Source organism: Enhydra lutris, unplaced genomic scaffold, assembly GCF_002288905.1.
Source record: "Enhydra lutris kenyoni isolate GAN:26980312 unplaced genomic scaffold, ASM228890v2 scaffoldscaffold4, whole genome shotgun sequence".
Lineage (NCBI taxonomy): Eukaryota > Metazoa > Chordata > Mammalia > Carnivora > Mustelidae > Enhydra > Enhydra lutris.
Window position 1 is genome coordinate 19,644,402 of NW_019154088.1, and position 131,409 is coordinate 19,775,810.

Genomic DNA, 131,409 nt, shown 5'->3' on the forward strand with positions numbered 1-131,409 from the left:
ATGGTTCTTTTTTTTTTTTTTAAAGATTTTATTTATTTATTTGACAGAGAGATCACAAGTAGACGGAGAGGCAGGCAGAGAGAGAGAGAGAGAGGGAAGCAGGCGCCCTGCTGAGCAGAGAGCCCGATGCGGGACTCGATCCCAGGACCCTGAGATCATGACCTGAGCCAAAGGCAGCGGCTTAACCCACTGAGCCACCCAGGCGCCCCAAGAGTGATGGTTCTTTGGGAAGGACCCAGGAAGGGGACAATCAGTGCGTAGTGCCAGAGCAGGTGTCTAATTCCTTGGGATGCTGAGGACTATTGGAGTTGTAAATGGTGCTTTTGTCAGAGGGGAACGGGCCAGGGGCATACTGTAGCTTCTGCCACATGTGTGCAAAGGGGCATTAAAACCGAAAACCAGATTTATCCTGTCATTTTTGAGGGACGCTACTTTAATCTTAAAGATGAGAATTCAGCTATACTTTTGGTATTTTACTCTTAGCTAAAATATGAATGTAAATGAACATGAGGTTAACAAATGTAAAAATGGTGAAGTTGAAAATCTGCCTTGGATTGCATTGTTCTTAGAACCCTTGTGAGAATGGGCAGCAAAAATAGATCATATCAGTATTCTCTCTTAGCCACCAGATGGAGCTAAGTATAGATTTACATTTACGGTTAGTTAGGCTGGCTTCATTTGCGTGTCTGAATTCATAAATGTGGGGAAATCTAAATCCAAATAAGGGGTGAAGTAATAGGGGTATTAATGAGAAAGAGGTTATAGGTGATTTTTTAATCACATTGTCTCCTTTTTTGGCTGCAAAATAATATGTTCAGAAAATGTTAAAATCAGAAATTTTTGGTTGTATAATCAATTATTTATGTTTGAAACTGATGGAAATAAAAGTAACTCTTTTTCTATACTTGTAGCTATTCTTGGGATGCACAACTTGATAACGAATGCCCAGTTATGTAATATAGTGGGAAGCAGTAATGGTGTCGACCAAGAACATTTTTCAAGTAAGTACTTAACAATCCATTGTGAATTCCAATCCTTTGTTAAATGTATTTTGTTTTCTCCATGTATTAACTTCAATATATACATACCGAATGTTTTGTGTATGTACCTGAAACCTGAGATTCCAATTAGATAGTACTGATGTAGAAAACCATTGAAAATAGAATATTAAATATTCTATTTTATTTTTAAAGATTTTATTTATTCATTTGAGATGGAGCACAGGCAGGGGGGAGGGGAAGAAGAAGACTCAGACTCCCCACTGAGCTGGGAGCCCGATGTGGGGGCTGGATCCCCAGACCTGGAGATCATGAGCCGAGCCAAAGGCAGATAGATGCTTAAGTATCTGAGCCACCCAGGCACCCCTAAATATTTTATTCTTAATGTGTCAACAAATGTAATTGGAACTACTCTCACCTCACCAAATAATACTAATAGTAAATACTATAAAAACTAATCAAACTTGGCTTTTGTTGACATTTTTATTTTGAGTGTTACTGATTTTCAAGAAATCTACAACAATGTTGACCAAAAAAACTACATTATAAATCATATTCAGGAGAAATCACAGAACTACTCAACCCCTAAACCTTTTAATTTGATACTAATACTAAATAGCCTAAGGCCAGGCTTTTTAAAAAAAATTTCATTTATAGGATGCTTTAAAAGGACCAAAGTAATACATACTTTTGTAACACATTTGAACAATATCCAAGTAAATGAGGTAAGAAGTAAAAGTGTCTCTGTTCATTGCCATCGTGCCTTCTGCTCCCCCACCCCCTAACCTGTTAACAATTTGGTGTATGTCCTTCTAGACTTATACTGTGTTCATACAAACTTATATATATGTATATACATATATATATGCATGTTATATACATATATCTATACATACATATTACACATAGCCTTTTGTTTTTTATAAAAATGGGATCATACTGCAGCTATTTCTAATAAGTTAATTTTTCAATAATAATACTTTTTTTTTTTTTTATTTTTTTTTTTTTTTTTTTATTGACAGACAGAGATCACAAGTAGGCAGAGAGGCAGGCAGAGAGAGAGGGGGAAGAAGGCTCCCTGCTGAGCAGAGAGCCCGATGCGGGGCTTGATCCCAGGATCCTGGGATCATGACCTGAGCTGAAGGCAGAGGCTTTAACCCACTGAGAGCCACCCAGGCACCCCAATAATATTACTTTTGACCCTTAACACAAGTTTGAAATGTGTGGATCCACTTATATATGGATTCTTTTTGATAATTACAGTATAGAACTATAAATATATTTTCCTTATGATTTTCTTTTTTATTAAGTGTAGTTGACATATAATATTATATTAGTTTCAGGTGTACAGCATACTGGTGGAACAATTCTGTACATTACTCAGTTCTCACCACAATAAATGTAGTCATCATCTGTAACCATACAATATTATCATGTTATTATAATATTGACTATATTCCCTATGCTCTACTTTTCATCTCTGTGCCTTATTTATTTTATAACTGAATATTTATGCCTCTTAATTCCCTTTATTTCGCCTGTCCCCACACTGCTTTGCCCTCTGCTAACCACGACTTTGTTTTCTATATTTAAGAGCCTGGCCATGTTTGTTTGTTATTCTGTTATTTAGATTCCACATATAAGTGAAATGATATGGTATTTGTCTTTCTCTGATTTATTTCACTTAGCATAATGTCATCCATGTTCATCCATGTTTGCTACAAATGGAAAGATCTCGTTCTTTTTTATGGCTGAGTAATATTCCATAATATTCCATACATACACACACACCCACACACCCACACACACACCATATTTTCTTTATCCATTCTTCTGTGGATAGACACTTAGGTTGCTTCCATATCTTGGCTATTGTAAATAATGCTGCATTAACACAGGGGTGCGTGTATCCCTTTGAATTAGCGCTTTTATATTCTTTGGGTAAATACTCAGTAGTGCAATTGCTAGATCATGTGGTAGTTCTATTTTTAACTTTCTGAGGAACCCCCTTACTGTTTTCCACTGTGGCTGCCCCAGTTTGCATTCCCACTAACAGTGCAAGAGGAGGGTTCCTTTTTCTCCACATCCTCGTTAACACTTGTTTCTTGTGTTTTTTCTTTTAGCCATTCTGCCAGTTGTGACCTATAGTTTTGATTTGCATTTCCCTGATAATGAGTACTGATGAGCATGTTTTCATGTTATTTAACTTCCATGTATTTGTGGTCTTGCCAGATTTTTTTCTTGTGGTTGACTCCTAGTTTCATAGCATTGTGGTCAGAAAAGATGCATGGTATGACTTCGATCTTTTTGGATTTGTTGAGGTTTGTTTTGTGGCCTAATATGGGATCTGTTCTGGAGAATGTTCTGTGTGCACTTGAAAAGAATGTGTATTCTGCTGTTTTAGGATGGAATGTTCCAAATATATCTGTTAAGTCTATCTGGTCTAGTGTGTCATTCAAATTCATTGTTTCCTTGTGGATTTTCTGTTTAGATGATCTGTCCATTGATGTAAGTAGGGTGTAAAAGTTCCCTGCTATAATTGTATTGTTATTGATTAGTTCATGTTTGTTAATGACTTTTATGTATATGGGTGCAGAAATATTTACTCTTGTCATATCTTCTTGTTGGGCTGTTCTCTTTATGATTATTTAATATCCTTCTTCGTCTTCTTGTTAAGTCTTTGTTTAAAAAGTCTATTTTGTCCAGTATAAGTACTGCTACTCCCAGATTCTTTTTGACATCTATTTGCATAAGTGTTTCTCCATCCTCTCACTTTCAGTCTACGGATGTCTTTAAGTCTAAAATGGGTCTCTTCCAAGCAGCATATAGATGGATCTTGTTTTTTTACCCATTCTTTAACTGTCTTTTGATTGGAGCATTCAGTCCATTTGCATTCAAAGTAATTATTGGATAGATATGCATTTATTGCCATTTTATTACTTGTTTTGTGATTCTTTCTGAAGATTTTTTCCTCTGATCATTTCTTGTCTCTTATAGTTTGCTGGTTTTCTTTAGTGATATATGGATTTTTCTCTTTATTTTTTGTATATCCGTTAGGGGTTTTTGATTTGTTGTTATTATTAGGTATATAACATCTTCATATAGTCTATATTAAGTTGATGGTTGTTTAAGTTTGAACCCATTCTTTACTCCTCTCCTCCCCACCTTTTAGGTATATAGTGTCATATTTTACATCCTTTTATTTTGTGTGTTCCTTGATTGATTTTTTTTTTACAGAAATAATTTTTTTTAATTGCTTTTTGTGTTTCCTACTTTCATACTCTCATTTTTGGTCTTTCCTTTCCACTCAAAGAGTCCCCTTTAATAGTTCTTGCAGGGCAAGTTTAATAGTAATGAACTCCCTTTAGTTTTTGTTTGAGAAAAACTCTTTATCTCTCCTGTTCTGGGTGATAGTCTTTCTGGGATAGAATATTCTTGGCTGTAAGTTTTCCCCATTCAGCACTTTGAATATATTATGCCACTCTCCTCTGGCTTGAAGAGTTTCTGCTGAAAAATCCCAGTAGCCTTAGGGGGTTTCCTTTGTATTGTAACTGTCTTTTGTCTTGCTGTTTTTTTTTTTTTGTTTTTTTGTTTTTTTGTTTTTAAGATTTTACTTATTTATTTGTCAGAGAGAGAGAGGGAGAGAGAGCGAGCACAGGCAGACAGAATGGCAGGCAGAGGCAGAGGGAGAAGCAGGCTCCCCGCAGAGCAAGGAGCCAGATGTGGGACTCGATCCCAGGACGCTGGGATCATGACCTGAGCCGAAGGCAGCTGCTTAACCAACTGAGCCACCCAGGCGTCCCTTGTCTTGCTGTTTTTAATATATTTTCTTTATCACTATATTACTGTATTACTACTTAGTATATATCCCTATATATTTTAATTACAATATGTCTTAGGGTGGACCTTCTTTGGTGATTTTGTTGGGGCTCTCTTTGCCTCCTGGATCTGGGTTTCTGTTTCCTTCCCTGATGAGGGAATTTTTCAGCTGTTATTTCTTCAGATAAATTCTCTGCCCCCTTTTCTCTCTTCTTCTTCTGGGAACCCTATAATATGAAGATTATGTTTGATGGAGTCACTGAGTTCCCTATTTTTGTTTTGCATAATTCTTTTTTCTCTCTTTTGTTCAACTTGATTACTTTCCATTGCTCTGTCATTTAGGTCATTAATTTGTTCCTCTGCTTCTTCCATCTTGCTGTTCATTCCATCATGCATGTTTCTCATTTTGTTTTTTGAGCTCCTTATCTGTGATATGTTATTCCTCACCTCTATGACAATGGTCTCACTGGTGTTCTCCACTCATTTCTCAAGTCCAGTGAGTATCCTTATGATCATTGCTTTAAATTTTCCATCAGGCATGTTGCTTTTATCTGTTTTGCTTGGATCTCCTGCTGCGGCCTTGTTTTGTTCTTTCATTTGGGACAGATTCCTTTGTCTTCTCATTTGGTCTACGTCTCTGTGCCTATTTCTCTGTGTTAGGAAAGTCAGCTGCATCTCCTGTTCTTCAGGGTAATGGCTTTATGAAGAGGTCTTGTAGTGGAGTGCCTAGGTGGCTCAGTTATTGGGCATCTGCCTTTGGCTCTGGTCGTGATCCTGAGGTCCTGGGATCAAGCCCGGTGTAGGACTCTCTGCTCGGCGGGGAACCTGCTTCTCCCTCTCTCACTCCCCATGCTTGTATTCCTTCTCTTGCTGTCTGTCAAGTAAATAAATAAAATCATTTAAAAAAAAAAAAAAAGACTTGTAGTGCCCTACCGTGTAGTGTGTCCACTGTTCCCCAGGGCTTGGTGCTTCTAGGATTGTCTCCAGTGTGTGTCGTGTGTGACGTAGTGTTCTGTGCTGGCCACTTTATCCTTGTCTGGCCACTTTATCCTAGGCCAGTTGTCTACAGAGGTTCTCTTTGCCTGTTGTGGGCATTTGGTCCCTGCCTGAATGTGGCACATTTGAACTAGATGTGCTCTGATATGCTTGTGAAATGAAACCTCTTACCACTACCACTGGAACTGAGGTCTTGCAAAACACATGTGTCAGGAGACTTGGTATTGGCAGGAATTTGGGCTGGTCTTCTGGGCGCGGGGTTCTGCTGTGCTGTGATTGAGGCAAGTGTGGCAGGGAAGGGCCGATCTGCCAGAGAGTGAAGGGGCAGGACTTGGTGTAAGCAAATTAGGTAGTGAGTGTTGGTCCTGTGCTTATGCTGAGAGGCAGAGGAGGGAAATTGCACCTGCGAATTCCTTTGTTCCTTGAGAGGTTTCCCTGTGAATGCTGCTTCTCTGGGTCACACTCCGAGACGAGCAGCTAGCCTCCCCACTGTGTGCTCTAGGCACTCTTCAGATTGCTGTTTCCATGCTGTATGTCCACAGAGTCTTTGCTTGCTTTCCCTCCAAGAGCAGCCCCAAAGTCCTCTGAGGTCTCCCACAGCCAAGTACGCTGACCTTTAAAACTCTAAGCTTTAAGGCTTCCTGGTTGCAAGAACTCCTGAAATTCAGGGCCCTTCTAACTTCCAGGCCAGTTGCTATGGGGATTCATTTTTCCCATGTTCTCCCCTTTGTGCTAGTCTGTCTTTCACCCTTTGCCAACTGTGGCTTCCTCCCCACTGCAGCGGCCATGATCTGTTTCTCTCCCAGACCAACTCTCTACACTTCCTACCTTCTTTGATGTGGCCTGTTCTCTGCCTTTAGCTGTGGAATCTGTTCTGCCAGTCTTCAGGTCAATTTCTGGAGTATTTAGGATGATTTGATAGTTACCTAGTTGTTATTTGTGGGACAAAATGAACCCAGGGTCTTCCTACTCTGCTACCATCTTCCCCTTGTGGTAACCTTTTACTTACTTCTCTGTCTCCTATGTTTCTCTAAACTATTATTTTCTAGTGGCTTACTCAGATTCGGGTACAGTTTTTTGTTTTGGAGGGTTTGGGGGGGCAAGAGTGCTTCTTAGTGATTAAATCTCATTAGGAAGCCTATCAAGTCTAATCATTCCTCTTTGGGGAATATGTCAAAATTCATCAGTGTGTTGAAATGTTAGTAGCCTGATCCATCACTTAAAGTCTCCCATAAGCCTTTCTTAATGGTTTCAGCATCCCATTTACTGGATCCATTACTTCACTCAGAAGCAGTGCTCTTTAAATGCACATACTCTGTGGAATGAGGAAGAAATCTTTTGGTTTTGTAAAATTTAGAATTGAGATAGAACTCATTCAGGTTTTTTTTTTTTTTTGTAGTGAGGAAGCTCTTCTCTAGCCCCCTTGATCTACAATCTTGAAGAAGATTACCTTGCTGAATTTAGGTGAGAGGGAGCCCACTCTGTCCTTTTAGCAGAACTCTGGGAGGAAGCTTATCCTTGTATAGAACCAAATTCTGCCTCCAGGCAGTCTATACCTGTTCTAACCTAGCCTTTCAGAACAGCTTGAAATTTCTCTATTCTTCCACAGGATAAATCTGGAAAAAAAATGAGCATACTTCCTCTTAATATATACGTCCAGGCCAGATATATCCAGATCTTTCCACTTTCCTCAGGAAAATAATTTTCAGGCCATCATCTAAATTGATCTCATGATGCTATGTGTGTATATGTGTAATAAATTTGAAAAGAACAAGGTACTCTTAGAGGGAATTTGTTCAATATACTTTAGCTTTTTTTTTTTTTTTTTAAGATTTTAATTATTTGAGAGAGAACCAAGAGCAGAGGGAGGGGGGTAGAGGGAGAGGGAGCAGACTCCCCGATGAGCAGGGAGCCTGATGCGGGGCTTGATTCCAGGATCCTGGGATCATGACCTGAGCTAAAGGCAGATGCTTAACTGACTGAGCCACGCAGGTGCCCCCAGTATACTTCATCTTAAGATGAGTTTTGCTCCTAAAAGCTAGAGGAGGGCAGAAGGGAAGAACTAAGCCAGACAGTGGCCCTTTCTGTCAATCTTTCTGTCAGTTGCTGTTAACTTTTTTGGGTCATTTGCCATGAATCTGATGCTATAGGTTTTCTCCCCAGAAAACTTATCCATTAAAATGTTTGCTTGTTACATGTGTTCATAGACCTTCACATACACATCAAAGTGTACTTAGACCTCATTAGAGGATTCAGGGCTCCTGGGTCCTCTTTCAGCTTTGCTTAGTAGTATTTTCGCCATGGATATGGATATGGTTTACACGGTGAAGGATTGGGGGATAGGAGTGAAGGAGGGCAGTAATTTGGGGGATTTCTGTCTTAGGAACTCTTCTGTGTACCATTATCTGTCTGTCTCCCCCTTCCCTATTCCTACTCATCCTTCCCCTTATCCCATGCACAGTACTTGTCATAAGAGAAAGAGGTCACATGTCCTTCATCACCTTACTCTTCTCACTGAGGCTGTGTTTCTTTAAGTCTGTGATTCGTACTGCCTTTATAGTAATTACTAGTTAAATCTCAGAGAAGATGATACGAGAGGATGGCATTTTATTTGAGTGCTTTAAATATGTGTTAACACATGAAGGATCTTTTAGAAATTGTGGGGGAAATTTTTCTGGTTAGTTGTATTGAACGTGCGTGTACGTGTGTGTTGTTTGCATTAAGTTCATAAATGCATTCGCTGTAATAATGTCAGCCAGTGAAACTGTTGTTCTTTTTGTTCCTACAGATGTGGTAAAAGGTGAAAAGATTCTTCCAGTATTTGATGAGCCACCAAATCCAACCAATGTTGAGGAGAGTTTAAAGAGAATTAAAGAAAATGATGTTCATCTTGTTGAAGTTAATTTGAATAATATAAAGGTATGTGTGCTAAGCAAACAATAAAGTTTTGACTTGCTTTAAGTAAGTTAGATTTAGGATGAGAGTTGGGCAGTTTTGATAAAGTGTGATTTTATAGTTCTGCAAGGTAAAGTTTTTGCTCCTAACAGTATGCTTAGATTCCTTTATATTTTAGAAATTACAGTATTTTTCTGACTTGCTTTTTTAAAGGTATCATATAAAAATGTAAACCCTACACACTGTCAGCATAAATCTTTCTGGCTTCCAAAGTACTGCCTACTTCTAAGAGCACTTAGTCTTTTGGGGTTTGTTTTTTTTAAATCCGGTTTCTTGAGGTATTCCTTGTATTGAACCAGATTCTCCTGTCTACTGAAATTCTGCCGATTCTGTGTACAGTTCGATGAGTTTTGACCAATGCAGAAGTAGTACAGCCACCACCATAGATGTGGAATATGTCAGTCCCTTTTATTGTCATTCTCTGCCCTCAGCTGTAGCCCCTGACCACTTGTTTCTGTTTTCTTCCCCTTCATTTGCCTTCCCCAGAATGTCCTATGAGTGGAATCAAATAGTATGAGCCTTTGAGTCTGGCTTCTTTCACTTAGCATAATGCATCTGGGATTCATCTGTGTGGTTGTGTATGTCAGTAGTTTGTTGAAGAGTATTCTGTTTTATGAATATGCTGCAATTTTTTTTTTATCCATTCCCTACTTGATAGACATATGGATTCCCTCTGGTTTAGAATGATTGTAATAAAGCTGTTAAACACATCTGAACATGTGAACATATGTTTTCGTTTCTCTGGAGTAAACCGCAGTGGGCTTTGGATCTGGGATCTTTGGATCTGGGATCTGGAGTTTTTAAAAAAAATGCAGTGCTTCCTTGGAGTAAAGAAGAAATGAGTTAGGAGGGCATAGGGATGAATAATTACCAAAGAGTAAATTCAGATTATCTCTTGAGTATTGTTCATTGTATAATAACTGCATTAAGAATCCCTCATTTAATTTTATTCTGTTTTTAAGAATTCCTCATTTTAAATCTTGATTTGTCTGAAGTAAGGGCTGAGAGAGCATCTGGGAATTATGAGAACCTAGGGAATAAGACCTCTGTGCTCCTTTAGCAGGTGTGCCTTCCTGAGAGCTAAAGAAAGCAAGCCTTGAGAAAAGCTAACATTCCTAGTTGATCACTAATTTTAATTTTTAAAAACTTCAGTCCTCACATAACTAAATCAACAGGTAATGATCTGAAAAATAACCAGGCTACAGGGAATTGTAGTGTTGGTAATAAAGGGAGAAATTAGTGCCTTCTAGAACTATGTCTTTCCACATTTCAGGTAGTGTAGGGTTAATCTCTCTTATTATAGCTTAAACTAAGTGACATCTCTTCCTTTGTAGAAAAGTGGATCCATTTTGAATACTCAGGTGTTGGCGTCTTATAATCCAAATAGTTAAGTAGAATAATGAAAGTTTCCTTAATCGAAATGCTAGAGAAGTGATGATATATACTCTCCTCTAGGTCAGCAGTTTGTGCAAATGTACCATAACAGAGAAATCAAGGAGGCTGTTTGACTTCCTTTGTAGAATAAATGTTTTGTTTATATAATTTTTTTCTCCCCACCCCCTTGTATAATTTCTCAGTACATTTAATGAAAAAAAAGTAAGTACAAACACATTTGATTAATGGACCGAATTTCTTAAAAACTAAAATGTCATTATTTCACATGATTTTCTTCCAAGAATATCCCAGTTCCAACTCTAAAAGATTTTGCAAAAGCTTTGGAAACCAACACACACGTGAAGCATTTCAGTCTTGCAGCCACACGGAGCAATGACCCCGTCGCTGTTGTAAGTAAGCTGCTACTGATAGTAGTGAAATAGTGATTATGGTATGGTACAGAAGTGGCTCAACCGATCTTATGATGAAGATTTACTCTCTTTTCAGTTGATGTTTAGCTCACTGTTAGGCAAGACATTATTTACTCTTTTATGTTTATTTTTTCCTGTATTTCTTCCCTATAATTTTAAAAACCGTAAGTGAAGTCATGCAGTATATACTGTTTTGTAACTTATTTTTTGCTGAACAATATATGTTAGAGATCTTTCATATCACTACGTAAAGTTCAACACCATTCTTTTAACATCTGCAGGGGATTCCATTTATGATCTACAGTGCTGGATTTTGTCAAATGCTTTTAATGTGTGTATTGAGATGATCATGTGGTTTTTGTCCTTTATTAATATGTATATTCATTGATTAACTTTTGCCTGTTAAGCCAACCTTGCATTCTTGAGGTTAATCCCACTTGATCATGGTATGAACCTTTATCTGCACTTGGCTTTGAGGACATCACTACCTTTGATTCTCCTCTCTCCTTTGACTGGATGTCCCTTCTCTGGTTCCTCCTCATCTTCCCCACCTCTAAGCATCTGAATGGCCTGGGGCTCAGTCCAGGTCTTCTTTGTCCACTTTCTGGATGATGTCACTCTGTTTCATTGCTGTGTGTTATCTCTGTATGCTTCAGACTCCCAGGATTGTTATCCCCAGTTCATACCTCTCTCCTGAACTATGTGCTCATGTCCACCTCCTTAACCCCTTGCTTGGCTGTCTAACAGACATCCCATATGGTCCCAAACTCCTATCTTCCACTCATCCCCGCTCCTCTACCATTTTTTCCTGTCTCAGTAAATGACAACTTCATTCGTTCATTTGCTCAAGACAAAAAGAAATGGAGTTACCCTTGACTTCCCTTTCTCACAACCTTAAATACATATCCAAGCTTGTCTTCCAAATATTCCAAAATCTAACCATTTCTCACCATTTTCTCAACTACCGTGCTGGTTGGTCTAACTCAGCGTCTTCTCTCATCTGGATTAGTGTGATCACCTCCTCACTGAGCTGCCTGTGTCCGTCTTTCCCACCTCAAAGCCAGCCTTTTTTTTTTTTTTTTTTAAAGATTTTATTTATTTCTTTGACACAGAGAGAGAGATCACAAGTAGGCAGAGCAGCACAGAGAGAGCGAGGGGGAAGCAGGCTCCCTGCCGAGCAGAGAGCCCAATGCAGGGCTCGATCCCAGGACCCTGGGATCATGACCTGAGCTGAAGGCAGAGTCTTAACCTACTGAGCCACCCAGGCGCCCCTCAAAGCCAGCCTTTTTTACATAGCATCAAAAGTGATTCATTTATTTGAGACAGAGTGAGAGAGCACAATCTGGGATGGGGGCGGGAGAGTAGAGGGAGAGAAAAGCACACTGCCTGCCGAGCAGGGAGCCTGATGTGGGGCTCAATCCCCCAACCCTGGGATCATGACACAAGCCGAAGACAAGTACTTAACCGACTGAGCCATCAGGATACCCCCAAAAGTGTTCTTTTAAAAACTTGTTTAGTTACCTCATTCTTTCTTTTTTTTTTAAGGTTTTATTTCCTTATTTGACAGAGATCACAAGTAGGCAGAGAGGTAGGCAGAGAGAGGGGGAAGCAGGCTCCCCACTGAGAAGAGATCCCAATGTGGGGCTCAATCCCAGGACCCCGGGATCATGACTTGAGCCAAAGGCAGAGGCTTAACCCACTAAGCCACCCAGGCGCCCCTAGTTACTTCATTCTTATACTCAGAACCCTTCAGCAGCTCAGTCCATTTGTCTAATAATAAAAATCACTATCCTTCAGTAGTCTTATAATCCTTTACTTGCCCCATTTTTTTCCTTTTTAATATTTATTTGAGAGAGAGAGGAAAGGACAGAAGGAGAGGGAAAGAGAGAATCTCAAGCAAGACTCCCCGGCTAAGCACAGAGCCTGACACAGGGCTTGATCTTATGACCCCAAGATCAGACCCGAGCTGAAACCAAGAGTCAGGCTCCACTACTTGCGCTTTCTTTCATTCAACTATAGACATACAGCCTCTTAACTCTTCCTCAGACGTGTGATGCATGCCTCTGATGCAGGGCCTTCCCCCTTGTTTCTCCTGCCTTGTTTCGCCTTTCATATTTCACATGAAATATTGATGTGAAATGATATTTCACATTGTTTTATGTCACCACTTTGAGCCATTGCTCCAGCGTCACCTTCCTGGTGAGGCCTTTCCTGACCACGCCTGTCCCCAACACTCTCCATCTACCCTATTTTCTTTCTCTGTAGCTCTGTTTACCATCTAACGTTATATTTTGGTTATTGTCCACTCCCTCCCCACTAAAATATAAGTTCCATCAGGCAGAAACATGTATGTTCTGTTTCTAAATCTTCAGAGCAGTACTTAATCAAATAATCAGCCACCAGTAATATTTGAAGAAATGTATATACATTTCATTTGTATGTACAATTGTATGTACAATACAAATGGATAAGGGATTTGTTCCACGTAGCTAGTTGTCACTAATGAAACGTATACACGTAGAGATACCTGTCCCAAGTTCTTTCTAGTATCTCTGTCCTCTTTTGCCTTTTCTTTTAACTTGACTCTGTGTTCTGGTAATCTGTGAGCATTTCTGACCTTCTGCCTTAGGCATCCCTTCCCATCTCAGCCTCAAAAATCAGTCCATAATTTATCTTCATTTTTGCTACACTAAAAACCAGCTGCAGTAGGACCCAAGTAAGAAAAGATGTTCCAAAGAGACCTTGATGAAATTTGTCCTACACAAGAACTGAGAGAAAGTGTGAGAGAGACAGGAGAAAGGAGGGAGTAGGGTAGGAGTGAACATAACAGTGTGAAAAGCAGCAGAGAATATTACCAACAGAGGATTACGTGTGACAAATCTAAATACCATGACAGATCGTGTGTGAAAAATAGGTATGAGGCCTATGAGGTTGTGTGTCAGCCTAAAACAGTCTAATGAGAAACATCAGAGCAGTTCTGCTAATTATTGTATTTGTTTATGGCAGATAGAATATATGCTGGGTACTGTCAATTTTTATCTCTAAATATTTTCTTTATAATTTCTAGGCTTTTGCAGATATGCTGAGAGTAAACAAAAATTTGAAGAGCTTAAATATAGAGTCCAACTTTATTACAGGAGTTGGGATTCTAGCCCTGGTTGATGCTCTAAGAGATAATGAAACCCTGGCCGAGCTCAAGATTGACAATCAGGTCAGTGTTCTACAGCAGTAACTGAGGAAGCCGTGGAGGGGTTGGGGACTCAGGAGGCAGGTGGAAGGGGGGCATTTGGGGAAGGTGGTGGCCTGAAAGGAGATGAGGACATTTGAAGCATCCAGAATATTAACATTCTGAGTATGGGTTTGAACATATTCATAGAGTTGTGCAGCCATCGCCATTAATTTCAGAACGTTTTCATCACCCTTCCCTCCACCCCTGGCAACCATTAACCCTTCTGTCTCTGCACATTTGCCTACAAACGGAATGATACAATATGCGGTCTTTGTGTCTGCCTTCTTTCACTTAGCGAAATATTCCGCAGGTTCGTCCATGTTGTGATATGTATCGGTAGTTACTCTCTTTGATGCCTGAATAATCTATTACATGTGGGTTGTTTCTACTTTTTAAATATTGGGAATAATGCTGATATGAACATTCATATACAAGTTTTTATATGAACATAGGTTTTCATTTCTCATGGGTACATACCTAGGAGTGGAATTGCAAAGTCATATGGTCGATAACTCTGTGTTTAACTTTCTGAGGAATGGCTGAGTTGTTTTCCACAGCAACTGCACCATCTCGCACTTGTACCAGCATGTGTGAGCTTCCCAATTTTCCCACATTCTGGCCAACACTATAATCATCTCCTAATAATGGGTATGAAGTGGTATCTCCTTCTGGCAATCCAGTTTTTTTGGTGTCTGTAGAAACATATACTGAGCTTCAAAATGTTGTTTCTCCTGTGTAAGTATGTTGTAAGAATTGGGAAAATTTAAAGAGACCAGCAAAATCAGCATTTACCTGAATGTCTTAGTCTTGACTTACCTTGAAAAGTATTTTGATCTAACTTATTAATACTATTCTTTAATTATTCCAGAGGCAGCAGTTGGGAACAGCTGTAGAATTGGAAATGGCCAAGATGCTTGAGGAAAATACAAATATCCTTAAATTTGGATATCAGTTTACACAGCAGGGACCCCGGACCAGGGCAGCTAATGCTATAACAAAAAACAATGACTTGGGTAAGACAGACGCATTTCAAATCAAATTTCTGAATTGTATCATTAAGCTAATGTATTAGAGGGACTTTTTTTCCCAGTAAGTTTCAACACGGAATTTTGGGCCTTTGTTTTTAAAATCTGCACTGCCCTTTTTATATTGACTGAATTAGAGTTCAGTTTAAGCACAGTTGTAGTGATTACTGGGTTCATGGGTGAAATTCTCCTGAAACGAACATTTCACAGCTTTAAGCTAACAGTTTTCTACTAGAAATATAAATGCATCTTGGAACAAAAATTTTGTTTTCAGTTACAAGTCACCTCTTGGAGCTATTAAAGATTTCAACATTTCAGGGAAGTTTTTTGCCCTTTTTTTTTTTTTTTTTAAGATTTTATTTATTTGACAGAGATCACAAGTAGAGAGAGAGAGAGAGCGAGAGGAGGAAGCAGGCTCCCTGCCTAGCAGAGAGCCCGATGTGGGACTCGATCCTGGGACCCTGAGATCATGACCTGAGCTGAAGGCAGAGGCTTTTAACCCACTGAGCCACCCAGGCAGCCCCAGTTTTTTGCCCTTTTTATCAAACAGGCCTACATAGAAATTCGTTTTTACATATAAAATATGGCTTATAGTTTTGATCCAAGTTTTATAGCATGTGGCACGTAAGTGTCTGCTGTCCTCACCGGCTTTCCGAACACAGCCGTTACTGGGCAGTTTGTCTTCTCGCTGCACACTCCTACTGAAAATACTGCTGAGGCTTCTGTTTCTGTTTGACATAAGTTTTTCCAGCCAAGGCTGAATTAAAGAATATGATGCTTATAATTTTGTTTCTACATGTTTCCAATAATTGACTCTTCTTTTAAGTTTGGTGTTTGTCATTGAAATATTTTTAAAGATGTGTTTAGACAAGAATCAAAGTAAGACTTCTTAAAGTAACACTTCAAAGTGATGCAGTTCTTTTCAACTTCAGCCATATTTGTGTTTGCATTCTTTAAAGGTTTCTAAAGCAAAGAAGTTATAGCTTCCTTCTCTCAACCCAAATTACTGTGAAGAGTGTTAGTTCAAACCCTGTCTATCCCTTGATGACTTCGTTTCTCACAGAAGCTTTTAGTCTCTTGCATTTTAGAAATTTGGTGTGTTTGGTGTGCTGTTGATTCTCAGTATAACTTGGAAAGTCATGCTAATTAATTACATGGAGAATCAACAGTATATCAGAAGATGAGAGAACACATGGAAAATACTTCCTGGGCTGCTTCATGTTGACACTGTGCCCCTGAGTGGGTGTCCACGGCCATGTGTAATAGAGGAGGCGGAGGCGGAGGCCATGTTGAAGGTGTGGTCTGACGTGAAACCGAAGTGAGAGAAAGCAAACAGCTTTGTGTAGGTAGCTCTGGAGACCACCCCCCCCCCCACCTCATGCTCACTCTTTCTGAGCCAAGCCAGAGTTTCAAACATGAGATGAGAATAGGAACTTTACTGGAGTGGGGAAGTACATGGATCAAACCTCACATTTGGGATCAAGGTAGTTATTTATATGCTGAGGACAGCATGCAGACTGTAAAAACGGACTCTCATTGCTGGCTGCTGCCTCCAGAGTAAACTTGCAGAAGTACTTGCTTCTGGAAGCTAACACAGCAGATAAAAAGGCAGTGCTGGTAGTAGGCACTAAAATTAGATGGGAAGAAACTTAGTTTCTTTGGATTTTTTGGCAGGAGCATTTGAGAGCCATTATTGGCCATTGGATGCTTGATTAAAATAAACTTAAAAAAAAAAAAAAAAAACCCGTGGGCGCCTGGGTGGCTCAGTGGGTTAGGCCGCTGCCTTCGGCTCAGGTCATGATCTCAGGGTCCTGGGATCGAGTCCCGCATCGGGCTCTCTGCTCGGCCGGGAGCCTGCTTCCCTCTCTCTCTCTCTGCCTGCCTCTCCGTCTACTTATGACCTCTCTCTCCCTTTGTAAAAAAAATAAAAAAATCTTTAAAAAAAAAAAAAAAAAACCCGTATTTTTTATTCTTCTAGAGATTGGATGTGAGGTTAGAATTTATTTGCAATTGATCATAAAGTATTGAGAACGTCTATTAGTGGAGTGGGTTTTAGAAAGAAATTGCCAAAGAATTATTAATAGGTAGGACACCTGGGTGTCTCAGTCGGTTGAGAATCTGCCTTCGGCTCAGGTCATGATCCCAGGGTCCTGGGATCGAGCCCTGCAGCAGGGAGCCTGCTTCTCTCTCTGCCTGCCACTCCCTCTGCTTGTGCTGACAAATAAATAAAACCTTTTAAAAAATGAATTAATAGGGCCAAATTTATGAGCCTCTCATCTAGCAGCTGAACCGAGAAATTGCTGGTAGCAAGTAGGCACTGAGTAAGGAAGAAGAGTCCGACCTGGTTCTTGGCCCCGTCTTCTTCTGTGCGTGCTCCCAGCACCCTCTGCTCATTTCCCAGACCTACGTTTTGGTCTTGGCACACAGGTCAAGGCGGCAAGCATCAAGACCCTGTGCTCGTACCGGCAGTCTGGCATGTAGCTGCCAGAAAGACCTCAAAGATCAAAATTTGAAACATACACTCCCCAGGTATCTAGTTTTTCTTCATCTTGCACGTGGGGCTATATCAGATCTTTAGTGTTGATTCTGATGTCTTTCCTCTCATAGTTTTCCTGTTTGTTGAAATAATCCTACCTACTCCCATCTCTCCAGCTACGAAGTGTCCTAGCTATGAGCAGCCAACAGGGTCCACAGCACACATGCAATATTTATGTGAACTCTGAGTCTCCTGTTACTGTCCTCACGCCAGCTAACCACATCATTTCCAACCTTTTGGTCTGCTCCCTTCTGTCACAGACCTCCTTTACATGTGTTACTTATGACATGCATTTTAATATCTGAAATGCTCTGCCAATAACATGTAAACCCTGCTGCAATTCAACATTCACTTGGAAAGAATCTACCCAAAAGGGTTAATTGGGCTTGTCTTTCAAGAAAGTATTTCTGTATTTTTCAGAGACCTATATATATGAATCAGGTTTGTATTTGAGGACTTAAGTCCCTGATTTTTTTCCCCTTAATATTTCAGTAAACATGCAAGACTTGCTTTTTGTTAACATGTACTAAAATTAGAGTAAGGGTTGTATTGAGTCAGCTAAGCAGAAGAATGCTCATGGGAGCTTGATACTTCAGTTCTCCCAGTTTTTGCTTTCTAGCTAGCACCCATCCAATGGCTGGACAAGCTTTTTTGCACATCATTTGAATGTCTGCTTGAAGACCTATCCTACCATCACCGAGTACGGCCTACTAGTTTGGGGTCACCAGGCTGTGAAGTGGCCGAGGGCTCCTGAGACGTACACACCTTTCTTTTGCTCCGTCCACTAGACTATTCACAGATCACTTTGGTGGCCAGAGCTTCTTATGTTCGCCAGATAGGATCTCACCACATTACTAGGGGCTGAGGCGTGCATCACTTCGTATTTTGTTGTTTTGTCAGAGCCCAGTTGATTTTGTAGGAGACACTAGAAGGAAAATTTGGAGAACAGTAGCAAGTCACTTACCTTTAAAATGATAAAAATATTTTTGTTCTTTCACAAACTAAGGAAATGGGTTGTCCGAAGAGCATGCAAGTCGTTATTTTTATACAATTTTTTTTTAAGATTTTATTTATTTATTTGACAGAGATCACAAGTAGACGGAGAGGCAGGCGGGGGGGGGGGGAACAGGTTCCCCGCTGAGCAGAGAGCCCGACGCGGGACTCGATCCCAGGACCCTGAGATCATGACCTGAGCTGAAGGCAGCGGCTTAACCCACTGAGCCACCCAGGCGCCCCACAAGTCGTTATTTTTAATACGTTCTAATCCCAGCTGAGTGTGACTTCAAAATTTAACATAGTAATTTATAAGTTGTTGTCGTAACAGGTATCAGTTTTTTTAAAATAACAAATAAGACGGGAGCAGTGATGTAAAGGTGAATGTGGAGCAGTGCTGTAGACTTCCCCGCTCCCGTGGGGGCTCAGCAGAGCGGAGGACATGTGCTTCGCATGCCCAAGCTCCTCAGTTCTCAACACATGGCAGTGATGAAGGATGTGAATTTATTTTAATGGCTTGTGAACAACAAATGGATATTTCATTTCTGTACAGCTCTAACTGGATCGTACAGAAACTTGTTCCTTACAAGCAATTAACATTGTACAAAGTAGCCAGGATTTTTAACATGTTTTCTTTTTTTCTCACAGTTCGCAAAAGACGAGTCGAAGGAGACCACCCCTAAGTCCACCAAGATCCAATCTTTGGGAGACTTAAAGAGGTTACTAGGAGCTCATGGTGGTGATGTCAGATGTAAGATTTTCCTGGGTGGAAGGGAAGAGACTGGAAATCTTTTTTTTTTTTTTTTTAAACTACATGTATCTTTTTTCTAGTTTATGTTGTTAACAATTTCAAATTGTAAAATCAATAGTAGGTGGTATTTTGTATTTTATAACATTTCTTCTTTCTGCTAAAATCAATTTTAATTTAGCTTAATTAAATGGATTGTGAGGAGTCATGAGTTAAAAAGTACAATTGTGAAAGAAGTTTAGGAAATCATTTATGTAGAATACTATGAACGGTTTAAGGACCAATCTTTTTTAAATCATAAAGGGACCTAATAGAAGAATTGCCTTTGCACCTGTTAGGTACAAGACCCTCATCAGAGCTTTCTTTCCTTATCCCATCGCATGGAGCCCTTTCCCTGTTTTAGAATACATGAACTTGACAAGAGTGTGCTTTCTGTTTCTATCAAGAAAGCAAAATGCCGGAATTTTAAACCGAGGACTCAAAACCTGGCCCTCTGTTCAGGAGTACAAGCCCATCTCTGGGAGAGAGAAAGGGGCCTTCTGCCTCCTGCAGGTCACCGCGCCCGCCTGATGGGTGTGAGCCAGCAACATCTAGACTTATTTAAACACAGTCATCAGCTTGGCCGGGTTACGTACTTTGTTTAAAAGTAGAGTTGTGTCTAAATTCATTATAGTTTTTTATTTTAATTGGGCATAATTAAATTTTTGTGTAACTTAAAATTTTGTGAAAGCTCATAGTCAAAAGCATGTAAATAGGCAAGCTGTTTTCTGCTCTGTAAAAGACATAGAGCCAGCTCTTGGTTATTTAAGAAAAAAGAAGGCTGTTATTAAACACGTGAAATCAAAGATGATAAACGTGATGGAATTTGCGTCTGAGGCACATGCAAAAAGGTCACTGAAACTGATGATTATTTTAAAGTAAGGGAGCATCTGGCCTGAGCAGGCATTAGCTGTAGCACTGCATTGTGAGAATTCGTGCGTGCTCCGCAGGATCGCAGAGATGGTCGTGACTCACCTCGTGATGCTTGCTATGAACTGTCCAGCCAGTAAGGGAAACTGTCCTTCATAAAGCTAATATTTATTACGTTTCCTTTCATCGTATACTGTTTTGTCCACATTGTGTAAAAGTAATCTCTCATGAGAAGAGTTTCTTCCTACTGCCCATGCTCACAGCATTCAAATGATCATGTGAACAGTGTATTCGTGCAGGCCACCTCCTGCACAGGCGGAGAGACGGGATTCGGACCTGGATTCCGGCGCTGTTTCAGGGCAGCCCCTGGAGCAGAAGATGGCAGAGCCATCCCAGCTGCAAGAGACAGGCAGGAAGAAATCGGGAGTATCCTGACACCAGAATTCAGGCCTGGCTGGATCACTTACAGGGAATAAAGGGAAGAATCCCATTTAAGAGTGGGGGATAGGTAGGTTGATTCTTTAAAGAAGAGTTTTTGAAATTGAATTACAAAGTGTCACCCCTTTGGCTTGGGCTGGACGGTGTACTTTAATGAGCCAGGCGGCATCTTGTGTCTCTGCTGCTAAGCCTTCTCCACGGGTGAATGCTTCCCTCGTAAGAATTGGTTGTCTTTATTTTTTTCTGAGTCAGTATCCAGTGTTTCACAGGGGCCAAAGATTGACTTTGCACTATTCCCTTTCAGTTAGAAACCACTGATACTCTTTTTTGAAGTTAGCAAGTATTTCTGTCTCTTCATACACAGCTTTGAAGATGTACTTGATTCTAGAGACTGCTCACCTGCCACAGGGTGGGGAGCGAGCACGCAGCAAGGGTCGTCATTACGCTAACAGCAAGGCCTCCTTGCTTGCTCTGTGCTGGAAGTCGGTGAATTGAGAAGTATGTTACCCCTTCTACCACAGGTGGTTGTTTAAATATAGGTCGGGGGTGCCCTACCTAGTATGTATATCGTACTTATGGGTAATATCTTTTTCATTTGACTTACCGAAGTATGAAGCAGTGTTTTGCTTGTACCATAACAGTTCGTTATAAAGTTAAAGAAAACATTTTTTTTTTATTTTATTTTTCATAAACATATAATATCTTTTTATCCCCAGGGGTACAGGTCTGTGAATCGCCAGGTTTACACACTTCACAGCACTCACCATAGCACATACCCTCCCCAATGTCCATAATCCCACCCCCCCACACCCCCCCATTAACCCTCAGTTTGTTTTGTGAGATTAAGAGTCACTTATGGTTTGTCAAGAAAACATTTTTTCATAATTATCTTTAAAGATGACCATTCATCCAATTGAATACAGGAAATCAAGAATTATAAGGGAGAAAACTGATGTTTACTTTGATCTTTAAGATTCTGGCACCTCTTAACCATTTAGTAACTTACAGTATTTCTACATAGCTTTAAAGTGCTGTAATAGGGGCACCTGGGTGGCTCAGTGGGTTAAAGCCTCTGCCTTCGGCTCGGGTCGTGATCTCAGGGTCCTGGGATCGAGCCCCATATCGGGCTCCTTGCTCAGTAGGAAGTCTGCTTCTCCCTCCCCCCTGCTACTCTCCCAGCTTGGGCTTTCTCTCACTCTCTGTCAAACAAATAAAACCTTAAAAAATTATTAAAAAAAAAAATGCTGTAATAATGGGCACCTGGGTGGCTCAGTGGGTTAAAGCCTCTGCCTTCGGCTCAGGTCATGATCCCAGGATCCTGGGATCAAGCCCCGCATCGGGCTCTCTGCTCAGCAGGGAGCCTGCTTCCCAAACCTCTCTCTGCCTGCCTCTCTGCCTACTTGTGATTTTAAATAAATAAATAAATAAATGTGTATTAGGGTTCTGAAATAGTCTTAATTTTTAAACCAAAGATTTTGTAAGGCCTTAAAACATTCTGTAGGCTAACCAATTTAAACATATCTGGTTATCAAATCAAAGAATACTCTTTGCACTTTTAAATTGCTCTTTTTAAAAATCTTTTAATTTCCCATTTTGTACAATTTTACATTCATATTTGTCTGAAATTGATTTTGCAAGTATGTCTACATGAAATTGTATGTATTGAAAAAAGCAATATTAATACTGATATTAAAATGCATTTTGGTGCTATAAACTTGTAGCTTAAATCTAGTAGAAGTCTTAAGTATACATAAAATACATTTCTTAAGGGTGCCTGTCATTTAGAAGACCAAATAAACATTGTGTTTAAAAAAAAAAAACAGCAGATTGTTAGAGTTCAAGGAGAATTATCTCATTAAATTGCCAATTCCTGTTATTTGAATGAAGTAACCCACACACTCATTTTGTGCAGTAGGTGCACTCTGGAAAAGTTAATGTAAATAGAACTTTGTAAATTGTTTTTTCTTTGACAGTATCTGATGTATTTTCACTGAAAAAGGGGATTCCATGGTATAATAAAAATTAGAAAAATGCTTTGATAAAATGTTAGTCCTGTTGTGCATTTCATTTAATCCTTGCTGCCATTAAAATGAGATTGATGAGGTGTCATAAAATCTGCTTTTTTGGGTTCTGTACTCGCAGGGCACATCTCCCTTGCCCTTACCTTTTGGTGTCAGGACGCACAGGCACCTCCCCACAGACCGGAGGGTGATATGCTCTCCCGGATCCCCAGCAGCTGCCATCCTCTGCGAGTTCAGTTTTGTCCCTTTGCCCCTTCATCACAGTGCCCCTTCACTCTTTTAAAACAACGTTTTTCTAATATTACTGATATAATTAACATATAACTGTATTAGCTGAAGGTAGGTAACATGATGTGACATACGTATATATCGCGAAATATCTACCCCAAGTTTAGTTAACATCCATCCCCTCACGCAGTTAAAAACAATGATTCTTCCTGCGGTGAGAACTTTTAGGATCTACTCTCTCAGCAACTTTCCAGATCTGTAATACGGCATTGTTAACTGGGGTCACCATGCTGTCCTCAGGGTTTAGGGTTTGTTCATCAAGCTTCTAGCTCTGACCACTTCCACGGTGTCTTCCATGCCCCACCCCTGCCTCGGGCAACCACCAGGCTATTCTAGGCCTGAGGTCAGTGTTTTTAGATAGTCAAATAAATGAGATCATACAGTATTTGTCTTTCTCTGGCTTAGTTCACTTAGTATAATGCCTTGACGGCCACTTCACTTGTGCATAGTATTAGCTGAACACAAGGCTCCCACGGGAACCAAATACACAATATACCAGAACCACTCCTGTTGCCCTTGGACAAGGGTTTGAGTTCTTGGTTCTAACCATCTATCAAACTGTCTTCACTGTCAGCTCTGACAAGTCATCTTTCTAGATCATTCTCACTGTAAGACTTGCTTACCAAAGAAATGCTTCACTATTTTTAAATTCAGAAAATGTATTTATAAGCAGAGTTTATATTTTTACATCATTGTAATTTGGTCCTTCTATTCTGCATTAGAATTTAGCTCCATAAGTCTTGTTACTCAAATATTACTGATATTAAATATACTGATAATTAAATAAAGCTTGATTCATAAGTGAAGTTTCTTTTGAAGACTATGTACTATAGGCATTTAGAACTTACATCATACTGAAATAATTTCAATAAAGTTTATCAAAAATTCTATAGACTTGAACTTCTTGAAATTTCCCATTAGTTCTTATGTTCTAAACTTTCTAACATAACCCTTCAGGGACAAGCTTATTTCCTGTAGTTATACTATCCCAGTCTGTTACATTAAGCCATATAAAATTGTCAATACTTGACCATCTTTACACTTAAAAATAATAATTTCCTATTGTTGAAATACCTTCGGGACTTGGTCTGGTCTGGCCATAAAAGTGAATTGACAGGGACGCCTGGGTGGCTCAGTTGGTTGAGCAGCTGCCTTCGGCTCAGGTCACGATCCCAGCGTCCTGGGATCAAGTCCCACATCGGGCTCCTTGCTCATCGGGGAGCCTGCTTCTCCCTCTGCCTCTGCCTGCCATTCTGTCTGCCTGTGCTCGCTCTCTCTCCCTCTCTCTCTCTGACAAATAAATAAAATCTTTAAAAAAAAAAAAAAAAAGTGAATTGACAAAAGCGAAGAAACAGAATCTTATGGACCTGACAACTGAGCCAATCCTGCCAATAAACTAAAGATGATTTTTATAGCAAAGCACTCTCTTACCAGTCACCCAAATCCACCAAGCAAAAGAGAAAATCTGTGAAATGTGTTCTAATGGGTTTGAGCAATCTTTTAGGGATAAGTGTCAGATAATTTAAAAATTTCAGAATTCTGAAACAGGGGAATGAAGACCTTCCCGTTGCATCTTTAATGTTGGCTGGCCTCCCAGGGATGGCTGTTGGGCTCACTCTCTCCTTCAGGTCTGGACGCCTGTCCTCTTTGGAGATCAGGAGGCTCAGGCCCTTGTACCGTCTGGCACCTCCAGCTCCTATGAGTCTGAGTGGCCCTGGGGAGACAGTGTCCTCATGTCCAGCAGAGTTGCCCCCTGCTCTTTTAGGGACCAAATGAGGGTGGCCAACCATATGTGGGTCCAATATCACCAAACAACTTTTGTCCTTCAAATGTGAAGCTTTCCAGGGCACCTGGGGGGCTCAGTCAGTTAAGCCTCCGCCTTTGGCTCAGGTCATGATTCCGGGATCCTAGGATTAAGCCCCGAATCAGGCTCTCTGCTCAGCAGGGAGCCTGCTTCTCCCTCTCACTCTGACAAATAAATGAATAAAAACTTCTTTAAAAGTGCTTTTTTTTTACTTGGGAGGAAAAAACTTTGGAGAGAGGTATTTCTTTTAATAAAGATTTTATTTACTTGAGAGAGCATGCAAGCAGGAGGGAGGGCAGAGGGAGAGTCACAAGCAGGCTCCACACCGAGTGCAGAGCCCGACACGGGGCTCGAACCCACTACCCTGAGATCATGACCTGAGCCGAAGGCAGAGACTTAACCAACTGAGCCACCAACGTGTCCCTGGATAGTCTTAAAGTTCTTTAAACCTCAGCTTCCAAGTCTGTAAAGTGGGACTAACAATATCTGCCTCCTGGTTATTCTGAGGATTAGAACTGGTAGGGCCGGCATGGTGCTTGGCAAAGCACTCGGCGTCCAGTGGTGTGCCTGTGCTGACACGACCACGGGGCCATGTGGTCAACAGAAAGTTTGTGCCATACCTATGGAAATGAACGACAATCCACAGATGGGCCGCAGACCCAGCTAAGCAGGAGAGGAGGACATCCTGAAGAGGCGATGCCTGACTTGAACTTTCAAAGCCCACCTCGGGACCCAGCCAGGAGGATGAGGTGGGGCAGAGCAGCCAAAATGCACAAAAACCCAAGACCCAGAATAGTTAGGGAAAAATGGATTTTCTGAAGTCACAGACTTGCTTCTGAACATTTTTTATTCACAACTAGGATTATGCAAAAGCGATTCAATTCATCATTTCAACCAAAACAAGTCATGTCATGATTGCTTTAAAGCAAACTGTTGGAAACAATATACATCTGTCTGTTGAATAATGGGTTTAGGAGTGCCAACTCTCTGCACAGTCGAAAAGCCGAGAATAACTTTTACCTCCCCAGAAACTTAACTGCTCATCGTTTACTGATGACCAGAAGCCTTATTGATAACACAGTTGATACATATTTTGCTTGTTAATGTATTATATATTCTTATAATAAAACAAGCTAGAGAAAATCTGTGAAAACCAAAAGGAAGAGAAAATACATTACAGCACCGTACCATATTTATAAAAAAAAAAAAAAAAAAAAGCTGTAAGTGGACCCACGCAGTTCAAACCGGTATTCCTCAAAGGTCAGTACAATGTATACTTGAGGGCACGTTTTATACTTTAGTCACTTTCTTCCTCTTCACCCCCTACTTTCCTCTTTCCGGAGGCCTCATCTTCTGAACAGATACGAAAGGGAAGATGTAAAAATTCAATATTGAATGTTTCTAGAAATTTTGTCTACCATTGTTTGAGCTATCTTCAATAAAATACTAGCAAACTAGGGCATCTGGGTGGCTCAGTGGGTTAAGCCGCTGCCTTCGACTCAGGTCATGATCTCAGGGTCCTGGGATCGAGCCCCGCATCGGGCTCTTTGCTCAGCAGGGAGCCTGCTTCTCTCTCTCTCTCTCTCTCTCTCTCTCTCTCTCTGTCTGACTCTCTGCCTACTTGTGATCTCTCTGTCAAATAAATAAATAAAATCTTAAAAAAAAAAAACTAGCAAACTGAATCTAAAAATGTATTTTAAAAAAATCATTCACCAACTGACCAAGTGGAGGTTCAATATTTGCAAGTCAGTCGGGGCTTCTGGGTGGCTCAGTCATTAAGCGTCTGCCTTCGGCTCAGGTCATGATCCCAGGGTTCTGGGATCAAGCCCCGCATTGGACTCCCTGCTCAGCCAGGAGCCTGCTTCTCCCTCTGCCTAACTCTCATGAATAAATCTTTTTTAAAAAATTAAAATTAAAAAATAAAGTGGTTCTGAGCTGATGGGGGAGCCAGCCCTTCACATTAGAAGACCACCCCAAAGCAGCAACCCATGTCCACAGACACTAGCCGGTTGGGCCCCACAAATCAGGGCTTCTCCTGGGCAACGATCAGGGCAGGAGGGACACTTCCTCCTCACTCTACACTGGCTGACATTTCAGTCATATTACTTGAAATATGTTTCCCTGCTTCCTCAGTATTTCACTTCTTTTAAAGCCTGTATTTTTCTGTAGTTTTCTTCTTTTTGTTTTGTTGTTGTTGTGTTTTACAATTTTATTTATTTGAGAGATAGAAGAGAGCATGAGTGGGGAGAGGGAGAAGCCGGCCACCCACCCGGCAGGAAGCCCAACAAGGGCCTCGATCCAAGGACCCCGGGATCATAACCTGAGCCGAAGGCAGACACTAAATGGAATGAGCCACCCAGGTGCCCCCAACATCCTTAAAATTTTGATGAGAAGGTATATATAACTTTCAGACATGCTTAAATGACTTCAATTTGAGAGGTTTTGTTCTGAGAGAGAGTCATCACTTTTTAACACCCAACAGGTTTTATGCACATATTAAAAACTACAAAGTTTAGGGGCGCCTGGGTGGCTCAGTAGGTTAAGCCTCTACCTTGGGCTCAGGTCATGATCTCAGGATCCTGGGATTGAGCCCCATATCCAGCTCTCTGCTCAGCGGGGAGCATGCTTCCTGCCCCCCCCCCCCGCCTGCCTCTCTGCCTACTTGTGATCTCTGTCAAATAAATAAAATCTTTAAACAAAACAAAACAAAAAACTACAACATTTAAATACCACATCAATTACACAAGAAGGCAAACCGCTCATTACATGTTTTCCTCCACAAGGACAAAAATTATTTAATTGTTTTATTTTGGGGGTGCCTTATTTTCCTAGCTAAGCTTTTCTGTGGGAAAATGGCCCTAAGAAAAACAGTAAAAATACAAGTCCTCTGTACTGTTATCCTCACTAAATCCCAGCGGGACAGGGAATAAAAGCCCACCAACCTCTGCAGCCCTCAGAAGACATGTTACCTCCATGCCCAGCTAACCTTGGAGCTCCCCTTGGTAATGGTTTTTAATGGCTTCAGCGCCTTCCTCCTCCTCCTCACAGGCACTGCTGGGGTCCTGGCAGGGGACACTCAGCCCCTGCTGGTTCTGCTTCTCCCACAGGTGGATTGTCTCATGAGTAGAAGCCCTCAATCGTTCTTCTTTCTGTAAAGAAGCAAACCTTTTTAACTGAAAAAATGAACTACCTTTCTGCCCACTTGAACTTAGATTTACTACATTTCTTGTCTTCAGAAAACCGTTCTCCCCATGCCACACCCGTTACCTCACACCGTGATCACTCAGTGCAGTTGAGTTCCAGGTGTGCAGGCATCACGGGGTGAAGGGGCAGAAAGCTCCCTCGTGCTAGCCACTCGATCACACTGGGCACACACGTGGCCTCGGGAGCTGCAGCGTCCCCCGTGCTGCCAGGCAGAGCCCAGAGAGCAGCCCGAGGAACCTCAGCCCAGTGGACACCTGAGGGAGGCTGTGTCTGCTGACCCGAGACAGACACCCAGCGTGCTCGGGCTCCACCGAACTACAGTGGTGCGCAGACGGTCCTGTCTGGGCCCCAGAGCTTCCTCACAGCTCCTGATGACAGGACGGGGAGGCGCTGGTAGGGGAGGATCCCTGAGCCCCAAAGCAGAACAGTCACACGCATCCTCCACCTGGCCGTCCACACACTGGGGTTCACAAGGCAGAGCTGGTGTCGAGAGAGTCAGGAACGTCTTTTTGACCTTCCTAGCTATCTGGCTAACAAAGTTTTACGATAGCTGTCAAAGGTTACATTTTCTAAATTACCAGATTTCCCCTGAAATCTCATAAACTGAACAGAGAACACGAGTGTCTGGTTTGCGGCATCTTACCGTGGCCACTGACATGCCACACTTGGGTTGAAGCTGGCTCCCTGATAGGAGCAAGATAAAATGGTTGTGGTCACACAAAATTGTGAATTAATATTCTGGAAAGTACAGCTCTTAATACCCAAAAAATCCCAGGATAAAGCTTAACCGACGTACTTTAATCATCTCTGTGCGCTGGCATTCAGGGTCACGGCCAGCCATTGGTAAGATTCTAATCCTCTGGGTCTTCGAGCATCTCTTCTCAAGCGGCAGGGTCATCTTCCTGTGTGTGGCACAGTCTGTAGAGTGAGGTCTGCTGGGAGACAAGAATGCCTCACTGTAGACTAAGAACAGTCAGAGGCGATAGTATCAATGCACAGACAGCCATGGACAGTGACCACTACCCCTTCAGGCCACGGGTCCTGGCACTCTGAGCCTCCTCACTCTCTGCTTCCTCCCTCTGTCCCATCTCCAGGGAATGCTGATGGGGCGAAGTGCAAGTGGAGGAAGGAGGAGAGAGGACGTAAGGTCAAAGGCTTTTTCCAAAGAAACAACCCCACCCCAACCCCCCCACCCCTACCCCGCAACCTGCCCCAGAGGACATTCAGAGAGAGAAGAAGGGACAGGAAATCTCAGTTCTGTAAAGGTGGTGCAGAGGCCAGAAGTCCTGATTCAAGAATGAAACAGGCATCCCTCCATCTGAATATGATTAGAAGGAAGATCAAAGCAAGAAGGCCTCAGGACAGCGCTGGACTGGGAGTCCCTGGTGCAGAAAGCAGTACGTCATATCAGAACGAAGAAAGGGAGGTCCTTAGGAGAGCGTCCCTGAGACTGGAGGGAGATGGGACGTATGGAATGTGAAACACCGAGCACAATGGAAAAAAGCAACCCACAGAATCCTTTGTCTCTTACACTTCCATTCGAGAAAGCCCAGGAAGAGGCTGGATTTGAACAGTATTTATTACACCAGGTCTCTGCACCGCATGACATCGTACGTATTACTTGACTTAACGGACACTCATCCCTGTGAAGTCAATATTATCTCCATATTATAGATAAGGAAACTAAAAACTAGAGTGAGGGGCGCTTGGGTGCCTCACTCAGTTAAGCTTCTACCGTAGGCTCAACTCATCGATCCCAGCATCCTGGGGTCGAGCCCCACATTGGGCTCCATGCTCAGTGGGGAGCCTGCTTCTCCCTCTTCCTCTGCCTGCCACTCCCCCTGCTTGTGCTCTCTCAAATAAATAAATTTCTCAAAAAAAAATTATAAAGTTGTGTGACCATTATTACAATCTGATTTATTTATTTATAAAGGTTTTATTTATTTGGGAGCAAGAGGGAGAACACAAGTTGGGGTGGGAAGAACAGAAAGAGAGGGAGAAGAAGGCTCCCTGATGAGCAAGGAGTCCCACAAGGGACTTGATCCCAGAACCTGACCATCATGACCTGAGCCGAAGGCAGACACTTAACCAACTGAGCCACCCAGGCACCCCTACAATCTGATTTTAGAACATTTCCATGACCTCAAAAAGAAACCTTGTGCACACTGTTAGTTGGCTAAATGTCCCACTTGGAGGAGAGCTGCATGAAGGACAACAGCACGGGGTCCTTAGAGGAAGGCATGTGCAGGAACAGAGCCAGTAGCATCCAGTGAAAAGGCTGGATATGGAGTACCCATCGGCTTGGGGTCGAGCCGCAGCCCCTGTGGTCATCTCGCCCTTTTCTCTACCGTGTGCACACATCAACAGCAGGCTCATGCTTGGCCAGCCTCCCAGCTAAATTCCACGGAAGGCAAAGGACATGGGCCAGCTGAGCACCGAAGACCAGTCTCCTAGGCCTCCTATCAGGTGCACTGAGCAATGTGAATTCATTCACTGGTCTTTTGGTTTATACGGGGGTCTTGGGTTGGTTTTGACAGCGTGGACTGGCTCCCTGAGAAACAGCGATCTGTGGTAGAGGTGACCCAAACGACGCGCCTGGTGAGCTGCACCTTGAAATCATGTCTGTCAGAGCTGAGTCAGGCTTTCTGCACGACTCTCCGCCTTGCTGCTCGTTAACTACCAGTAACAACTGGTCAGCATGAACAGTTACCTAAAGGTGAGCTTGGATTTAAACACAGCTTGTCCCCGTAGACCAGTGTCTTCTCGAACGAACAGGTGGTTGTGGTTGCCCTGCACTGGGGCTTTGTAGACATCAAACACTTCACTGCCTAGATGCAGGGAGAGGCTGCAAACGAGAAACCGTTCAGACTGGGGTGGACATTCGACAAAGCCCACAGTTTCCATTCTCCCCTATAGGCTTTACTTAAAATGCTGTGGAACCGTGTCCTGAATTCATGAGAAAAACAGAGGTACTGTAAATAACGTATTCCCTTTTAAAGCCAGAGGTGGTAAAATTCATCCTTCAACTTGAAATATAATTGTTTCGTCATTTTCCCAATCTCTACCACTTCATAAGACAGAAACACTTTGTTCCCAAAATACCAGTGTGTACTGCCCAATAGTAGCTCCTGTAAGCGAGCTAGCATTAGCTTTCCCCCCAGAAGGCTGCTACCATGAATCTGATCACACCCTGGGCCCACTTCTAAGGTGTCATCTCCGAGGCCTAGATTTGTTTAATTCTTTCATGGAAGATGGCCCCAAAGTAAGGTCCTGCACAGAGAACCCCGTTCTTCCCAGGCATCCCTCTGGGTCTTCCAGGGCCCTCCGGGCATCATGGGCTCACCTCCCATCTGACCACTTGACCACCCGAGCGTTGCTTTCCTTAATTTCATTTCCTTCCTCGTCCCGGCGTTTCCTCCATCTTATCGTATTTTCTACCTGGTTCAAAACACAAAGGCATTAGAAAACCAAGGTAACAACTGCGTGTTCTTTTTCCCTCCAGTGACTTACAATCATGTGCCAAGAGTTGGTATGTAGTGCTAAGGAAGCTCACAAGAGAACTAGTGCATTAGGCAATGCTGAAACCCTCCCGCTACAAATACCGAGAGATACTGGTTAAACTATTTTGTTTAAATCTTTTGCAAGCTCATGGCAGTGGAAGCAGAATCCAAGTATAACACAGGATGGAGGGATTACCACACACACCAGGAGCTCCAAAGATGCAAGGGTGAGGCTTTGGGTCCACATGGGATAGACAGTTAAAATGGAGACCTGTGCCTACCGCAAGTACACCTGAAGGGCTGTGAACCCAACAAAAGAGGGACTAGTAAGCCTGACCTAGTAAGACAGGGAAGTCCTGGGCATTAAATGAAAAATTAAAAGATAAAAGAATATAAAGTTAAGAAATCAACAATTTCAACTTGAGACTTCCACTTTGCCCTGTTTTTTAGTTCAAATGTGTCCTACCCATATAGGAGGCAACTCCAAATCACAAAGGTAGCATAAAAATTGGTTCTGCCCCCACAGAAGCTCATCTCCACCTGAAGCAAGAAGACAAGAGCCCTGTGAAAACACCACAGTGTCCTGCCATCCCAGGTCTTCTTGAGAGGAACCGCCTGCAGACAAGGCCTCTCTTTGTGCGTAGTTGGAATCCCATAGAGAGCCCGAGAATGCTACTGAGGAAGCTACAAGGACCTACCCACTATATAATGCAGAGGCAGTTCATATACCTAAAAATACTTATCCTAAAGGAAGTAGCTAACAATTTTCAAGAATTTTTATCATTACTTCCATTGAAAAATTATAACTGGGAGAAAAAGTTTAGAAAAGTGAGAATTACAGGGATTTTTAAAAAAGGGTATGTAACTTCTCCCCTAAAAATATTCTCAAAAGACATTTCAGTCCTTGTTCTAAAGAGTAAACATAAAAGATCATTTCATAATCTCGTCTCAAATAATTACCTCTGTTTTACTTAACAAAAAACTTGAAAAGAAAAAGAAAAAGGAATCAAATATAGAATAGTACCTTTAATCTTAACCTGGTTCTATCTTCCTCGTCAAGCACTTTCTCACCTTCAAATTCATCTTCGTAATACTGAGGATCGAAAGGTCTAAAAACCATTTTTTAATCTCATGTTAGCCATTTTTGTAATGAATATTATTAATGCTTATAAAATAATCATCTTTACAACATGCACCAATATGTTAAAAGTCACAGAGACAACTTCACGTAATATTTCAAGAAAGTATGCAAATTAGTGTACTTTCTTGAAATCTGATTTTAAAATATCGGAAATAAAATCCAAGTGTGACTAACAATTCCAAGCCTTGTTTGAGGAAATAGGTCTTCTAAAATATAAATAAGACATGGTCTTCTCTTTCTACTTTTTTTTTTTTAAAGTATCCTGCTAATTACTCAAGAGCTTATACACATGAACCTTCACAAAAAATACCCATCAATACTATTTTGTTGTCCAAAATCATTGTCTCTTCTAGTCATAGTGACTTTTGCACTGAACATTTATGATTTCTCTAGCAAACTTTCTCCACCTCATTTTCTGATTTTTCAGCTTTACACTAGTGAAAAACACCTTTGTTAGCTGTCATGTTGGTTTATTTGTAAGTGCCAAATGCTAGAAGAATCATTCACATTAGAATTCTCACATGAGGGACACCTGGGTGTCTGAGTCAGTTGGTCAGGCATCTGCTTTCAGCTCAGGTACTAATCCCGAGGTCCCAGGATTAAATACCGAATCAGGCTCCCCACTCATCAGGGAGTCTGCTTCTCCCTCTGACCCTCCCCTCTCTGGTGCACTCTCTAATAAATAAATAAAATCTTTAGGGACACCTGGGTGGGGGTCAGTCGGTTAAGCATCTGCCTTCAGCTCAGGTCATGTTCCCAGAGTCCTGGGATGGAGACCTGCATCAGGGTCCCTGCTCAGCAGGGAGCCTGCTTCTCCTTTTGCCTGCTGCTCCCCCTGCTTGTGCTCGCTCACTCTCTGACAAATAAATAAATAAAATCTTAATAAAATAAAAGCTTTAAAAATAAAATAAAATAAAATCTCACAGCAGTAACTCATCATTTTTTACCACAGCACATCCTAAATTTACTTTTCCAGAGGTATATGAGGAATCTCCCATCTTTATAACTACCCAACTTCTGATAAGAAAAAACATTTACATCGCACATATTTTAAATTAATATCTTGGAAAAAAAACTTTAATCAGTCCTCTTACTTGGGTTCTATGCTGAGAAATTTAGGTAGTTTAACAAAGTACAATTCATTTCCTAAATCAGAGTTGATATTGGGGATTTCTACTTCTATTCTGGTTTCAGAAATCCGCTCTTCCTCCTGTTGGTCCTGAGGCACTCCACGTTCATCCTAAGAGAGGAATCAGGATGTGAGAGCTTGAAGTGAAACTGAAAATGCTCTAGCTCTTCTAGAGTACTAGGAGATACAGATGTGACTGAAAATAAATTCAGATACCACTTCAGAAACAAAAGCGTTAGCAACCCCTCCAGGCCTCTCCCTAAGATTTCATCCTCTCCCCCAAAAATATCACCATGGGAAACAATATCTGTTAGCCTGCATTACTAGAAAAAATATCAATTTTGTCGACATATCTGGTTTGCATAAGACATTAAATGACAGAACTGTGAAGATGTACAATCCCCCAGTACGAAGTAACTTTAAAATCAGAGAAGAAAGTTAAATAGCACATGACTTCTGGCACAGGTTTGTGTTAGGAAAAACTTAAATCAGAGATGCCTGGGTGGCTCATTTCGTTAAGCGTCTTCCTTAGGCTCAGGTCATGATCCCAGGATCCTTGCTCAGCAGGGAGCCTGCTTCTTCTGCATGCCCCTCCCCCTGCTTGTTTTCTCTCTCTCTCCCTCTAGGTCTCTGACAAATAAATAAAATCTTTAAAATCTTAAAAAAAAAAAAAAAAAGAAAAAGAAAGGAAGGAAGGAAGGAAGAAAAGAAAAGGAAAACTTAAATCAAGGGGCACCCTGGGTGGCTCAGTCGTTAAGTGTCTGCCTTCAGCTCAGGTTGTGATCCCAAGGTCCTGGGATCGAGCCCGCATCAGGCTCCCTGCTCAGCAGGGAGTCTGCTTCTTCCTCTCCTCCCTGCTCATGCTCTCACTATCTCCATCTATCTCTCTCAAATAAATAAATAAAATCTTTAAAAATAAAGAAATAAAGAAATAAAGAAAAGAAAAGAAAAACTTAAAGGTTTTCAAATTATGAGTCTTCACAGTTTAGCCCCAAAGTTTGGCATCAACCTCATTCTGAGCAATTCTTTTTTAAGATTTTATTTATTCATTCGACAGAGAGGGATCACAAGTAGGCAGAGAGGCAGACAGAGAGAGAGAGAGGAGGAAGCAGGCTCCCCACCAAGGAGAGAGCCTGATGCGGGGCTCGATCCCAGGACCCCGGGATCATGACCTGAGCCGAAGGCAGAGGCTTTAACCCTCTGAGCCACCCAGGCGCCCCCATTCTGAGCAATTCTTTCTGTACCTGCAAATATCCACAATTCCCAACATAACTGAGAAAGTCACCCATTCCTCAGGTGTTTCAGACCACTACTCAATTATCAATATCCTTTCTCCATAGAAACCAGACACTTCAGCTTTTGAAGCTTTCTTTTTACTTTGAGCAATGGGACCTGTTGAGGTTAGTGATTATACTCACAGCAGGCTGCCCTGGAATCGATTGTTCACTGTCCCCATCGCTCTCTGAAGAAATGTCATCTATGTCTCCAAACAGATCCATGGTCCTACTGTGACCTTCAATGCCGGGAGAAAAACACACAGTATTAATTTCTCTGAGGTTCTTCATAGGGTTTTTAGCCCGTCACTTCAACACTGTCCAAAGATTCAGAAACCAAATCTCCACAAAGCCAACCTTGAATTTGCTCTCTGAGCCTTGCCCCCAGAAGCCTGACAAGTATCTATGGAGACAAGGAAGGTGGCCAATTTGGTTGGCGGAAGGCATAGCTGCTGTGATAGGCAGCTTTCAACACAGTTCCCAGTGGTTCCTGCCTCTGAGAGTCCTGCCCTTGCAGTCTCCTCCAACATGTGTCACAGTTGATCTATGTGATCAATAGAATACTACCTCACTTTTAAGGCGAGGCCATGACATTGTGGCTTTTCCACCTCCTTCTTTCTCTCCTTAGCTCACTGCTCTGGAGAAGCCAGCTGCCATGACGTGAAGACACTCAAACTGCTAAGGAGAGGCTCATGGGGCAACTAACTGAGGCCGCCTGCCAAGAACATGAGTGAGCCATCTTAGAAACAGATCATTCTGTCCCAGGCAAGCCTGTAGATAAAGGATTCTCAGCCAACATCTTGACTGGAGCTTCATCAAAGACCATGAGCCACAGCTACCCTGCTAAACCAGTCATGACCCTCAGAAATTATGGAATATTAGATGTTATTTTCATTTGGCCTTCCCAGGGTAGAAGCTGAGTAGCTAGAGGTGAGGGGTGGTATGCAGGTCACACAAGGTATGTTTAATCCAACAGTTTTATCTCCCTAAGCCTTTGGATTCCCTCCACATAATGCCAGGGAAGCTTCATTACAAGTAGGCCACCAGTAGGTTGTAGCTAACAGCTCTGGAGCCATGTCCTGCTGTATGTGTTAACACATCAGATCCTGAATATGTAAGTGCCCCAAACCAGTCCATTTGGCCAAAGCTATTGTTATAGTCTGTCCTTCATCTCACATTCCTAGAACATAGTTCCACAGTATTCCCTTCGGCTTTTCCCTTTATCAGCAAAACCTTGTAGTTCTTCTGGCATATAAACATTTCTTCTTCAGCTAGGAGTTCGTGCTTTGTCAGAGTAGGATGAGATCCTAGTGATGGGTTGACTGGTAGCAAGTGGGGCAAACAGCATGCAGTTGGCTGAGTCTTGAGGAGAATGGAAACTGCCACAGCTAACATTATTACCGTGTTTTCAAGAAAGGAAAGACCAGGTTCCTCAGACACAGGGAAGCAAACTGCTTCTCACAGGCACAGAGTGACTAGCAAATTGAGTTTTCCTGTTTCATCGGAGTCCAAAGAGACATCCCACCCTTAGCTTCTTTCTCTAGCAATGTCATTTCACATGAGAGACTTCGAGAGGTTATGAATTCAACTAATGTTGCAATTCTGCAACCGCCCAAGTGAGTGTTTAATATTCAGCTACCTCAGCCCTCTGCCTCGGAGACAGGAGATTCGTTTAAGGCTGTGAGGAAAGCTCACTGGTTCTCTGGCCCTAACCTGAACTGAATGTTTAAAGACCTAAGCTTATAATATTCTTCCATAAGTGCTCCAGGGCACTCCGAAGTATCCACCCCTCACCACAGTCCGCAGTATCGTCACTATGCCCAACAAGTCTAACAGCCACTTGAGCCCTCAACCAGAGGGGTGATCGGATGCACCATGCCACCAATCAGGCGTTACCAGCATCCCGTTTCATTGGCGAGGAGCTCAGACCTGCATTCAAACACAAACTCATCTACAAATCACATCTTTGAGGATTTCTCTCCTGGACTACCCAGTCAGGTCCAAGTTGGGGAACAGAAAACACACCAGCAGTCTATACAGATAGAACTAAAATTTTAAAAATATTTTTTTACTTAGGTTTCCACCTCTAGAAATGAGGGAACAAAGGAAGAGGTGGAATTATTAAACGTAAAAACTTAACAGTATGGAGCTGAAACTCATACCTGAGGAAGCGAAGTGTCCAGCTGGCACTGATGCCTTGGGCGGGGCAGGGCGGGGAGATACAATGAAGCTGGCTCTCCAAGTGCTGGTAAAGCTGCAAACTGGATGAGCTGCTGTGGGAAGGTACTGCCTCTGCTGAGGTGAAGGTGTTTGTGGGCCCCCTTAGAAAAACTGCAAGTTGACAGGAAGCTTCCAGAAAGTTCCATAAATAAACAGGAAGGAGCAATCTCTTCTTTGTTATTCAGTCTTCCAGTCTCCCTCCAGCGCCCCCTAACAGGGGGCAGCTGGCAAAGATGAGATGTGCTTGCAGAATCTTGGCCCCAGCACCACCAAACTTGGTAAAAAAGGGTGGGTTTGGAGATGAAAAGACAAGAGCTTAATAACGAATACACGTTCTACTAGTTAAAAAAACAAAAAACAAAGTATATTGCCTTAAAAAGGACAGGCAGAATGAAGGCTCTTAAAAGCCAGGCATAGGGGCGCCTGGGTGGCTCAGTGGGTTAAGTCTCTGCCTTCGGCTCAGGTCATGATCTCAGGGTCCTGGGATCGAGTCCCGCATTGGGCTCTCTGCTCAGCAGGGTGCCTCCTTCCCTCTCTCTGTCTCTCTGCCTGCCTCTCTACTTGTGATCTCTCTCTGTCAAATAAATAAATAAAATATTAAAAAAAAAAAAAAAAGCCAGGCATAGTTTTAACAATTTGTTAAACCAAGAAACAGCAAGAGACTGAAGGTTTTGGTGTTAGGGAAGTGGCACATGAGGAAAAAAAAAAAAAAGCAAAGTGGCACCTTGGTGATTTAGGACCTTCTTTTTCTTTTTTTTTTTTTAAGATTTTATTTATTTATTTGACAGAGATCACAAGTAGACAGAGAGGCAGGCAGAGAGAGAGAGAGAGAGAGGGAAGCAGGCTCCCTGCTGAGCAGAGAGCCTGATGCGGGACTCGATCCCAGGACCCTGAGATCATGACCTGAGCCGAAGGCAGCGGCTTAACCCACTGAGCCACCCAGGCGCCCCAGGACCTTCTTTTTCGATGTCACTTTTCCTTCTCTGTAGTCAGGTTTCAGGTAAGCCTCCCACAACCAGCACTCCCAGACTGTACCAACAGCACTAGAAAGGAAGTTGGGTAGAATCCATTCATAAGGGGAAGATTAATTAGTCTATGTAGAAGAAAATCACAGAAAAGACAAATATGTGTGTAGTAAATTTAAAACATACCTACACGGGCGCATGGGTGGCTCAGTCAGTTCCGGGTCTGTTCCGGCTCAAGTCATGATCTCAGGGTCATGAGATCAAGACCTGAGTCAGGCTCCACATTGAGCAGGGAGGCTGCTTGAGTCTCTCTCCCTCGGCTCCTCCCCTAACTTGTGAGCACATGACCCCACCCCCCAAAATAAATAAACCCTTTAAAAAGATAAAAAAAGGAACACATACCTGCAAATTCTTTGCCATTCCAACCATCAAGAGGAGTCAAATTTCCTTCCCTTTGAATATAGGTACACATGAGTGACTCACTTTAATCAACAGAAGGTGTTGGATTTGGATGTGAAAGGTAATACATCGTTTATCTGGCTCCTTCTCTTAGAATGCTCAGTGTTGGATCCCAGCCATTATGCTGTGAGAAAGTAGGGCCAGGACTGAGATGCGAAAGTGAGACACTTACCTTGAGTGAAAAATACAAAGGGTGCCAAAATCTCAGTGACCTAGATGACCACACTGCAATACAATGTTTTTTATTTATTTATTTTAAAAATACATTTACTTATTTTAGAGAGCGTGAGTATGCACACAAGCAGGGGAGGGGCAGAAGAGGCAGAGAATTCCAAGCAGGCTCTGGCTCCCTGCTGAGCACACAGCCTGACACAGGGCTCGATCTCACCACCCTGTGATCATAAGCTGAGCTGAAATCCAGTCGGCTCCTTAACTGACTGAGCCACCAAGGAGCCCCAATACAATGCTTTTTAAAGCTTCTTGTGAAAGACCCATGAATACATTATCAAATTTTTAAGAAAAGCACGGATCCATCCAGCTCTGTACTTGCACAATTCTCCTCACTTGTTTTACCCTAATTTCAGCCATCAGGTCCTGTTTACATAAAATTCTGACATTTTAATCATTATGGATTTTCGCATTAGTTCCATTTTTTTTAACATCATATATCATGGTATCATTTATCTTGATTACTATAATGGGCTGAATAGGGACCCTCCCACACAAGGTTCATATCTATCCAGAACTTCAGAATGTGACTTTACTTAGCGGTAGGGTCTTTCCAGATATAATTAAGTCTACTGAATAGGACTGGTCCTAAACACACTGCTTGGTGTCCTAATATAAGGAGAGGAAGACCTGCAGAGACACAGAGGAGAGGAGACACATAAGGAGAGGAAGACATACAGAGACACAGAGCAAACAAAGGGAAATAACCCACGTAAAGACCAAGGAAAGAACAGAGTTCTGCTGCCAAAAGCCAAGGACTGCCAGGAGGCCCCAGAAGCCAGAACACACAGCAAGGCAGATTCTTCCCTAGAGCTTTCAGAGGGAGAGTGGCTAGGCCAATACTTTGATTTAGGATTTCTAGGCTCCAGAACTGTAAGAGAATACATTTCTGTGGTTTTAAGCTCCCAGTTTGTGGTACTGTGTTATAGCAGCCCTAACAAACTGAAACAAGCACAAGAAGCTCTTTTTGGGCCCTTAAACTCTGCACTCCAGAGGAATGCCTCACTTGCCTCACCTGACCCTGACTAGGAGGCTTCTTTGTGGGGGGTAGGGGCGGGGGAGAGCAGCAGGAATTCACTAAAACTTAAGACTTCCTCTGAAGTTTAAACAAAATCAACTTGCTTTAGATAAAGTAGATTTCCTGAACAGAGACTTGCTTTAAAAAACTTTTTATTACAATTAAAATTACACAAAAGCAAATCAATTCATTTCAATCAAAATAACTCATGTTTACATTATATTTAATAAACTGTACAAAAATACATAAAATGTTTTCACATTGTGCTTCAATCATCATCTTCTTCCTCTTCATCACTGATCACATACTTTTTATGCTTTTTACTCGCTTTATCATCATCTTCTGCTTTTCTCTTTCCAGAAGGTTCCCCTTCCTAAACAAATAAAAATTTTTAAAAATTTGAAAATCAATAGAAAATATTTCTAGGAAGATTTATCAAAAGTAGCTCTGACCTGAATGATCCTCCAAAAACACAAAATAAAATAATTTTTAAAATAAGAACATTTACCAAATGAATAAAACCAGTGGTGAAGGTCATGGCCAGTTCCCAGTACTAGAAGCATTAAAAAATGACAACTATCCAGAGCTAATTACAAACTAACTACAAAACAACCCAACTTCAGGACCGTAAGGAAGACCTAAGAAATTATAAGCAATCTCTTGGAAGGGAGGCCTTGTACATGGAGAAGGGCATACAGGGAAACTGGAAACTAGGTCTGCCCTGGGAATAGTTAGGGCTCTCCAAAGAAGTCTGCCTGTTAGAACCACTGATCCTGTTGAATATTTTTACTGTGATTGGGTGATTAAAGTTTTCCTCTGCTCTCTCAGCATTTCACCTCTTTGTTATCTAAAATTCATTATTTTAGGGGCACCCTGATGGCTCAGTAGGTTAAGAGTCTGCCTTCAGCTCAGGTCATGATCCTGAGGTCTCCTGGGATAGAGCCCCACATGGGGCTCCCTGCTCAGCAGAGTCTCCTTCTCCCTCTCCCTCTGCCCTCCTCCTACCTGCTCATGCACTTTAATAAATAAAATCTTCAAACAAATAAAATAAAATTCAGTATTTTTTTTTTAAGATTTTATTTAGTTATTTGACAGACAGAGATCACAGTAGGCAGAGAGGCAGGCAGAGAGAGAGAGGAAGGGAAGCAGGCACCCTGCTGCGCAGAGAGCCCGACATGGGGCTCGATCCCAGGACCCTGAGACCATGACCTGAGCCGAAGGCAGAGGCTTAACCCACTGAGCCACCCAGGCGCCCCAAAATTCAGTATTTTAAAGATCATTAATTTTTTAAAATAAAGATTTCCTATTTTGGATATACTAAAAACTCACATCATAAAAGTTTATAAAAATATTTAAAGAAGTTAAAGGCCTATTACACAAGTTCGCATTACTTAAAATTATGTACCATGTTCTAATAGAAACAATTCAGGAAGTTATATAAAAAAATTCTTTTTACAGAAAGATTTCAAATATATCAACATCTAAATAATATCAAACAGTGACTAAAATGAATTGGTACAGAATATAACACTCCAGAACTGCCTTAACCGTCTTCCTCATCAAAATTAAACAGGGTGAATAGTCAAAGGCTGAAGTTGGGGAAAGCCAGGCATCTCTGCTATGACCAGAGAAAGTTTCTGGATGCACAAGCTGGTGCATCTACTTCTTCTGATGGTCCCCATGGCTGGACTTCTGAGGAGCAAGATACCATCCCACACTTGCTTCCTGCTTTATTATCCCAAACGCATCCCCACAGACCTGAAGTGCCAAGGAGAATTCAAAGGGGAACATTATGAACTCAAAAAGAGTCAGAAGTCCTCCTGCACTTCCTTTCCAGCTGGCAACAGTCAAGTTATCTAAACAGCAGTGCTGGAAGATGGATCCCACCCCAGGATGTGACTAGTGCTCCTTCCTACCTCCTAGCCTGGAGCAAACCCAGACACTTCCCTTCTCTCCCAGCCCAACATCAGCACAGGCAAAGAGGACATTCAATCCCACCATTTGTCTTTTCATTAATTTTCAGCCAGAAGTCTAAAACACTTTACATGCAAGCCCCCTGAGGCACTGTTCCCTACATAAACCTCAGTTTATCCTTCAGCTCTAAAATTCTCTACGGAGTTTAGTTTGAGTGAACTAAAGAACTGGCATGGTACTTCTCACAGGTGGTAGAGCCTGAAACTGAGACACAGACTCTTAATTGCAGACAACAAACTGACGGTGACCAGAGGGGAGAGGGGCAGGGGGCTGGGTGACACAGTGATGGGGATGAAGGAGGACACCTGCTATGATGAGAACCAGGCATTGTATGGAACTGCTGCATCATTAAATTACCTGAAACTAATATTACAATGTATGTTAACAAACTGGAATTTAAAGAAAAAGTTTAAATAAAAAAGTATAAGGTGGGGGGCACCTGGGTGGCTCAGTGGGTTAAAGCCTCTGCCTTTGGCTCAGGTCATGATCCCAGGGTCCTGGGATCAAGCCCCGCGTCGGGCTCTCTGCTCAGCAGGGAGTCTGCTTCCCCCTCTCTCTGCCTGCCTCTCTGCCTACTTGTGATTTCTGTCTGTCAAATAAATAAATAAAATCTTTAAAAAAAAAAAGTATAAGGTGGTAGAGCCTGTTCTAAAGGATGTGGGACAGGGCCCAGTGGCTGGAGATGGTCAGGGCCCTCCGAACAAGTCCAACTGGCACCAATCCAAATCCACTGTCGGGGCTAAGAGGCTCCAGAATTCTGCTTGGGAAATCCTGCCAGGACTGATTTCCCCAGCAGCTACAGGCAAGCGCGGTAAAGCACAGCAAAGGCAGGAAAGACTTAGTGAATGCCACCCTTCAGGGACCTCATATTGTGCAAGTAAAAACGTGGGATTCTACTCTACTGAACTACAGTGGAATAAATACCGGCACCATGTATAAGTGCAACAAATGACAGAAATATTCCTGTTAGACTGAAGTATACTAACATAGCCAGGAATGCGAGTCCATATAGACACAGGAACAGCAGCCCAGTTTGAAGGAATTGTCTTCCAACAATTTAAAACTAATTGTAACTAACTGTAATTGTTTTTAAAACTCATTGACTAATTTTTTCATACTAATAAGCCAGTCCCCAGAGTTTATTTAACACAAAACATACCTAAGAATATATATAAATGCGAGTGTCTTCAAGTATGAGAGGCCAACACCAAGAATGTCAAAGGGTTCCAGGGAAATACACTCAGAATCTCAATCATGGGAAATCCTATCCTGGAGGGCAACCTGGGGCTATGCTGGATCCAAGTCACCCATGGTCCCATAAACAGAGAGCAAGGACTTCAAACAGGTAAAGGCAGGGTTGCCAAGGTGGGGAATACAGGATCGGTGAGGGAGAACTGGGAGAGGAACCAGACCACTGGGCACCACCTTCTAAGTAATCCTCAGCAGGTCACCTCCTCCACCTAAGAAAGCTGAGGACTGGCCATGATCCCTTCCTTTCCATTGTCTTCATGTTTCTTTCTACTTGGGTCTTTCCTTTTTCCAGTTTCTCCTCTTCCCATTTTTCTACCTTTCAAGTTATTTAGGTTTTCTAAAGTTGTTTATTGCTTACAAAAGTAAGAGAGGATAAAAAAGCTACTTTTTCCCTTTCTTGTAACTTAGACCCCGTTGGGGAAGGGAAACAAGCATTTCCTGCTCAGATACATGTCACTGTGCTACCCACTTTTGTACCTGTTATTTATTATCATCCAACAACTTTGCAGGCAGCAAGCATAAATGCCACTGAAGAGATGAGGGAACAGACATAGAAATGTGAGATGACTTGATCAAGGCTATACAAGTGGCCAAGAGTCAATAACCAGTTGATTATAATCCAGACTCATGCCCTCCCACCCACCCCCCCATCACAGAAAGCTCTGCTGATAATGGTAGATCTCTGGGAACTTAGACTCTGCAAGTTCCCCAGCATCTCACCCAGGCTCCTGCTGTCTGGATGGGGCTTAGCATATAGATGGGGAGAGGGACCTAGAGCAGGTCTGACCCCTACCTTCTCTCTCCCACTGACACCCACAGCCAGGACTTGAGTAGTGAGGAGAAGGTGGCCAAGGCATGAGAGGTCCAGGGAGAAGAAAAATCTTTGTTGTCATGAAAGGGGAAGGGAAGAGTACAGGAAGCCCTACCATTATATCTGGGTGAGGAAGGTAGAGGGTAGTTTGGGTAATAAACAGCTAGGAGGCATCCACAAGAGGCATTTGTAAGTCAGGAGGTTATAGGTTTTCCCAGCCTAGAAGGCGGCTACATGATGGATCACATTTAAAAATCTCACTTCCAGGGTGCCTGGGTGGCTCAGTTAAGCCTCTGCCTTCGGCTCAGGTCATGGTCCCAGGGTCCTGGGATGGAAGCCCGCATCGGGCTCTGCTTACCAGGGAGCCTGCTTCCCCCTTCCCCTCTGCCTGCCTCTCTGCCTACTTGTGACCTCTCTCTCTCTCTCTGTGAAATAAATAAAATCTTTTAAAAATAAATAAATAAAAATCTCATTTCTGAGAATACTAGAGAGAAACAGAAGTTCCATGGCAAATCTCAATTTTCATTCACAGTTTCTGCTTGCCAAGAAATAAAATAGCATCTGCTTAGATGAGGCTTCCCGTTTGCCAACAGTGCCACACACTATAAACCCATCATTAAGATGCTTCCTATATAATTTAAAACAAATATGTTGCAGAATAATTTGACAATTTCTGTCTAGTTATCTTCCATAGCACGCCACTTCAAACAAAGACTGGGAAATATTAAATATTATGACTAACAAACAATAATGCAACATAGTACTCTGCTTCACGTAAGAGCCTCACAGAAGTTTATAGTTCACAGAAAACCAAAACGATCAAAATACCTTAAAACCACGTGTAACAGAAATGCAACATCTATGCCCTTCAATATGACAAAACAATCCCTCCCTCCCACTGAAAATAATTAACAATAATGGGGAAAATATAAACAAATCAATGTGATGGCAAGAAAATAAGGCATAATTACAGGCCAAAAACCAAGTGAAACCAAGAGATAAGTAGAGCACTAATGCAGGCTTTCTCTCTGAAGACCTTTACCAAACTGTGAAGATCAGCTTTGGTTTTTATGCTCCATGGGTGCTGAGTACAGGAGACAAACACCAGTTGGAGCAGTTTAATAGTAGACCCCAAAGGACTACACCTTTAGTATAAAGGCAAACCAGAAATAAGCCCAGGCCCACTTTGAGGCAATGATCTGTGGATTTTTTTGGTAAAGGGCCAGATAATAAATGTCTTGGGCTTTGGTAAGACACACGGTTTCTGTTTTAACTATTCAACTCTGCCCCTGTAGCAAAAAACATTCATAGATAATACATAAATGAATAAGCATGCCTGGTTTCTAACAAAACTTTATTTAAAAAAATGGTTGGCAGGGAGCGCCTGGGTGGCTCAGTGGGTTAAAGCCTCTGCCTTCGGCTCAGGTCATCATCCCAGGGTCCTGGGATGGAGCCCCACATTGGGCTCTCTGCTCAGCAGGGAGTAGAAGCCTGCTTCTCTGCCTACTTTCTGATTTCTGTCTGTCAAATAAATAAAATAAAATCTTTAAAAAAAAAAAAAATGGTTGGCAGGCTAGTGAGCTGTCATTGGCCACGAACAAGTTTGTATGAGCCAAGCGTAACGTAGAGAGCCGCTGAATCAGTACGTTCCATACTTGAAACTAAAGGAACATGGTGTGTCAGCTGTATACTTCAATTTAAAACAAAAAGTTGGCGTGCTCAATTTTCTCACATACACAAGTTTGTGTGTAATTGAATTATTTGAAGAATGAACAGGATTTTGGAGAAAAAAAAATAACCTAGAACCAAGTAATATGAGAAAGCTGCTTCCATAGAATGAGAGTTAAAGTCACTGGCTGGATCACAGGATATCTGTCATCATTACGAAACAGAAAAAATTAATCAATTCTAGGAAAATTCATAACCTCAAGTCAGAATTCTCACTTCCAGGTAATCTAAAAAGACCTCATTTAAAGTATACTTTAAAGTGATCCCAGGTAGCTGGGGTGCCTGGGTGGCTCATTTGGTTAAGCGTCTGACTCTTGATTTGGGCTCAGGTCATGATCTCTGGGTTGTGGGATCAAGACCTGCTTTGGGCTCTGTGCTGGGGTGTGGAGCCTGCCTTAGATTCTCTCACTTCCTCTGCACTCCCCACTCCCGCTCTTAAATACATACATACATAACATGAAGTGATCCTAGGTGATGATATTCAATGCACCCAGCAGAGGCGAATATAAATCTTCTTTATAGGAATGCATCAATCTAGATACCTCAAAAATTCCCATTGATCTGAGCTAAGTAAATCAATCACTTAATCCCAGGACACACAGAGAAATAAGTCATCAGGAAATAGAGCCAGTAAATGGGCAATAAAATCACACATGTAAAGATTTCAGACACTGGAATTATCAGACATAAAAGACTATATATACATAGGTTTAAAACATTTAAAGACCTAAAAAGGAGAAACTGGAAATATGAGTTAGGGGAAAGAGTTTTTAAAATGACCAATTTGAAAAAGAAACTACAACTAAGCATTTTGTAAATGGCCAATTTGAGAAAGAAACTAAACCTCTACAGATGAAAACTAAAACAAAATAAAAATTCAATGAAAGAGATTAACAACATGAGACACAGGTGAAGACAGGGGCAGTGAACCAAAAGAGGGCTCTAAAGAAATATCACAGAATGCAGAGACAAACACAAGGGAAATATGAAAGACACTTTGAGAGTTGTAGAGAACAGAGAAGGAACAGGCATTTAATCAGTTTCATAAAGGAAGGACAGAAAGAATGGTACAGAATATCTGAAAAATTGACGACCGAGAAATTTTCAGAACTAATGATGAATTCACATTCAGAAACAAATCCCAATCAGAAAAATAAAAGGAAATACCAAAGAGATGTCACAATACAATCAGGAACACCAAAGGTAAAAAGAGATCTAAAAAGACTCAACTAAAAGAAGTCCTGCGGACGTAAGGTATAGCATGGTGACTACAGTTAAAAAATCATTATTGAATATTTGAAAGTTGCTAATAGCATAGGCCTTAAAAAGGACCTTAAAAGTTCCTACCACAAGAAAAAAAGTTTGTAACTATGTGTGATGAATGTTAACTAGATTTACTGTGGTGATCATTATGCAATATATACAATTATTGACTCAATCATTATATTGGACATCTAAAACTAATGTTACATGTCAATTACACTTCAAAAAAGGACTTAAAATTTCTCAGCACCTGTATTCTTATCATTTGGAAAGGATATTATTAAAAACATTAAGTTAAAATATTTTAAAATTACTTTGAAATAATTTTTTATTATTTTGATAAAAATTTAATTTAATTATTTAATTAATACTACTCAAATACTATTTTATCTAAGGAAAAAAAAGATTTTTCTACCATAAGAATTGTTTCTATAATTAAAAACTAAATATTGAAAATAAACAAAAACAAAAGAAAGAGAAGACATAAAGACCCTGATCTACCCACACTGAATGATTTCTAGTTTCTAGTCAAGCCTTGGTAGCTCAGGACCCCGATGCTTCCTCAGAGGCCTTTCCATCCTCCTAGGATGCCCACCGGGCCAGTGCACCCTGCAAGCTAACACCTTCTTCCATACCCAGTGAGAGGTCTCCTCTGAGCAGCCTTGCAACCTCCGCCTGAGCACAGAGGTCAGACCCTCCTCTGGCCGCTCCTGTTCCTGCCACTGCCTTTATCTCACTGACTTTCAGCAAAGCAGACAGACATCTGTCTGTGCCTCTGGGCGGGAGTGGACTCGAGGACACAGGGTAAACCCCTAGCATTGGATACGTTTGTTTTTACCTCATCACTGGTCAGTTTCTTGGCTTTGAGTAATCTTTGAGCCTTATCTTCTTCTGATCCCTCATCACTGTCTGACGAATAGATTCTGGCTCGTTCCTCTGAAAGCAAAGGAATTATTTGTGAGTAACTTTCTAAGATGGTGATCTGTTCATTTCTGGATTTTTCTTCTGATGATTATCTTTAGTTCCTTCTGTACATTTTTCCAGAAGAAACAAATCCCTAAAATTTTTTTGATTTAAAAATAAATGTAAGATTAGCATGCTGAAGTGAAGCACTTACCCTCTCAAAATACAAGAACGGTTCGTCTGACGAGTTTTAAGTATGAAAAAGGCTGTGTGCAAGGTCACTAGCGACACAAACACCAGTAACTCTTCTGGAACAAGCTACTGACACCCAAGTCATTCTTTCATGGGGGATAACTGTTAATTCCAAAATAAGCTTTGAAGGTAAAAAACAAGTGGTGGCTTCCCAGTCCTGTAAAGACCATTTGTTGCCATATGGACATTTAAAAGAAGATGGACATGAGTAACAGTCTGCATGGATGTCCCAGCCCTGGTCAAACTCAGGATGGAATCAAGCACAGCTGACTTTAGACCAACCTGTTGGCAAGCGAACCCGGAATCCTCCCTGGGACTTAATGAACGCTAATGAACCGGTCAGATCTCTCTCTACCTAAAAGCATCCTCAATTTTTTTGTTTTTATTCAGTTTTTATGTGGTTTATTTCCACAATTAATCTTTATTGTGGGAAATTAGCACTAACAAAAAAATCATCTCTGTACTGAAGGGCCAAAATAAGTTAACAGGCAGGCAAGAAGGGTGTGATAGCTCCTGAGAACAAATGCAGTCACTGCAAGAAAAGGAGAAAGGAGTTTTATAGGATGGCACAGGGGAAATTCAAGTATTCTTAAAATCTATCACTCAGTAAGGACTAAACTAGGATGCATGGTCCCCCGTGGTATACCTTACACTGTACAGTGGTTCCCAGAGCTCTATCAGGTTAATCTAGGGAGGACTGGAGTTTCATTTTACAGATGGGGAACAAGTTCTGTAGAGATATGAAGACACTTGCCTGAAGCTGAGGACTGGTAAGAAGAGTCACAATGGTTTTAGGTTACGTTTATGTAGTACTCGTATGCACCAGGCACCAGGCAAAGTACTTTAAATGTATTATGTCACTTAATTCTCAAAACCACCTCACTTTTGTAAGTACTACCATTATTAATAGGTTGGTTTTTTTTTTTTCCCTGATGGAGTAACAGGAGGTAGGTATTGTAACTTTCTATAAGTCATCCAACTGAAGAGTGGCAGAACTGAGAGCTGGCAGAGTCGGTCAGGGACCAGGCCAAGCCTTCTATCCCAGCTTCCATCTGCGGGCTGCGGGGAAGTCTCTGGATGCAGTGCTGTGGTTGAGACCAATGCCTCAGGAGTCCAATGACCCTGGTTCAAGGACTGTCCACTTACCATCTCAACACTTACCATCTTACCAATTGACCCTCTCAAAGTCTCTGTCCCCCCAGTAAGAACAAGACAGCAGTTCTTCCAGGCTCACCTCGAAGAATTCTGCAATGTCTAGTTCAGTAGCCCTTGAAATGTATCACTCATTAATACCAGTTTCTCAAAAATAAAAAGTCCAGGGGCACCTGGGTGGTTCAGTTGGTGAAGTGTCCAACTACTGATTTCGGCTCAAGTTGTGATCTCAGGGTTGTGAAATCAACTCCCATGTGAGGCTCTGTGCTGGGTGTGGAGCCTGCTTAGGATTCTTTCTCTCCCCCTGCCCCTCCCACTACCAGCTCTCTCTAAAAAAACAAATCAATAAAATACCCAGTGATGGCATTCAGAGTAGGCCAAATGCAAAGATAAATTCCTGAACCCCAAATTTATGAAATTAGACTTCTGCACACTCACCTCGAATGCCCCCTTTATATCGGTTTTTAATGGCAGCCAAGCTGATGGACTCCTCGCCTTCCTCCTCCTCATCATAGCGATCAGGTTCTAGGTAACTAGCACTCAGCCCCCGCTGGTGCTGTTTCTCTCTCATTCGGCGCTGCTGAGATTCCCGACGAATAGAAGCCCTCAAACGTTCTTCTTCTTTCTGCAAAGAAGCAAATAATACACTGAACTTTAAAAAATGAGCTAGTTTACTGCCCACTTAAACTACTTTTACTTTTAAGAACCTGTAAATCCCCAGCCCAGGATAACACCTAGTTCTGCAGTCCTCCCCATGCCACACCCGTTACCTCACACCGTGATCACTCAGTGCAGTTGAGTTCCAAGGCGTGAAGGGAACACAGGGTGAAGGGGCAGAAGGCCCCCTCATGCTAACCACCCAATCAGATCCAGCACAGGCATGGCCTCGGGAGCTGCAGCGTCCCCCGTGCTGCCAGGCAGAGCCCAGAGAGCAGCGAGCAGCCCGAGGAACCTCAGCCCAGTGGACACCTGAGGGAGGCTGTGTCTGCTGACCCGAGACAGACACCCGGCATGCTCGGGCTCCACCGAACTACAGTGGTGCGCAAACAGTCCTGTCTGGGCCCCTCCCCGCCATAGAGCTTCCTCACAGCTCCTGATGACAGGACGGGGAGGCGCTGGTAGGGGAGGATCCCTGAGCCCCAAAGCAGAACAGTCACACACGTCCTCCGCCTGGCCATTCACAGTGTTTACAAGGTAGAGACAGAATATGAGAGGTCAGGGTTATTACAGCATTTCTTTGAATTCCTCATTTAATTGCTATTACTGCACACAACTCTTATGATGCTAGACATTCTATGCAGGAAACTTTTCATTAAAGTTGTACAGAGTACAGAAGAAAAATCACTGTTGGTACAACCGGGATTAACAACTAGCTCATTCCTTATGCATTTCCATGGAAACTGGGGAAGTGGGGAAGGACCTGGGGTATCTTTCAAGGTGGTCCAGAGGGTTCTTCCAATAATGCCAAGACCAGAGTCTGAAGGTTCCTGTAGCTACCTCGGCTTGAGGAGAAAAGGCTAGGAAATGGGGCAAGAAGTAAGGCTCCAAAGCCAATGTGCCCCCACACTACTGGGTAAGACACTGCTATGAACCTGGTTTAGTTAACCTGCCTCCATGAACAAAATATGAGAAGGAAGAGAAAGCAGGGGCCCAGGGCCAGGCCATCCGCAGAGTCTGACTGCCAGAGTGTCTTTGCCTCACTGTGCTCTGGTGCACTCGGGAATGGAATCCCATGAAGCAGGCAGGGCAATGCGTGAGATCTAGCAGGTATCAGAGAATGAAACTATTCGACTGCATCCAGCTTCTTAAAGCAAGTGCTGCACAAAAAGCCAACGGTGTCGATATACACATACACCCTCATCACTGAGGGACGGTGCCCCTGCATTGGTGTGTGCCTCACCAGCAGTTGTGGCAACTCAAAAAGGCACAACATTATAAACAGACCTTTGCCCGATTCTCCTTAGGCATGTTCCCACTTAAACTTCTTGTCTGTTTTTATTCTATTTTAGACTACATCGCTAGCATTTCTACTACTTTATGACACAGACATAGCTCAGTGAATCACCTCTGAAATTCTACACCAATGTTCAGATCCCTTCAGACCCCAGTTTGTTCCTGAACTGTCAGGACCTGGTGAGTGAAACCCGAGCCCTCGCGTCTATTTTGTGAACATCACCACATCACTCTTGCTTGGCAAATGCTTCGGGAATTGATCCGGCTCCCTGCCCATGCCGTCACGAGGGGAAAAAAGGTGGGTAAGGGATGAGAAACAAAGACTTGGGAAATGCTATTCTTAACATACAGCTATACCTCATTTGATTGCACTTTGCAGATACCGTGTTTTTTTTTTTTATAAATTGAAGGTTTGTGGCAACCCAGCACCAAGCAGGTCCATATGCATAATTTCTCCAGCAGCACTGCTGTGTTTCTGTATATTTTGGTAATTCTTGCAATATTTCAAATTTTTTCATTATTCTATTTGTTATGGTGATCTGTGATGAGTAGTTATGACTTGAAAAGCTCAGATGATAGTCAGCAAAAAAGCTTTAAACTAAGATATGTACATTTTTTAAGATATAATGGTATTACATGCCATGGCGTAAACATGTTTTATATGTACTGAGAAACAAAAAATTCATTTGATTCTACTTTACTGCAATATTCACTTTACTGCAGAGGTCTGGAACAAAACCTGCAGTTTCTCTGAGGCATGACTGTACCAAAAATCCCAGGATAACGTGTAGCAAATGAACCTTAATCATCTCTGTGCGCTGACATTCAGGATCACGACCAGCCATCGGTAAGATTCTAATCTTCTGTGTCTTCGAGCATCTATCCGCAAGTGACAGGGTCATCTTTCTGTGTGTGGCACTGTCTGTAGAGTGAGGTCTGCAGGAAATGAACAAAAATGTCAGTTTACCAGATTTATCTGTGAGTCAGTCACATCATCACCATCACCAAAACGAGAGACCAGACACCATTTCCTATTCTCCAGCAAAAAATAGGCAAGGATGGGGCGCCTGGGTGGCTCAGTGGGTTAAAGCCTCTGCCTTCGGCTCAGATCATGATCCCAGAGTCCTGGGATCGAGCCCCGCATCGGGCTCTCTGCTTGGCAGGGAGCCTGCTTCCTCCTCTCTCTCTGCCTGTCTCTCTGCCTACTTGTGATCTCCGTCTGTCAAATAAATACATACATACATACATACATACATACATAAAAATAGGCAAGGATGCTCAACTGCATATACTAGGTGAGGGACTGCAAACCTTCTTCATCCTGTGGCTCACTGGAACATTCTTATCTTACAAGTGAAAAACAAAAGCTGGAGTAAAAGTCTTTACAAGGCAGGATCACCCTCCAGAATCAGTAAATACATGGGTTGAAGGAGCATTTACTGAAAACTAAGTGCCAAGCAATGTGCTTCACGTTTTGTAAGTGAAATGACTTCACTGTCACAGCTACTCTATAATTATTCCATTTTTTTTTAAGATTTTATTTATTTACCTGACAGAGAGAGATCACAAGTAGGCAGAGAGAGAGGAGGAAGCAGGCTTCCTGCCAAGCAGAGAGCCCGATGCGAGACTCGATCCCAGGACCCTGAGATCATGACCCGAGCCGAAGGCAGAGGCTCAACCCTCTGAGCCACCCAGGCGCCCTAATTATTCCATTTTATGTATCAGGTAAATGAGGCAGAGAGGATGAGAAAGTTGCACAGGGTCACACAAGGGGAAGTGAGACAGAAATATGGGTCTGATTCTGAAAGCCTCTACTTTTGACCACTACAATCCTCAAAAAGCTAAGTCATAACCAAGATCATTGAAGATAAACATTACCCAAGGAGGATGATCGGCTTCGAATCAAGAAAAAGAAAATAAAAACATCTCAGTGTAGTGCATACCCATCTAAAGAAGGGAAATGCTCTCACCAGCTGACCTGAGTGTCCTGGGCTGCTCAGAGGACACATCCCTGCAGAGCTACTGGCGCTGCAGCCTCAAGAACGGGATGACCCCAGCCTCCACACCCAACTCACTGCCTTTCCTCTGACTGCATGCACACTACCAACCTCCAGCTACCAGTTAGTCTTCCAGATCAATTTTATTTAATAAAAAAAAAAAGAAAAGAAAAAAAAGACACGTTGACCAGCAAGTATTCTAGGCCTCCTGGCAGTTATAGTCATCACTGGAATTAATAAATTAACACTGTGGTTTACAAAACAGTCTCTTCTAAGTTTTCTCATCATGACCTGGTTCCCTATGAAACAGCAACTTCTAGTGTACTTGACAGAACAGCCTCTGAGCCTTCAGAGCTGAGAACCAGACACTAGTCCTTGGTGAACTATATGGACGGTTATGTCAAATCAGGAGTCAAGTATTTTGGACAGTATCTATATTCACTGATTTCACTGTAAAAACAGTAGTTTCTAATAGTTACCTGAATGTGAGTTTGGTTTTAAAAACGGCTTGTCCCTGTAGACCAGTACCTTGTCTTATAAAAAGATGATTGTGATCTCCCTGTAGTGGAGCTTTGTAAACATCAAACACTTCGTTGCCTAAATGCAGAGACATGCTGAAAAGAAGGAACACTTCGCACGTTAAAGTCATAAAGCTTTATTCTACCATTTCATTTTACTTAAACTGTGACTCAACTGCTACTTTCTCTCCTTTCACAGAGTTCAGAAGGAGAGGAAAAAAGTAGACATGAAACATATGAGAAACCACCTACACAGAGTAACATACATTGTATGTTTCTGGTTTACAAAGCCTGCCGAGAAGGAAAGCATGCCCTAATGGGTACTCAGTCTCTACCACTTTCCCAATGAAAGGTAGTTTTTCTAACTTGTTACCTTACAGTGAGCAGCTGGCGATGGGCAGGGGAGCTGGTCTAACATTTCCAAACTATTATGCTGTGGCCAGAGAGGATGACCACATTTTTGGCCTATTTCTAATGTCTTTCACCAGCCTGTCCAACATTCAACTACCTATTTACTTTTCTCAGGTCTTCTGTGCAATGCCAGAGACCAAGCAATGGAAACCCTTTAATAAGACGTATCCCCCAAATAAGGTTTTCTTCTGAAGTTTCACCTCTCCTAGCCACATTCCAGGTATTTCAATGTTTTTCAAGGCACTTTGAGCTTACCTCCCATCTGACCACTTGACGATCCGAGCGTTGCTTTCTTTGATTTCATTTCCTTCCTCATCCCGACGTATCCTCCATCTTATTGTATTTTCTACCTGGTTCAAAACACAAGTACCTTAGAATGCTGTAGTTTAATGTTTCTTTTTCCTCAAGAGACACATAATCATAGCATTTCTGTCACACACTTAGTGACAGAAAAACAGACAATACTGAAACCCTCTTGTTATAATCAACTAGAGAAGTTGAATAAATTAACAACAGGAAAAACAATTAGCCTAACTTCTGAGTTCCTAGTGCTGGAATCAAAAAGGAAGCTGAGGGCCAGAGCATTCGAGCTAATGCTAAATCCATAGCAGCCCTAGGATATGTAAAGAAAGAGCTCATAGTAAAAGCTATGAGGACAGGAAGTAAGACTTGAGGCCACAGGAATTAGCAATTTAGACTTGAGGCTCCCTCTATAAAGAAGGTCTTCGGGGCGCCTGGGTGGCTCAGTGGGTTAAGCAGCAGCCTTAGGCTTAGGTCATGATGCCTGGGTCCTAGGTTCGAGTACCACATCAGGCTCCCCCTATTCTACAGGGATCCTGCTTCTTCTTCTCCCTCTGCCTGCCACTCCCTCTGCTTGTACTCTCTGTCAAATAAATAAATAAATAAATAAAATCTTTAAAAAAAAAAAGAAAGAAAGAAAGAAAGAAAGGTTCCCCCGTAAAGCTAAAAACGAAATAAATGTAGGACCAAAAACCTTTGCCCAGGGAAATAGGGAAGTTCCCCAAATATGAGTAAGGAAAAAAACAGCACCCAAGAAGATTAAAAACCCAGGTTTGTTTTTTTTTTTAAAGGTTTAGAATCTAACTTTATCTTGATTGCATGTGGTAGAAACACCAGGTGGTTCTGGAAAACTTTCAAGAGCTTCTAAAATGAAAACCTACTGAAATTAAAAACTCAATGGGAATGGGGCACCTGGGTGGCTCAGTTATTTAAGAATCTGACTCCTGATTTCAGCATAGGTCATGATCTCAGGGTCCTGAGATCAAGCCCTGTGTTGGGCTCCATACAGAGCAGTGTGTCTGACTGAGATTCTCTCTCCTTCTCTCCCTGCCCTTCCCCATACCCCCTCAAATCACTCTCTCTCTAAAATAAATAAATAAATCTTTAAATGGTAAACTCATCACCGACAAAGCAGGAAAGACTATCCAAGAGAAGAAGTCTCTTTAACAAATGGTGTCAGGAAAACTGGACAGCAACATGAAGAAGAATCAAACTGGAGCACTTTCTTACACCATACACAAAAATAAATTCAAAATAGATAAAAGACCTAAATGTGAGACAAGAACCCATCAAAATCCTAGAAGAGAACACAAGCAGAAACCTCTCTGATCTAGGCCAGAGCACTTCTTATTAGACACGTCACCAAAGGCAAGGGAAACAAAAGCAAAAAATGAACTGATGGGACCTCATCAAGACAAAAAGCTTCTGCACAGCAAAGGAAACAATGAACAAAACTGAGAAGTAGCCTACGGAATAGGAGAAGCTAACTGCAAATGACGTATCTGATACAGGGTCAGTATCCAAAATCTATTACGGACTTGCCAAAACTCAACACCCAAACACAAACAATCCAGTTAAGAAATGGACAGAGGACATAAATAGACACTTTTCTAAAAAAAGACACCCAGATGGCTAACAGACCCATGAAAAGATGCTTAACATCACTCATCATCAGGGAAATGCAAATCAAAACCACAATGGGTATCACCTCGCACCTGTCAGAATGGCTAAAATAACACAGCAAACAACAGGTGTTAACAAGGATACGGAGAAAGGGGAACCCTCTCACACTGTTGGTGGGAATGCTAACCTGCAGCCACTCTGGAATACTTTTTAACTTTAAAAAGTTAAAAAATAGAACTACCCTATGATCTAGTTATTGCACTAAGTAAGATACAAGGGGTACTGAAAGGGTACACACACCCTGATAATTATAGTAGCATTATCAACAACAGCCAAACTATGGAGAGAGCCCAAATGTCCATTGACTGGTGAACTGATTAAGAAGATGCAGTATATGGGGCACCTGGGTGGCTCAGTGGGTTAAAGCCTCTGCCTTCAGCTCAGGTCATGATCCCAGGGTCCTGGGATGGAGCCCCGCATCGGGCTCTCTGCTCAGCGGGGAGCCTGCTTCCTCCTCTCTCTCTGCCTGCCTCTCTGCCTACTTGTGATCTCTGTCTGTCAAATACATAAATAAAATCTTTAAAAAAAAAAAAAAAAAAAAAAGAAGATGCGGTATAGAGTCTGGGCAAGATGGCGGAGGAGTAGCGGACTGAAATGACATCAGGTGGCAGTTCAGCTAGATAGTTCTCAAACCATTCTGAACACCTACAAACTCAACAGAAGATCAAAGAGAAGAGCAGCCAATTTTAGGAACAGAAAATCAACCACTTTCTGAAAGGTAGGACGTGCAGAGAAGTGAATCCAAGGCGATGGAAAGATAGACCGTTGGGGAGGGGCCGGCTCCCAGCAAGTGGTGGCACAGTGGAGCACAAAGTCAGAACTTTTAAAAGTCTGCCCCACTGAGAGACACTGCTCCAGAGGCTAAGTGGGGGTGGAGCCCTCACAGGGACAGTGAGGACAGGAGTCTCAGGTCCCACAGGGTCACAGAAGGATCAGGGGAGTCTGAGTGTGGCAGAGCTGCCAGGTATCGGAGTGGGGAAGCAGACTACAGAGACAGAGCTGAGGAGTGAGCTCTCGGCTTGGGATTACCTTGAATTGTGATCCTAGGCACAGTTGGACCACTGCTCTTTGAGCAGGGACCCCACAAGTGGCAGACCCAGGAAGACTCACCTTCCTCCTCTGGAAGCAGTAATCTACTGGGTTTGGAGACTCCAAACAGGCCCATGCGTCAGAGACAGAAATGCTCGGTCACAGGCAGGGTGAGCCCAGAGCGTGGCCCGAGACCAGGGAGACAGAGGGATTGATGGCTTTTCTCCGAGGGCGAACTGAGGAGTAGGGCCCTGAGCTCTCGGCTACGAAGGCCGGAGATTGGGAGGCCACCATTTTCATTCCCATCTTCCAGAGCTCTACAGAAACCGTTCAGGGAACGAAAGCTCCTGAGAGTGAACCAGAGCAGATTACTTAGCCTGGCTCCTGACAAAGGCGGTGCAATTCTGCCTCAGGCACAGACATTTGAGAATCCCCTTGGGCAAAGACATTTGAGAATCCCGGCAAGAGGACCCTCTCCCAGAAGATCAGCAAGAACATCCAGCAAGACCAAGCTCACCAATCAAGGAGAACAGCAGAATTCCAGAGGAGGGGAAAGCAAAGCATGGAATTCATGGCTTTCTCCCCATGATTCTTTAGTCTTGCAAAATTAATTAAATTTAAAAAAATTTTTTTCTTATTCTAATTTTTTTAACTTTTCCTCTTTTGTCTTTTAACATTTTTTAACTAGCTTACCTTAACAATACCTTTCTAAAAAAAAAAAAATCTTTTTAAACCCTACATTATTATAGTCATATTTTACCCTTCATTGTATTTAACCTTATTTTTTGTATACATATAGGGGTTCTTTTTTTCCTAAAAAATTTTGGGATACAATTTCTTCTAATAGATCAAAATATACCCTAAATCTAGCACAGGGCTTTGTTCTTGTCTCCAGCCTGAGCACATTCTCTCCCCCCACCTTTTTTTTTCTTCTTTTTCCAGCCAACTTATCTTATCAATTCCTTTTTTAGAATATTTAAAAAATTTTCATCTTTACAATCATATTCCATCCCTTCCTCATGTTTACCCTTATTTTTGTATGTGTGTATATATATATATATACACACACACACACATACACACACACACACACATTTATATATATATATAATATATATATAATATATATATAATATATATATAAGTTTTTCTTTAATATTTTGGGAGGTAGTTTCTTCTAAGAGACCAAAATACACCCAAAATCAAGTGGGTGGAGCTGTTCTATTCACCAGTCTAACTTATTTATTTATGTGTGTGTGCTTGTAATTTAAATATGTATATATTTAAATTTATGTGTGTATATGTGTATATATGTAAATATATGTGTATATTTAATATACATATATTATATATACATATTTAATATATACATATATTAAATATATATATTTAAATTATAAACACACACACACACACACACACATATATATATATATATATATATATATATATATTTTTTTTTTTTTTTTTTAATTTCTTTTTAACCTCCTTTCTTCTCCCCCCAGCTCGGGGTCTCCTCTGATTTGGTTAGCGTACATTTTTCTGAGGTCTTTGCCACCCTTTTAGTATTTTATTCTCTCATTCATATATTCTTATCTGGATAAGATGACAAGGCTGAAAAACTCACCACAAAAAAAAAAGAACAAGAAGCAGTACTGACAGCTAGGGACCTAATCAATACAGACATTGATAATATGTCAGATCTAGAGTTCAGAATGACGATTCTCAAGGTGCTGGCTGGGCTTGAAAAAGGCATGGAGGATATTAGAGAAACCCTATCTGGATGAATAAAATCCCTTTCTGGAGAAATAAAAGAACTAAAATCTAACAAAGCTGAAATCAAAAAAGGAATTAATGAGGTGCAATCAAGAATGGAGGCTGTTACTGCTAGGATAATTGAGGCAGAAGAGATAATTAGTGATATAGAAGACCAAATGGGGGCACCTGGGTGGCTCAGCGGGTTAAGCCGCTGCCTTCGGCTCGGGTCATGATCTCAGGGTTCTGGGATCGAGTCCCGCATGGGGCTCTCTGCTCAGCAGGGAGCCTGCTTCCCTCTCTCTCTCTCTCTCTGCCCCCCTCTGTCTACCGTGATCTCTCTCTATAAAAAAAAAAAAAAAAAAATTTAAAAAAAAAAAAAAAAAAAAAAGAAGACCAAATGATGAGGAATAAAGAAGCTGAGCAAAAGAGAGACAAACAACAACTGGACGACGAGGGTAGAATTTGAGAGAGAAGTGATACCATGATACAAAACAATATTAGAATAATTGGGATTCCAGAAGAAGAAGAAAGAGAGAGGGGGCAGAACGTATATTGGAGCAAATTATAATAGAGAATTTCCCTAATATGGCAAAGGGAAGCATCAAAACCCAGAAGACACAGAGAACCCACTCTCAAAATCAATAGAAATAGGTCCACACCCCATTATCTAATAGTAAAACTTACTAGTCTTAGTGACAAAGAGAAAATCCTGAAAGCAATTCAGGACAAGAAGTCTGTAACATACAATGGTAGAAATATTAGATTGGCAGACTTATCCACAGAGACCTTGCAGGCCAGAAAGAACTGGCATGATATATTCACAGCACTAAACGAGAAGAATATGCAGCCAAGAATTCTATATCCAGCTAGGCTATCATTGAAAATAGAAGGATAGATAAAAAGCTTCCAGGACAAACAAAAATTAAAAGAATTTGCAAACACCAAACCAGCCTTACAGGAAATATTGAAAGAGGTCCTCTAAGCAAAGAGAGAGCCTGAAAGTAGTAGACCAGAAAGGAAGAGAGACACTATACAGTAACAGTCACCTTACAGGCAATACAATGGCACTAAATTCACATCTCTCAACAGCTACCCTGAATGTAAATGTGCTAAATGCCCCAATCAAAAGACAGAGGGTATCAGAATGGATAAAAAACCAAAACACATTAATATGCTGTCTGCAAGAAACTCACTTTAGACACGAAGACACCTCCAGGTTTAAAGTGAGGGGGTGGAAAACAATTTACCATGCTAATGGACATCAAAAGAAAGCTGGGGTGGCAATCCTTACATCAGATCAATTAGATTTTAAGCCAAAGACTCTAATAAGAGATGAGGAAGAACACTATATCATGCTCAAAGGGTCTGTCCAACAAGAAGATCTAACAATTTTAAATATCTATGCCCCTAACATGGGAGCAACCAACTATATAAACCAATTAATAACAAAATCAAAGAAACACATCAACAATAATACAATAATAGTAGGGGACTTTAACACCCCCCTCACTGAAATGGACAGATCATCCAAGCAAAAGATCAACAAAGAAATAAAGGCCTTAAATGACACACTGGACCAGATGGACATCAGATATACTCAGAACATTCCATCCCAAAGCAACAGAATACACAGTCTTCTCTAGTGCACATGGAACATTCTCCAGAATAGATCACATCCTGGCTCACAAATCAGGTCTCAAGATACCAAAAGATTAGGATCATTCCCTGCATATTTTCAGACCACAATTCTCTGAAGCTAGAACTCAATCACAAGAGGAAATTTGGAAAGAACTCAAATACATGGAGGTTAAAGAGCATCCTACTCAAGAATGAATGGGTCAACCAGGAAATTAAAGAAGAACTGAAAAAATTCATGGAAACAAATGATAATGAAAACACAACAGTTCAAAATCTGTGGGACACAGCAAAGAGAGTCCTGAGAGGAAAGTATATAGCCATAAAAGCCTTTCTCAAGAAACAAGAAAGGTCTCAAGGACACAACCTAACCCTACACCTATAGGAGCTGGAGAAATAACAGCAAAGAAAGCCTAAAACCAGCAGAAAAGAAATAATAAAGATCAGAGCAGAAATCAATGAAATAGAAACCAAAAGAACAGCAGAACAAATCAACGAAACTAGGAGCTAGTTCTTTGAAAGAATTCATAAGATTGGAAAACCCCTGGCCAGACTTATCAAAAAGAAAAGAGAAAGGACCCAAAGAAATAAAATCATAAATGAGAGAGGAGAGATCACAACCAACACCAAAGAAATACGAACAATTATAAGAACATACTATGAGCAACTATACACCAGCAAATTTGACAATCTGGAAGAAATGGATGCATTCCTAGAGACATATATACTACCAAAATTGAACTAGAAGAAATAGGAAACCTGAACAGACCCATAACCAGTAAGGAGATTGAAGCAGTCATCAAAAATCTCCCAACAAACAAGAGCCCAGGGCCAGATGGCTTCCCAGGGGAAGTCTACCAAACATTTAAAGAAGAATTAATACCTATTCTCCTGAAACTGTTCCAAAAACTAGAAATGGAAGAAAAACTTCCAAACTCACTTTATGAGGCCAGCATTATCTTGATCTCAAAACCAAACAATGACCCCATCAAAAAGAAGAATTACATACCAATATCCTTGATAGACACAGATGCGAAAATTCTCACCAAAATACTAGCCAATAGGATCCAACAGTACATTAAAAGGAGTATTCACCACGACCAAGTGGGATTTATTCCTGGGCTGCAAGGTTGGTTCAACATCCGCAAATCAATCAATGTGATACAATACATTAACAAAAGAAAGAACATGAACCAGGGGTGCCTGGGTGGCTGAGTGGGTTAAAGCCTCTGCCCTTGGCTCAGGTCATGATCCCGGGGTCCTGGGATCGAGCCCCGCATCGGGCTATCTGCTCGACAGGGAACCTGCTTCTCTTCCTCTCTCTCTGCCTGCCTCTCTGCCTACTTGTGATCTCAGTCTGTCAAATAAATAAATACAATCTTTAAAAAAAAGAAAGAAAGAACATGGACCATATGATACTCTAAGTAGATGCTGAAAAAGCATTTGACAAAGTATGGCATCCTTTCTTGATCAAAACTCTTCAAAGTGTAGGGAGAGAAGGTACAAACCTCAATATCATCAAAGCCATCTATGAAAAACCCACAGTGAATATCATTCTCAATGGGGAAAAACTGAGAGCTTTTCCCCTAAGGTCAGGAACATAGCAGGGATGTCCACTATCACCACTGCTATTCAACACAGTACTAGAAGTCCTAGCCCCACCAATCAGACAACAAAAAGAAATTAAAGGCATCCGAACTGACAAAGAAGTCAAACTCTCACTCTTTGCAGATGATATGATACTCTATGTGGAAAACCCAAAAGAGTCCACTCCAAAACTGCTAGAACTTGTACAGGAATTCAGTGAAGTACCAGGATATAAAATCAATGTACAGAAATCAGTTGCATTTCTATACACTAATAACAAGACAGAAGAAAGAGAAATTAAGGAGTCGATCCCATTTACAATTGCACCCAAAACCGTAAGATACCTAGGAATAAACCTAACCAAAGAAGCAAAGAATCTGTACTCAGAAAACTATTAAGTACTCAAGAAAGAAATTAAGGAAGACACAAAGAAATGGAAAAACGTTCCATGCTCATGGATTGGAAGAACAAATATTGTGAAAATGTCTATGCTACCTAATGCAATCTATACATTTAATGCAATCCCTATCAAAACACCATCAATTTCTTTCAAAGAAATGGAACAAATAATCCTAAACTTTATATGGAACCAGAAAAGACCCCGATAGCCAGAAGAATGTTGAAAAAGAAAGCCAACGTTGGTGGCACCACAATTCCAGACTTCAAGCTCTATTACAGAGCTACAATCATCAAGACAGTATGGTACTGGCACAAAAACAGACACATAGATCAATGGAACAGAATAAAGAGCCCAGAAATAGACCCTGAACTCTATGGCCAAATAATCTTCAACAAAGCAGGAAAGAATGTCCAATGGAAAAAAGACAGTCTCTTCAACAAATGGTATTGGGAAAATTGGACAGCCACATGCAGAAAAATGAAACTGGACCATTTCCTGACACCACATACAAATTAGACTCAAAATGGATGAAAGACCTCAATGTGAGATAAGAATCCATCAAAATCCTTGAGGAGAACATAGGCAGCAACCTCTTCGACCTCAGCCGCAGCAACATCTTCCTAGAAACATCACCAAAGGCAAGGTAAGCAAGGGCAAAAATGAACTATTGGGACTTCATCAAGATCAAGATCATCCTTTGCACAGCAAAGGAAACAGTTAACAAAACCAAAAGACAACTGACAACAGAATGGGAGAAGACATTCACAAGTGACGTATCAGATAAAGGGCTAGTATCCAAAATATATAAAGAACTTACCAAACTCAACACCCAAAGAACAAAATAATCCAAACAAGAAATGGGCAGGATGGGGCACCTGGGTGGCTCACTTGTTAAGCGTCTGCCTTCAGCTCAGGTCATGATCCCAGGGTCCTGGGATCGAGCCCCGCATCGGGCTCTCTGCTCAGTGGGAAGCCTGCTTCTTCCTCTCCCACTCCCCCTGCTTGTGTTCCCTCTCTCGCTCACTGTATCTCTCTCTGTCAAATAATAAATAAAAAAGAAATGGGCAGGGAACATGAACAGACATTTCTGCAAAGAAGACATCCAGATGGACAATAGACACATGAAAAAAATGCTCAACATCACTCAGCATCAGGGAAATACAAATCAAAACCACAAGGAGATACCACCTCACACCAGTCAGAATGGCTAAAATTAGTAAGTCGGGAAATGACAGATGTTGGAAAGGATGCGGAGAAAGGGGAACCCTCCTACACTGTTGGTGGGAATGCAAGCTGGTGCAGCCACCCTGGAAAACAGCATGGAGAGTCCTCAAAAAGTTGAAAATAGAGCTACCCTATGACCCAGTAATTGCACTACTGGGTATTTACCCTAAAGATACAAATGTAGTGATCCAAAGGGGCACAGGCACCGGAATGTTTATAGCAGCAATGTCCACACAGCCAAACTATGGGAAGAACCTAGATGTCCATCAACAGATGAACGGATGAAGAAGATGTTGTGTGTGTGTGTGTGTATGGACACACAGACACACACACACACACACATATACACAACATCTTTATCCGTTCGTATACAATGGAATACTATGCAGCCATCAAAAAATGAAATCTTGCCATTTGCGACAACATGGATGGAACTAGAGGGTATTATGCTGAGCGAGATAAGTCAATCAGAGAAAGACAATTATCATATGATCTCTCTGATATGAGGAATTTGAGAGGCAGAGTTGGGGGGTTGGGAGGTAGGAAAGGAAAAAATGAAACAAGATGGGATCAGGAGGGAAACAAACCATAAGAAACTCTTAATCTCACAAAACAGACTGAGGGTTGCTGGGGGGAGAGGGGCATGGAGAGGATGGTTGGGTTATGGACATTGGGGAGGATATGTGCTATGGTGAGTGCTGTGAAGTGTGTAACCCTGATGATTCGCAGACCTGTACCCCTGGGGCAAATACATTATATGTTAATAAAAATAATTTTAAAAAGAAGATACAGTATAATACACACACACACATACACACACACTGGAGTATTATTCAGTAATCAAAAAGAATGCAATCTTGTCATTTGCAATGACATGGATGGAGCTATAATGCTAAGTGAAGTAAGTCAGATAAACACAAATACCATATTATCTTACTCATACATGGAATTTAAGATAGAAAACAGATGGCATATGGGAAGGGAGTAAAGAAAAAAAAGAAAGAGGTAAACAAGCCATAAGTGACTCTTAACTACAGGGAACTGAGGGTTGATAGAAGGAGGTAGGTAAGAGATGGGTTAGATGGGTGACAGGTATTAGAGAAATGGCACTTGTAATGAGCACTGGGTGTTGTATGTAAGGGATGAATCACTGAAGTCTAGTCCAGAAACCAATACTGCAACAGGGTCTTACTAATTCCCTTCCAGTTTTTTCCTTTCCTCTTTATTGCTCACTAAATAAACAACTATGGGGGCACCTGGCTGGCTCAGTTGGAAGAGCATTTGACTCCAGGTCTCAAGGTTGTGAATTCCAGCCCCACACTAGGTGTAGAGATTACCAAAGAAAATAAATTAAGAAAAAAGAAAAAGAAAAAAAAGTAACCATGAAGCCAGCTGATAAAAGAAATCAATATTCATTAATTAACTATGATACCATATCTGAGATTATTTCAAAAGTCTGGGTAAGGTATGGTAGGGAATATAAAGGACACAAGATTGTCCAACCTGATAACCACTGAAGAGTGTGATGGGTACATGAGAGTTCATTATATGGTTCTCATTATATTCGTAATGTGTTAAAATTTCCCCTAATAAAAGGATAAAAACAATCTATACTATTCTTACCCTCCCTTTCACACCAAAAAATATACACATAGAGGCCATTAGTAACTGAGAAGCCAGTTTGAAAAATGCTATTATATAAAGTGATTCAAATTATAATGATGCTATGAAAGGATACACTGCTAGGTCTTAACCCTATTGGGATAAAGACACAGTAAAGTAGCTTTAAAGATGGAAGACGTCATAGAAATATATAAACAATACCTGGTTCCTTATTGTTTACTTATTTAAGTTTATTTGTTTGTTTGTTTATTAGAACTCTCTACACCCAGTGTGGGGCTCAAACCCACGAACTTGAGATCAAGCATCACACACAATTCCAACTGAGCCAGCCAAGCACCCTGGTTCCTTATTCTTCAAAGAATTAATTACACCACCAACTGACTATCTAAGAACAGCTACCGTAGGGGCACCTGTGTGGCAGTTAGTTCAGCATCTGACTCTTGGTTTCTGCTCAGGATATGATCTCCTGGTTGTGAGATTGAGCCCCACACCAGGCTCTGCACTTGGTACCGACTCCGCCTCAGATTCATTTTTCCCTCCCACCCCTGACCGCTCCAAGCTTGTGTTCTCTCAAAAATGAATAAATAAAATCTTTAAAAAAAAAAAAAAAAAAGGAATGATCATCCTAGTCTTGGGAACATCGCTCAAAAAACAAAGGGTCCAAGGTTATTTTCCATCACATACCAAAGCTTCTGTTACACATCAACCTTTTGTACTCTAAGCACCAAGGTTTTTTTTAAGATTTATTTACTTACTTAAGGGGGATAGCAAGCACATGAGCAGGGGGAGCGGCAGAAGGAGAAGGAGACAAGCAGACTCCCTGCTGAATAGGGAACCCAATGCAGAGCTCAATCTCAGGAACCTGAGATCATAACCTGAGCTGAAATCAAGAGTAGGATGTTTAGGGGCACCTGGGTGGCTCAGTGGGTTAAGCCTCTGCCTTCAGCTCAGGTCATGATCTCAGGATCCTGGGACTGAGCCCCACACCGCACTGGGCTCTCTGCTCGGCAGGGAACCTGCTTCCTCCTCTCTCTCTGCCTGCCTCTCTGCCTACTTGAGATTTCTGTCAAATAAATAAATGAAATCGTAAAAAAAAAAAAAAAAAGGTGTTTAGCTGACTGAGCCACCCAGGTGCCCCTAAGCACCAAGGCTTTGGTGACAGAAATGAGAAATGAGAAACTCATTCCTCATCTTTGATGCCTATACTAGTCTAATATTATATGGCCTAAAATAGATATATTGATATTGGTGCACCCTAGCAGAAGGTAAGGCAAAAATGCAGAAAATCAATAAAGAGTAAATAAATACAGAACTACATTAATTTATATAAATGATAGGAAATAATGAAAAGCAGTAGAATACTATCAGAGGCACTAAAACAGGCATGAAAAATTCACAGTGCTAACCCTCTATCAATAGATACACATGCCTGAAGGAAAAATATTAACAGATGAGCAAATGTGGGAAGAGAAGAGGCAACGTAAAGGACAGCAAAAAAAATAAGCAATAGTCTAATAACTATGCCTATTAATTCTGTGTCCTGGAACAATTTATTGGGGTCTATTTCCATTTTCTCATTTGATTTATATTTCCATTAAGAGGAAGGAGTAGTGAAATTTCATTGAAAACTTTTGAAGCCCACACATTTTGTATAGAAACCATCTTGTATAAGGTTCTTTAGATACCTATAGATCTATCACACTTGAAAAGATGGAATTATTCTAAAAATTCGGCCCCTGAATTCTAAGAATGCCAGACTGCCACTTCTTAACATTCAAACACCATTCACAATATCCACTGAAAACTGAAATAATTACAGGAAATTTTTTGGATTTAAGAATTCAAAAAGCATAGCTGCAAATATCATACCATGAGTTCAACTGCTTCTCATTCTCTGGTACAACTCAGTTTTAAAGTATCTGCTTAACCTTCATCCTCCTTGATTAAAGGAAGATTAGAGGCCCTTTGTGGACAGCCAGCCAGTATAAGGTATCAAAGAGAAACATTAATAGGAACGTAGTATAATAAAAAAATCTCTAACAGCCAACAAGAGCAACTGGAAGGCACTAGTAATAGATTCTTTTTGTATATGATTTTTTTAATCTATAGATCAAAGAACCTGAAGGATTTCCTCTTGCAGGAAGTTGCTAGAACATAACCCACAGTACATATGGAGGCAGTCATTATAAACACCAAACCACAATGCTACTTACTCTGAAGGAAGAAGCTAATAATTTTTTTTAAAGCATCAGAACAGTGTAACAGTGAAAAAGATGATGGAAAAGTGCTATATATTTTACAGAGACCTATACAGAGAAAAAGCTATATATTTTCTTCCTAAAAACATTCTGAAAACACAATTCATTTGTTTATAAAACAAAAAACATTAAAAATCCTTTTTAAAAGTTCAAGTCTCAAGTGACTATCCCCAGGTTTTACTTTATAAAAGAAAAAACTAAATGAGTACAGCCTGGAAGAGTACCTTTAATTTTAACCTGGTTCGACCTTCTTCATCCAGCATTTCCTCATCTTCAAATTCATCTTCATAATATTGAGGGTCAAAAGGTCTACAAAATGTTTTTAAAATAAACTTACTAATCATATTTTTAAGGAATATTACAGCTATGTAACAGCTCTATTAACAGACACCATTACACTAAAAATCATAATGTAATTAAAAGTCATAATCGTACAAGATGGAATCGGGAGGGAGACAAGCCATAAGAGGCTCTTAATCTCACAAAACAAACAGAGTTGCTGGGGGGTAGAGGGACAGGGAGAGGGTGGTTGGGTTATGGACACTGGGGAGGTATGTGCTATGGTGAGTGCTATGAAATATGTAAGCCTGATGATTCACAGACCTGTAGCCCTGGGGCAAATACATTATATGTTAATAAAAATAATTTTTAATTATTTTAATTAATTAATCAAATATTTTCATGTTCAACTTTAAGGAAGTATTCAAATCACTACACCTTCTTGAAAATTGGTGTTAACACACTGCTTAAAAGCCAAGGCTAAATATTTGAAATATTCTTCACTCTTATGTAAGTCTTCCAAAGAACAGGCCACCCATGCTCTAGCTTTCCAATCATTTTGCTTGAAGGAAAAAAGAAATTTAAATCTCACAACAGCTTGCATGTGACTTAGTGAATAACAGCCATCAACACTGTCCCAAACCATTAGGTTTTCTAGATCCAAGATGGCAGCTACAGTGAGCACCTGCAGTTTCTCTAGCAAAGTCTGCCACTCTGGATTTCAGCTTTTTCAGGGCTGCACTGGTCAAAAAAAAACCAAAGGTTTGAGATGTCTGCTAATTCATAAGGAAGTATCAAACTGCCAAGAACAATTACAAACATTAAAAGTCTCCTTTACCAACAGTCCATACATTTTCCATCACTGGATACACTTGATTTTTTCCCAGGGACACATGATGAGTTTTCCATTTTGTGATTAGCCACCTCGTGTAAAATCAGAAAAGTAGCAACAATCCACATATTTCTATCCAACATCTCGAAACACTTTTAACTGACCCTCTTACCTGGGCTCTACACTGAGAAAGTTGGGCAGCTTAACAAAATATAAGTCGTTTCCTAAATCAGTGTTTACTTTGGGTATTTCTACTTCTATTCTGGTCTCGGGAATTGGCTCCTCCTCCTGTTGATCCTGGGGCAATCCATTTTCATCCTAGTAAAAGAATCAATTTTAGAGCTCGAAAGAACCTTAGAAATGGTCTAGTCTAGCTCAACCTCCACACTTTAATAACTTAGGTAGACAGGAAACATATTGAGGCTTTGGAACTAAAGCAGCTGTTGGAGGCCACGGCACGGTTGGAGTCGAGGATCAAACCAGTCCCTGACTTGTATCTCCTTCAAAGTCCGGGACACCTTGACAAGGTTAAGGACGGGAAAGGTGAGTAACACTGAGAAAAGGGTCTGTGCTATGTGTCCTGCGCTGGCCTACGTGACTTCCCACACACTCCCCCTACAGAAGGGAACAATGTGGTCAGGGTCATGAATTCTTAGTTGGTCCTTGTTGTTCTGTACCTCCCATAACCCACTCCCTGGTTGATTGTCTTGCTAATGGCTTTAGCGGAGACTACCTGGCACCACCAGGTTTGCTTGTAGTTAATGTAAACTTGTTACAGAAACTGCGGTCATCTGACTAGGTACTGATGTATTACTCCTTCTATTGTGATCTGCCTTATAAATGCTTGTAAGATATGGAATAAAATCGGCACTGTTGGACATCCTCCTCAGTGCTTCTCCTGCCCCCATCTCTTTGCCTCTTAATTTCTTTTCACCATCCTCTTTAACCTCACGTGTTCCTGGTCGATTTGTCGCGCTGGCTGCGGGAAGCAGCCCTCAATCTCTACCCTACCCACACAAGCCCCCACGAAAAACCACAAGGGAAACAAGATCGCTTTGGAAAGCATCAATATAAGATCTTTTTTGTGATAAATCTGTGTTCCACATATTCACCAACCAGTCACTCTATCAATTAAAATCAGAGAAGATTTTCAACACAGCACACTTCCTGGCAAGAACAAGAAAAACACTTAAATCAATGATTCTCAAATCACAAATCCTTGCAGTCTTGTCTCTTAAAGTGTGGCACCAGCCTCACACTGGGCCATTTTTTTTTCTTTCTTTCTTTTTATATGCAGTTTCTCCCAGTGATAACATTTTGCAGACTATATAGTACAATATCACCACCAGGAGACTGACTCTGATACAATCAGATACAAAACATTCCCATCACCACTAAGATTCATATCACCTTTTTCTAGAGCTACGTCCACTTTGTTCTTGCACTCATTCCTTCCTAAGGTAACCATTTATCTCTTCTCCATCGCTGTAATTCTGCCATTTCAAGAATACTGTGTCAGTGGAATCACACAGCATGTAACATTTTCAGGTTGGCTTTCTGTCACTCTGCATACCCTGGAATTTCATCCAAGCTCTTGTGTATACAAATACTTCAGTCCTTTCCACTGCTTAACAGTACTCCACGGTATAGAAGTACCAGGGCAGTTTTCCTATTCCTCCTCATAAACAACAGTTCCTTACCTAAGAAAGTCATCTGTTCCTTGTATTTTCATACTGCAAATCAGTTAGCAACTTCCTCTCCTTGGCATAAGAGCGACGTGAAATCTCTGAAACATTTACTTAGGCTTCAGTAAGGGCCCAGTTCACACTGGTAATTTTACTTACAACAGGCTGCCCTGGAGTAGGTGGTTTATCTTCTCCATCACTCCCTGATGATATATCATCTGCACCTCCAAACAGATCCATGGCTCCACTGCTATCTTTAATATTGAGGAAAAAGTTACAGTATTAGTATCTATAACCAAGGTTCTTCAAAGCTATAACTTCCACACATTCCCAAGGTTTCTGGACCAGGCACCAGGAAAGCACTTCAGCACAACTCTGAACCTGGCTCTCAAAGATAGGACCAGAGTGCCTGTGGAAAGGGAAGGGGGTCCATTCAGTGAAAGGCAAAATTGCACAGGAGATGTCTTTTCCCCTTCATTTAGTGCAACCTTGTTCTTTATTTTCCTTTATTCCCCAGGAGCCCAAATGTCTCCCTACAGTCTACATACTCACATTTGGGGCACTCAATACACTCCTATTCTCTATATACTCCCTAAGTTTTAAAACTGCAGACCCCGGTCTACCATCTGAGGCAGAACTTCACCTAGGTTTGACAAAGCAACAATAATCTGTAATAAACCAATAAACCAAGATAGGTAGAAGAGGGGGTAAAAAGAAAGACAGGAGGGTGGTCAGAAAGTAGACTGCTTGCAACTGGAATTATATTAAAGTTACAATTATTAGCAATGACACAGTCTAGGATAAAACAGGAGAGTGAGCTATTAAGACAAGGGGGCAGATGGAACACTAAAAGGCAAGAGGCAACCTATTAGAATGGCCCAAATCTAGGGCGCCTGGGTGGCTCAGTGGGTTAAGCCGCTGCCTTCGGCTCAGGTCATGATCTCAGGGTCCTGGGATCGAGTCCCGCATCGGGCTCTCTGCTCAGCAGGGAGCCTGCTTCCCTCTCTCTCTCTCTCTGCCTGCCTCTCTGTCTACTTGTGATCTCTCTCTGTCAAATAAATAAATAAAATCTTTAAAAAAAAAAAAATTAAAAAAAAAATAAAAATTAAAAAAAAAAAAAAAATAGAATGGCCCAAATCCAGAATACTGACAACACCAAATGCTAGCAAAAATGTGGAGCAACAGGAACTCTCAGTCAATGCTCAAAGGAATGCCAGATGTTATGGTCACTTGAGAAGACAGCGTGGCAGTTTCTTACAAAACTAAACAAACCCTTCCCATATGCTCCAACAATCATGATCTTTGGTATTTACCCAAAAGAGCTGCAAACTTAGTCCACACTAAAACCTACACACAGATGTTTATAGCAGCTTTATCCATATTTGCCAAAACTTGGAAGCAACCAAGATGTCCTATAGGAGATGAATGGATATACTGGTACATCCAGACAATGGAGTATTATTCAGTGCTCTGAAGAAGTAAGTGGTCAAGCCAGGAAAATACATGGAGGAAATATATATTACTAAGTAAAAGAAGCCTATCTGAAAAGGCTACATTCTGTATGATTCCAACTATGATATTCTGGAAAAGGCAAACTATAGAAACAGCAAAAAAAATCAGTAGTTGTCATAAGTTAGGGGAAGGGATAGATGAACAGGGAGAACACAGAGGGTTTATAGGGCAGTGAAACTATTCCGTATGATACCAGATGTGATACCATAATGATGGATACATGTGATTACACATATATTCAAACACACAGAATGTACAACACCAGAGTGAATCAGAGGGAACAGTAGTATAAACGATGGGCTTTGGAGGATAATGATGTATCAATGCAGGTTCACTAATTATTTTTTTTTAAGATTTATTTATTTGACAGAGCATGCCACAAGTGGGGTAAAGGGCAAAGGTAAAAGAGGCTCTCCACCAAGCGGGGAGCCAGATGTGGGGCTGGATCTCGGGACTCAAAGATCATGACCTGAGCCAAAGGTAGACGCTTAACCAACTGAGCCACCCAGGCACCCCTGGGTTCGCTAATTGTAACAAAGGTAATACTCTGGTGGAGAATGCTGTTAATGAGGGAGACTACGCATGTATAGAGGTGGGAGGTAGATGGGAATCTCTTTATTTTCCCCCAATTTCACAGTGAACCTTAAACTGCTCTAAAAACAAAAAAGCCAAAACAATTTAAAAAAATAAATAAGGCGGCAAGGAAGGCCAGGGTACTCAAAGTTCATCTATATGGTAAAATCAAAATGAAAACCCCACCCACAGACACTCTCATGTCCCCCCCCCCCCGGTTGTTTTGTTTTGTTAAAGATTTTTATTTACTTATTTGTGTGTGAGAGAGAGAGAGAGAGCACATGTGCACAAGCAGGAGGAGAGGCAGATAGAGGGAGAAGCAGTCTCCCCGCTGAGCAGGGGAGCTGGATGCGGGGCTCAATTCCAGGACCCTGGAATCATGACCTGAGCCAAAGGCAGATGCTTAACTGACTGAGCCACCCAGGTGTCCCTTTTCTTTTTCTTTTCTTTTTTTTTTTTTAAGACTTATTTGAGAGCGGGCGTGCATGTGCATGGCAGGACAGGGGGAAACAGGGAGAATCTCAAGAGACTTCCCACTGAGTGTGGAGTGCCAGCAAGGGCTCAGTCTCAGGTCCCCAAGATCATGACCTTAGTCAAAATCAAGAGTCGGATGCTTAACCAGCTGAGCACTCAGGTGCCCCTCGTGTCCCTTCTTGATTCATTTTTTTCTCAGTTCTTATCACCATCTGACATACTATATATTTAATTTACTTCTTGTGTTCTCAGTCTCCCTACTCTACCGTAACCCCACCAGAATGTGATTCTTCAAGGGAAAAGGTCTTTATTTGTTTTGATCATTGCTACATTCCCAGTGCCCAGAAGATTACCACTACACAGTAGAGTCTCAATAAATAACTGAATAAAATGAAAGAATGAATGTATCTAATTCTCATGACAACCCTCTATCATTTCCCTTTTATACATCAGAAAATTGACTCTCTGAGAAATAAAATCTTAAAAAAAAAAAAGAAAAGAAAGAAAAAGAAAGGAAGAAAGAAAAGAAAAAGAAAGGATGCCTGGGTGGCTTAGTCAGTTAAGCTCCTGCCTTGGGCTCAGGTCATGATCCCAGAGTTATGGGATAAGTCCCGCATCAGGCTCCTGTGTGGGAGCCTGCTTCTCCCTCTGAATGCTGCTCTGCCTGCTTGTGTTCTCTCTCTCTCTGACAAGTAAAATCTTAAAAAAAAAAAAAAAAAAAAAAAAAAAAATTGAAGCATAGTAAGTAATTAACTTGACCAAATTCATACAGCTAGGAAGTGGAGCCACAAAAATTCTAACTTAGATCATATGATTCCAAAGTCCAGGCACATAATTACTAGTTGTCTTTAAGTAAATCCCAGAGCCTGCTATTCTGCCAGCTCTCTCCTTTTATTTCTAGTTGACCCTTTAATTACTTGCTTTAGTTGTCATGTTACTTATAATAATTCATATAAACCACTCAACATTAATATCTAACATTCAGTACAACGATGGTTGTGCATAATCAAACTACCAAACTGTATTTGTAGAAACTTTTATACTAACATCTTTATTGTAGAGCAATGTGCCATTTGAAACAGTCATACATAGAGATGAATAGGTCGATCTTTTATCCTTAAAACAAACCTACCTTACCTAACCATGCGTTTTGATCAATTCTTCATCTAACCTACAACTTAAAGAATCAAATTCTTCATGTGTTATTAACCTGTTAAGCATTTAAGAACAAGTTGTCCTGAAACTATCAGTATTCAAACTAAAGAATGGAGGTTACCACCTCAACCAGAGCCACAGCCTCCCAGCAATACATTCAACTAACTGTAAACAAAGCAGGGAAAAAAAAAAAAAAAAAAAGAGGGGCTCCTGGCTGGCTCTGTTCATAGAGCAGGAAACTCTTTATCTTAGGGTCATGAGTTCAAGCCCCATGTTGGGCAAGGAGCTTACATTAAAAAAAAGAAAAAGGTGGCTCTTCTTCAACTGATTAAACATAAACAGTTTCTAATATCCATACAACTTCCCCGTGTACACTACCTATATCCACTCTTCTCTGTGGGTCATGCAGTCTGGGGTAAATGCCCAGAGTTGGCAGTGCACTACAGTTAAATGAAGAAAAACAGAAATAGATACATATGTACGTAAAAGAATTATCTGGAATACCTTTTGGTACCTCAGTGTCACTATCTGCTTCTGAATCAGAGGCAATTGCATTCTTGCGTTTCATTCGTAAAACTTCATCTTCACTATCACTGCCTCTTGCAGATTCTGTAAGAGCAGAATTAGAGGTTCTTCATAATCACAGTCATTTCTTAACTTTGAATTCTGTGTTTTAGAAGCACACTGGGGATAAACAAACTGTTGTATTGCCATGCAATGGAAAATTACTCAGTAACAAGAAGGAACTACTGATACATGTAACAATTTGGATAAATCTCAAATGCATAATGCTAAGTGAAACAAGTCTAAATGAAAGAAAAAGGCTACATACTATATGATTTCATTTTTCTGACGACATTCTCAAGAAAACAAAACTGCAGTGATAAAACAGATCAGTAGTTGTCAGGGGACAGGGATTGAAAAAGAATGTGACTACAAAAGGGACAGGATGAGGGTTTTTTTTTTAGGGTGATCCTTTTTTTAGAACTGATCTGTGGTGGTGGTGGTTACACAAAACTACATATGCATTAACATTACTAGAACTGCACATACACATACAGACTGCAGTTAATTAAAAATATAACTCATTAAAGGAAAATTGTTTTCTATAAGCAGAAAAATCTGGCAGAATGAGAAGAGTAGTATTGAAACTTATGACCAAATTTATAGGACTCATTACAAGAGGTAAAAATATTGCAATGGAGGAGACAAATATAGTTTACTCTTGAACAACATGGGGGACAGGAGCACAGAACCCCCCAAAAGAGTCAAAAATACACGTTTGACTCCCCAAAAACTACTTATACCCTACTACTGACTGGAAGTCTCCTTGATAATGTAAACAATAGATATTTTGTATATGTATTACACACTGTATTCTTACAATAAAGTAAGCCAGAAAAAAGAAAATATTAAGAAAATCATGAAAGAAAGTACATTTACAATAATGCACTGTTTTTAATGAAAAAATTCACATAGGGGGACGCACATTGTTCAGACCCATGTTGTTCAAGGGTCAACTGTATAACATTATCTCTGGATGGTACAACTGTTTATCTAATTGTAAACTTCAGGAAAATCACTGTCAATCCAGGTAAGAGTTAAGCAGAATGACCAGCTATAAGATTCTCTACCATAACCCTAGTCCAATGTTACTCTGCTAGTATTGGGGAAGTAATGCATGACCCTTAACGATTCTACCAGAAAAATTAACTCTACCCAGAACTAGTTATTGAATACTTACTGCAGCCCAGTAGTCTAAACAGATCTATATCCATCTCTCAAAATTTTCTGGCCTCCTCTCCTAAATAATGCCAAAATGTGGTCCTGAATGTTATCTTGTGAGGTATGTTTACAGGATTAAAGACCTCCCCCCCCATATATAAGCTAAGATAGGATCAATATGTAATTATAATCAAACACCTATAGAAATGAAGCAATCCAAGAATTCCTTGAGGAAGAAGTCTATCCTGATCAAGATGACTTTTACAATACAAACAAATAAGATCTCTAAATCCCTTTAATATTTTATATGAAGAACGTGTTAATGTGAGAAAACAATGTAAATGGACATTATAAAAGGGGGTCAAGAGGCCAAAGTTTGGCTACATGTTTCCTGTAGTCTCTAAGGAATGAATATTCTGACCCAAACACATCTTTCTAGGAGGATGCATGTATTAAGCAACCATAGCACTGAGGTCAGCCAGCCATGTTTTCATTCTCCAAATGTTATACTGCCTAGGCAACCTCCTGATATTATCATTTGGTATCCAATGTCAATTTTCCCCAAGGGCAAGGATACAACAAGAGAAATAACTGATGCTCCTGAAACAAATAATTTTGCAATTTGATCTTTATAAATTAATTTGTTATGCATTTGATTAGTCTGAGTGAACTCTGTGGAGCCTAATTACCTCTGGATGATCAAATTTTGGATCTCGAAAAACTGAGCTGGAACATGGTATTTACACCTTAGTGCAACTACCCTATGGAGATGTTTCAATGGCATTGTTTTTTCCCCCCAGCGAAAGATACTCTCACCTGAGGCAAGCTTCTCAGCTACCCACCAGAATGGAACCAACTCTATTCATTATCTAGTTACTTAAGCACCATACATCTTTCTCCAAGGCTGTCCTCCTTAAATTTTTTTCTTCCTGATCTAGTATCAGATAACAAATGAAGGGGGATAAAAATAACAAATGCATTCCAAAAAAATTTTTAGAGCAAAATGTATACTTAGGAAAGAATGAAATGGAGGGACAGAAGAGAAAAACAGGGCACTAAAGGTGGGAATGTAGAAAGAATAAATGGGCCACTGCCGCATCTGGGTACTTCTACTAAACCGTTCGGTTCTCCTAAATGCATTACCTGATTTACGATCCTGTTCCTCGTCATCATCTGAATGCCTGTGCTCTTCATCTGAGGCCTGTGGCCTTTCATCATCAGAATTTTGCAGTTTCTCCTCATCAGACATCTGTGGCTGTTCTTCATCATCAGAATTCTGTTTCTCATCCTCATTATCAGAAACTGCTGGCCGTTCGTCCTCAGAATTAGCTTTCTCCTCCTCGGACAGTTGTCTCTCATCATCTGAAAGCTGAGGCCTATCCTCATCATCTGTATTCTGCATTTTCTCGTCATCATCAGAATTCTGCAGTTTATCGTCATCAGATCCTTGTGCCCTCTCCTCATCATCAGAATTTTGCATCTTTTCATCATCTGACTGGTCGCTTTTATCTTCTCTGTCCCATTTTTCATCATCTGAGTGTGCTTTTTCAGAACCTTCTGCTTCTGAGTGATGGCTCCCTCCATCTGACCTCTGACCTTCATCTTCATCATCATTATGGGCTTCTGATCCACTGTGCTGATCTACATCTGAGGGCTCATTGTCTTCGTGGTCAGAACGCTCAGAAGCTTCCGACCTATTGTCTGATCTTTCAGAATGATTATCACTCCCACTGTGATGTGAAGCTCCCTCATCCTCACTGTCATCTCCAAACAGTTCCTTATTACTTGGCTTTCCTGATTCACCCCCTTCATCTTGATCGCTTTCACTTCCAGAGGCATTACTGCCAGAAGCAACATTCTCTTGATCAGAATCCGAGTCTGATCCAGAATCAGAATCTATGAAAGCATATAAACACATGGTGCTGTCAGTGAAAAGGCAGAGTAAAGAACACCAAAAGTCAACCTCAACATGAAAGCAATGAAAATACATGTTAAAAACGGACAGAATCAATTTCCTCCCCACTCAGGAAACTGACCGAAAGTTGCAGCAACTGGAGGAATGCTTAACAAGAAAAAAACAGCTGAATCTCAATAAAACTTCACGGTGTTTTAACTTACCCCGTTCCTCCACCCCAATCCCCAGCTCCCCAGCTCAATAATGCCTTAAAGACAGCCCAAATTTCTAGTACAAGAACTACTACTAGAGGAAACAGAGGCACCTCATTCACAAAGAATCATGGTTGTTAGTTTTGATTTGCCTCGTGGATCACTGAAGGACTGGCTCAAAGGGCTGACTTTAGATCACTTAGAACTTTCTCAGATGAGGCAGTTACCTGGGAACGTTTGTCTAAAACATTTACAGGTGAATGTATTAGTTGCCTCTGCCTAGGACAATGGATAGCAGTTGGGATAAGTAATAAGCTTAAAAAGCTTGGGAGGAAAGGCTGGAAAAAAAATAATATGGGAAGTAAGGGCTTTTAAAAGCTCCCACATATTATTAGATATCTGGGAAGTCCACACACTCGCCCAGGACTGTGCATATGCTCAGGAAAGAACTGAGAGGGCAGTAAGATCTCGTGTGTGGCTGACCTTCAGGCTCTGCACAAGCAAGAAATGAAGGCATAAACAGGTTTTAAACTGCCTGGTTGAGTCTTTGCAAAGAACGGGAGGTTTTGTTTTGTCTTGGATTTGTTTGTTGGTTGGTTTTGGTTCTAGGCATTTCAGGAAATTTCTGTCCAATCACAAGTTAATGGGACAGATTTCAGTGGCCACACAGAGCAAAGATCGTGGACCTTACTGAATTAGTTCAAAAGAATCACTACAACAAACATCAACAACAAATCCTGAGGAGGGGAGAGAATGTGGCTTCCTGAGTTGCCACATTATAATACTCAAAATTGCCAGTTACTAAGAAAAAAGTAAAAGGAAATGTAAAGAAACAAGGAAGTACAGCCCATATGTATGAAAAAAGGCTAGAAACTGTCCCTGAAGAAGCCCAGAAAATGAAAATGATGTTTTACCAAATAGAGAATATCAATAAAAAGACAGATATTTAAAAAAAAAAAAAAAAAAAAAAAAAAAGAGAGAGATATTATTTTAAAAGATCCAAACAGAAATCCTGGAGTTGAAAAATATAATAAATGAAGTGAAAATTTCACTAACAGAGCTAAACAGCAGATATAATTAGGGAGAAGAATCAGCAAACTTTAAAATAGGTCAAGTAAGATCAAATGAGGAACAGAAGAGAAAAAATTAAGAAAAATGAACAAAATCTAAAAGATTTGTGGGATACCATCAAATATACCAACATATACATAAAGGGAGTTCCAGAAGAAGAGAAAGGGCAGAAAGATTATTTGAAGAAATAATGGCCAAGCACATCCCAAATGTGATGAAAGACATTCAAAAAACCTCAGTTAATGCCAAAGAGGATAAAGTTAAAGAGATCCACACATGTATATACCTCATTATCAAACTGTTAAAGACAAAGACCAAAAAAAAAAAAATAAATAAAATAAAAAAAAGAATGCTGAAAGCATCAAGAAAAGCAACTTGTCCCACACAAGGAATCCTGGATAACAATGACTTCTCATCAAAATCATGACATATTCAAAGTGCCAAAAGAAAGACTGTAAACCAAGAATTCTATTCCCAGCAAAACTATACGTCAGAATGAAAGTGATACGACTGACATAAGAAATAGATAAATTGGACTTTTTCAAAGTGAAAACCTTCTATGCAACAAAAGACATCAAGAAAGTGAAAAAAAAATTTTTTAAATGGGGGAAATATTTGCAAACCGCTTATCTGCTAAGTGTGTAGTATCCAGAATATTTAAAGAATGTTTACAACTCAACAAAAGGCAACCCAATTAAAAAAAAAAACAGACAAAAGAGGGTACCCGGGTCGCTCAGTTGGTTAAGTAACTGCTTTCAGCTCCAATCATGATCCTGGAGTCCCAGGACTGAGTCCCACATCAGTTTCCCTGCTCAGCACTCTCTCTCTCTCCCTCACCCAAATAAATAAATAAAATTAATGTTTAAAAAAAATAGTCAAAGGACTTGAAATGACATTTCTCCAAAGCTATATATACAAATAGCCAATGAGTGCATGAAAAGTTCCTCCACAACCTTAGCCATTAGGAAATGCAAATCAAAACCACAATGAGATACCACTTAACACCAACAGGGATCGCTACATTAAAAAAAGAAAAAGTATGCATGTGCCTGGGTGACCCAGTGGGTTAAGAGTCCAACTCTTGATCTCAGCTCAGGTCTTTATCTCAGAGTGATGAGTTCAAGCCCTGTGTTGGGCTCCATGCTGGGCACAGAGCCTACTTAAAAAAAAAGAAAAAGAAAGAAAGCAAGCAAGCTAAGTGTTGGCGAAGATGTTTAAAAAAAGAAAAAGAAAAAAGAAACCCTCGAACATTGCTGGTAGTAACGTAAAATGGTCCAGCTGCTATGGAAAATGGTTTGCTTACTTGCTCCTAAAAAAGTAAAAGAATTACCATAAGTCTCAGCAATTCCAACCCTGTGTATATATTCAGGAAAACTGCAAACAGGCACTCAAATACTTGTACACAAAGGTTCACAGCAGCACTATTCAAACAGTCAAAAGATAGAATCTGTAAATGTACTAAATATCACGGAATTGCTCACTTTATTTTTTTTTTTTAAGATTTTTATTTATTTGACAGAGAGAGATCACAAGCAGGCAGAGAGGCAGGCAGAGAGAGAGGAGGAAGCAGGCTCCCCGCTGAGCAGAGAGCCCCATGTGGGGCTCGATCCCAGGACCCAGAGATCATGACCTGAGCCGAAGGCAGTGTCCTAACCCACTGAGCCACCCAGGCGCCCCAGAATTGCTCACTTTAAAACAGTTACTTTTGGGGCGCCTGGGTGGCTCAGTGGATTAAGCCGCCACCTTCAGCTCAAGTCATGATCTCAGTGTCCTGGGATTGAGCCCCGAATCAGGCTCTCTGCTCAGCAGGGAGCCTGCTTCCCCTTCTCTCTCTGCCTGACTCTCTGCCTACTTGTGATCTCTCTCTCTGTCAAATAAAGCTGCCTTCGGCTCGGGTCATGATCCCAGTGTCCTGGGATCGAGTCCCATGTCGGGCTCCTTGCTCGTCAGGGAGCCTGCTTCTCCCTCTGCCTCTGCCTGCCATTCTGTCTGCCTGTGCTTGCTCTCTCTCCCTCTCTCTCTCTCTGACAAATAAATAAATTCTTAAAAAAAAAAAAAACAAAAACAAAAAAAAACAGTTACTTTTGGGGCACCTGGGTGGCTCAGTGGGTTAAAGCCTCTGCCTTCGGCTCAGGTCATGATCCCAGGGTGCTGGCATGGAGCCCCACATCGGGCTCTCTGCTCAGCAGGGAGCCTGCTTCCTCCTCTCTCTGACTGCCCCTCTGCCTACTTGTAATCTCTGTCTGTCAAATAAATAAATAAAATCTTTTTTAAAAAAAAAAGTTATGTTATAGGAGTTTCACCTCAATAAAAACAAACTTGCAAAATTAACACATTCCCAGATAAACAAAAACAGTTGGTTGCTAGCAGGCCTGCTTCCTAAAGGAAGCCTTTCTAGCTGAAATGAAAGGACAACAGACAGTAATTTGAATCCACATGCGGAAATAAAGAACAATAGTAAAGGTAACTAAATAGGTAATCATAAGTCAACATCAAGGTATTTCTGGTAACTCCTTTTATGATTCGGTTTAAAATATAGTAACATAAAACAATAATTATAAAACCACATCACTGAGAAGACAATGTATAAGGATGTAATTTGTGACAATAACAAGATAAGGACAAGAGAAAGTAAACTATGTAGAGAAAAAAATGCTTCTGTATACTACTAAAATAAAGTTGGCATTAATCCAAAATAATTATTATAAATTAAAATGTTAACTGTTATCACCAAAGTAACTGCTAAGAAAAGTAAAAACTATACAAAAAAAAAAAAGAAAAAGAAAAAGAAAAAAGAAAGAAACAGGAAGGAAATCAACAGTACCCTAAAAGAGAATCAGTCTTAAAAGACAACAATAATACAGGAACTGAGAAACAAAAAAGTTATGACATATAGAAAATAGTAAAATGGGGGCACCTGGGTGGCTCAGTCAGTTAAGTGTCTGCCTTTGGCTCAGGTCATGATCCCGGGGTACTGGGATTCAGCCCTGTGTGGGGCTCCCTCCTCAGCAGATTCTGTTTCTCCCTCTCCCTCTCCCTCTGCCCGCTAGTGTTCTCTCTCTCAAATAAGTAAATAAAATCTTAAGGAAAAAAAAAAAGAAAACAAAATAGCATTAGTCCTTATCAGTAGTCATTTTAAATGAAAATGGATTAGCTTCTCCAATGAAAAGGCAGAAACTGGAGAATTTTAAAAGTGATCCATATATATGCTCTCTACAAGGGTCTCACTTAAGAACCACATACCCAAATAGGCTGAAAGTGAAAAGATGGAAAAAGATATTTCATGTAAAAAACAACCAAAAGAGAGCTACAGTGATCATACTAATATTAGATGAAAAAAATCTTTTTTTTAAGGTTTTTTATTTGGGGCACCTGGATGGTTCAGTCGTTAAGCATCTGCTTTTAGCTCAGGTCTTGATCCCAGAGTCCTGGGATTGAGCCCCACACTGGGCTCCCTGCTAGGCGGAAAGCCTGCTTCTCCCTCTCCCTCTCCCTGTTTGTGTTCCCTCTCTTGCTGTGTCTCTGTCAAATACACAAATAGAATCTTTAGTTGGAAACTTCAATACCCTACTTACAGTAAGAGCCAGAACTAGACAGAAGATCAATGAGGAAATGGAGGAACCAAACAGACATACAGACATCAACAGAACACTCCACCACCACCAAAGTATACATTCTTCCCCACAAGTGCACATTGAACATTCTCTAGGATAGACCCTAAGTTAGGACCCAAAACAAATCTTAATAAATTGAAGAAGGCTGTATCTTTTCTGACCACAATGGGATGAAATGGAATTCAGTACCAAAGGCAAATCTGGAAAATGAACAAATATACAGAAATTATACAATGCACTCAAACAACAAAGGGCTCCAAGAAGAAATCACAATGGAAATCAAAAATATTTTCAGATAATGAAAATAGAGGATACCAAAAGGTAAGGGATATAGAAAAAACAGTGCTAAAAGGAAAATCTGTAGTTGTAAACACGTACATTAAAAAAGAAAAGGGGAGCCTGGCCAGCTTAGTCAATAGAGCATGCAACTCTTGATCTCGGAGTTGTGAGTTTAAGCCCCATGTTGGGCGTAGAGTTGAAAGAAAGAAAGAAGATTTTCAGACTGATAACCCAACCTTTCACTTCAAGGAACTAGATAAAACTAAACCCAAAGCAAGCAGAAGGAAAAAAAAAAATAAAGATTAGAGTAGAAATAAATGAAATGGAGAAGAGAAAAATAAAAGGATCAATGAAACAACAAGTTTCTGCTTTGAAATAATAACAAAACTGACAAACCTTTAGCCAGACAGACCAAGAAGAAAAGATGACTCAAATTACTGATAGCAGTGACATTAGTACCAACCTTATAGAAATAAGGATTAAAAGAAAATACTATAAACAATTCTATGCCAGCATATTAGATGATTTAGATGAAATGAATTAATTCCTAGAAAAAAGACTACCAAAACTACCAAAACTGATTCAAGACAAAATACAAAATCTGAAATGACCTATAACAAGTAGGGGTTTGAATCAGTAATCAAAAAATTTCCAATAAACATGGGGCAGCTGGCTGGCTCAATTGGTAGAGCATGTGACTCTTGATTTCAAGGTCCTGAGTTCAGGTCCCATGTTGGGTGTGGAGCCCACTTAAAAAAAAGAAAGAAAGGGGCGCCTGGGTGGCTCAGTGGGTTAAAGGCTCTGCCTTCGGCTCAGGTCATGATCCCAGGGTCCTGGGATCGAGCCCCACATTGGGCTCTCTGCTCAGCGGGGAGCCTGCTTCCTCCTCTCTCTCTGCCTGCTTCTCTGTGATCTCCATCTGTCAAATAAATAAATAAAATCTTTAGAAAAAAAAAAAAAAAGAAAGAAAGAAAGAAAGAGAAAAAAATCCAACAAAGAAATGCCCAGGACCAGGTGGTTTCACTGGTGAATCCTACCAAATGTTTAAAGAATTAATGTCTATCCTCAAAGTCTCCCAAAAACTTGAAGCAAAGGGAACACTTCCTAACTCATTCTAAAGATGTCACACAAAAAGAAAACTACAGACCAATACCTCTTACGAATACAAATGTAAAAATACTAAACAAAATACTAAGAAACTGAACCCAACAGCATATTAAAAGGATATACACCATGACCACGTGGGAGTTATCCTAGGAATACAATGGTGGTCCAACATTAACATGACCATACTAACAGAGTAAAGGAAAGTGAGCATCTTAATTGATGCAGAAAAGGCCCTTGACAAAATCCAACACCCTTTCATGATAAAACTACTCAACAGACTAGGAACCGAAGGGAATTTCCTCAGCCTGATAAAGGGCATCTACAAAAACCCACAGCTAACACAGGTAATTGTGATAGCATGGATGCTTTCTCCTTAAGATCAGGAACAAAACTAGGATGTCCATTCTCACAACTTCTATTCAACACTGTACAAAAAGTCATAGCTGGGGCAATTAGGCAAGAAAAAGAAAACCATTCAAATTAGAAAAAAAAAAAAGTTAAAACACTCTCTATTTATAGAAGCCAGGATCTCATACGTAGAAAATCCTAAAGAATGCGCACGCACGCGCGCACACACACACACACACACACAAAACAATTACAGCTAATACTCAGCAAGGTTGCAAGATACAAGAAAATCAGTTCTATTTCTATACACTAACAATGAAAAATCCAAAAATGAAATTAAGGTAACAACTTCCCCTGCAATAGTATCCAAAAGGATAAAATACTTAGGAATAAATTTAACTCAGGAGGTGCAAGATTTATACAATTAAAGCTACAAAACATTGTTGAAAGAAATTAAAGACACCGGGCACAATTATACATAAAAGAAACACGTTGGGCCTAGGTAGAGATTCTACCCATTGCTATGGCAAAAAGTTTGTCATGTGTAGTTATTTTCCACAGCTGTCTTAGTGCAAGCACATAATGAAATAGGTTAGGCCTAACAGGAATTACCCTGTCACATCCATACTACCTTCAAGATCAAAGAGCAACCTTCAAGGACAGATTTAGAAGTAAATCCTATAGCATCCTATTATCTAATGATAACATGGAAAAAAGCAGCAACAGACTCACAAGAAAGTAAAATATAAAGCCCAGAGAAGCAACCATCTCCATATGTCACTTCCCCATACACTGAGTTTGCAATAGGAGAAAGTGCAGGGTATACTTACTAAACTATTGCTTCTACCCATCCAAGTACTTATCAAATAGTATTAAACATCCAGATAAGCCGGTGGGGCAACGGGAGACAATCTTCATCATTCTATCCCCCAAACCTAGCAAAGTGCTGGAACAGGATAGGGGGCTCAATGCATATTTATCGAATGAATGAACTTTATAACAGTGAGTCACGGGAGAGCTCACATAAAACTGTGCCTTGAAAGGCAAATGGGATACAGACAAGTAAAAATAAGGGAGAAAATGAAAACATTAGCAAAAATAATAGAACAAGAGTTAGTACACAGGACTCTATACTTACGGACTCATCCTGATTAGAACCTCCCAGACGCACGTCTCCATAGCACCCTTACTTTACATTTCCACCTAGTACTCCCTTCACTACACTCTTAAAAATAAATAAATAAATAGGAGTTAGAGAAAAAAGAGCAACTACAATAACGCATTTTGCTAAGCGAAAAAGTAGATACGTTACTCTGAGCCTGGAAGGTTGCAAGAATTCTGAACTTGGATCTTGGGGCCATTCTTACTTCAAATAACTCCCATTCATATTTCAAACTCAAACTATCTACGGTCTTTATGCCAGAAATATTTCCATGCACCAATAATCATTTCATCAACAAATCCTTTATCTCTCTAAATCAAAAGCTGATCTCCCATACGCTCTCCAACCTAAAAACACAGACTCAGGAAATTGCCGTTTCTGCACAGGCTCTCAGAAGACACGCTGTCTCCGGTGCGTAAAGCCTATGTACAGCCCGATCGCGGCATCCCGCCAGTCTTCCTCACCCCAGACATTTCAAAAATCCGCACCACGCCACACCCTGGTTTCAATCAGGTGGCTTTCCCGAACCCATCTGTAAATCCATCCATCTCGTCCGGGTGTTCCCGAGCACCCAATGCCCATTCATTCACGAACAGCCCTTACTTGCGCTAGCCTGTGCAAGACAGGACGGAGCAGGACCCCAAGATTCCTAGGCGGGCTGCGCAGCTTCGTCCGCGCCGCCACCCCTGCCCCGCGCCCCCCTCCGCCCCACACGCTCCCAGGCACCGCATGCTCCACGCACACCAAGAACCCCGAGGCTCACGCTGTTTGTCCCTCCATTCCCGCCAGCCCTGGGAGGCTGGTACCGCCGGGAGTGCAGGGGGCGCTGAGGAAGGAGTGGAGGAAGCGGCACCACTGGCCCGCAGTGCCCGAGGGTTCGCAGACCCGGAACTGGACCGCCGTCGGGCTCCCGCCGCAGAAGCCCCTACACGCACCCCTCCCCTGAAGCCCAGCCGATCCCACCTTTACGCTCAGCATCGCTGTCGGCGTCGCTCCCAAAGAGGTCCTCCATATCCGCCATTGCCCCGCACGTCTGCCGCTGCCTCGGCTGGGGGCGGCTCCGCGACTGTTTTTACGGCACGGAACCAACGAAACGCGACAGTGTCGCAAAGATTCGCTAAAAGGCTGCTTTAGACCTGTGACCTGGTTTCGCCTGCAATTGGAACCTCCCCTTGTTCACTGTTATATGTCCACACAGGGGACAAGTCCCGCCTTTTAGTTGGTATCTGTTTCTGTTTGCAAGGACTCTCGCCGAGGGTGGGGCGTCCCCTGTCTGGGTGTCAGCGGAGTGGGTGGTGCTCGAGGCGCTCTGCTGAAGGGCCCTCAGACCGAGTTAAACCTGCCACGATTCGGGCCTGAAGTCCTTTGTTTCATGTTGACCATATTGACCTCAAAATATTGAGAGCGCCAAAGCGCTTTTCGTGTAGGTTCTACCAATTGCTATTTACCGTATTAGTAATTAAAGCAATTAAAGTAAATATATTCAAATATTAAGTTTAAATTCAAAGTGTTTAAATAACAAACATTAACATAAATAGCATTTTAAAATACTCTTTCCGAAACCAAAAAATTAGCAGAGTGGAATCGTTTTACAGTTTTTAAAATATCTTTAATGTCTGACTTCAAAGAAAACAGCTCAATTCTCATAGCTGCTTCTACATTCAGTCGGCTGAGAAATGTTTTGGTTGAAGCATTTGGATGAAGAAAATCTGGCCTCAAAGAGATATGTACGTAATTAAGGAGAGGGAGGATCTCTCAGGCTTCTTGAAAGGGTCTTCCTCAGACCACTTTCTGAAAACTGCAGCTATAAGAGCAGTGTATCTCGAAAAATTTTCCATCTTAACCCAGTACACAATTGATAAAATGAAATAACTATTTCACAAAACAATACTTCCCTTACCGCTAAAATACAGTCTGAAATTTACTATTCTCTTTTATTCTATTTCAGCTTTTGTTTTGTTTCGGTTCTAATGCCCGCAAGCGGTACACCCACTACATCGCTCATGATTTACTAATGGATTGCAACCTGCAGCAAGAAAAACACTGTTCAGAGGGTTCCATTGTGTTTATTTTACTGGCAAAAAGTTTTATTTTGGTAGGAAATGTGACTATAATTGTACGTTATAAAAATCAGACTGTAAGAGAATTTTCATAATAGGTTAGTGCTAGGTAAACCCTCTTCATAGAAGCTTAAAGAAATGAAGTGACTTGCACATGTTAAAGATTAGGTCTTTTTAAGAAAGCTTATATTTTGGTTTTTAAAAATGTACATCTTGTGTTAAATTATTATCTGATTAGTCTCATGTAAGAGTTTTCATGTTGGACAGGCAACAATGGATTTTTAGTTTGGAGATTATGAGGTATGTTTTTGTTCAAATAATGACCAAGGTCATTGGGCAAGGGTTCAAATGGGCAAGAGGTGGCACCTGGTATGTTATCAATCCTACAGCTGTTGTGTATAAAGTGGAAAATGTAAGACTGGGTAGATGGGATCACTTTAAAACTTTCTGACTACTGGAAAGATAAGTGTTTGATTGTGATTCGATTTCATTTTCATTCAGAGTACTATCTTTGAAAAATGCACTTATTAAATCTCAACAAATTGAATTATGGTGAGGCCGACTGACTCACCATGCCTATATTCATGACTAACAGAATTTGTGTTTATTTCATATGACTACTGCAAAACAAATAACTTCTAGTACTTTAATTTTTTGTTGTTGTTTTGTTATACTTTATGCTGATCATTGTTCTTCTATTCATTGTCTTTCTTAGTACAGAATACAATATATTCAGTTAGATTTTAGCCAAATCAATCACTATCATTGATGTACTGCTTGCCTGAGGCTACACTCAGGTCACTTTCACTGATGTTTAGAGTATTAAAATAATCTTTCCGCTTACTGCCAAAGACAGAGAAGTTCATCTTATTGGGCTTGTGTTTGATTCATTTAAATTTGGGTGTTAAGATTATCTCTTGATTTGCTTCCAGGGATAGAGAACTTCATCTATTTGATGTGTGATTAAATAAAAGAGCTGCAGAGCAGCCTTACCTTGTTTCCAAATTTTTAAGAGGTTGTCTCTTTTTCCCCGTTTTCTGCCTTTGTGTGGTGAAGATAGATCCTCAAAATTGTGACCTTTGAGACAATACAATACCCCCAAAGAACAGAGATTCAACCAGGTTGATTACATAACACAACACAATTATTGTATCATTACAAACATTTTTACAAGGTAGCAATACCTTCAAGATTTATAAAATATATACTAATATCAAGTTGCAAAACAGTACATCTTAAAGACTTAGAGGGAAAACAACAGCTTGATTAAACAATGCATTAATTGAAATTTCACTCCGTTTATGGTAAACTGCCACGCCACAGGAGGATCATGTGACTTATTTCTGAGTACTGTGGAAGGAGCTAGCCTTTAAAAGGGACAGGTTGATCTGAACTAGAGAGGAAGAGAGAAGTGCTAAGTTTCTGTCTATAGCAGTAAGTCCACAATGGGGCAGCTTCTTTCTTCCTCTCTCTCTCTCTCTTTCTTTCTTTCTTTCTAAGATTTTATTTATTTATTTGACACAAAAGGTAGGCAGAGAGAGAGGGAGGAAGCAGGCTCCAATCCCGGGAACCTGCGATCATGACCTGAGCTGAAGGCAGATGCTTAAGGAGTGAGCTGCTGAGGTGTCCCTGGGGCAGCTCATCTCTTGAAATATGTGGAGTATTCACTCATAGACTGCCTTTATTAGATTCTTTACTGAATGGGGGCCCTGCAGTCAGTGCTATAGGGATGTAAAAAATAAGAGCAAACATGGTTTCTTTATATATCTATATATATATAGATAGATAGATTTTAATTTATAAAAATAAATGAGTGTGAAGGAAATGAAACATATAGGCTAAACATCTGGGGAATTTAAGTTTTAGAAGTTAATTATAAAACATGTATAGTTGGGGCACCTGGGTAGTGCAGCCCATTGAGTGCCAGACTCTTGGTTTCTGCTCAAGTTGTGATCTCAGAGTCCTGAGATCCAGCCTTGTGTCTGTCTCTACAGTGTGTACACAGTCTGCTTGAGATTCTCTCTCCCTCTCCCTCTAGCCTCTCCCTCCCCCCTTTCCACTCTCTGTCTCTCTCCCTCTCGAATAAATAAATCTTAAAAAGAAAAAGAAAACTTTACATACAGGCGCTGAAGAATGGAAAGTCGGAAAATTACCAACATGAATGGTGGTTAGTCAGGAAAGGTCTCTTGGTCTGAATGTCTGTGTCTCCTTAAAATTCATGTTGAAATCCTAATGACAAAGTGATGATATTAAGAGGATGCCAGGGAAGTTTGGGAGGTGGTTAGGTCATGAGGGTGGAGCCCTCATGAGTAGGATTAGTATTCTTATAAAAGAGGCCCCACAGAACTCCCTAGCTATTTCCAACATGTGAGGACACAGCAAGGAGGTCCTGGCCATGAATCAGGAAGAAAAGAAGCCTCTCACCAGAACACAGTCATGCTGGCACCTTGATCTTGGACCTCCCAACCTCCAGAACTATGAGAAAAAAATTCTGTTAGTATGAGCTCCCCAGTCTGTGGTATTTTGTTAAAGCAGTCACGATGGACTCAGGTGGATTCAACCTAGATTACTGAAGTAATGGGAAGGAACCCAGTTTTCAGTATATAAAATTGAGCAGAATGTAAAATTCAACCAAGCAAAACTTCTTTTAGTTTAATCAAATCTATTCCCTGATATACATGAAGTTCCAGAACACTGTAGATAAAGAGAATATTTATCAGCTGACATAGAAAGGATATGGGATTAAAATGACATTGGACTTCTCAACAATGCTTCTGAAAGTTAGGAAACAAAATCCTGAAGGGAAACGATCCATTCTCAAATTCTATACCCACCAACATACCATTAAATACGAGGCAAGAATAATGAAATTCTGTGTAAGCCAACCTCTATGTAAGCAGTCTAACTGCCCTGAGGCTGCCATGCTATGAAGAAGCCCAAACTAGACACACACAGAGACAAAAGGTGAGTCTCTCTCCTTTTTTTAAAAAAATATTTTATTTATTTATTTATTTGACTGACAGAGATCACAAGTTGGCAGAAAGGCAGGCAGGGCGGGGGGGGGGGGGGGGGGGGGGGGGGGCGGCGGGGGGGGGGGGGGGGAAGCAGGCTCCCTGCTGAGCAGAGAGACAGATTTGGGGCTGGATCCCAGGATCCTGAGATCATGATCTGAGCTGAAGGCAGAGGCTTTAACCCACTGAGCCACCCAGGCACCCCAGGATAGTCTCTTAATAACAAAGAAATACCTTAAAGAGAGAGAGAGAGACCTAACCAGCCCTCAGCTGCTGTAGAATTCCTGTTGTTCCAGCTCCATCTGAATACAACCTCAGTGAGAGACCCCAGGCCACCAATGCCCAGCTGAGCCTTTTTGAAATTCCTATCTCACACAATCTAGAATACAATTAGTGGGCGCTGTGGCGGAGTACCACTATGTTTGAAGTGGTTTGTTACATAGCAATAGCAACTGGAAGAGTTACTAAAACATTTTACAATCTATGAATTGTGACCCTCCAAAATGAAGAACTAAACAAGGAAGAGAAAGTTTTAGGGGAAAAGGAAACTCAATATTGGAAAGGGGCAAAAGTTAGGGCGCTTGGGTGGCTCAGTCAGTGGAGTGACCGACTCTTGATTTCAGGTCTTGATCTCAGGGTCATGAGTTCAAGCCCCTGTTGGGTGTAGAGCCTACTTTAGGAAGAAAGAAAGAAAGAGGAAAGAGGAAAGAAAGAGGCAAAAAGAATCCCTATTATCCTAGAAGGCTGCTGGTCCTGAATGGAGCAAGAGGACAGAAGTCTCCAAGAGAGAACAGCCTGAGAAGAAAATGAAGCTAATAGAATACCTGCTAGATTCACCCATCACTATTTAAGTGCCTTCCTATGCCAGAAACTATTGTAGGCACTTGAGATACAACAGAGAACAAAATAGACAAGCATCTGTTCTCAGAAAGTTGCATTTTGGTGGAGGATGAGACACAATATAGGAGTATACTAATAAATTTATGAATAAATACACTTTCAGTTTTATATATTTATATCTGATGTGTTTGAATATTTTTAATGGGTATTTTTCTGTAATTCATATACAAAAAATTTATACCTGACACATTAAAACTAAGCAAACAGAAAACCAAGACAATCATTACCTCCAAGAAAAAGAAAATGAATGTACATACAGAGAGCTATGTAGCTCAACTGGTAATAATTAAAACAGATAACACATAATACCTAAGACTTGTGCTAGGTATGGTTTTGAGTACTTTTTATATAGGTCCACAGTCTTTTATCTGAAACTTTTAGAGCCATATATGTTTCAAAATTCAGATACTTTCCCAGATTTTAGAAAGGGAATAGAGCACATATATAATCTTTATTACTCAACACATCCAATTATGTCTAAGGAATATCCTAACTCAAAATTAAGTTTCTATGGTAAAGTGTACAAAAATCCAAACTGAGAGGGATAAATAGAACTTTAAGCCTTTAAGTCAGTTCCAGGAAGCATTAGCCATCGTTACATACTTTCCATTTCTGAGCTTTTTGGTTTTCAGGATTGTGAATAAGGGTTTCTGGGCCAGAACTAAGCATTCAACCCTATTATATTCTTATTTTATACATAAGGAACCTGAAGGAAACACAGAGAACCTAAGTAGCTTTGCCCTTGGTTACATAGCTAATAAGACTAGCTTGGTCATAATTATGTAAACACTGAGTTTAGTAGTACTATTGGACTTTTAAAATGTCACACACACACTCTTAATTTTAGTGGAGACTGTTTTTATGTTTTAATATGGAAAGATTCAAGACACATGAGTTCAAAGGAAAAAACATTCTGAATAGCGTGTATATAAAGGTACCATCAAATTTTGTATGTGTGTGTGCAACATGTATATGGATACACTGTCGCTAGAAGACTGCAACAGAAGCCAAAACATAGGTGAGAAGCTAGGGGACTGGTGGAGAGAAGAGAAACCTCACTTTTCACTGTGTACTTTTCTTTTTTCTTTCTTTCTTTTTTTTTTTTTTCCTAAGATTTTTTTTATTTGACAGAGAGACAGCGAAAGAAAGAACACAAGCAGGGGGAGTGGGAGAGAAGCAGTCTTCCCGCCTGCTGAGCAGGTCATGATCTCTGCCCTGTAAGGTCAAGTCTCAAGTTGGGCTCCCTGCTGGCTATAGAGCCTGCTTAAGATTCTCCCTTTCCTTCCCTCTCCATCCACGCTCCCCCCACCCCCAGTCTCTCCCTCTCTTAAAAAAAAAAAAAAAAAAAAAGTTATTGGAATGTAAAACTAATTACCTCATGGAAGAGTTTTCAGGCTACCAAGAAAAAGACAGAAATAATACATCTCATAATAAAATAAGCCGTTTTCAAAAATGGTAGCAGCCCCTTTCCCAAATCTCTTTCCTCTCAGCATCATTAATCTAACTCACTTTTGTGAGATTCAATCATCAACTCCAAAGCACTAGTCACTAACTGTTCCCTATGCAAATGAGAGTTTGGACAGCAAATACGAGCTTGTAACTTGTCCCAGTTTACTTCCTATGAAAATCTGCCTTATGTTGAGGGTGTTGAGGGGAAAAAAAGAAGAAAAATAATGAGTCAGGTAATGATTCACTTCTTAGGACTGAAGCAAAGGTTGCCCTTTCGAAACCTTTGCTCTTGAATCTCAGTTTATTTAGAGAGTGGCTTCCTTGAATAGGTAGGATTTAAGTTTCTCCCTGAAGCTTCAGGATTATCAGGGAGCTCTGTCCTTAAAAGACCTATGCAGCGAACACACGAGGTTGATGCACTCGACACTAGAAGAGCCAGAATACCGACTACCTACTGGGGGAAGGAATTAGAAGGAACAAAGAAAGGAGGACAGGGAAAGAGGAGGCGGGGCCCTGTGCTTGTGGGTGTTAGTAGAGGAAACCGAGTAAGTAAAGCTATATGCAGCAAGGATACCAAAGAAGCAAAATGAGAAGCACAAGGAAGGAGAAAAAAGAAGGAGAAATAGATTATAGAGACAAAGGGAAAGGAGGAGCCATCCACAAGAGAAGAGAAGGGGGGGGGCATTCTTTTTAAAGAATAGAATAAAACAGTACAAAGGTAGGGAGAATATTGAAACAAAAATGGGCAAGCACTCCCAACATTATAACGGAGAGGCAGACAAAAAAAGGTAGGAGAGGTACCAACGACCCTGCCAACCAGTATGTTTACAAATCAAAAGGAAACCAGTAAAACAGATTCGGCGCAAACCTAAAACAAAACGGAAAACGTGACTTTACAATAAAGCTAATCAATCTCTTCACTGGATTTCCTTATTCAATTGGTTCTTTTAGAATCAGGTGAGAACACAGTACAAATGCGAAGATACCATCTCACTGTAGAATGGGAGATCCTGGCATGCAGGCTGCATCAGGGTCTCAACATACTTCCTGTAATCTGCAGACAGATTACCAAAAGGAGATACACTGTATTTCCCACTTGCAATTGCAATTATTTAATTCCCGTATAAAAACCCTTAGCAGTAATATGGCAAAAGGCCACAAGATGGTGATGGTATACCCTGGAGAGATCTCATTCATCAGCAAAATGAGGCGCGCGCGCGCGCACACACACAGACACACACAGACACAGACACACACACACACACACACAGCTTTTCAGCTTTTCTTTAATAAACATTTCAGCTTTTCTTTATCAGCTTTTCTTTAATAAAAAATTGGTTAGTGGAGGGAGAGTGGCACGAAGAAGAGATCTGGGGGCTCCTGGGTGGCTCAGTGGGTTAAAGCCTCTGCCTTAGGCTCAGGTCATGATCTCGGGGTCCTGGGATGATTCCTGTTGATGTATGTGACCCTTTAATTTTCCAACTTGCAAACACACATATGCCTACTTTTTATCTGCCATTTAACACAGAAACAAAATTTGGAAGGGGGAATAAGGTAGAATCCTGGGTCTAAAATGCTAAAGAAGAAACTAATGGGAAAATAGTGTAAAAGTATTTGAGAGCCATGAGACTTTATTTCCAAAAACAGTAGTAGTCATAGTCATTAGAAGTATTTTTTTTCTTTTCAGCAGGAAGTAGATTCTTAAAAACCTTAAATTCCAAATACTGACCTGAATCTGATAATATGTATCAAAATACCTAAACATATTCTTACCTTTGACTCTGTAATTCCATATCAAGATTTTATCTTGGGAAAATAAGAAATTTGCATGACAATATTCAAGGGTATGTATTATAGCATTATTAGAATTTTTTTAAAGATTTTATTTTTTTATTTGACAGACAGAGATCACAAGTAGGCAGAGAGGCAGGCGGGGAGAGGGGGGAGGCAGGCTCCCCACTGAGCAGAGAGCCCGATGTGGGACTTGATTCCAGGACCATGGGATCATGACCTGAGCGGAAGACAGAGGCTTTAACCCCCTGGGCCACCCAGGCGCCCCTGTATTATAGCATTATTTATAGAAATGAGAAATACTGGAAACACCATAGTAGGGAATGGATCAAGTAAATTATCAGACATCCATAAACTGAAATCCTATGCAATCATTTAAATTATGTTTTTCAGGGCATTGTCAGATACTGGTGAATGTGGTATAAAAATAAGACAACATTTTGAAAGGGCAATTTGGTATCGTCTATTTAAATTGTAAATGGGTGTATACACTTTGAGTCAACATTTCCATGTTTAGATATTTATCCCGAGAATATGACAGATATGCAAATATATATGAACAACATGTTTACTGGAAGTTTGTTTGTAATAGCCAAAAATGGTAACCTATCAAAACACCCATCTGTGGAGGATTATTTAAATGAATTATTATGCAGTCACACAGTGAACTACTAAGTGGCAAGGATTAAATAGGTGAATGTGTATTGAAGAAGGAAGCATTATATATTGTTGGATTGCCAAAACCAGTTAGAAAATGGGATTTTTTTTTTTTTTTTTTTTTTTTTTTTTTGTATGGGGGTTCCTCAAAAAATTTAAAATAGAACTAGTATATGATTCAGCATTTCCACTTCTGGGTATATATCCAAAGGAAATGAAATTGCTATCTCAAAGACGTTTACACCCCCATATTCATGGCAGCAGTATTTACAGTAGCCAAGACATGGGGGAAAAACCTGTGTCCATCAGCAGATGAATGGATAAAGAAAGTGTGGTAAATATACAATGGACTATTATTCAGCCATGAAAAAGAAGGGAATCCCATCATGGCCAACATGGATGAAACATAAGGACATTATGCAAAGTTGAAATAAATTAGACAGAGGAAAATAAATACTAAATGATCTCCCTTATATATTAAAGAAAGAGGAGGAGGAGGAGGACGAGGAGGGGGAGGAGAAAGGGGAGGAAAGGAGGAGGAGGGGGAGGAAAAAGGGGAGAAGAAGGAAAGGGAGGAGGGAGAGGAGGAGGAGGAGAAGGTGGAGAAGAAGAAGAAGAAGAACTCATAGAAACAGAGGAGACTGATGGCTGCCAGAGTCTGGGGAGGTGGGTAAGGGCAGGAGGAGAGGTCAAAAGGTACAAATTTCCATTTATAAGATGAATAAGCCCTTGGGATATAATGTAAAGGATGGTGACTATAGTTAAAAATATTGAGTTGTGGGATACCCGGGTGGCTCAATTGGTTAAATATCTCCCAGGGTGCTGGGATCAAGTCCCACATGAAGCTCCTTGCTCAGCAGGGAACCTATTTCTCCCTCTGTCTGCAGCTCCCTTGCTTGTGCTCTTTTTCTCTGACAAATAAATAAAATCTTTAACAAAAATATTGAATGTAAGGGTATCTGATTGGCTCAGCTGGTAGAGTATGCAACTCTTGATCTTAGGGTTGTGAGTTCCAACCTCACATTGGGTGTAGAGATTACTTAAAAGTAAAATAGTTTTTTAAAAGTCTTTATTTATTTATTTTTATTTTTTATTTTTATTTATTTATTTGACAGAGAGATCACAAGCAGCAGGCAGAGAGAGAGGGGGAAGCAGACTCCCCACTGAACAGAAAGCCTGATGTGGGGCTCGACCCCAGGACCCTGAGATCATGACCTAAGCCAAAGGCAGAGGCTTAACCCACTGAGCCACCCAGGCGCCCCCAAGTCTTTATTTATTTATTTGAGAGAGAGAGAGGGAGAGAGAGAGGGCATGGGAGGAAGGACAGAGAGACAAGTAGACTCCCCAACTGAGAGCACAATGCAGGGCTCAATTCCAAGACCCCAAGATCATGACCTGAGCTGAAGACAGATGCTTAACCAACGATCCACCCAGTGCCCTAAAAATAAAATCTTTTTTTTTAAAGATTTATTTATTTACTTGTTTGAGACAGAGAGAGAGAGCACACACACAGAGGGAGAGGGAAAACCACTGACCAAGGAGCCCAATGCAGAGTTTGATCGCAGGACTCTGGGATCATGACCTGAACCAAAGACAGGCACTTAATCAACTGAGCCACCCAGGTGTTCCTAAAAATCTTTAAAAAATACATTGAATTGGGGCGCCTGGGTGGCTCAGTGGGTTAAGCTGCTGCCTTTGGCTCAGGTCGCGATCTCAGGGTCCTGGGATCGAGCCCCGCATAGGGCTCTCTGCTCAGCGGGGAGCCTGCTTCCTCCTCTCTCTCTACCTGCCTCTCTGCCTGCTTGTGATCTCTCTCTGTCAAATAAATAAATAAAATCTTTAAAAAAAAAAATACATTGAATTGTATGTTTGAAATTTTCTAAGAGAATAAATATTAAGTACTCACCACACACACACACACACACACACACACAAATTGTAACATTTGAGGTGATGTATGGATTAACTAACCTTATTATGGTAATCATTTTGCAATATATACACATATCAATCATTTCATTGTATACTTTAAACTTATACAATGTTACATGTCAATTATAGCTCAATAAAAGCTGGGAAAAGAGAAAATTGAATATTTTCTCTTTTTTTGCAAACAAATATTCAAATATGCACAAAATCTCTAGGAAGATATACAGAGTGATGTAATGGTAAAATTTCAACGTCCAGCTCTCCAGAACATAAAGCCTTGATAAGTGATATTTGCTAATTTCCATGGTGTAAATGCTCCTGCCATGGCTGACTTTAAGCTATAGTTATAGAACACAGATCTGGGAAGAAATGCACACGATTAGCTCAATGAGCCTGTGTGAGCATGTTCCAGCATATCTCTATACCTCTGGGTGGTGACATTATGAGAAGGTGTTCAATATTCTACCTTGTATATGTCTGTGTTCATTTTCATTTTTTATAATGAAATCATACTGTTGTAATCAGCAGCAACAACAAAATGCCAATTTGGAAAAACAAAGATTTTCTTTTAAGATTTTATTTATTTATTTGACAGAGAGCACAAGCAGGGGGAATGGCAGGCAGAGGGAGAAGGAGAAGCAGACTCCCAGCTCGAGGAAGGAGCCTCATGTGGGGCTCCATCCCAGAACCCTGAGATCATGATCTGAGCCAAAGGCAGACACGTAACTGACTGAGCCACCCAGACAAGGCACTCCAAAACAAAGATTTTTAAAAGGATACTTAGGGGCAACTGGGTAGCTCAACTGCTGAAGCTCAAGTCTTGGTCTCAAGGTTGTGAGTTCAAGCCCTGTGCTGGGCTCCATGCTGGGCGTGGAGCCTACCTTAAAAAAAAAGAAATACTTTTCTTTTTAAACTTTTCAGTATTTCCCATGTTTTCTACAAATGCTTTTATAAATATGTAATGCTTTTGCAATCAAAAAACACATCACTGCATATAAAAATACTTAGCCCTGCTATGACTGCTTAGAAAGCAGTTTCTTCCCTTTAGGATTGCTATTACCACGATCAGAGCATATGACTAACTTCAAATGTGAGTAAGTGGAATCTTTCATGTTTTTCCTCTCTCTCAAAGGAAAAAGGAGGAATTAGTTTTTACCTATGTGGCCCAAGATCTTGAAATGTATATACATATTTCCTGACTTGTACTAGAGAAATTTCTGAATCCCTTTCTTTATCAGTTATTGCCACAGACCCTACCTTTACTTTTCCCCAGATTATTGTAACAACCTTTAGCTAACTCTTTCTCTCTTTGTTTCCATTTCTCTGCTCAGTACAGTCCATACTGTAATTAGGACAGATTACAGAGATCTACGTGCGTGTTGCCAAAAGACTAATCATCTTAAAATATGGTTTTCCTTTTTATTTTGCTGAAAAGTCTTTAATGGCAGGTTGCAAAAGAATATTTACAACATGATCCCATTTGGGTAATGATTATATAAACATATTACTATATATACAGAAAAGAATCTGGAAAAATATATACCAAGTTGTTAGCAAAGCTTTTCTCTGGGAGTAGTGCAATTATAGGGGAATTTTACATTCTTTTATGCCTCTGAGATGTTTTGAGAGAAACCTAGATTACTTTTCTACCTTAAAAAGAAATAAAATGAGGAGGGAATTTGTTTCTGAATTCTCACTGCCCAGAGGATGAAATCTAAACTCCTCTCCTTTTGTCCAAGTGTCTAACATCAAAATCTACCTATTTTACCTAATCGGTAAAACCCACCGATTCTACTCCAGCTCCTCATTAAAGATTACGCACCTTTCTGAATTTCTACAGTACTTACTGACTTTGACATTTATCTTTGCATTTTATCACCCATCGGGTCATATATTTTACAAATTGTTTCTGATTTAATTTATAGGTGCTTAAGGATGGAGTTTATGTTTATTCTTTATTGCCTTCTTCCACACAAAGTCTATATACTAGCTTTCTGTGGCTGCTGTAACAAATTATCACTTGGCTTAAAACGACGGTAATTTCTTCTTTCTTATTTCTGGAGGCCAGAAATTCATCAGTTCCACTGGGTTAATAAAGATGTCAGCAGGGTTGTTCTCCCTCCAGAGACTATAGAGACAGTCTGTTTCTTACCTCTTCCAGTTTCTAGTGACTACCAACACTCCTTGGCTTGTGGGCTTGTCACTCAGTCTTTGTCTCCATGGTCACATTATCTTCTCTTCTTTTGTGTGTCAAATCTCCCTTCCTATTCCAAGGATACATGTATTTGCACATAGTGTCCACCCAGATAATCCAGAATAATCACTTCATCTCAAAATCTTCAAGCACACCTACAAAGTCCTTTTTCGCCGTACAAGGTAACATTCACAGAGTCCAGGGATTAGGGCAAAACTGTCTTCCATGGTACCATGACTCAGCCTACCACAGGTATCTGTCAGAAGGAGTTCTCTTAGTATACAGGAAAGCTCTTTGTGGACCCCAACCCTTTTTTCTTCACGGAATTCTTACCACTTTGTGGCATGATATAGAAAGAGGAGCTCAAAATTCTTCAAACTGCCAACTCTAAAACCTTGGTGCAATGTCTATCAGACCACTATGGATGAAGAGAGGTCTAAAATCAGTAGGATCAAGCATGAGGAGAAAAACACCAAAAGTCTTTATTTTTGGCTACTGAATACACCAAGATCAGTAGTGATAGCCTAGGGAAGCAAAGCATTCTAAGAGAATTTGGTGAAATTATTCATTGCATATCCATATAATGTGTTATTATTATACACAAAATAATACAAAAGAGTTAGAAGACACCCTGAGTCAAAGCGGATAATTGCCCTTGCAATCAACAGTTAAATGGAGGAAAAAAATATGACAAACTAGCCTAGATTTTTGATAATGCCCTACTTTGGGACAGATTATGAGAATCCGGGCTAAGATCAACACAAAAGAAGCAGGTCGGTCTCCTCCTGTAGTTACATAATTCCTATGGGGCGTGAAGAATTGGGGCCATTTCTCTGCAGGTGAAAATATGATTTTATTCACATGCAAAGTAAGTGCATACATTCTAGAGAAAATGTCAATATCTAATAACTTCAAAACTGGAGACTCATTCTCCTCCTTTTCCTTTCCGAGTCTCCTGAGCACTCCATCTACATCTGCTCACTCCATATCTTAAATAAACTCTGCTTTCACCTCCAAAAAACAAAAACAAAAACAAAACAAAACAAAACAAAAGAAACTTCAAAACTTAGAATGCCATTTGGGCAGGATAAAAATTCAGGTGTCCATAGACCTATATGAATTTGCCTTGAGAGTAGATTTTATCTCTTGATACACTAATACAACCTAATACATCATGTTGGAAAAATGAACATTTTCACTCTCTTGTCATTTAGATGATAAAAGTAAACATCTTTCTCTTCTATAAAGTAGAAAATTTAGTTCTCATGCCAGAAAGGACTACTAGGAACTTTAACTCTTTTGAAGACTGCACTATGCAAAGAAAAGATAATATAAAATATATAAACCTTTATTATGCTTCAATTAAACATATATAGAGCCTCTCCTAAATGCAAGTCCTCCATGGTCACCTAGTCTATAAGTCACACAAAGATATGGAGTGTAGATATGGAGTAAAGATATGAAAATTAAAGATATGAAAAATTAATGGTACTTGTACCTAAGGAATTAATTTCTGGAGCTTTTTTTTTAAAGATTTTATTTATTTATTTGAAAGAGCAAGAGAATGCATGAGAGGGGAGAAGTCAGAGGGAGAAGCAGACTCCCCACGGAGCAAGAAGCCTGATGCGGGACTCAATCTCAGGACTCCAGGATCATGACCTGAGCCGAAGACAGTTGCTTAACCAATTGAGCCACCCAGGTGCCCTAATTTCTGGCTTCTAAGAAGGGTATTTAGAATATGTCAGGAATGGCTATATATCACAGGTGCACACAAAGTTCTGTGGGGGTCCTTAATTGGGGATATCGGTAAAGGCTTTGAAGGGAGGTAGCATGTGAAATGTACCTTGCAGGAGGTAGGGCTTTGACCTTTGGAGAGGCAGTGAGAGGATGGACCAGATAAAGGCACATAGATAGAACAGCTTGGGACATTTGAAGAGCGATGAATAATCCATTCTTACTGGGATCTGGGGACATATGAAGTACCTCCTATGAGAAAAATTCTAGCAGAAAGTTAAAGCAACTGAGGTTCCATTTAAACAAACCTCGAAAGATTAGCAGAGTGCTATTAGGAAGAGGAGAAAAGGAAACAGGGAAGAGAAGTTGCAAGTATTGAAGCAAGATGCCCTTCCCCCAGGTATGCTAGATATATCCGTGTATTATGCTGAAAACCCCACTGAAAAGAATGATGAGAGAGGGGGATTTTCAGTTATGTATTGGCCTGTGTGAACCATGTTTCAGGTAGAGGAGATGGTAACCATCATAGATAAGGAATGACCTGACTAGGCAGCTCTCCCAGCAAATATAAATTTAACAGACATGATGACAGAAATAGATCCATCCAAAGACTAAAATGGAAGTGAATCTCAGAAAAATTACTTTATTAAAAATTAACTAAAAGATGAACTAATGTTGGGCTGTTTCTTCCTCCTTTTTCCACTCTCTTCCTTCTTCCTGCACAAATCAGTCCAAAAGTCATTATAGAGTCCCAAAGTCAGTATAGAGGTAGGGGTATGGAGCCATAGTGGTCAAGAGGTCATCAAGGAGGGCATCTGGGTAAGACAGTGACCTAACTGGGATGAGGAGGGTGTCCCCATAAGGGGGGGATACTAGTGTAATATCATGAGCAGAATGAGAATGGAGTCCCTGTAGTGCAGCCTGGTGCCAGGTGTTGGAGCCCAAGGGCAGTAAGATATCTATCTACTTGAGACAGAGAAGGGAAGTAGGAGAGTGGAGGCCTAGTGTGGGGGCAGAGTCCCAGGTGGGTTAGGGGGGGCACCCACGCATGAAGGCCACCTGACACAGGTGTCAGAGTCAGATTAGGGAGATGAAGGTGACCATGTAGGCTTCCTCATCCTGGTGGTCCATCCTGGGGCACTAGAGCCCAAGCAAGATGTACAAGGTATCTGAGCGGAGCAGGAGCCCAGTGCAGGGTGAGAAGCATGTCCGCACCAGGGGAAAGGAACAATCACAGGAGGTTGTTTATGTGCAGAAGGATTGATTAAATAAGTAGAAATAGTCAGGATAACGAGAGTCAGTTTTCTCACTGGTAAAGATGGTAGTTAAATATATGAAAAGTGAAAAAACTAGAATGAATTGGTGGGTATTGGATTGGAATTAGAGGTATCAGTGTGAATTCATGATTTTGAATATGTATACATACAGAAATATAGATGCAAATGTGTGTTTATGCAAACATACATAAACATAGATATAGATATACATACATATGTATTTATGTATACACATACATGTATTTCATGTAGTCCTTAGCTCTGTCCACTGAAAGGGCCTAAGAACAGTGAGACCTCAATAGCAATGAGCACACCTAATGCTGAAATCTTGGTTTCTAAATGCCATTCTCCACCGAAGGGAGCCAGAGCTCTTTGGAGAAATGGCTGATTCTAGGGCTGGGGCAGGGAAAATATAAAAAAATCTTCGACTATCTTGTGCAGCAAGCAAGTCAGTGTAAAAAGAATGGTGGAGACATGTTAGAAAGATAAAAGACCAAACTTGAAGGGGCTCCCACTGGCCAAATGTGGGATAGTTTGAGCACCAAAATAATGACAGTATAGAAATTCCATAGCCAATAGGGATATAAATAAAAGAATAAATAGGAAATTTGATGAAGAATGGGATGTTTACATAGCCTCAAAGTACTTCTCCACAAAATACATAATTATAAAGAGGGAAAAGAATGGCTTTACAGTGGAAAAACCTGGCAGACACCATTTTATTTATTTTTGTTTGTTTTTTTTAATATTTTATTTATTTATTTGACAGAAAGAGATCACAAGTAGGCAGAGAGACAGGCAGAGAGAGAGGAGGAAGCAGGCTCCCTGATGTGGGACTGGATCCCAGCACCCTGAGATCATGACCTGAGCCAAAAGCAGAGGCTTAACCCACTGAGCCACCCAGGTGCCCCTGGCAGACACCATTTTAATCACACCATCAGTCATGTGCCACCTCTAGGGGGAAATGACAAGAACAAGGCACAACTTCTCTAAGAGCTCTGTTGTGAAGAAGCTAATCTTGAAAAAAAACTATAAACAAAACAAAACAAAAAAAAACAGACAAACCCAAATTGAGGGACATTCTACAAAAGAAGTGGCCTGTAATCTTAAAAAGTGTCAAGATCATGAAAATAAAGGAAAGACTAGGGAACTCTTCAAGACTGAAGAGACAACTAAATACAATGTGCAATTTCTGGACAGGATCCTTTTCCTCTAAGAAGGATATAATTGGGGGCACCTGGGGGATGCTGTCAGTTAATTGCCCGACTTTTGGTTTCAGCTCTGGTGACGATTTCAGGGTCGTGAGATTGAGCCCCGCATCAGGCTTCGTGCTGAGCATGGAGTCTGCTTAAGGTTCTCTGTCTACCTCTCCCTCTGCCCCTCCCCAAACCCCTTGCTCGAGTACATACTCTCTCGGGGGAGGTGGGGGAGGACATTATTGGGACCACTAACAAAATTTGTATGAGGGCTGAGGATTAGTTAGTAACATATATCAATATTAAGTTCCTGATTTTGATCATTCTACAGAAGTTATCTAGATGAAAGTGCTCATTAGTAAGAAACACGCCCTGAAGTATTTGAGATGACAGGGCATTTTCACAGTTTAGACTCTGCAGGAAGAAGATTCTGAGTCAGAGTTTAGTGTCCAGGATGTTTATTAGGGAATGCCTTTGTTATTGACACCTGTGGAAGGGAAGAGGTGGAAACAGGCTTGGACAGAAAGAATACCAAGCTGCGTGTAAGGAAGGCCCAACAGCCTCAATTAACCCCATGAGGGGCCCTGGCACTGAAATGGCCCTTCATTATGATCCCAAACCAGGCTGCCAGGGCTGGGCTTTAAATTCAGGTCTTGATCAGCCATTGGACATGGGCCATTTCCCAAAGGGTGTGAGCTTTGATGAGGCAGCTGTCTGCAGCTGTAGGAGCTGGAAAGTGAGGTTGTCTGCTGATGGTGCTCCTAGTAGCCCAGACAAAAAGTCTTGCAAAGGGAAATCTTAGGGGCTCATCGCCATGTTCCTACCCTGTGCTGCTCTCAGATCCACTTCTTCATTTTTGTTGAGAAGTAGCCTCTCCAGGTTTCGGATGAGCGTCTCCTTCTGGGAAAACTTAGAAGAGGAAGGTTTGTAGGACAATCTACAGCCCTCTGTTGCAGCTGTTTTTGGGGTGTTACCGGATTTCTTTTTCTTTAGTGCCCGTGGTTCTTGGTCACATCGCTTTGAAGATTGAAGAGATAGTAGACCAAAGAGTGGTAGGTGGCAAAGCAAAGATTATTGAGCCCGGGTACAAAGCTCCCCAAGAAGGAAGGGCCCTGAGAGGGTTGCTGATTTGCCATTTAGATTTAGGGGTTTTTATGGGCTTGTTGGTGGGCTGTTTTAATTTGATTAATCCTCCATGCACCTGTCATCCAATCAGGTTTTCGTCATCTATCTTTCTTGTGGGAAAGGGTGGAGGGTTCCTTCCTGGATGGTGTAAAATCCTCTTGAGGGTGGTTTCCTCTTAGGGTGGGGGCCCCTTGTCCCTGCCTGCCTTTCTTCCACCTATCCTTCATCAATATTCTTCCCTACCCTTATTGTATAACAGCAAACCGAACTCCTCCTAATGATCAGGGTAAATACCATGCCAAGATTGGTTCTCTACTTATAGCGCACTCGTTCCTGAATCCTAGGAGCCCAAAGTGCCCAGGCAGCAGTTTTCGTCAGTAAATCAAAGCAACTCTTGCTGTACCATCTGGTAGAAATATTCACCTTTTAGGAACCAGGCCCTCACCCTGTGGAGTCCAGGATAGCAGGAATAGGAAGCACAAATTCCCTGAGGGTCCACTGGGAGTGATAATAAGCAGGACCACTCCTACTTCCTTATTTTGCCTCACAGACCCATCTATTCTTCCTGTTGGATACATAGCATCATATGAAGATCGTATGAAGATCTTTCATTCAGTAGATTTAACATATTCTGAAAGATGGTACTCGGAGAATTTCACCTGAGCTAATACTTCAGCCGTGCCTTCAGCAAGGCATTCCAATGCTCTATCAGGCCAGAAGCTTCAGAGTGCTACCATAAGTGATATGACCAGTAGATAACAGTGTCATAAGTTTACTCTCACACCTTTTTTTGCTATAAGTTGAGTTCCTTGGTCTGATGCAATGTTTTGGGAGGTCCCCTGATGGTGGCTCAAACATTGTGTAAGGCTAGGGTGATGCCTGAAGACCAGACATCTAACCCCTTACCGGTAGTATATGTTCATCCCATCAAGATGAATTACTGGCTTTTTCAAGGTAGAAAGATCCCGAAGCAATCAACTTGCCACCAACTGCCTAGCCAGTCTCCTTGAAGAATGGTGCTCTATCAGGAGCTCAGCATCAATCTTTTCCTGTCAAGTTGGATATTTGGCAGTGGTAATGGCTAGATGAGTCCTGATAAGTAATAACTCATGCTACTGACCCAGAATAATCTCAATCTCTGTCACCATGGCCACTTCGTTCATGTATCCATTGTGGCAGCAATAGTGTGGTCAGTGACAGAAGCAGAATCAACTGACTGAGTCATTTTATACTCAGGATTTATATCTGCCCATCCGCCATTTTGATTTCTTCCCTATATGCCATGTCTTTTTTAGTTCCTATATTATTGCCTTCTTTTGTGCTAAAAAGATATTTTCCAATTCCCTTGTCATTTCTCTCTTTTTCTCTCTATTTATTTAGTACATATGTATCTATCTTTTGAGTTATTTTCTTAGTGGTTGCTTGGGGCATTATAATTAACATCTTAATTTATAATGACTTCATTCAGATTAATCTCAATTTAATTTCAATAGTATACAAGAACTTCGCTCCCACATATTCCATTCCTTATACGCTCTTTGTTTTCCTTTGCTTGTACAGACTGAGCAGTATCCTTATTTGCTGCCCATCCATTTTTCAGCAAGTGACACCATGCTTTATTAACTATCTGCATAACTCTCTGTAGGTCGGGTACTCAGGGCCGCCACTTTGATCTTGCCACTCATTATCATAATTGTATCCACATGATTTCTGACAGTTGCATGATGCCATCTGGCTCAATTATTTCTGGGTTGTATTATGTCCATTGTTAATAAGGAGCTCAGGTTTACAGTAGCTTCCCCTACTTATAAGTTCGGCCTTCAAAAGAAAGCCACCATTAGACTTCACAGTGATCGTGGTGCCATTTACCAACACATGCTTTTTGTTTTGGTAGACACTGTACTCCAGGTTCTCCTGTGGAGCAGTCATCTGGGGAGTTTCTGATCTTACTTACTAATATATCCACACCAGCACTCCCATGTCCCTGAACCCTTTTTTCAAAAATTGAGGTAACATGAACATACACAAAATTCTCCATTTTGAAGCATAGAGCAGTGGTTTTTATTTTTTATTTTTTTTAAATTTTTATTTTTTAAAGATTTTATTTATTTGCTTGACAGGGAGAGAGAGATAGCAAGAGAGAGCATAAGCAGGAAGAGCAGCAGGCAGAGGGAGAGGGAGAAGCAGGCTCCCCGCTGATTGAGGAGCCTGATGCGAGGCTCAATCCCAGGACCCTGGGATCATGACCTGAGCCAAAGGTAGATGCTTAACCCACTGAGCCACCCAGGCACCCCAACAGTGGTTTTTAGTATGTTTACAAGTTTGTGTGGTCATTACAACAATCAATTTTATAGTATTTCATGCCACCAAAACATGACCCTGGGCCAGTTAGCAGTCACTCCTCATTCTTCCATACCGACAACCCCTGGCAACCACTCATTCACAGTATGTCACTATGGATTTGCCTCTTCTGGACATGTCTTTCAAATGGAATCATAAATGTGGCCTTTTACGTCTGCTTTCTTCCACTGTGCATAATGTTTTCCAAAGTTTATCCATGTTGCAGCATGGATCAAAGTTTCATTCCTATTACAACTGAATAGTATTCCATAGTATAGATACAGCATATTTCATTTATGCATTCATCAGTGGATGGACATTTGGGGTGTTTCCACCTTTTGGCTATTATAAATAATGTTGCTATGGATAATTGCCTATAAGTTTTTGTGGGGATGTATGTTTCAGTTCTCTTCAGTATTACAAAGGAGTGGAATTCCTAGGCCAATAGTAACTTTATGTTTAGCTATTTCAGCAGTTGTCACTGTTTTCTCAACTTGCTGCATTGTTTTACATTTCTACCAGCAACGTATGTTGTCTCCAATTTCCCTACATCCTCACCAACGGTTGTTATTTTCCATCTTTTCTTATAGTCATTCTGTTGATGCTAAGTGGCGTCTCACTATGGTTTATTTTTTAAGATTTTATTTATTTATTTATGAGAAAGAGCACACGTGCGTGAGAGAGAGAGAGAGAGCACGCACATGCAAGCAGGGGGAGGGGCAAAGGGAGAGGGAGAGAAAGAATATCAAGAAGACACTGCACCAAGCACGGAGCCTGACATGGGGCTCAATTCCAGGACCCTAAGATCATGACCTGAGCTGAAATCAAGAATAGACACTCAACCAACTGAGCCACCCAGGTGCCCCTCTCACTGTGGTTTTGATTTGCACTTACATACTGACCACTGACATTGAACATCTTTTCATGCATTTGTTGTCCATTTGTGTACCTTCTTTGGAAAGATCTCTATTGAAATTATTTGCCTGTTTTAAAATTGGGTTATTTCTCTTCTTTTTATTGAGTAAAGATATAGAGATAGATAGATAGATAGATACTGGATATTAGACCTTATTAGATATATGATTTTTAAATAATTTCTCCTATTCTGTGGGTTGTCTTTTCACTTTCTTTTTCTTTTAAGATTTTATTTATTTATTTGACAGAGATCACAAGTAGGCAGAGAGTCAGGCAGAGAGACGGGGGTGGGTAGGCTCCCTGCTGAGCCGAGAGCCCAATGCAGGGCTCTATCCCAGGACCCTGGGATCATGACCTGAGCTGAAGGCAGAGGCTTAAACCTCTGAGCCACCCAGGCGCCCCTGTCTTTTCACTTTCTTGATGGTATTCTTTTTTTTTTTTTTTTAAGATTTTATTTATTTATTTGTCAGAAAGAAACAAAGGAGAGAGAGCACAAGCAGGGGAACAGCAGGCAGAGGGAGAAGCAGGCTTCCTGCTGGAAGCAAGGAGCCCGATGTGGAACTCGATCCCAGGACCCTGGGATCATGACCTGAGCAGAAGGGAGCCACTTAACCAACTGAGCCACAGGCAGCCCTCCTGATGGTATCCTTCAAAGCACAAAGCCGTTTAATTTTGATGAAGTCCAAATTACCTATTTTTCTTTGGTTGGCTATGTTTTTGCTTTGTTTTTAAAGATTTATTTATTTGTCAGAGAGAGAGAAAGGAGAGAGAGGAAAAGCAGGGGGAGTGGCAGGCAGAGAGAGAAGCAGGCGCCCCACCAAGCAAGGAGCCCGATGCAGGACTCGATTCCAGGACTTTGGGAATCATAACCTGAGCCGAAGGCAGATGCCTAACTGACCGAGCCACCCAGGCGTCCCATATTTCTCTTAACATTTTAATCCTTTCCTCTACCACCTGCCAATACATTTATGGTATTTCGACTTCACTTGGGTTGGGTCATCGCTTTTACCATGCTTCATAGAAGCCGTCTTACAGCAAGTTTGCACCATTTCCTGGGGGCTTTTTCAGGGTGTAAATTTTATACTTTGGGAAAGCACACACAAATTGTTACCTAATCTCAAGTTCTAACCCCCCCTTAATCAAGGACCCTCAAAATCTAGTCCCACATGTATTCCTCCACCTCCTGCAGTCCATGCTAGTTAGATCTTTTTGCGCCTTTGGGGTCTGGTTTCTTTCCTGACTTATCATGCCTAGCATGTCCCCAGCTGGGTTATACTGCCCCTTAACCTTAATTATAGATTTAGTGGATAAGAGGGTAGGTAGGGGCAGATCCCCGAGGCTGACATGTTGTCTGGCCGAGAGGCGTTGGCATTATCTCAAGCAAAGGGAATATGCAGCTCTTAGTAGGGAAGGGACAGAGGGTCCAGAGAAATCTGGGAATTCAAGATTTGGGGGGCATCAACTCAGATGTCCCCATTCCACATGTCGGGGTCTCATTCTTTCCCACCCACAGTGCTGTTTCTAGCATAGGACACCTTGTTCAGTTGGTAGTTTAACCTTTGGAGCTCGGCTACCTGATGATTTAGCTCGACCTGGTCTGCAGCTCTCTGCCGTTCTACTGCCCGTGACGAAAGCCTCTTGCTATGAAAGAGACCTTCTGGCGCTCACACTTGGCTTTCAGCTGTCTGCTAGGCCTCTCTCAGCTTTTTTATTTCTGTGCCTGGAGTTTCAGTGGAGCTAAACAATAACCATTCAACTGTCTTACAGTTATTCTTTCCCCCACATAGTGCACCAGCGAATATACTCTCTTTCACTGCTATACTCCCCAGTTCACTGCTGGTGAAGGTCTTAACAGCTGGGCTACTACGTCCTAGTAGCGATCTGTACTCCACCTATCACCAGCGGCGAGGTCCTCCTACCAGCAGAGGGGTGAGTGATCCAGATCCAAAACTCCGTTTTATTGTCTGCTTTCTCAGACCTCTCCTGGCTCCCAGCAAGCAGACTCTAAGGCAGACTTCAGTGTTCAGAATAATTATTAGGGAGAGTCGTGGGATCAGCATCTGTGGATGGGAGGAGAAGCAAACAGGACTGGGCAGAGGTAGAAGTTGATCTGAGCTGCAGGGGGATAGCCTCAGCTAACCCCACTGGGAGCTCTTGAGTGGAAATGGCCCATCGAGGTTGTCTAACACGGGGCCAGAATTCTAGTCCCTTCTGTCCTTCCATGACCAGCCATTGAATTTGGGTCACCTGGGAAAAGGAACATCTCCCTGGGCTCTCTACCGATGAAGCCAGCCCTGAAGGCAGTGATAGCTGACAGCTGTGTGCTGACCACTGTCCCCACAGCTGGGCAACAAGTCCTTCCTTGAAGGGCATCTAGTCCATACATCTCAATGTCTGCCACAGATATGTCAGGTTATCTCAAATTGTTCGGGTGAAAAGAAAAAAAGTTTATTATGCTATACACTATGCTCTATGCACAACTTTTCTGTAAGTTTAGTTTTTTTAAAAAAGCAAATAAATACTTTCAAAATAAAAATATTTTAATAAATATTTTTAAGATATTTTTTTAAAAATGAGCATACCTCTACAAATTAAATATGACTAAAGAAATACCTAAAAAAGAACCCCCTATTGCTGATACAAAGAAAGGGAAATGACCAATTATACCTAAACTTAAAAAAATAACAAAAATAAAAAATTAAAATAAAAAAGAACAAGCAAGGAGAATGATGTTGAAAGACAAACATTCATTTGAGTGAGTAAAACACAGATCACCAGAAAAGCTGGTGGGAAATAAGGCTGAAAGGCAAGTTGAGGCTTCATCCTTGCTGACACGACATACCTCAGACTAGGGCAAGAACAGAAAATGCCTGTTTCATCACAGCTAGCCAGGCCTTTAATTTTACCTCACCTCTTCAGAATAGGTAAAGTCCTTTCCAGATTACCTTCAATAATTACTGTTTCCTATTTTCATCTTCCTTTTGTTCCCTCCCTGTCCAAGGCCATCATGGAACTTGGAATGTGAAGACGTGAGTCTTTGCTCAGCTTCCCCAGACTGGGATGAAAATTATTTTTAGGATGAATCTCTGAGTCACAGAGGGAGGAGGGAAAGAACCATTTTAATCTCTTCCTTTCCCCTCCTTCATAACCTGCTGTACAGCTAAATCATTTTAAAATTGTGTCTCCCCCCCCCCTTCCTCAACAATCATTTGCCTTTTATTTTTCCTTTGGAAACAGTATCTATCAATCTTCATCAGAAGCTTCTAAAAATGGAAGACATTTGTCTTTGCTGAATGGACCAGAGGCCAAATTAAAGGGGATTGCCTTAAACCACTTTCATGTAAGTAAATTTATTTATTGTAATACTGAGTGTTGGGATCTGAGAGGTTGTGTACAGCTACTGCTCACCCCCTCTTCACTGTCCCCTCTGCTGCACCTCTGCTGGACTTTCCCTTCTGCCTGTCCTCACCTGAGAGTGGTAGAAGGCATTCTTGCTCTCTGTGGGGAGATGAAGGAACAGATTGTGTTCTGGCCCTCCACCTTCGCAGCAACAAGCATGAGCATGTCTCATGCTTCACTATTTGACCACATTTCTTTGAGAGAGACATAACATGGCAACAGGGAACATGGCACTTTTTAAAAAGTTTCTACCAAATTACTCAATAAACAATGGGAAAAAAATCTTAGCCATCGAAGTTACCAAGAAAGTTCTATCTTGGATAAAGTAGGCACTTGAAGAATATCTGGGGAATGAATTGAATGAAAGAAAGAAAGAGCTGGCTTAACTTCAGGAAACCATGTTTTAATCTGGCAAGCTTCTGGGTGAAATATTAATAGCATCCCTTATTTATGCGGTCGTTCAGCATTTTCACGCACATTGTCCCAGGTGATCCTTGGAACGACCCTGTGAGGGAGGTGAGGCTGGTATTATTGATACCATTGAAAGAACAAGATTCTGGGGCGCCTGGGTGGCTCAGTGGGGTAAGCCTCTGCCTTCAGTTCAGGTCATGATCTCAGGGTCCTGGGATCGAGCCCCGCATGAGGCTCTTTGCTCAGCACGGAGCCTGCTTCCCCCTCTCTCTCTCTGCCTGTCTCTCTACCTACTTGTGATCTCTCTCTCTCTCTGTCAAATTAAAAAAAAAAAAAAAAAAAGAACACGATTCAATGATAATAAGTGGTGACCTAGGGCCAGGACTCAGGTCAGCTGTCTACTGTTGGTGCCGGGATACCAGACAGATTCTCCTGATTTCAGAATGGAGCCCTCAAGGGTTACGGCTGGGGAACTTGTCTTATTTAAAACTTGCAGGGACTGCTTGGAAGCAGGCTCATATAAAAAAAAAGTCACAGGGCTGAGATGTCCTCAGGCTCTCTGGAGTAGTAAATACCAAGCAGATGGATCTAAACTGAGGAAAAGATAAATTGCACAAACCTCTGTGAGTGGACAGAAGTATGGCAAATGAGTTTCATTCTGTACTAATTTTGGATAATGTATTTAGGATTGTTAGTCTGAAGCATACTCAAAAGAAGAGGAGTTTGGAGCTATGTTTTATTTCAAGAAAGAGAACCATGAGGGGCGCCTGGCTGGCTGGGTCAGTCGGTAGACCCTGCAGATCTTTATCTCAGGCGTGTGAGTTTGAGCCCACACTGGGCATGGAGCTTACTTTAAAAAAAAGAGAGAGAAAGAGAGAGAGAGAGAGAACCACAAATTATTGTTGACTGTTTCTTAAAGTCTTATAAAACGCTGGGTCTTATTGCTAAGAATGTGGAGAATAAAACTGAAAGCATTATTTTATCTTGCATTTGACAAAATGATAATGAAGCTATACCTGGAATCGTGCACCAAATTCTGCCCCAAAACTTAAAAAAGGGGGGGGGGGCTCATAGATACACGAGGTCATAGTAAAGGACCACTAAAATAACCAAGTATGTTCCCAAGAAGACAGTTGCTTTAAAAAAATTATTAAATAAGTGGAGGGTGCCTGGGGGGCTCAGTTGATTAAGTGACTGCCTTTGGCTCAGGTCATGATCCCAGAGTCCCAGGATCAAGTCCTGCATCAGGCTTCTTGCTCAGTAGGGAGTCTGTTTCTCCCTCTGACCCTCCCCCCACTCTCGTGCTCTCTCTCTCAAATAAATGAATAAATAAATAAATCTTAAATAAATAAATAAGTGGATACTTGGAGGAAATCCTTACCTTTCTGAAGTTTATGTCATAGAGAGCAATTACAATATTCAAAAAACACTTCATTTCCAACAAACATTTATTGAGCGAACATTATATTCAGGCCCTATGCTCAATACTAGAGTTTACAATGAATAAAACACAGAAGTTCACAAGCATTGTCAGAGAATACCAGATTAGTTGGATCTTTAGGCCAGATGAGCACAGCTTTTCCTGTGTCTTATGTGGACTGGCATCTGGTTTGCACACACCATCTCGGGTTTGGTAGGTGCTGCTGGTTGCCAGAGACCAAGCACCCTGTGGGGAACCTGCAGTCAAGTTGTTCGAGCCACAAATCTACAGGACTGGATTCTTCATACCACTGTGAGGATGAAGTGAAGTTATTACTTTTATTAATTAATTAACTAATTAATTTATTAATTTATAGACAGCATGCCATGCATGAGCAGGGGGAGGGGCAGAGGGAGAGAGAGAGAGAGAATCCAAAGCTGGTACTGTGCCAAGCACAGAGCCTGACATGGGGCTCGATCCTAGGACCCTGAGAATTTATTACTTTTAATAACCTTCTAATTAATGTTTAGTTGTTTACATAGGTCTTACAGACACTATCCTTCTCTGTGGGTAGCATTTCTGAGCTAGGAAGGTACAGATGGGCCCTGTAAGATCAAGATATGTTCCAAAAGCTGACTTCTAACTTGGTTGTTTGCAAATGCATTTTCCCCAGAGAAACAAGGTGACAAACCGGGGTTAGATTCTCAGGCCCATTCTTAGGAGCCCATTAGCACATGTGCAACTCTAGGAGAGGATGAGAACTGTGACCACAACTTTGTTTCTATGAGGAAAATGTGGTACAGCAGCGGAAGAAGGTCTTCCTTCCTCCTCCACTTCCTACCTCCATGAGTAATGAAGCCAGTGTGTTTACTACAGGAAGTCCAGCTCCCGGTGTGGGTGGCTGGGCACTGTGGCAGCCTGGAATGCCTTATCCACTGGGCAGAGACAGTCTCTCACTTCTCCTGCCCTAAGCCTGTCAGTGAGGGGAGTGGGAGTAGGTGCGTAGTTATTCCCCAACTCACCTTTTCCAGAATAGGGTTCTTGAGATTCTTTTGAGGGGTTCAAAGTCATAATTTCTGGGGATCCTTGTTCAAAAAGAAAAAAATGCAGCTAAAGGTACTGAAACAGAAAGATTTTTCCTTTCTTCTGGTCGCTCTCTTGATTTGTCCTGGTTTTTTAATTTCGATAGACAGTTTATTACAACTATTTAATATCACTCCAAGTAAGGAAATATTTTGTTATTAGCAAGAATTTTATATTGTACAATGCCAGTTTGAAATACAAGAGCATTTGACTCCTATGTGAAATCAACAAAAATGATACAATTTTTGTTTTGTAGTTCATACATGGATATGTATTTTCTTCTTACTAGAGCAGTGGGAACATTGCAGTAAACTAACTTAACCATTATTATTTCACTTCTTGATACACACACATTCCACCACTTTGCCTTATTGAGGGGTAAGAAAGGACTGAAAGGAAATGAGAACGTTTTCAGCATAGGTGGTTCGTAATACAGAGAAGAAACACAAGAAAGAAAGGGTATAACAGGGCTCCTTGGTCTTTTGTTTCTTAGAATACCATTGCCTTCTTTTTGCGTTCAAAGCAAGTTCTGGTTTCAGTGGAAAGCACGGCCTTTCAGAGCTATCAGCACCCCTACTTACTCAGCTGTAGGCATAACACACCTTGCATTTATTCGCTTTGTTTTGTTGAATCCAGCACGTTGTGGGTCTACCAGAATTCTGAGCTCACCGGGCCCCAAGAATGCTATGTGTGAATGAGGCAGCAAGGAACGGTGCACGTGCACATTCCGTCTTCTCTTGCTCACGTGTGTACCCCATTGTCTCATCAACTGCACTACGGAACCTGAGTTCAAAGATAAATTTGTTAGGAATTTCAAGGCGGCAGCAATAGGGTATTGAACCAATCATGGGGTCTTTCTGAATGTGGGGTTCTGTATAATGCCCTAGGTATGAGAAGGTGGGGGAGGGGAAGAGGTCTGTGGCAGCCTAGGTGGGGGCATTCACAAAGATAGAGCTACCCAGGGTGGGCAGATGGATCTTAGGCCTCTTGAGGGCCTGGGCATTTTCCTTTCAGGACACCACACCTAGGGTATTGTTAGACACTGTGATGACTTCAGTCAAGCCCCCAGAGGCGGGTACTGACCTCTAGGGATGATGACATTTTCAGGGAAGTGTACTCTAGTAGTAACAACGACCGAGTGGCAAAATATTTGTCAAATAGGAGGTGAGGATTGTGGAAGGCAGACCTACTAAAGCATACTATAAACTAGTTGATAACTTGAGTACTCAGAATGATCAATGTAAACAAACCTTCCACACAAGTTTACTTAGAGTTATAGATAGTGATTCCCTTCTTCCCCAAGTGACAGATAGCTTGTCTATTTCGGAGTGTAAAAGGGAAGGGAATGACCTTGTATAGTGAAAGCTGCTTTGTCCCCACGGTTCAAAATATTTATCACTCCCCGTGGATAGGCTGAAGGACATCATGTCTATTCTTTCCTTTTATTTACAGTGGTCATGTGGCAGAAGTCTGGGTTGTTCTCAAAATTACTCCAATAGGTATTTCCCAGTACAGTTAAGTGTTTAGTTACATCACCATTATTCAAGAAGTGCACAGATTTTTGTTTCATAAAGCAATCTTATTACACAGAAAGCCTGGCTCTATCTAAAAAATTTAAGTAGCATACTGCAGCTTTTCTACAAAATCCCATTTATCATAGCCTAAGAGAATGATATCATGTTTATAAAGTGTTTACCTGAAACAGGCTACTTGGTGAGAACTTGATAAATGACACTATTATCATTCTCCTGAGGGGAAAGCTCTTTGTTGTTCTATGAAGTGAAATGCGGGATCTCTGATTTTCATTTATAGGTGTCTCCCACTGCAAAAAAGCATTCCACTGATCTGCCTCTTAATGAAATTTATATACAGCTTCAATTGATTTTGACTGGAAACATCCTCTTCATATTTTTTTAAAATTTAAATTTATTTATTTAAGAGAGAGAGTGTGCACGCCCACACAGGTGGGAGGGGCAGAGGGAGAGAATCTTCAAGCATACCGCCTGCTGAGCACAAAGCCAGATAGGGGGCTTGATCTCATGACCCATGAGATCATGACCTGAGCTGAAACCAAGAGTTGGATGCTTAACCCACTGAGTAACCCAGGTATCTCCCCTTCATAATTTTTTTTAAAGATTTATTTATTTTGGAAAAGAGAGAGAAAGAACGTGTGTGCTCACGTGTGCACAGGGGAAGAGGCAGAAGGAGAGAATCTCAAGCAGACTCCCTACTGAGTGTGAAGTCCGATGCAGGGCCTGATCCCATGACCCATGACACCATGACCTGAGCTGAGACTAAGAGTTGGCCTCTAACCGAGCCACCCAGCTGTCCCAACTTTCAAAAATTTTAACTAGAGTCAATGCTCACTATTCACAGATTCTGTATGCAAATTTGACTACTTATTTTAATTTATATGTCCCAAAGTGTATGAACTATAAACCAGATGTCAATCCATTAAGAACACAAGAAAGGCAAAATCAGTAGTCAGCATTTTTTTGCTGTCATTTGCCAACATGCACAGAGTGGTGAAAAATTTGTTACCCTCTGTGTCTGTTCCCAATGAGGTTGAATGAGGCAGTACTCTGCCTTCTTGTTTCAACTCTCATGCTATAAACAAGTATCTTTTCCATGGTCTATTTAGTGCCATGTTTTTTGCCTTTTCTTCTTCTTTGTTGGTGATATAGCTGTTTAAAATGGCCTCTAAGCATAATATTGATGTCATGGGTAGTGTCCCTAAGTGTAAGAAAGGTGTGATATGCCTTCCAGAGAAAATATGTTAGATAATCTTCACTTAGCATGAATTATAGTACTTTAGGACACTTAGCAAATCAACAATATATATTAAATTCGGTGTCTTTAAAGAGAAGCACACATAAAATTATATAGTGACTGGTTGACAAAAACATTGTGACCAGAGGCTTGCGGGAACCTAACCCTTTATTTCCCCTAGGAGCAAGGTCTCTGCAGCCACTGATTCAGCGTTCTTGGTGACTTTATAGAACAAAGCTACCATGAACAAAGAGTCAACTGTACCTGGCAAACAATTTCTTCAGTGGAAAGTTATTTAACTTACAAATCAAATTACAATGTGTTCTTTTAGAAACCATGTCTAAGAGAGCAATCATTTTAAATTAAGAGTATAAACATAGACACATAGAAGCTTTAAGTTAGCAAAGACCTTGGATGTTATCACCTCTCTGCAGGCCCCTCCTCCTCCCATTAATTCCTTTTACAGCATCCCTGACAGGTGGCCATTGTTTTCTGATTGAATGCTTCCAGTGATGTGGAGCTCACTTCACCAGGAAGTCCTGTCCACTGTGGCTCAGTTCCAATATTCAAAACTGTCCTTTCTTATGCTAAGCCAAGATCTTCCTCTTGGAAATTGCCTTCCTGATGGTTTAGATCTGAACTCTAGAGCAGCATGGAATAAATCTACTCTCTCCTCTGCAGGTTAAGTAGACCCAATTCCCTCAACTTTTCTTCAGAGGGCAAGATTTCCATACTTTTCCTGGATGTCTCTTCCAAATGAATCCTAATTTTTTTTACATATGGTAGCTCTTTTTATGTGATATTTACATTTGAACACATAAGTTCAGAAATCCTGAGCTCAACAACACAGTCAACACTGTGACCTGAATGCTGTTTTGCTTTAACACAGTTTACATTATGTTAGTTTTTTGGTAGTTGCTCACACTGCATGAGTATCTGTAACTTACTCTCACAGTATCAGGTCAAGCTGAATCTCCAAATCCTGGCCCTTTCCGAATGATTTTTTTTTTGAAGATTTTTATTTATTTATTTGAGAGAGATAGTGAGACAGAGCATGATGTGGGGGGAGAAGGTAGAGAGAGAGGGAGAAGCAGACTCCCCACTCAGCAGGGAGCCCAATGCCAGGGCTCAATCCCAGGACCCTGAGATCATGACCTGTGCTGAAAGCAGATGCTTAACTGACTAAGCCACCCAGGTGTCCCTCAAAAGATTTATCTGAACAAAGATACTAAACTTTATATTTACTGTAATTAACATTAATGTCATCTTTAAGAAAACGTGATTTTGAATAATTATTCTGTCATCTATCATTTCTGATCTCTTTGAGTTCTTAAATTTGGTATCTTAACTCAGAACATTGACAAAAATATTACTCAGTGCTGTGAAGTGTGTAAACCTGGCGATTCACAGACCTGTACCCCTGGGGATAAAAATATATCATATGTTTATAAAAAGTAAAAATTTAAAAAAAAAGAGAAAAAAATATTACTCAGGACTAGCCAAAAGGGGGGGGGGAGTCCGTTTTTGTTTTGTTTTTTTTTTTGAGAAGTCAAAATCTCAAGATTTGTGTCACTCCATTAGTCAGCACTGTTTGAATCAATCTCTCTCTGCGGTAATATAAGCTCATATCTCTTCATCTCATCCAAAAGGTATCTTGACTTTTTGAAATGCCCAACACTTGTTCAGTGACATAATAAACCTATCAAGAAAGGAAGTGGTATTTCTCTTTTCTTTTCTTTCTTTTTTTTTTTTTTTAAGATTTTATTTATTTGAAAGAGGCAGAGAGAGCATAAGCAAGGGGAGGAGCAGAGGGAGAGGGAGGAGAAGCAGACTCCCTGCCCAACAGGGAGCCTGACTCGGGGCTCCATCCTGGGCCCTGAGATCATGACCTGAGCCAAAGTCAGACATGGAACCGACTGAGCTACGCACATGCCCCAGGAAGTGGTATTTCTTTGTAATGATTTACTTGAAAACAATCAATGACTCCCATTAACTGTTACATTTTCCCTAACACAATGTGTTCAATGATTTATATTGTAAAATTTCCAGGGACTGGCATCAAGCTTAGTGGTCTGTATTTTTTTTTTTTTTTTAAGATTTTATTTATTTATTTGACAGAGATCACAAGTAGGCAGAGGCAGGCAGAGAGAAAGGAAGGGAAGCAGGCTCCCTGCTGAGCAGAGAGCCCAATGTGGGGCTAGATCTCAGGACGCTGGGTTGATGACCTGAACTGAAGGCAGAGGCTTTAACCCACTGAGCCACCCAGGCGCCCCAGTGGTATTTTTAAAATCTGTTTTCCCTCCATCTTGCAAATAATGACATTGGCAGTTTATCTTAATAGGAAGACAGTAATCAAATTGGGAAAAATTAAACAAGTAACCTAATGTGGGAATTAAAGCTCAAACAGGTGAAGTGGGAGCTCCTGTGTGACTCCAGACTCACCCCTCACTCATCTCAGCATTCACCAAGACTGGCTAATTCTATCCCAAGAATATCACTTGTATTGTCATCACTTTTTTGTGCCCAGTAGAGAAACATTCTCTCCCTTTCTTTTTCTCTCATGCTTAAACCAGATTTTGGATTGGGTTTTCCATTACTGTGACAGAATTCTGACTTACTCAGGATTACTAAGGGCGGCTCTTAAGGACATCAGAGTATTGTTATCAGATTAAGGATGCAGGGCAGAAAAAACGGATTCTCCTACCCTCTCGCTGTCTCCAATTTCTTGTTTATCTAACCTACCCTTCCCATGTATGCCAGAATCATTGGTCTAAAATACTAGTTGTATCCTCTCAATGTGTCTCTTACTTCCTTTAGCATAAATCCAAAAGTTTTGGCATAAAATCAAGGCCTTTCAGTCTGGTGCTAACTTGTCTTCATTGCCTTGGGCCTGTCAGATTTCTTTCATTCCCAAAGTGTGCCCTGCACATTCATGCCTTTGTACTTTTTTTTTTTTTTTAAATAGGCTCCACGCCTAGTGTGGTGCCCAGTGGGGGTCTTGGTCTCAGGGTCTTGAGTTTGGGGTTTGAACTCATGACCCTGAGATCAAGACCTGAGCTGAGATCAAGATTAGATGCTTAACGGACTGAGCCACCGAAGTTCCTGCCTTTGTATGTTCTGCTCTCTCATTCAGAAATCTTCTTCCCTGATCCTTCCTGATGGAATCAAGCCCAGCTCAGATATTTTCTCTTCCAGCTGAACCTTTCCTGATGTTCTCATTAATTGTTCCTTCCAATAAGAGCAGGTAATTTGCATTTCTGCTCTGGAAGCCCTCGTGTCATGCTGATTTATGGTGTATTTACTCTCCTGCATTACTCCACTACAATAGTGGCTTTCAGACTCTTTTAACAGTAGCATAGTTTGTAGCAATAATGGGTGATAAGTAGAAATACATTTTACATTGTTTATCCAATTGGCATATTTATATATATCTTATTTCATCAAGTTTAAGAAATACTTCTATGTTAATATTTCTGAAATCACGATATAGCAGAGTATCATATTTTGATAAGAGATTTTATTTCCTTTTTTGTTGTTTTTCCTTTCAAACAATAGTACATAAAGTAATGGTGTGTCATAATTTATGACATTTCAGATTTGTTGAAATATAGTACATAATGGAAACAAAAGTTTCACAAAATCACATTTACCCTGTGGGCAATGCTTTCAGTTTTTTGCTCTCTTTCCTTAAGAAGAAAAATGCTGGTCGTAATCCACCAAAATCATTTCACTACTTACTACTTGATCATAACCTGCAGTGTGAAAAATTAAGACTATTTACTGAGACACAGAGAGGAGTAAGAACTCAGACTGCAGTAACATGACTTTACATCTCCACTGTTTGCATAAACACGACGTGAATTCCAAGAAATTCTTGCCCAAGAAGATGAAGTTGCAAATAACTTAATTGCAGTTTCAGGAACTTCCTCACTGTCTATTTATCTGAACAAGAGACTACTGACTGACATAGCCTTCATCTGGATAAAGAGCCTGCTCCTCAACACAATTACTGTTGGGTTTATCAAACAACTGTTTGCTCTTCTAGTCTTGCTTCAAAACTCTCCCCTGCCTGTAATCATCTTAAATGATTATATCACACATTTAGCCCAATCTCAATCGTGCTTTCATTGCAAGACTTGTCTTAAACCAGATGCCCTGAATCTTCTAACTATTCTACACTTTCCTCTTTGAGAAGCTACTAAGACTTATCAACATAGTGATATCACTTGCTGTTGTAAGCAATAAACTTAGCTTTGTTTGATCAACAGTTTCTTTTGCTGGTCTTTGCGGGAAGTCAGGAGCTGACACTATATGACAGGCTCTCAAGGAAAAACGCAGTATTTATTTATTTTCCTCCTACCTCCTCCCAGTGATGAAACACTGATGGATGAGGAAGGAAAGGTGTCTCAAGAGTCCGAGAGTATAGGGGCAGTAGGGACCTATAGTGGTCACAGGTAAGGAGCTCTTGCTGCAGAAAAGCTGCAACCACAAACTAGAAATCCTGCAGTTGGACCAGGCCTTCCCTTTCTCTTGGTTTTATCTATTTGCCATCTCCTCTTCACACCTGGTACTCAGATGGTATTGCTTTAAATATAGAAAATAGAAATTCAAGTTCCATCCCAACCACTTAACTTCAAGGTACTACGTGATCTTTAAAGTGGTTATTTGCCTCAAGCTTGAAGCTTGAAGATGTATCTAATAATGGATAAGGGACTGCCAAACGTTTGGTTCTCGTCAGAAATGATTAAGTCATTGAAAAAATATGCTGACCCGCGTCTCTAATTTCATAAATACCTACATAAATTTCCCATAAACACTGGAAAGGCTCCTTGGACCCAATAAGCCGTGGTAAATAAAACAAGTTTGTTCTTATCCAAGTGGTCCCAAGAAGGCACCAATCTACATTTCCCAAATTCTATGATTCAGGCCTAGCCCCAGCTCAGCAACAAGCCAAGTGCTTTCCTCCTTCCTGTTTTTTGCTTTCACAGTACCACCCCCCCTTCCTCCGGTTATATTGGGCTCCTTCTGATCCAGCTGAAAGGTCACCCGTGGCGACCTCACTTAGAAGCATTCCTCCTTCCTCCGTATCCTCAGGCAGAATTAATGACCTTCTGAGCACTGGGCCTCCAACAGCGTTTGCCTGGTACTTCGGCTGTTGCCTTCTAGCCAATCCATCTTCAGGCCCAACCTATAGTGCTCCGGGCCCATCCCTAGGCACATGGACGGAGGCTAACTCCTCTCGGATCGCCCAGTGGCTTGCCAGTCGGAGGTGCGCGGTAAACCACCGCCCCCACACTCCTCCAAGGAGTTTGGTCACTTTGAGCTGTAGTGCTGGGCTAAGTGCAGAGCTAGGAGGGCCTATCTGCCCACCTGCCCGCCAGCCCCGGGCCCAGTCCCCCGGAGGCGGCTGACTAGACCGCGTGCCTCTCCCACCACCCCCGTAGCGCGCGGAGCCCAGTCACCAGCGTTGGAAATTCCGGCGCGTGCAAGCATTCGGGGCCGGGCGGGGGCGGGGGAACCCGTGGAGTGAGCCTGTGACGCGAGGGGGCGTGGCTCGCGAAAACCCCGCCCCCTCTCCCTCGCCCTCTCTCGCGGGTCGGGGTTACATGGCGGCGACTGCGGCAAAGCGAGAGCCTCGGAGACGCCGCTGCCGCCAGCACAGCCGGAGACCTGAGCCGACACTGGGGGCTGTCCGCGGGCCCCGCACTCCCTCGATGAGCCGGAGAAGTCCTGTGAGTGTGTGTGTGTGTGTACGTGTGCGGGGCGCGCTGGCGGGGCGGCGCGGAAGGGCGCCGCGGCGGGCCCGGCGGCGGCGGCGGAGCCGGCTCCCTCCTCCATTGTGTGTGACCCTCCGGCGGCCGCCGCTCAACAAAGGCGCTTTTGTTCCGTCTCCGGCCCGCCCGTCCGCCCGCCGGCCCGCCCGCTCGGGCCTGGCCGGCGCGTCCCCGCGCGGGCTGGCGGGCTGGCGGGCGGCGGGCCGGGGTCCCCGCGTGGGGCCGGCGGAGCGCCGGCGCGCCCCTCCCACCCGGCACGCCCCTCGCCGGCCTCCCGGCCGGGCCGCGCCCGCCAGCCCTGGGGCCCCGCCGCTTGGCTGCGGCGCCGCCGCCCGCGCGCGGTTCCGCGGGTTCGAAGCCCGCCCCGGCGGGCGGGCGAGGGGCGGCGGCCGGGAGGGGTGGCCCGGGGAGCGTGAGGTGGCGCGGAGTCTCGCCTTCCTGGCGCGCTGCCCTCGAAATGCTCCCGCGTCTCCTCCCCCATCCCACTCGGGTGACTCGGCCTCAGCTGACTCCGGCCGGGCAAAGTCCCCGGCGGACTCGGCGAACTGCGTAGCGCGCTCCGCTCACCCGGCTGGTTTCGGAGCCCTGGAGTCCTCTGCCCAAGTTCTGAGTTCTGGTCGTAAACGAGGTACAGAAAACTTGTCCGGCTCGTAATTGCTCATTTCTCTGCTCCCCCGCTCCCCCACCCTGCTGCAGCCTTTCCCTGGCTGTTCGGGACGCGGAGCGCTGGCTTGTGAAAGTGCTTCAATGGAAACTTGTTTTGTCCGTCACCGAAAAGGGCCTCTTGGCTTGGCCGTGCGTTTCTGCCTGCCTTGGTGAGGTGCGTGGAGAAGTAGAGGTCTCTTGGCTGCCTTTTGTTCCTCGGCTTCATAGGACTCCACTGGTTCAGGTGTTACGTGGGAGCTCTGTGAAGCAGGATCTTTTTGATTCCTTTCCTGTTTTATTTTCTCCTTTGCTTGCTCATTGGCAAAGGTCCAGTGAAGTGGTGGGATTAGAAGCCTTACTGCATTTGCAGCAAAATTCCTGTTGTTTTCCTCAATTCTAAAAATGCTCTTAAAAATCAGTATTAACTTTTTTTTTTTTTAACGATATAAGATGATTTGTCAAGGGGGAAAAAAATTAACGGGGGACAAAATGGAGTGCAGACCTCTCCAGAGTAATTTTCTGATTGCTGCTGCTTTTAGCCTTGTTAGTTTTTAAGGTTCTGCTTGGACATAGTCTCTCTCTTCAACCTTGGGAAACTGAGGTGGAAACAGTAATTTGACTAGAAGAATGTAGGGTCCAGTCCAAACAGGGCCTGGCCCTGAAAAGGAACTACCTCTAGAGTTTATTATTAGAGATGTCAGATTTTAACGTTTGAAAAATAATCTTGAATTGGGTGGAAGAATCTCTAAGATCTCTAACGGGTAGTTGTTCAAACACGTTTATGAAGGGTTTGCTTGCTATGTGCCAGGGGGTGTAAAGTCCTTTCACATATATATGTTACATCACTTAATAAGAATTGCCTGGTGAAACTTGTAAAATTGCTTATTGGTGTTCTAAATTCAGTAATTGCAGTCATCTAGGAAATATGCCAGATTTGAGCAGGACATGTTTTATTATTTAGATTTTACTGTTCAGGAAAAAAAACTGGCAAACAGAATTGTTTATAAAAACCTTTATATATATTTTGGAGTTTGGTTACTTGCAAAGGAGGATTCAATGTAGTGTTTGACTATTTGTAATTGAGAAAGAATCTAAAGAAGATTGATTTGAAGATGGGTTAATTTTGTAAAAGAAACAGTACATGTTCTAATGACAAGTGTTAGTACTAAATGTGTTGCAGTGTTTTGCATAAGTTCATTTAAACATCGTGAGAATTCATAACTGACAAAATAGTGAGGTTTGCTGACTCAGGGTACATTGGTGTAGGGGATGGGGTCTGGTAGGAGGAAGCTCAGAAGTGCTGCAAGTTTTGAGTTGGGTGATGACTCATACTGCCCACGGACTGCTACGTGGCCCCCTTTTTTTTTTATACACTGTATTTTTTTAAATGATAGGGCTAAAATGTTTCTATCCACATTATAATTCTCTCTCAAAAAGAACCACAGTTTCTCTAAGAGTAATGGCTTCTTAAATTGCATTTTAAAAGGAGATCAGATATCCTACAGGTGGAATTTTATAACATTTGTTGAGAGGAAAAGGTGAAATTAATTGCTGGTCAGTTGTTAAAGGTTTGATACTAGCAGTTTTCTCTTACTGAGAAAGATTTGTTACAGATTATTAAAGAATTTTATGGTGTGAGTAGAAATTAGGCTTATGTTCTCATTGGTAACGTAAAAGTTACCTTTATAATATCTAGAAACTAGTTTAAGTGTTGTAAAAGTGCAGAAGCATTAATCGGATATAGCTCTGAACATGAACATTTCATTCAGACAGAATTATACAATAGTGCTTTCTCCCAATCTGTATGGATTTTCTATGTGTTTTTATGATACATATGAATTTTCTGTTTTAATAAAGACAACTTGAAGTAGGTATTGTTACAGGCACTTTTCCATCTTTTTTTTTTTTTTTTTAAGATTTAAAAAAATTTTTTTAAGTAGTCTCTACACACATCATGGGGCTCGAACCCACAACCCTGAGATCAAGAGTCATATGTTCCACCAACTGAGTCAGCCAGGCGACCCTCATCAGTCTTTTTTAAAGATAAGCAGAACGTACAGTTCCAAATTTAGGACCCACACTGAAATTTGGTAATAAGATATTTTGACTGATTTTTAAAAGCCACGTTTTAGCAGGTTGTCTTAAATTAAGATTGGGAGGGGAAGAAAGAGTGAGAATAGCAGTTTGTTTTAAAAGTGAGAAGAAAAAACTCCTCATCTCTTAGGTTTTTTTAATATATTGTTTTATCTTCTCAAAGTGATTTATTTGAAGAGTTTCCTAAGTAGTAAAGTGTATTGTTAAAGTGAATTAAATCTTTGGAAAGATTTTGGAAGTGCCTGACATGATTTATATAGAAGAACTTTAATGAAGTTTAATTTAAACTTTAAAATATATTTCTTATTAAAGGAAATATAAAAATATAAATATAAAAAAATGTAGATTTTCAAAACATCCTATCACCTAGAAGTTGAACATGTATTTCCAGGGTTGTTGTTGTTGTTTTTCAAGTTTTTATTTATTTATTTATTTGAGAGCATGGAGGCAGGGGAAGCATTGAGGGAGAGTGAGAGGGAGAAGCAGATTCCCCACTGAGCAGAGAGCCTGCCATGGGAATCAATCCCAGGATCCTGGAATCATGCATGACCTGAGGCAAAGGCAGATGCTTAACCACCTAGAGCCACTCAGGAGCCCTCCAATTTTTTCTTTGTTTGTTTTTTAAGAATATAAGTAATTACCTGTCATGCATAATTCAGAATTTATGAAAAGACTGGATATTTTAGGCTGTCTCCTTTTTATGAGATACTGCTTTATGAAATGGTGAGCCACACTGTTGTCCATTTCATTGTTTGCATTGCCTGTTTGAACCATGTATGACTGTAGGGCCCCTGTTGAAATAGGAGGCTGTCCCAAGGGTAGTTCTTTGTGGCATTGTTGGCTGTCCCATGTCAGCTCTTTCAGCCTGTTCGTGGACTGTTAACATTACTTTGTTGCCTGTTAGTGGCATGGGGATTTTGGTCACTTTTTTATTGCTCAGAGCCGTGACTGAAACTTCACAAAAACAAAACAACAGTAATGTTGTTGTAGTTAATGGCTTTTTCCAGGGAGTTGCTTTTCATGTAGAACTGATGCTTTTAAGGTAACAGTAGTACAGGCTGAGTCCTGCATTGTTTTTTTTTCTTCCATGAGCTATGTATTTAGAAAATATAGTATGCCCCTCTGGTGATTCTTAGTGGTTTGTCTTTCATACACATCAGCTTTTTAAATCCATTTCTGAAAAATTGTACAGAGATTGAATATTTATATGGCAAATCACATTTTCCCATTGCTTTTCATTTAAATTTAGAATGTCTTTTCATGGGAAAAAAAAATGGTAGCACAAATATTGTTTGTTAGAATCCTGGCATTTACTTCAGGGAAGAAACTTCCTCTGCAAAAAGCGAAATCTCTGCATTTCATTCTGTACAAACTGCATGTTAGTGTTTACAGGGGGTTCATGACCATTGTCTTTTCCCAGTTACTTGACAGCTGAGGAAACTGAGGCCCAGAGAGAACTAAGATCTTAGTACACAAAGTGTGATTGCTGGACCAGCAGTATTAACATCACCTACGAATATGTTAGTGCAGAATTCTTGACCCCATCCCAAGACCTACTGAATTAGAATCTACATTTTCACAGGATTCTTAGGTGATTCAAATGCACATTCATTTCTAGAAGCACTGTTAAATGATACACATACATCGTTGCTCAGCTGGCTAGTGCTGATTTGGAAAACTCAGATCTTTTGAGTTATTCCTTTTATTGGCTCTCCTGAAAAAAGTCAAGAAAAATTGAAGATCTAATTAATCACTGTTCAGTAGCATTTTCTATGATGATGGAAGGCTCTATTCTTTGTTGTCTATTGAAGTAGCCAACTAGCCACATCTGAGTGTTGAGCACTTAACAATGGTGGCTAGTGCACCCGAGGAACTGAATTTTTAATTTAATTTTAATTACTTTTAAATAGCTGCAAGTAGCTAGTGGCTACCATATTGGACAGCTCAGATCTGGGTGATTTATGTTGACACTAAATTTAAAGTAATCTAAGCTGTAATTTAATAACTGATTAGGCTCAGTTTAATAATTTCCTCCTTCATTTACAAATTGGAGAGATGGTCAGTTTCTAACTGCCTACTTTTTCAGTATGCCCAGATAGGATTTTTTTTTGCCCAGATACGATTTTGTAGTTATTATAAAGCACTGCCAGTTTTCTGATTGATACTCTTGTAAAATAAGTTGCAAGAATGTGTTTTCCTGTTTGTCTTAATAAAGGCATTTTCACTTAGATTAAAAAAAATTAAAAATAGTTGTTAAATAAATGTTCCTTAATTAGCTTATAGATAGCGTGGAGGGGACCGTTTTTACCTCGGGCCTACTACTTCCAGGCTGATTGGTACTTGTTAGCTGCCAGATTTATCTGCCGTTTTTTAATGTTATTTCCAGGTGTGGAAACATTGGTTCTTAACCTGCCACCTTAGGTAGTGGTAAGATTCTAACCCTAAAGTGAATCAGACTGGCCTGTGACTAAATCTTGACATTTACTATATATGTGATTTCAGTGAAGTTGCTTTACTTCTCAGAGCATCCGTACTCTTGTTTGTAAAATAAGACTGACAAGGTACTTTATGGTTTTGAGTAGCAAAATAATTTGTCACAGAAAATGCCTGGCACTGAATGCATACTCAGTAGATACAAATTACCTTCCCAAGCTCTCCTGCTTAGCTTTTCTAGCCTTCTGTAATTTATTCTTATGCTTGAGATTTCAACCAGGCTTAAATTATACTCCGATGTTAAATTTTATCAGTTCCCACTGGTTGCTCTAACTTCAGGCTTTGGTTCACTCATGTTTATCCCTTGTAGATTATTCCGCTTTTGCTCTGGATTCCTTCCCTTCACTTCTTAAGGACTCATCTCTTGCTTGCATCATGCATTTCCCCTTTCTGTTGGGTTGTCTGTATTAGTATACAATGTGCTGTAAACTATACTGTCCAGTCTGGTAACTACTGGCTACCTGTGGCTATTTATTTATTTATTTTGTAAGATTTTAAAATTTTATTTATTTGAGAGAGAGAGAGGTCACAAATAGGCAGAGAGGCAGGCAGAGAGAGAGGGGAAGGCAGGCTTCCCACTGAGCAGAGAGCCCGATGCAGGGCTCCATCCCAGGACCCTGAGATCATGACCTGAGCTGAAGGCAAAGGCTTAACCCACTGAGCCACCCAGGCGACCCTATTTATTTATTTTTTTAAAAAAGATTTTATTTATTTGAGAGTGAGTGAAAGAGAGCATGGGGGTGGAGGAGGGAAGGGTCAGAGGGAGAAGCAGACTCCCTGCTAAGCAGGGAGCCCCATGTGGGTTTGATCCTGGAACTCTGGGATCGAGACCTGAGCCTAAGGCAGATGGATGCTTAACTGACTGAGCCACCCAGGCACCCCATGTGTGGCTATTTAAATAAAAACTTATGGGGCATCTGGTTGGCTCGGTCGTTAAGAATCTGCCTTCAGCTCAGGGCATGGTCCTCGGGTCCTGGGATCGAGCCCTGTGTGGGACTCCCTGCTCAGTGGGAAGCCTGTTTCTCCCTTTCCCACTCCCCCAGCTTGTGTTCCCTCTCTCATTGTGTCTCTCTCTGTCAAATAAATAAAAATAAATAAATAAAAATTTATTTAGAAAAAAATTAGTTTCTCAGCCCTGCTCACCACATTTCATTTATTCAGTAATTGGCTACCATATTGAACAGTATGGATATAGAAATCTGTTACAAACCCTCTCAGATTCCATTTTCTCTTTTAGCTATTGTCTAGTTTCTCATTTCTCTGATCATCTTTCAAGCAAATTTTCAAGAGTTGTCTTTGTGTGTTCTCTTCACTTTGCTCCTCAGCCTGTTCCGGATTGACTTCTGTTAAGCCATCTCACCACTTGAAATTGCTCTAATCAAGACATCAACGACTTTAATTTGCCAAATCCATCTTACAGGATCTTGTGACAGCTTTCAATATAGTTGACCATTGTTTTCTGCATATTCACCTGCTTTTCTTAGCTTATGAAACTTATTCTTGTTTTTCTCCTACTTCACACCTTGGCATAAGTTTTTACAGGCTTCTGTCATCTACTTGCCTTCATGTATTGGCATATCCCAGAGTTTAGTTCCTGCCCTCCTCCACCTTTCTAAATTCTTTCCGCAAATGGTCTCATTCAATTTATTAAGTACTGTCTACATGTGAGTAATTCTCAGATTTACATTTAGACTTCTTGCCTGAACTCCAGACACATTATCCAATTGCGTGCTTGATGTTACCACTCACTTATTTAAATAGACACTACATGAATAGGCTTAACGTATCCAAAATAGAACTCTCTTTCCCGTATCATTCTCCCAGTTTTCCCCCTCTCAGTAATTGGCATGTAGGAGTTATTCTTAAATCCTCTTCCCCTTATCCCCCATATCTAATCTATCACTAAGTTCTCTTGGTGTACTGGTCAATAAAAAAAAAAAAAAAATCATCATTATTTGAAAGAAGATCTTGGGCTTTGGTTTATAATCTGAGATTCAGATCATAGTTCTTTCATTGATGTGTAATGTTGAATGTATTATTTAAATTCTCTGAAGTAAAGTGCATAAAACCCATACAGTCTAGTTACGATTTATTATAAGAGTATATGTCCAGTACACTGCTTTACGCATAATATTCTTTTTTTTTTTTTTTAAGATTTTTATTTATTTATTTGACAGAGAGAGATCACAAGCAGGCAGAGAGGCAGGCAGAGAGAGAGAGGAAGGGGGAAGCAGGCTCCCTGCTGAGCAGAGAGCCCGATGAGGGACTCGATCCCAGGACCCTGAGATCATGACCTGAGCCGAAGGCAGCGGCTTAACCCACTGAGCCACCCAGGCGCCCCAATACATTCTTAATCAAGCTTGATATTTTTGTTTTTTATATTCTTTGAAAATTCAGGTATTAAAAATGCTGTTCTCATGTTCAGTGCCTTTATTATATAAACAAATCCTTTTTTCCCCCATTAATTGCTTTTATAATAGTTGATAATGTGGGATAGATATGTGCCAAACATACTTATATCCTCCAATTTGAACTTTGGGTCCATAGTCCATAATACAATTTTTTACTGTCTTGAAAGTGTATACTTTTAAAGCAGGAAGTACAGCCCCTCAAAGTTATTTCATTTAAAATATGTATGTTTACCTTGATTAACATGGTTAATTTCCATTTCCTTTGGAACTATCCATGAATCTGTGATGGTACTTTAATGTTAACATACTGGTTTATATTATGATTGATGTAAAAGTACACAAAAACTACTTGCAGTTGGTGATTTATTTAGTTTTCTTTTTAACCTTCCTTTTACTCTCCATTGATGGGCATGTTATTAAGTAAACATAATGACCAAAAAGGAAGGTGTTTAAAGATGACGCATGAGCCTTTCAGTAGTTATCATAATTTTTTTTTAAATAATCTAAACTATTTCACCAATACTGTAAACCTTATGATAACACGATTCGGTTCACCCCCTTCCAACACTGAGTGCTTGTTGTCTTTTATTTCTACATGTGCTATAAACCTCGTAATACATTATTATTTTGCTTTAAATAATCAGTAGTCTCTTAAAGACATTTCAACCTGTAGACAGGGGGTGCCTGGGTGGTTCAGTTGGTTAAGCATCTGCCTTTGGCTTAGGTCATGATCCCAGGGTCCTGGGATTGAGTCTTGTGATGGGCTCCCTGCTCAGCTGGGGGAGTCTGCTCCTTCTCCCTCTGCCTCTCCCCCCTGCTCGTGTGCATGTGCGCTCTCTCAAATAAATAAAATCTTCAAAAAAAATAAACATGTAGGGGCGCCTGGGTGGCTCAGTGGGTTAAGCCTCTGCCTTCGGCTCAGGTCATAATCTCAGGGTCCTGGTATGGAGCCCCGCATTGGGCTCTCTGCTCAGCAGGGAGCCTGCTTCCCCCCCCCT

General features: G+C 41.1%; 4 protein-coding genes across 9 annotated transcripts in view; 2 read left to right on the forward strand and 2 right to left on the reverse strand.

Moving 5' to 3' along the window:
• Positions 1–19,163, forward strand: part of LOC111160149 (tropomodulin 3) — an 83,763-nt gene extending 64,600 nt beyond the window's left edge. Inside the window, exons 5-10 of the mRNA XM_022523020.1 lie at positions 912–1,001; positions 8,602–8,732; positions 10,445–10,552; positions 13,641–13,784; positions 14,671–14,815; positions 19,005–19,163. Of these exons, the coding sequence (XP_022378728.1) occupies positions 912–1,001; positions 8,602–8,732; positions 10,445–10,552; positions 13,641–13,784; positions 14,671–14,815; positions 19,005–19,039 (653 nt within the window). The 3' untranslated portion in view covers positions 19,040–19,163. The remainder of the gene's footprint in view (positions 1–911; positions 1,002–8,601; positions 8,733–10,444; positions 10,553–13,640; positions 13,785–14,670; positions 14,816–19,004) is intronic.
• A 6,667-nt stretch (positions 19,164–25,830) lies between these two features.
• On the reverse strand, positions 25,831–37,210 carry LOC111140117 (RNA polymerase-associated protein LEO1-like). The gene is made up of 9 exons (XM_022492493.1): positions 36,975–37,210; positions 34,957–35,051; positions 33,504–33,649; positions 32,293–32,377; positions 31,112–31,206; positions 30,479–30,613; positions 28,565–28,700; positions 27,551–27,713; positions 25,831–25,917 (listed from the first exon to the last, which is right to left on the reverse strand). Exons 2-9 carry the CDS (start codon positions 35,035–35,037, stop codon positions 25,862–25,864), a joined length of 897 nt encoding a protein of 298 aa, XP_022348201.1. The 5' UTR covers positions 35,038–35,051; positions 36,975–37,210; the 3' UTR covers positions 25,831–25,861.
• A 1,257-nt stretch (positions 37,211–38,467) lies between these two features.
• Positions 38,468–86,602, reverse strand: LOC111160609 (RNA polymerase-associated protein LEO1). 4 transcript variants are annotated; one of them, XM_022523826.1, is made up of 12 exons: positions 86,298–86,452; positions 76,791–77,543; positions 74,427–74,531; positions 70,368–70,462; positions 68,696–68,841; positions 67,637–67,721; positions 54,171–54,265; positions 53,466–53,600; positions 51,790–51,925; positions 49,475–49,661; positions 47,568–47,665; positions 38,468–38,580 (listed from the first exon to the last, which is right to left on the reverse strand). In XM_022523826.1, exons 1-12 carry the CDS (start codon positions 86,353–86,355, stop codon positions 38,530–38,532), a joined length of 1,944 nt encoding a protein of 647 aa, XP_022379534.1. In that variant the 5' UTR covers positions 86,356–86,452; the 3' UTR covers positions 38,468–38,529. The 4 variants fall into 4 exon arrangements, with proteins under 4 accessions (XP_022379534.1, XP_022379525.1, XP_022379551.1 ...); XM_022523817.1 differs by lacking the exon at positions 38,468–38,580 and adding an exon at positions 39,838–40,075 and having other exon boundaries at positions 86,298–86,602; XM_022523834.1 differs by lacking the exon at positions 38,468–38,580 and adding an exon at positions 40,003–40,071.
• A 35,983-nt stretch (positions 86,603–122,585) lies between these two features.
• Positions 122,586–131,409, forward strand: part of LOC111140068 (mitogen-activated protein kinase 6) — a 39,644-nt gene continuing 30,820 nt past the window's right edge. Inside the window, exon 1 of one of the 3 annotated variants that reach the window (XM_022492465.1) lies at positions 122,586–122,726. The gene's annotated coding sequence lies outside the window, so the exon portion shown is untranslated. Of the gene's footprint in view, positions 122,727–123,289; positions 123,397–123,482; positions 123,589–131,409 lie in introns of those variants that run through there. The other 2 variants (XM_022492453.1, XM_022492462.1) reach the window with 2 other exon arrangements.

Bases quoted from the DNA above. Each gene is read 5' to 3' on its own strand.
- LOC111140117 (XM_022492493.1), bottom strand. From the start codon at position 35,037: ATGGATCTGTTTGGAGACATAGATGACATTTCTTCAGAGAGCGATGGG. The intron at 33,650-34,956 runs GTGAGTATAATC...TTCCTCTCTTAG, and splicing joins CGATTCCAGGGCAGCCTGCT to GATGAACGTGGAGTGCCTCA. The intron at 25,918-27,550 runs GTTAGCTGGGCA...GTATCTGTTCAG, and splicing joins TTACCAAGGGGAGCTCCAAG to AAGATGAGGCCTCCGGAAAG.
- LOC111160609 (XM_022523817.1), bottom strand. From the start codon at position 86,355: ATGGCGGATATGGAGGACCTCTTTGGGAGCGACGCCGACAGCGATGCT. The intron at 74,532-76,790 runs GTAATGCATTTA...CTGCTCTTACAG, and splicing joins GGAACAGGATCGTAAATCAG to AATCTGCAAGAGGCAGTGAT. The intron at 49,662-51,789 runs GTTCATTTGCTA...GCTTCTTTGCAG, and splicing joins AGCGCACAGAGATGATTAAG to AAAGAAGAAGAACGTTTGAG.